Source organism: Cricetulus griseus, assembly GCF_003668045.3.
Source record: "Cricetulus griseus strain 17A/GY chromosome 1 unlocalized genomic scaffold, alternate assembly CriGri-PICRH-1.0 chr1_0, whole genome shotgun sequence".
NCBI lineage: Eukaryota > Metazoa > Chordata > Mammalia > Rodentia > Cricetidae > Cricetulus > Cricetulus griseus.
Genome location: NW_023276806.1, coordinates 230,808,936 through 230,930,831, shown reverse-complemented (window position 1 = coordinate 230,930,831; position 121,896 = coordinate 230,808,936). Strand labels below are relative to the sequence as shown.

At 45.1% G+C, this 121,896-nt stretch overlaps 1 long non-coding RNA gene and 1 pseudogene across 1 annotated transcript; both read left to right on the top strand.

Annotated features, from left to right (window-relative positions):
- Window positions 1-20,820: 20,820 nt before the first annotated feature.
- On the top strand, window positions 20,821-69,923 carry LOC100774413 (annotated as a pseudogene).
- Window positions 69,924-90,802: 20,879 nt separating this feature from the next.
- LOC118239498 lies at window positions 90,803-91,384 on the top strand. The gene is made up of 2 exons (XR_004771826.1): window positions 90,803-91,022; window positions 91,199-91,384. It is a non-coding gene; the product is annotated as an uncharacterized LOC118239498 (long non-coding RNA).
- Window positions 91,385-121,896: the final 30,512 nt, after the last annotated feature.

Sequence of the window (121,896 nt, the reverse complement as noted above, 5' to 3'; positions counted from 1 at the left end):
TAGGAACCTAGGTTCCTTTTGCTCTGCAAAATAGCCTCCTTGTGCAGGATCTGACTCACGAGCCCAGACTCTGACAATTCTTTTTCCTCTTTTCTTCAGGATTCACCTGTTCTAGGTCTGAGCAGCCTCAGAAGTCAAGGGCAGATGTGTTGACACAGGAAGCCCTGGGAGCTTCACTTTTCTTGTCAGCATTCGCTTCTCAGCTACAGCCGTGCAGAGACTCCACAGGGATGGAAAGCAGATCCAATTTGGGGACAACCACATTCAGTTTTTATTTCCTTCCTAAATCACTCACATCTCCCGCCCTGCATCCAGCAGGCTCCTGGCAGGTGTGTTGTCAGAATGTCACCCACCATAGTCTCTAGGCTCCTCTTCTAGACCTGAGCTCATAGGCACACTTCACTCATTCTACAAACCATCAATGATGGTGACCCTTTGTCTGCAGGTGGGACTCACTGTGTGCCACAGAAGCCTTCTCCCGTGTTACCGAGGAGGAGGCCATGTGAGTCTCCCATGAGTGCAAATGGAACTTCAATTAGAGGAACATTCCTACTGTTCACTGGTCTGTGTCTGTTCCCAACACTGTCCCTTTGCACCTGGATCTGCAGGATTAGGGGTTTTGTAGTTCTGTCTCACAGGGGTACCCAGTGTATCAAGGGCAGAGGAGGGAGGGAAGGAAGGGGCAGTGTTTGCAGGAGGAAGTAGAGGTTCCAGGACTGTGATGTAACCATTCTACGAAGCGAGGCAAAGGGAATGAAGATAAAAGTGCAGAAAGGTACTTACTGATGCGTCCTGAGTTGGCAGCTAAAATAAAAACACAACACCATAAGTTTGGAAGGAGCATACCTTATGGTCATTTCCTTTGGGGGGAGTTAGGGTGCAGCATTCATCAAAGTCAGATTCATACAGGACACCAGGAAGTCAGTCTACTTTTCCTTTGGTTGTTTAGGAGACAGGAGCCACCGTCTATGGTCACTTGCCCTTGTCTGGATTCCTCCTGGGGCCTTTCACCAATTCTTTCTACAAATCTGTTTCTGATAAGTGCTTCATCTGGCCCTGGAATTTTCCTTGCAGTTTTAAATGAGTGAGCTTGGGCATTGTGAGCAGAGTTCTCACTGTGCTGTGTGAAGCAGTGGGACCATCACTTCTGGGTCTTGAAGGGAGAGACAGACAGGAGGCCAAACAGCACTGCTCCCTGCACCTGTGTGAGCGCAGTGTCTCCTTACCACCCTTTGTAAGCTCCCCCGGAGCAGGCATTGCACAGAAAGGACAGGAGGGGGATATAGAACAGAGACACTTACACATAAATTCTCGGAGGGACTTGGTGCTTGTGTTTCTATCTGCAATGGAGATCAGGTCATTATTGCAAGCCGAAAGTGCTCAGAGTGTAGAGATCAACTGTATTCAATACAGTCACAGCACAGTCCCTATACTTAGGGAACCTTTCTGACAAGGGGAAAGAAAGGCTGTCAGGGCAGGATGACTAAGACAGCTGCTGAGAGACAGTCTCTTCAAAAGAGGGGGCGTGGTCAGGGAGGGGTGGATCTGGGAAGAAGCAGGTGGTGTTGCATGTGATCAAGGCATGCTGGGTGAAATTCTCTACAAGTTCAGAGAGGACAGAACTGCGGTCCTGCAATTTAGACCTTAGAGGGCAGGTGATCAGTTCCCTCCACATTTGTGGGGTGGAGTCTTGAAGTTGCTAGGCCAAGGGTCAGCTTTGTCATTGTCCATTGCTTTGACTCTGGGGGCATCAATCTATTGAATTAACTTCCTTGTGTTTAGAATGGAAATTTTGCCTCGTTCCCTGTCTTTGTACTACTTTGAGATCCCAATTTAAAAAAAAAAATCCAGAATAAAAACAAATGGGAAAGGAGGAAATTCTGCTGGGAACACCATGGGAGAAATACCCAGTGACTGCAGAGAGACGAAGGGACAGAAAGGACTGAGTCTGTGGACCCTCAGAGTGGAAGCCGAGAGTCACAAGGCTTGGGGACCCTGCCAAACCATAAGAAAGCGTACTTGGGATCCAGGGCGGTTTCTGGGGACATTCTTCCAAACGGGAAGAGAAGCTGCTCTGTGGTGTGTGCTAAGTGTTCATCTAAGTAAACAGGCTGCTCACTACTGTGCTGCTTGATGGTCAGCGCCCTTAGGTGTCTTCAGGGGACTCTCACACAGGCACACACATGTACACATACATGCAAGGCTCACACACAGGCATGCACAGGCACACATGCCCCCCCCCATGCAAACACACACACACACACACACACACACACACACACACCCCACAGACACACATGCCCACACACACATGCATGCACACACATGTACACATACATGCAAGGCTCACACACAGGCATGCACATGCATGCACACTCACATGCACAATGCTCCTCACATGCAAACACACAGACACACATGCCCACACACACATTCTTGCACTCTCAAATGCAAAGGCACACATGTCCCCCACATGCAAACACAGAGACATACATACACAGACACACATGCCCACACACACATGCATGCACATCATAGGTGTGTTGTCTATGTGAAAAGTCCACCCCCATCTAAGAAGTATTTGAGTTTAGTAGTTAAAATTGATATCTTGACCAAACAAAGAACCCCTGCAGATGGACTGGCTTAGCTTGGCTCATTTGGGAGTTCCTTTGAGGCTGGATGGAGGGCAGCAGTGTGAGAGGCTGGGCTAGCTCCAGGGGGCTGTGGCCTGAGGTGGGAGGGCCAGTGAGACCTTTTCACTGTTTTAAGAAGAGGTACAGATTGGTCGGATAGGATTTGACACCTGTCATAAACTTATCTGGTTACAGGGCACTGAGGCTGTGGTACACTGGCAGGGGTTGGGGAAAGGGTGGGGTTATAAACTACTTATTCAAATAACCTGATATACATTTGGACAAGATGTAATGATTTTACTACTAGGAAAATGGATTTATTATGAATTCAGATGAGTAAGATTCAGAGTGGAAAATTACCTCATGCATACAGGTCTGGGTAATAAACCAAACTGTCTAATTGGGATTATATATTTTTTAAATTTATCCCTGACTTACACACACACACACACACACACAAAAACAAAAACAAAAACAAAAAAACCAAAACATCCCTTCTCTTCTCTTTATCTTTCCTTTATTTAGAAAACACTTTTATGTTTGCTGTGACAGTCAACTGAAGTCTGACCTGGGAGACTCACATAGATTTCATCACCTCCATATTCCTCACTTTTGAGAACCTTAAAACTATTCTTGTGATTACTTATGTAACTACTTATACTGTCTGGAGAAACTGAGTCACCTGTCTGTGCTCACACAACTATTAGTGAGGGGGATGCAGTGCCCAGTAGCTTGGTGACAGTCCATATGTCAAGAAGACTTCAGTCCACATGCAGACATGATTTAAACGTGTTTGTGAGCAGGCCCTGTCTCATGACTCTCAGCCTATTGAGAAATTGCCTGGTTTTTGTCAGATATGGGCAGTAGCTTTTTGCTAAACCAACAGCCCACAGGCAGCACAAAGAGTGTGGGCTCCCCTGGGGGTGGGCACTGTGGTTACCCAAGGTGGTGGTCAGAGGAAGACTCAACTGTGTGACAGCTTAAGGCGAAGGTCTAAAGGGAGGAGAGTGTGAACATACAGAAGAGAAATGAGTGCTGGAGTTGAGAAATGTGTGGCCAAAGACAAGAATTTGCTTAGGCAGGGAAGGGCGTGTCACTGCCTTGGAGAGAAATGTGGTGAGGGTGGGTCCGGTCTGCTAAGATGGCAGGTGAAGGGAAATTACAGATTCATGAGCCCCGAGTCTGGTCACCCTGCCTTAGCAGAAAACAGATAATAAAGGGAGTGTGTGGCCCTGTCTAGAGTGGGATTCTGATGACATCAGATATTAAAAATGGAAGAAAAACTTACTTGCTGGTGCTTGGGTGAAAGCTGAAGAATGGTAAAAACAAAAACAAAAACAAAATAACCCACAAGTTAGTATAGAGAAAATAATGGTTTGTAAGGGGCCTCCTACACAGTGGCACTGGCCACTGAGTGTTGGCACATAGCCCTGATCTGCCTTTTGTCTTCAGCATCTCCTGTTGGACATACATGAATCATGTTTGAGAGTTTTCCATAGGTGCAAACCTACACACAAATTAGTTTAAGGAAAACCCAGAAATCTGTGTTATCCTTATCTGAGAATTTGCATTCTCATTGTCCCTCTGGAGGGCTTAGATCAAAGACTTTTGTACAGGAATTGACTTGCTAAAGGTGTGGATTGTTAACAATAGATGGGCCCTTTGCTCAGGGACAGAAATCCACACTGCAGCTGAAAAAGGGCTAAATTCATCCCTGAGGTGGCTCTGTACTTCTTTCCTGTGAACACCCACACTGGAAATACAGCAATGGTTACCTACATTATGTCTGACACCATTTTCAAGAACCACACCCCGGATGCATTAGGTCTTCCACTGCTCAGTAGGCTCAACACCATCTCTCTCTGCTTGGTCACTGTGGTGATTTGAGATTTTCAAATCTGGACTAAGTTCTCAAAACACACAGGGTTGTTTTTGATGGTCTGTGCAGGTGCCTCTAGGGAAGACTTCCCACCTCCTCAGACCCCACAGCTCTGGAGCCTCAGAGATGCACTCCCTTTAGTTGAAGACTTGAGCTAATTACACACTTTCATTTTTGGCTAACCAGTGACAGGGGCAATATCCTCCTGAATTTACCAGCTGCCTGAGGGTAATCTACGTCTTAAGGCTGTCGGCCACTGTGGGTCTAACCCTAATCTCATATCCCTGCATCCCCCAGGCCCTGCTTTCTGAAACTTGTACTTTATCAAGCAGGAGGTGTCTGAATTCATGCTGAGGACTTCCCCCACCTTGCTACAGTGTTGCATCATCACCTTCTTTTGACAGCTAGACAATCAGTCCTGAGTCATTTGTTGATCAGAGATCAGGAGGGATGAGTTCAGGGACTTAACAGCAGAGGGTTGTGTGTTTGGTGGTGAGCCTAGCCTTTAATGACTGAGCCATTTCTCCAGCCCCAGCAGTGCATGGTGAATGAATTTAGTAACATATGAAATTGCAGATAGTAACATACATATTCAAAAGTTGCTGCAATCCTATGTTAACCCTACAGCATGTGACTATATATTAATGTGATGTACACCTTGTATAATAAATTCATGTACAAAAACACCATGCTGTATGCTATAAATAAGTACATATGGAAGTTATCAATTAAGAAAAAAAGACCCCCCAAACCCACCATGCCTTTTGTAGCCCACCGAGTGTTGGCCACTTAAAGTCTCTACTTCCTCAGCTGTAGGAAAATGTCTTACTTGATTCATAATGCTCTTTCTAAACAAACCCCATCTTTCGATGCCCCTGTGGTCTTTGGAGCTCATGCCTTCCCTACCTGCAGCAAGCAGCCATCTCAGCTGTTTCACACTACAGAGAAAGATTCCTTTCAAAGCGTGGACTCCTCTATTATCCTTCCCTGGGTGGACCTTCCCAGGTGCAGACCAGGATACTCAGCATTGCTGTTCTCTGCTTTGGCCTCAGAGGTCTTCTCTGGTCCAGCCTCTCCTGCTCCCACCCTCCATCAGCAGCTGCTGGTCTTGCAGTCTGCCCCCTTGCCATTCTCCTTCTAGTCTCAGGAATTTGATACTCTTTCTGCTGGGGGTCAGCAGTGGTCTACTTTTGCCATGCAGGTTGTCAGTTCAGGTCTCCTTTCAAACCCCATTATCTTATCCTGCTCTGAACCGCCACCTTTGGCTCCACCTCTACTGTACCACTCTAATCTACTGTCTCGGAAGTTCTGGTCTCCAATCTGAGAAGTTTAAGTGTATTTGTGTGCAGGTGTATTTTTTGTCTTACTCAGCGAGGACCTGTGCTCTGTAACACAGGGGCCATGGCTGGCTTGCTCATGCGGAACAGCCTGTGGTGCATGGTAAACACTCGAATTCACCAGTCATATTAGTAAATCATGTGACTTTGTAAAGTTTTCCAATGTCCAATTGTTCTCTAGTTTTCTCCTACCGTTTCTTTTCCTATCATCTTGGAATATTCACCTCCTTTTCAAGTAACCAAGATATTTATGGTTACTGTGGCCAGAGCTGGAAAATGACAGGTTCATAGGGGAGGAGAATGAGCTCATTAATCATTTACACATGCAGACCCCAGGAGGCCTGTGAGTGTAGACACAGGCTGGCACCTGGTGTCAGGTCCCTGTCCTGTTTGCATTTCCAACTATCTAATTTTCAGCTAATCCATCATTATGATAGAATTTGCATAATCTAGAATTCAGCACTGGACTCACTCAGCACAGTCAGCACAGTCCAGTAGAGGAAGTGCATCCACTAGGTAGGAGTTCCTACAGAGAAAGGGGTGGGTCCAGCATCCGGACCGTGGTCCAGCCTGTGCCACTTCAGCCACAGCAGTTACAGCTTGCTGTGCTGTTAACACTTTCCTGTGCTTGTCCCCTGAGAGGAGGCAGGACACATGGAAGGTCTGAGTTTATTATTTCTGAATATTTAAAACAGAAAGCATCTAGTTTGTTTCTATAGAAATTATCCTTTATATGACCGAATTACATAAAAATGAAGCAGAGCTAAATAAAATCTATCTTAATTTTTGTGGTAGTTTGAATGTAAGTGGCCCCCATAACTTCATAGGGAGTGGCACTCTTAGGAGTTGTAGGTTTGTTGGAGTGAGTGTGGCCTTGTTGGGGGAAGTGTGTCAGTGTGAGGGCGGGCTTTGAGGTTTCCTATGCTCAGGATACCACTCAGTGTCTCAGTCGACTTTCTGTTGCCTGCAAGATGTAGGACTCTCAGCTACTGTCTGCTTGCACACTGCCATGCTCCCTGCCATGAGGAAAATGGACCAAACCTCTGAAACTGTAAAGGTGCAGCCCGAACTAAATGTTTTCCTTATAAGAGTTGCTATGGTCATGGTGTCTCATCCCAGATAAGATCCCTAACTTAGACACTTATAAAAGTCAGCAGTGTCTAAGGGCAGCTCTGAAGATTCTGTTGTAAAATAGCCTTACTCATGAAATGATGGGTGGCACACCACAGGCCATCACAATCATTTCCAGATTTCGATGCTCACAACTTACAATTTTCAACCCACATTTTAAACTTGGGAGTGGTATTTTAAAATATAAGCACGATTTTGAGAATTCCTTGAGGTCAACTTTTCATTTCCAAAGCTCACTGTGGACTGAAAGAAGAAGTCACAGAATCCCAGGGTTGCTGTGCTAGCCCTGACTTGGACTGAAAACACAGGGTTCAGAATTTGAGGTCAGCCCTTTTTTAGCTGTCTACCCTCAGCTGGTCCCTGTCAGCTTCTGCTTCCTCATCTGTAGGCTCTGTGAGCCTTTCTCTTCTCACAGCCTCGTCTGGTCACCCTGCTCCCATCGCCTGTCCTCTGCTGTCCACTCCCTGTCTGTTCCTAAGTTTAAGAAAGCTGTTACAGCTTTGCTCAAACACAAAAAACCTTTCCCCCCCGCTATCACCACTGTAATTCTCTCCACCAGTTCATCAATCACTTTCTTAACTCATTAGTTGTTTAAAGCACTCAGAGGTAGACGAGAAATAGACGGCAGAAACCTAGCAGGGTTAGGAAACAGCCCGAGCTGTGAGGCCCAGCAAGACTGAGGGTGTGAAAGAGGCGGGGCCTATTGGTTTGTTCTGCTGAATAAATGCAAAGGTCTTACAGCAAGAAGCTTAAAAAAATCTCTCTCTCTCTCTCTCTCTCTCTCTCTCTCTCTCTCTCTCTCTGTGTGTGTGTGTGTTTTGTCAAAACAAGGAGCAGATTGAGGATCAATTCCCAACCAATGCAGTTGCAGTGCCAGGAGCTGGGGCAGTCCTCATCTGTTCCATTGCTGCCAGCCTGACTCAGGGAAGTGGGTGCTTTCAGTCACACGAAGCTCTGCAGTCCCTCACAGACATGTGACACCATGTCTGTCTTGCTGCATCCCCTGTTTTCATCCCCTCATCCCTGTCCTCCTCATTTTTTCAGTCCTTGTTCTACAGATTCGGGAATTGGTGTGAATCCTGGGGACGTGCCATCTTAATGAGCCACAGCAACTTCTGTTTACTTTCCGTACTCGGGGTGAGTATTAATATGTCTGATTATAGTGAACCAAGAAATGTGGAGAGACTCTGGAAAGCTTCCGGGTCACGGGGCCGACTGTTGGCAGAGCTGAAGAAAAGTGCAGCAACTTACCAGGAGTGGATGGGCATATTCCTGAAAGCAGAAAACAAAACCATTGTGAGTGCTTCACGGCTCTGAGGAGGGCAGGAAAGAGTCACACCCCCACTCCTTTCTGTCATTGGGTGGAGGCAGTGTGGTGAGTGGGGGTCTCTGCACCCCCCCCAGCCCGAGACTCTGGTGTGCTTCCTGAGGAACACTGGCAGTAGAGAGGACTAGAATCCACAAGAGCAAAGATCAGTCTCCTTGAGAAAGAGCAGAATAAAAGTAACAAATATGGAAAATATGACCATTTTATCCAAAAATCAGTGACATAGATACATAGAATGAACTGTGTCAAATAAAGAGAGAGTGAGGCCTAGGGGAATTATCTAGGGACTGTCCATTGGTCACTGTGCTGGCTGGTCTGATGTCAACTTGACACAAGCTAGAGTCATCTGAAGGAAGGGAATCTCATTTGAGAAAACAGCTCCATAAGATCCAGCTGTAAGACATTTAATTAGTAATCAATGCGAAGGGCCCAGCCCATTGTGGGTGGCACCATCCCTGGGCTGGTGGTCCTGGGTTCTTTAAGAAAGCAGGCTGAGCAAGCCACGAGGAAGAAGCCAGTAAGCAGCACCCTCCATGGCCCCTGCATCAGCTGCTGCCTCCAGGATCCTTCCCTGTGTGAGTTGCTCTCCTGACCTCCTTGAATGATGAACAGTGATGTGGAGGTGTTAGCTACATAAACCCTTTCCACCCAGGTTGCTTTTGGTCATGGCATGGCGTTTCATCAGCCACCCTGACTTAGACATTCAAACAAATCCCTTTCTCCTCTCTTGCTCATACACGTGTATGGTAAGCAGAATGATAACTGCCTGGAAGCTTCCCGTGTCCCAGACCCTGGGATCTGTGATGCTGTTCTGAGGAAAATGAAGTCAGTGCCTCAGACAGAGGTCAGGTTGTTCCAGGGATTGTCCTGGATTGTGTTGATGGGAACCAACATTAAAGGGGGTTATTTAGTTTCCATGATGATCTGTGTGTCCTAAGACTTCTCAACTGTTAGTCTGCCCTCTGTGTTAGCACAGACTTCTAATCATTCCTGTGCAAGGCCGTATGAATCCCATTGCACATAACTGGATGGAAACAAAGAACTCTGGGTGCAGACTCTGTAACAGCCCTTCCCATCACCGTGTAAGAGGCAGGAACACAAGAAGGCTCATTGTTTTCATGATGGGATGAGCATGTATGATCTAGTTGTGTTTCTAGCTCTATCCGTGTGTCCAAAACAAGAAGAGGGCAATAGACCAGACAGAGAAAGGAATGTAAGAATGCAGACGACTAGACAATATGGAGCTTGATAGAATTTTGTGACCACTGGGGAAGGAAGGAGGCTGTGAGCCAAGGGAACCAGGCAAGTTGCTAGCTGAGAAACAAGGTGGAGTTCACATCTACTGATACCCCAATAGATGTGTGTGGCACCCTTCTACCTACTGATCTGTAAGGTAACATTGTCTTAAGGCAAATGCTGAGGTAATTTGTCACAGCCTTGGAAATACACACAACCAATCTTGCCCTTTAAGTTAGGTAAGCTGCTCTGACTGAGGTCTGGCCCACCTACTTCCAGAACTGACAAGTAAGACAACACCCAGTCTGTAGAGGAATTCCCATAAGGACATCCAAAGATCCATTTTTGATTACCTAATCGCAGACAGCAGGAGGAGTTAAGAGTCATTAACTGAAGAGGTGGAGACACTGGATGAGATGAGCTGCTCAGGCGTGGCTGACTGAAGGGCACTAGCTTCCAGGCAGGACTGGCTTACACACTGGATAGGTGGTATATTCCTCAGCCAGTGCTAGGAGACCCTGAATCAAAGGCTAGCCTCGGATACATAATAAGACCCCAGTCTTAAACCACTTATCTCCCGATGTTAGTCTTTATTACAAGAATCTGGTTTAATTGCATGGAGATGATAAATGCTTGAGAAGTACCGACACCTGAGGCATGCAGAGGATCCTTAGCGTGTATTTCCATATGTGCTAGTTCTAGAGAGAGAAACTATGCGTGTGGTAGTTAGACTTAGGTGGAGGTGGGAGGCAGGGGCATATTCACGGCAATTAAGGTAGGCAATTTTTTTTATAATTAAACAAAGATTTGAGTCAACAGTTTGGAAAATCTTGAATCCTTAGCAGGGTGAGGGAAGCTAGTCCCACATGCAGGAACAGCGTGGCTAATACACAGAATGCAAGGATAAAGAGAAGTCTTAAAATATTTTTACTCAGTAACAATCATCAAAATAGAAGATTTTTATCAATAATAACAGAACCAATATTAATCTAGAAAAATAACGTGCCAAAGGAAATGAATTTCCATTCTATATTTAGTGAATCATGAGATGAGTTTTAGGTTGGGGAACTTTCAGTCACAGGAAAGTTGGGAAAGCAACTTCTGACACTCAGGGCTGAGAGGTCAATTGTGTGTGAGATGTAGATCAAAGAAGAAAGCTTAAGGCAGTAGCTTATGGTACCCATGTGAGAGAAAACAAGGAAAGTACAGACTGAAAGATTGACATGCTATGTTACAGGGGTTGTGCCCTGGGGGAGGGGAATGGAGGGGGCCAAGAGACAGCATGAGAGAATTAGAGGAGCTACTGGGACTGCCTCAGGAGGGAAAATGCTAGAAAATACTGTATATTCACAAGTTGTGATTTTATTCTATAACTGAGGTGCATAAATTACATTACTGTGTTTTTCAGTATTAAAGTTTTGAGGAAAATGCAAATTTTGATGATGCCTCAAAAAAGATGGCATTTCAGTAAAAATTATACAAAAACAAATAATGCTACATTATTTGGCAGTAGACATTAAAGACTATAATTCACTCGTGATTCTTAGGGTAGTGTAAAGGGAGGGTCTCTAATGGGGACAAAGGAATTTCAGCTTTATTTACTACTTGAGAAATAGGAGAAAATACTAGCAATAGCCACAATGAAGGTGTCTAGGCACAGTGAGGGTGTGTTCACACAATGATGGTGTGAAACACACCATGTTGTGTTTACACATTGAGGGTGTGTACATACACAGGATGGGTTTGCACATTGTACCAGGGTGAGCACACACATTGAGGGTGCTTACACAATGGGAATGCTGATTCACGGTCAGGGAGTTACATACACAGTGTTTATTATTTTTGTTTCCTATTTTAAAAGCACTTAAAAGGAAGAAAAAGCAAGTAGACAAACAATAGGTCTTACACACAGGAAGTTGTAGAATTGAAAGCAAGCCACGGAACACTCACCCAGGGAGCCGGCTGATTGTCCTACAGAAGTAGATGCTCCTGAAACACATAAACAGAAGGGGGTCAGCAGGCAGAATTTGGGTTCCTAAACTTTGCCTGTTGGCCCTGCAAACACTGTTTCTGTAGGACTGCTCTGGTGGTGATAACTGAACTTAGAGCTTGTGCTGGACAGTTTTATGTAGACTTGACACAAGCTAGAGTCACTGGGCTAGGAGGGAGCCTCAGCTGAGAAAATGCCTCCATAAGATCTGGTTGTGAGCTGACCTGTAGAACATTTTCTTAATTAGTGATTGATAGGGGAGGGCCCAGCCATTGTGGATGGTGCCATCCCTGGCCGGTGGTCCTCGGTTCTATAAGAAGGCAGACTGAGCAAGCCCTGGAGAGCAAGTCAGTAATCAGCACCCTCCATAGCCTCTGCAGCAGCTCCTGACTCCAGGACCATCTAACCAGGGATGGTGCCATTACATCAACCATCAAGCAATAAAATGCACCACAGGCTTCCTACTGGCCAAACTGGTAGAGGCATTTTCTTAGCTGGACTCTTTATCAGTTGACATAAATTGACCAACAGACACTTTTAGATGGTGAGCCTTCTAAACCAGAACACAGTATTTCTTTCCATTTTCTTGTGTGTTGCTTGATTTCCTCAACAAACACACTGTTGTTTTTTGTAAGCAGACCTTTCCCCTCCTTGGACACACTGTTGCTTTCTATAAACAGATATTTCCCCTGTTGATTTTCAGACAGTCTATTGCCATTTTAGAGAAATGCTGCTGGTTTTTGGATAGTGTTTTTTTTGTTTGTTTGTTTGTTTTGTTTTTAAAGCCCTGAACTGCAATAAAACTTTGGTCTTGATGACTGTTTGATGGAATGTGGGGTTTTCTAATTGCAAGGCCATATCTGCAAACATGTGTTGTTTCCTGATTTCTATGTCTTTTGCCAAATTTCTCTGGGTAGGATTTTCAATACTCCGTTAAACAGAAGTGGTGAGAGTGGACATCCTGAACAAAGATGAAAAAGATTCAATTTTCTGCCCCGGAAGATGATGTTAGCTTTAGAGCTGTCGCTTGGGGATTTCATTTGTTGAGGTACCTTCACTATGCACCAACTTGTTAATCACAGAAGAATGGTGAATTTTGTAAATGCCTTTTCTACAAATCTAGATATGGCCATATGACTTTATTCCTTCAATTTTTATGTCACTTTATTGATCTGCATGCACGAATAATACCCTACTGATCATGGCAAATATTTCTTTTTTAAAAATATATACTTTGGTCTGCTGGTATTTTGTCCATTGTCTTTGTGTATGGCTCTTCGGTGATGGCAGCTGGTATTTTCTGTTGGTGTTTTTGCCGGGCTTTGGTATCAAGGCAGGGTAGTCCTGGGAGAGTGTGCCTTGAAGCAGTCCTTCCTCTTCAGATACTTGGGCTTGAGGGATGGGATTGGTTATAGAATTTCAGATCAAATCACTTGTGTGTGGGCCTAGACTTTTGATGAGAATTTTGCAATTTTTTTTTAATTCACCTGACAGGGTCTGATGGGAGCTGTTTCCAGATGCTGCCCTGGGGAGACACATAGGAAGTGAGCCATTGAGAGGGGCAGTGTCAGGAGTCCCAGGGAAGTTAGTCCCAGGAAGTGACTCATGGGAACTTGTTGATGGAGTCTGTGGAACACAGTCTGGAAGCTTATCTTTGCTGATCTTACATATGGCATGGTGGAAAGTCAAAGTTAGAATTTCTAAGACTCCCAGGGCTGCTTGCAGGATTATTTCCTCAGGTGTTTTTTTCTCAGTCAACTACCCTGGCACTCAGAGGCTATCTAAGGGTGTCCCTCCTGCTGTTCCCACAACATCTGTCTGATGCTGTTTTGCAAGCATGCAGAATATCAGAGCTATATAGTAATGGAGGCTTCTTCCAAGACTTGTGAGGTTCTGAGACGCTCTGGTGCCTGTCGGTTGTAGCTGGACACCTGCATGTAGCCCATGAGAAGGGGACTCCTGAGTAAGTGAAAATGAAGCTAAAGATGCCATGCTGAGGGAAGGCACAGGTGGTGACTGGAGTTAGTCCTGGAGAGAGCCTCGCTGCACTGCAGATGATGGAGGTAGTATGCGGATTCACAAGCCCAGGAGCTGACATGGTGCCCCCTGCCCTGCTGATGCTGTGAGCTCAGGGACCCAGTGCTCTGCTGGGCTTCAGTCTGGGCTTCCTTCTGTTGCTTCACTTCTCCCTTTCAGAGTGAGGACCTTTGCCTCATGTTGCTTGCTGCATCCGTGTGCTGCTGCTGCATCTGGGAGCTCTGCGAGTTGTTTGTTCTGAATTTTGAAGATGTCTGGAGTGGAGAGTTTGCCTCAAGTCTCAGGGGAAACATGGGACTTGGGTGTTTGACCTGTCCTGGAAGCAGTGAGACTTTGGGGCCCCTTGGGGAGGCTGTAGATGTGTTTTGTACTCTGGGATGCACAGGAGTCTGCGGTTTGGATCCCAACTGTGCTCCAGAAGGTCACAGGTCTAAGGCTTGGTCCGGGGCCTTTGGGAGGTGACTGGTTCATGAGCACTCTCACCTCATGACTGGATTCATTTAATTAGGAACCATGGACTAGTGGGCTTTGAACCAGGGGCTGTCGTGGGAGAGAACCCTCTCTACTTTCCCTGAGCAGTTTCCATCCCCACATGCTCCTGCCATGGTGTTCCTCTCACAGGCTTCAAAGCAACTGAATCCAGGCTCCATAGGCAGGAACATTCGACCCCGCAGCTGAGCTCAAGCCTTTCCTTTTAATGGTGTTTACTTCAGGTATTTTTTCACATGGTGAGTAACACATGGACCTTACAGGTCCTCACATTAGGGGAGAGATTGCTGTTCCCTCAAATGTCACCATAAATATACTTACCTCAGTCATTACATGAAATGTCTAGAGGATTGAAGAAAAGTATAAGATTCTTACAGACTTATTATTAATCTCTTAACAAGTAAGTATTTAGTTTATTTACCACTTCCTGTTGAAAACGTACATCTGGATCCTGAAGGAAAGGAAACACAATGAGGCTCTGGATTGAGTATACGAACATCTGGGCTGCATAGGAAATGAAATTCGTTTACCTCCTTTTACTCTACTTTGTCCACAGTTGACACCTTGTGTGAAAGAAAGAGAAAACAGACTAAGTTATCAGCTTCCCACCAAGAAACAAATTTACCAGTAGCCCACATCTCTGCTAAGGGATTTAGCACTTTCCCAGACCTCCCCATCCATTCCAGTTTAATTTTGGAGAATAAAGAGGGTTCAGAAGCTCTTTGCTCTCCACTCTAACGTGTCATGATCATAAAGACAGAGAGGAAGGGGTAGTGAACATAAATGGAGGGGGTTTGCAGCCACCTGAGTGACAAGACTTTCCTCAGTGACTGGGGACTGATGTGGTGTGTGTGTGTGTGTGTGTGTGTGTGTGTGTGTGTGTGTGTGTGAGAGAGAGAGAGAGAGAGAGAGAGAGAGAGAGAGAGAGAGAGAGAGAGAAAGAGACAGAGAGAGAGAGAGAGTGTAGTTGCTTCTACTACTCCAAGCTTCAAGATCCTTTGGTTATAGATTGGTTGGTGTGCCCAGTTTAGTGGCTTCAAACGGGAATGAGAAGCAAGTCTAGCAACTCCTAATGGGATCTGGATGTGACTACTGGGGAGTGAATGGAGGGCATGGCCATGGCAGCCATTGAGAGGAAGTTTTGAGGGAGAACAGTTTGAGGTGTCAGGGTGAAGCACGTCCATGGCACTCTGTAAGCAGAGGTCCCAGTGAGTCCCTGCAGAAAACCTCGGTGCCTTAGAGAACACTCATAGTTATCAAGTTTCTGGAGATATCTTATTTTAAATTACCTTTGTAAAAGCTCTTGGTTTGCACAGGCCTACATATCTCAATTTTGTGGATAACCTAACTATAAATAATGCTAGATGAAGAAATCCAGCTTTCAATAATCCTCTTTTCTCTAAGTCCAGTGGGTGCACTTATGTTAGATCTGAGCACTGGAGTTGCTAGCCTCAACTCAGAAGCCGGCCCTTCCTTTAGTACATGAGCATGGGTGATTATTAGCTGTTTAGATAACTCACTTTATATTCTAAAACAGCGTTCATAAATTTTGTGTGTCATAGTTTATTGTATACCTTCCTAAGTAACTTTTCAATGAGCTGTTTGACCTCCATAACAATCTATAAACTATTTATTTTATCCATTTAAAATTTATGTATGAATGTGCTCTTAACCACTAAGCCATCTCTCCAGATCATTTTTTTCCTGTATTAAACATCCGTGGAAGTGCTTCATAAAGATTCTTATAGATCTTGGGAGTTGGAATAAACAAGAGGTAGAAATTAATTATTTTAATCGTCCTAAGAGGGGGAAATATTTTCCCTTTTTGAGAAAAGTGCACAGTGCGTGTGTGAGCTCAGAGTAAGGCAGTTGGAAGCATAACATCAGAATCTGCTGCTTGTACACATGACACTGAAAGGGAGAAGAAACTGCTGTTTCCTAAGGAACACATTCTTCAGGAATTATCTGTAGTTCCTAATCTCTTTGTCCCTACCATCCTCATAGTCCAGAAGCACAGCACCTAGGAAGAAAGGAGAGAGAGCTCCATGATCGTGTTTCTTCATCATCCTCAGGGGCTTCTCTTACACATCTAAGAGTTAACATAACCACAAATTTCCAGGATGGAGAAGCACGTGGGTTAACTATGAAGGGACCATTTAGAATGTTGGCATGGTCAGGTGACCTGGAGTGGGGGTTTCAAGCAGGGCCCAGCTCCCTCTTTCCATGCAGTGTCCTGGGCTAGTTCTCAGAGACATTGCTGTCTTTCCCTCCTCATCACAGTAACCTTAGCTGGATCCACTGTCACCATTCCTGATTGTTAGAGCCCCTGTCCAGCTACCATATGGAGGCCTCTTCATAGTGAGACTTAGACCTCCCACTGAGCCATCAGACTAAAGTGTAGCAGGTCTGTTGATCACAGGGCTTAGTGTTTCTGCTGCCACTGAGGGGAGCCTAGGGACCATGCACACTCATGAACTACTGATCCATTCCAAGAGATCTCTGACAGGATTCCCTTAGAAACTCAAAGGTGTAGTTCATGGGATGGTATACTCTATCAAGTTCTGGAAGCTCATGGGTGCTCACGGGTGAGACACACACACACACACACACACACACACACACACACACACACACACACACAGGATCCACAGGTGCTCAGCGCTTTTCACGCTAGGCTTGGGTACTCACTCTGTTCTGCATTGCATCTGGAGACTTCTGTGGAAGGTTTAAGCAAATGTTTCTGTTAGCTATTGACAGAGGTGTCTTCCTGACCCAACCTTCTGTACTCTAAACTTAGCCCCCAGGGTGGTCCTCCAATGGGATACTGAGTCCTCCCTTTCTGGCACCCCCATCCAGCCCTGAAGTGCTAGCCTGTTTTGTCTGTGAGGGCTCATGGGTGCTGAGGGGAGAATTCTGGGGAATGCAGTGAGGAGAAGGAAGCAGGGCAGGTACTGAGTGTTATCCTGTGGAGAGGGACCTTAATTTTGTGGCCCTGTCTCATTCCTGTTATAGGAACCATCGAGTGTTTGTGTGCTGTCTCCAAAGCTGTTGCTCACAGCCCCGGGTCCTTTCTGAACTGTCAGAGGGGGCTTCTGCCAGCATCTTGTTTTCCCACATTTTCAGACTTGAGTACTTCCCTTTGGAACTGAGACAGACTTTGCTTTATAAAGGATTCTCATTCCTCTTGCTAATTGTGTGTTTGTTGACAGTGCTGATAGTGTAGGCTTTGGAATTTCACTCTGTGAGCAGAGACACAAGCAGGGTACGATCTTTGACATCAGTGTGGGACACTCTCTGAGCACACCAACAAAGTCTGTTCCTGCACCTCAGCTTCCCTCCCTCTGAGAATTTCATGGGGCACGGCTATGGTTACTCACCATTTCGACAACTACTCTGCCTTGAACGTCTTGTTATCAGGGCAGCCAGGATAGCAAAGCCCAGTGCAGTCAGGATGACAGCTAGAATTATATCTGAAACAAAGGGATGGACACCCATAGGCCCTGGGCCACCCAGAGACCACTGCTGTGATCACACTGTTTTGTCCCTCCCCTTTTTTCCTTAACTCTTTAAGTGATTTGTTGTTCTTTTTAGATGCGATCTCACACAGCCCAAACTGGCCTTGCACTCACTATGTAACTGAGGCTGGCTCTGATTCCCCACTCTTCCACAAACTTTGCCTTCCATGCACTGGGATTACAAGCCACACAGCCAAGCCCGCATCTGCCACTCCTGTCCCAGCTCAGTTTTAGCTCTTATGCTTGTTCACTTGGCTCTGTAAGAGCCCTGGCTGCTGTAACCCTGGCTTTAAATCGGGCAATCTGAGGGATCTGCTCCTCCATGGAGTCCCTCAGTGGAGCAGGAGAAGGCCTGGTTGGCAAAGCAGTCCTCTGAAGTGTGAGAAAAAAAATTAGAACATCTATATTAGTGTGTATAATTTAACCTTTTATGTAAACATTTCCCATATTGTTTAAAACATAAATATTAGTATATTTGTACACTTATAAATACTTGCTGCTATACATATATAGCAACATATATTTGCACTGATGAGCATCTTGTTGTGAAGGCCCTGGGAAGATGCTGTCTGAAGGTAATAATATTAACGTGATTGTGTGTGAGCACAGACATTTCTTATCAATGAGGAAGGCCTTGGAGTCATTGCCCACTGAGCCGAAAGATAGAATAAGTTTGTGAACTTTGTCACAGGGACTGGTAGACTGTCTGTATAGCTATATGGTTGATTTGCATTTGATATTTAAGACAGAGCAGAAAAGATGATGAATGGGGGACACATCCATAACAACTACAAGTCTGTCAGTACAGTGGAAACACTAAAGTATATCAAACTCCAAATGGCTAAGAAAATAGATTATTCTCCAATCAAGGCTCCTTCCAAAAAGCACGAATGGAAATCCACCTCGAGATATAACCCCACCCCCGCAACTGTCATCTGTTTACTGAGTCTTTTTCGATGTTTGGCAATGTGAGAAAATTCTGCTGCCAAACCCTTTACCTTTAGAGATTTGCTCTGAATTTACCTCTAAAGTTAGCAGCCGGTCTCCACCACGAGAGTGTTAAACTCTTGTGGAAGTGAGATAAACTTAGATGGTGGGCTCAGAGGAAGTCCCAGAGAGCAGCTGTCCCTTTGCTGGGTGTCTGAAATGCTCTTAGTGTGGGTGTTTGGAGGATGGCCCTCCCCTATGGGGAAAAGGAACCAAGCCCCTGTTTCTCAGTGCTGAGGCAGATTGTGCAGGAAGGATGCAGGAGCTATGGCATGCTCTGTCTCAGAGTTCAAACTTCAGAAAGCCAGAGAAGATTGCTCCAGAGAGGAGGTGACCATGGGCAACTTTCCTTCAGCTTCCCAGAGGACTCCGTCAGAATGAAAGGATGGATATTAGGGTTGAAAGACACCAGGTAAGAAAGAAAGCCAGTTCCATTAGTGTCCCCAAGACTGGACTTGAGAGAGTAGGTATCAAGGAAATGCCAGAGAGGAAGCTGGCTCTCACCCAAGGATCCCATCTTCTAGTTAGTGTCTTCAGTGAGTTCCACGTCATCTGGATCCTTTTGTCAGAGAGATCAAGATAAAACAAATGCCTCAAGCTCACAGCCTCTGAGCTGTGAGATCCTGAGTGTCAGGGAGACCCTTGTAGACAAGGGTGCAGAGGGTCTCCCAGGAATTGTGTGGCTTATGGTCATTGGACCTAAGCAGGATATGGTCTGTGAAGGTTCTGGAATCAGTGTCATAACAAAGTCTCAGAACTCACAAGGGGCAAGGGAAGTTCCTAGAGGTAAGGGCTTCCAAGAGGCCAGATTTAAGAACATTCTGGTGCATGTTGAAACTCATGTTGTCAGCCTTTACAATAATTTCTAATAGTCTGGACACTTTGGCTCTAGAGATTATATCTATTCATGTTGGGAAACTTGAGTTGAGCAGCTTTATAGTGTTTCCAATGTTAAAACTTCCTATATTTAAAAGTAAAAGACTTCAAATGAAGATAACAAGGGAAGCAAAGGTGATGAGGCAGATGACAGAGTTGGGATGTCTGTGGTACTGAAGATTAAGCCACCAAATGGGGTTCCACACTCCTGGGTTGGTAACAAAGTACTAAGCACCTCTTGCCAAGACTGTTAGTCCCAAGGCTGGGCAGTAGCAGCTTAAAGCATATAAGCCACCCCCAGTAACCTTCATACCCCCAGTAACCTTCATACCCCAAGTAATCTTCATAGCCCAGGTAATCTTCATACCTTCATACCCCCAGTCATCTTTATACCCTTAGTAACCTTCATACCCCCAAGTAATCTTCTTTACCCACAGTAACTTTTCAAGATGGCAGACACTGGAAGTTACCCAACCAACAAATGGCTGGGTTTTTGACCACAAAGCCTATGTGATTTGCACAAAGCCATGCTTTCCTTCAGTGTTGAAGGACTGCTGTCTGAAGAGGTGTTTCCTAGCTAGGGTAAGCAGAGAAGGGCTGCCCTCTAGTGTCAGATGCACAGCCTTTATTTTGAGTGTCTCCCTTGTGGATAACCACAGGGACCTCCGACTGAGCTTCTGGAGTCAGCAATACTCCAGGGGCAGGGCTGGAACACCCCCTTCCCCCGACCCAGGCCAGGACTGCACCATGAATTGTCAGACTTTTCCCTAACTGAAGAAGTGCAGATTCCAATGTCCAATCAGGAGCCAGCATTCTGCCACATCATCAGTTACTAGGGGAAGCTGCTCCTGGAGATGTCCACAGCACCACAGCCTTGTCCAGCTCTAGGGAACGTGAGAGATGGTGGTGACTTCACCTGAAGTGGATGAACTGGCATCACCTTTGTCATCTCCATCATTAACCTGAGGGCAGAAAGTGCCAGGCTAAAGGTTCCTGGCTTGCTGTCATCTTCAGTCACCTCCTTTGCTCCCACAAACTTCAAACACACAGCCGTGCCAACAGCCCTGTGTAGGAGGTGAACGCTGCCCCAGTGCTCACAGTGATGAATGAATTACTGACCACAGCAGAGCTGACTCAGCACTGTGGGCTGATTAATGTTTCAACTGCAACTGGATCAAGCATTAAAAACACTAACTAGAAAAGAAATTTCTGTTTCCAAAGAGGACCCTCATACTGAATTTCTAGCTAGCAACTGATAATGCTGCTCACATCTGATACTGATTGGCTCCCAAGCACTGACTTTACTCAACACAGCACCAAAGCAGTGAATCCCCTGGTTCTGCTGACCTGGGTGTAGACAGAGACGGGAGATAGTTTCCAGGGTGGGAGACCACCATCCAATCCTCCACCATGATGGGTCCCTGGCTCCCCAGAGGCTCCTGTGTGGCAGCTGTGGTCCTGACCCTGATGGCCCTGAGCCCTCGGGTGGCTTTGGTCAGGGACCCCAGATGTAAATGCAAACCTCAGCGGCTGAACTGCTGGGGGTGGGGGAAGGAAGGGGCCAACATCCTCACTGTCCAGGTCAAGTCCCTTGAATCTACTGATATTTTCTGTGACTAACCACATCCTCCCTTGAAATCCAAACTATTTCCCCAAATAGGAGTCTGGATGTGTGTTTCCTTTCAGGTCTGTGTGAGAGGCCCCGGATATCAGCCATTTTCTTCCAGTAACATCTCCAGCCTTGTGTCACATTCCCTCAGGGCCGGGAGAAGACTGATGAATCATGATGTTAAATTAGCCGCTTGCACAGGGCTTGTGGTCTTCATTGTGTTGAGCTATATCAGATAAAGAGGTTTCTCTTTAAAAACGTAACTGCATATGTGTGTTTGGATTCCATTTTGTATGTTTGTTTCTGTTGTTTTAAGTAGAAAGCAGAGTTTCCCATGTGGAAGTTCTGGTGGGAGGTGGGTCAGTTCCCTTTCTCCCTGGGAGTACAGGGCAGCTAAGGCAGCCTTAGAGACCATGTGCTCAGTGAGCTGTGAGCTGTTCTTCTGAGAACCAGGGGAGCGTTAGAGCCCATTTTGTTTTCATTTTCACATACCAGTATTTTAGTTTTTCTCCTGCATTCCCTGACCTGGGACCATGAAAGAGGTTTGAATCTCATCACCCCTCCCCACAGGTCAGATTTGACAAATGAACTTGGCATTTCATTTTAAAAAGACCTGGTGAGTGAATTCTCTGGATTTGTAATTCAGATGAGAGACTGTGGATCAGTGTTGGGATCATGGTTCATTTTCAGAAGCTTCTACAGTTTCCTATTATTTAGGAAAAGTCCAAAGCTCTACACCAACCACAAGGCTCTTAGTGCTTGGCTGCACACAATCCCTACAGCTCATCCCTGGACTTCGCCCTGACATTCTGAGGTCCACTGTTCTGTTCTCTTGAGTAAGTGCATGAACTCTCTCAAGTTTTTACACATGGTGTCACCTCCCTAAATATTTGCAGTCACCACCCTTCCCGTCTGAGGTCACGTTAACCTTCCTAGACACTTAACTGTCACTCCCCAGAGAGCTTCTCTGGTTCCTCCATCCCTCCAGTCTCCCTGCTGGTTTCTGTCAACAGGGTCCCATCCTTCTCTCCTGACTTTTCTCATTCTGGGATAGTTTCTTGACCATGTCCCTTTGGTTTGTCGCCTTTCAGAATTTCAAGCTGAAGAAGTGAGGGGAGGTCATTTTCCCCTCTTTGGAGTAGGCTGGGCATGGCCAGTCCTAAAGAGCATTTGACAGAATATTCTAGAAAGGGTGAAGAGGTTTGAGTGTGAGGTGGGGGTGAGGGTCAGGCTGAGGCACAGCGGGGGGCAGGATTTTGTGTGGTCTCCATTGTAGCCCTCAGGTTGAGCTGAGGACACTATTGGCGCTGGTTCAGAAGGTGTCCCTGCTCCACGGGTCTCTCTGGCTCTGAAATAGCAGTGATGCACCCATTTGGGTTCTGGCCATTGAGAAGGTGACCTGACTGCAAGTGTCACTACCAGTCCCTTCTAGTTGACCATGGCAGGATTGTTCTGTCTTGTTTTACCCCCCCCCCCCCATAGTTTTTCTCTTCTGGACTGTGGGCGAGCAGCAACACTTCCTGTCTCCTTGAGCAGTGGAAGGCAGAGGGAGACATCCCTGCCATTCTTCAGAAGGTTTAATTTTGGGGACATGCCCTTTGATAGGTTTGGAGCTCACCAAGCAGTGTAGGCTAGGCTAGCAGCCTGTGAGACTCGTGGATCTTCCTCTGTGTCCCCATCACAGGGTTATAGGTGTGGGCTTTGGGGATCAAACTCAGATTCTCAGGCTTGAAAGGTGAATGCTTTACCCTTGAGCCATCTCGACAGCTTCAGCAGAAATGTTTTCTTGGCTAAGAATGGGAGATGAAATGGCTGATCAACTTCTCCACCCATTTGGGATCTGGGAGTCATAGACAAGGACTTCAGAAATAGGGGAGGGGTTAATGAAAGGTTGGAGTATTTGTGCTTTTTCTGGAAGTGAAGTTAGGTTTTCCCAGATTTGGGGTCCTTTTATTTTCCTTTATGTTCTCTCTCTCTCTCTCTCTCTCTCTCTCTCTCTCTCTCTCTCTGTCTCTCTGTGTGAGAGAGAAAGCAAAATTTGTGTCCTTTTGTTTTATGGCTTGTGTGTGTGTGTGTGTGTGTGTGTGTGTGAGAGAGAGAGAGACAGAGAGAGAGAGAGAAGAGAGAGAGAGAGAGAGAGCAGTGTAGGCAGAGGTGGTCCAGGGCGTTCATGCCCTGCTGGTTTGGGTACCCATACAGGGACTGATGGATTTGGGATGTCTGGTCCCTGAGAGAGAGCCTCTTGGGCAGGTGACACTCCTGTCTCCACTGCAGGTTTCTAGCAACAAGTCAAAGTGAATGCCATTTATCTAATGGGATGGAGAGGGCGTGGTACTTGCAGAGACACATCTACAACCAGGAGGAACACTTGCGATTTGACAGCAGCATGAGCAAGAACCAAGCAATGACTAAGCTGGGAAGATCCAAGCCGAGTACTGGAGCAGCCAGGAGGGCTTCCTGGAGCAGAAGCCGGCCAAGGTGGACACATTCTGCAGATTCAACTATGCCATTGTGGGGCTATTAACTGTGCTGCAGAGAGGTGAGGACGGGGGAGGGAGGAAGGGAAAAGAGAGAGAGGGGAGGGAGGAGGGAGAGGATAGAGGAAGAAGGAGAGGGAGGAGGAGAGAGAGAGGGGGGTCACACAAATATTTAGACAGATATAGATATAAATACATAGGACAGTGTAGGGGAAGCTGTGGACACACCTGCTTAGAGGTGTGCTTGACCATGCCTTCAAGGGCGTGGTCAGGGTGATGTAGAGTGAGAGGTGTTCAGGTGGCTGGGTTTTCACTTTCCGTTTCACTTTCGGTTTGCTGTACAGACCGCTGCCCACCTGCTGGCTAGGTCCCTCTGTAAGTAAGGCTTTTCCCTATTAAATACCCTTCTATTTATACCTGGCTCCATATTGGTAATTCCCCACTTTACCTGGTGTCAGGAGCAGGAATCTTGTCCCCATTTGGGACAGCCTGTGGGTCCCACCAGGACTGCAGGCCTAGGCTGGGAAAGCTCCCTCTCTCCACAGGTGCTCACAGCTGGCAGCCGACCTGCTGCCCTACACAAGCACATTCCCACTGTCACTGAGCTGCTCAGAACCGTCTGCCTAGCTTGGAGACTCACACAGAACACCTATGATTTACCACCGTGTGCTTGGGACCAACTCAGACTGTGGCCTACCCGGCCCCGGAGGCCTCCAGCCCTTGAACTGAATAGGCCTCGGGAGTAGGTCTTGGCTTTTAGCAGGGTCCATGCAGTGGCCTTAAAGCAGGGCCTCATTTAGTGGTTGTGGCCTCAAGGCCATTTACTCTCTAAGAAAAGTGCAGCCGCTTTTGTGACCTCTCTCCACTGCTGCCACTGACTGCTGCCAAACGCCTCAGACTAACTGAACACCTGTGCCACCTGCTGGTCAAATATAGTTACTGCATCTGGAGTAGAAATCAGGTAAAATTATGGCGGAATATTTATCATTTGGTAAAATTGGTAATATTTTTGCTTATTATATTTGCTTATTCAATGTTTGAGGAGGATGCTAATCTGCCAATTACTGGTCTATATGCTGTAATGGCAGTTAGCTTGCTGGTACAAATAATATTACTAGCCAGAGGGCTCAGGAACAGGGATAAGGATAACCTCAATACCTACTTACAGGAAATAACAGCTTTATGCAATGAGGTTTTGGAGAACAGATTAGGTCAGACCACAATTGGGCAGCAAGTGCAACAGATATTGGATGATAAGCTTGGCTCTGTGTCCAATACGCTAAAGACAGAGCTGTGTGTTACCCAATATGAGATGCAGCATATTTATGATAAGATAAACACAGAGAGATCCTCCATGTCTGAGGCCTTAGAGGCTAGGCTGTCAGAAGACCGTGACGAGCTAAAGAATATCTGTAGCCAGCTAGAAACTCAGATAGGTACTGTTACCCAGAAACTAGATGCCTACCTGGTCTACAGAGTAAATTCCAGGATGGCCAGGGCTACACAGAGAAACTCTGTCTTTAAAAACAAACAAAAAACAAAAACACAAAAAATTTAAGTGTAAATCTTTTAGTATCAAAATAAATCTTTAAATCATAAATAGAAAAACTGGGAGCTTTACAAGACCATACATACAGCTCACAAAGAGACTGCAAACCTCACTTTTCCAAAAAGAAGAGGCAGAACCACAGCTGGGAAATGAGCCTTTCTCTCACTGCCAGGATGTTCACCTCCTGCTGGTGATTCCTCCAGTGAGTGGAGCTGACAGCTGAAGTGTGAAATCAGGCTGGGTGTTGGTGGCACACACCTTTAATCCCAGCACTCGGGAGGCAGAGGCAGGTGGATCTCTGTGGGTTCGAGGCCAGCCTGGTCTCCAGATTGAGTGACAAGATAGGCTCCAAAACTACACAGAGAAACCCTGTCTTGAAAAACCAAAAAAAAAAAAAAAGTGTGAAAACAGACCCTAAGTCCTGGGACAGCTATGTTAGAATCTTAGTGCCCCCTGGACTTCACCCTGGGTGGACAGAGGCAGACAGACAGCTGTCTTGGGAGGACAGCTCTGCCCTCATGACTTAATATCACCTCACTTTCTCTTTTAGCTGAACCCAGGGTGACGGTGTACCCATCAAAGATACAGCCCCTGGAGCACCACAACCTCCTGGTCTGCTCTGTGAGAGGCTTCTACCCTGGCCACATTGAAGTCAGATGGTTCCGGAATGACCAGGAGGAGAAGGCTGGGGTCGTGTCCACAGGCCTGATCCAGAATTGAGACTGGACCTTCCAGATCCTGGTGATTCTGGAGAAGGTTCCTCAGAGTGGAGAGGTTTACACCTGCCAGGTGGAGCATCCCAGTCTGACCAGCCCTGTCACAGTGGAGTAGAGTGAGTGGGAAGCCCTGTCCTTGTGAGTCCCCGCCCACCAGAGAGGGGCGTGGCTTACCCTGCCTGTCAGTTTTCTCTGACCCTGCGAGTCCCTGCCCACGGCCAGCTCTCAATGCCCACACAGTTTCCACTGGTCTGTGCTGTGCTATCTTCAGCATGGCTCACAAGGGTAGGTGTGTGATCTTCTTCAAGGACCTTGGTCCCCTGGGAAGCAGTTAGGCCACCACACACTCTTCTGAGCCTTCCAGGGACCTGCTTGTCCCTGGCTGCAGCCTCTGCCTCTGGCTGGGTTGTGTTTCTGCTGCTGCTCATGCAGATGTTGGACAAGAAGAAGCACAGGGTCACGGCTGACCTCAGGGGCTCCAGTCTCAGCTCTGACTTTGCTGAGCTCTGTCACCCTCAGGACAGTGCAGCCTCAGAGCTCAGAGGCTCAGCTCAGGGCAGCCATATGAAGTCTCTTCATGCTGTGACCCTCTTGCTGTTTGATTGCTTTCCAACATCAGCAGGGTGTTCAATTCCTGCTCTTCTAGAACAGCCTTCTTCCCAGTCTCTACACTCTGAATCTCAAGGTCCCAAGGGAAACAGAATTTGGGCTGAAAACCTCTAGACCTGGCTTCCTTTCTCAGGGGCACAGTCCACATCTGCACAGAACAAGATGCTGAGTGGAATCGGGGGCTTTGTGCTGGGTCTGCTCTTCCTCGGGCTGGGGCTGTTCATCTACTTCAGGAACCAGAAAGGTAAGGAGCCTGGTGGTGGCCAAGACCCCATAGCATTTCAGGGAAGAGCCACGCTTTGTTCTCGGGATGTCACTGGCCTTGTGATCTCAGGTTTCAATCAACTCTGAACCCAACAGTCTAAAGTTACTGGATTAGATCCTAAGGAGTGATAACATATGGCCATGGGAAAGCTAAGGTGACTCTGACTTGAGAACTGGGAACAGAGGAAGAGAGAAGGAAGAGCCACTGGGCTGTGTGTGCCTGAGGCTTCCTGAGCCCCTTTCTCTGTCCACAGTCTGCTCTGGCCTCACTGCTGTGCGCTGTGGTGTCAGAGGAATCTCAGGTGGCAGCTCAGAGTCTGGGGACATGAATCTTGGGACAGATCTCCTCCATGTACTTAAGTCTCTATTTTATTCTCTTTCTAGGACAGTCTGGGCTTCACAGACAGGTAACACCCATCAGTCTTCCCTCAGAGACAGATCTGCTTTCCCTACCATGTGGGCTGGGGTTGATGGGCACCAGACAGAAACACCGGGGAAGGTGCAGAACCCAGGGCCTGGGCAGGAGGTTTGCACTGAGCCTTGTTCCCTGAACTTACTAAGGAGTCTGTGCTCTGAAGCAGAGTTGACTTAGGGTGTGAGGAGTTCTCTCTGCTCACTGCCTTGTGTCAGGAGAGGTCTGAGGGGGTGAGAGAATCACTGTTGAGTTAGGTCTGCAAACACCTCTGTCCTCTGTGCTCTGCAGGACTCCTGAGTTTGGGTGAGGTGAGAAGGCTGAAGGAAGGAGCTTCCCCTGTCTCCATGGCTCCAGTTTCTCCATTGATAGAGTATCCCAGGGCCTGGCTCCTCCTGGCTCTGGATCCTGCAGACCTGTGCTCCCTGGTGGCTGACTCAGCCCTGCCTGGCCCTGGCAGCACTGGACAGAAGTCCCCTCCTCTCCCATGTCACTCTCCTTTTTGTCACCTGCATTTTATCTGAGCTTCTGTGCCAGGCTGTGATTATAATGCTTTCTTACATTTTTCTCAAATAAACAAAGAATTAAAATCACCTGCTTCATTGAGATTCAAGGATAAGAAATAGCAAAGAGAAAGGAACGGCCCACATAAAAACACTGTGCAGGTCAAGCGTGGCAGACAGCATATAAGAAATAAATTCAGCGTTATATATTACTTGTTGATTTGATAATCTTAAAATGGGATTGAATTTTAACAGACAACATATAATCAGATCAACACAGTTATTTAGGCACACAAGAACGGAATCCATGGGAGGCTGTGTGAGAGGAGGATATAGTGGGAAATTACCAATACAGAGTCAGGTAGAAATATAAGGGGATTTAATAGGGAAAAGCCTTACTTACAGAGCAACCTAGCCAGCCAGCGTGGTAGCGGTCTGTACAGCAAGAAGCAAAGTGAAACCGAAAGGGCAAGCGCAGTCACACTACGTCACTCTGACCACGCCCTCACAAGCGTGGTCAGGCACACCTGTAGCCAGCCCCTAAGTAGGCATGGCTACAGCTTCCCCTACAATTCCCCTTTTAGTCTAAAAGAGGATTAAAACTTAACAGTTTAAAGTATCCAAAATTAACAACCATAAGAAGATACAACAATTTAAGAAGATACAACAATCTGTTTATATCACATCCTAACTATCTATTTTAGCTAAACCCTAAAGTCATCTGAAAGAGGTATCCAAGCCTGAACACCTCCTTCCAATCCCAACCATAAACAATAGGAAGCTATCTCTAACTAGGTATATACACTATCCTAAGTGACAACAATGGGGAAAAGGGGCATAGCATTCTCCAAGTTACTTCCTGCTGAAATGGGACGATGATAGTCATGTGGGGTCCTGTAGGAAGAAAATGTTAGTGTGGTGAAAGTCTTGAAAGGATTGTATCCAGTCCATGTTAGATGGGATTCACTTGATTGAAGATCTCCCTTGAAATCCTCAACTTGATTGAAGTCAGTACCCGAACCTCTGACTGGAGTGTCAGGCGAAATGGAGCAAGTTGGATCCAGTGCATTTGAGGAGGTGTGGCCCATTTTCTATTCGGGATGTCCAGGAATTGCTGTCAGGCAGGTCTTCATTGGCTGTGTGGGACTAAAACATAAACAGTTAGCAGAGAAATGTTTGCTTGTGTATGTACACATGCTGGGGAATGCAACCATGAGAGCATAACAATTATGAGAGGGTGTACACCTTGAGAGAAAGATCCAAGAAAAGACAAAGACAGTCCCTAATTTCTTCTTTTATTCTGTATTACATCAATTGGCTTCTTGATACAATACAGAAACACTAAAGTTTAGTTAAATAATGTGCTTGGATTTTAGAGGAGGAAAGCCAAATCCACCTCTAAATCCAGCATTGGTTCAATTGAATAGGGACTAGGAAATGAAGAGAGATAGAGTTCTCTGAGAGACAGCTGTAAAGTTTACCGTATGGCACATTCCTTCTATTTGATGGTTATAGCTACCTTTTCTTCTTAAGCATCTACCCATGCAGTGTCCTTTGCCTTCTGAAGATGAGTTTTCCTGTGAAGATAAAAGCAAAACACTTCCCTTTCCTTTGGGGGGTTTCTATTTAGTTTATGAGATATACCTTAGTAGAATACCTGTCATTTGTCCTTGTTGAGAGGTTTTTCCTTTTCCACTCAAATCTTGATCAACTTTGATGGTATCCAAAGTTTTTCTTCTTCTGTAGAAACCAATGCAAAACCCCTACCCCAAAGTAACACATGTCCTGGTTTCCATGCAGAGGTTAGTACATCTTTGAAGTATAGCGGCTGATTGAGTTAATCAGTTTTTTCTGTAGTCCAGTGTCTTTCTGCAGCTGTTTGTCCTTTTTCATTGGCATTAAGAAAGTTTAGTGTTAATAAAGCATTATGCAACCTATGTTTGGGGGGTTTAGTCTTCCAAGCTTGTTTGTTGAGCATCTCCTTAAGTGTTCTATTAGATCTCTCAACCACTGCTTGTCCTGTAGGATTGTGTGGTATACCAGTAACATGCTTTATGTTATAATATTTGAAAAATTGTTCCAATTTTGTAGAGACATATGCTGGAGCATTGTCAGTTTTTATTTGTGCAGGTATACCCATAACTGCCATCACCTCTAGCAGGTGTGTAATAACAGAATCAGCTTTTTCAGAGTTAAGAGCAGTAGCCCATTGGAACCCTGAGAATGTGTCTATAGTATGATGCACATATTTCAAATTTCCAAACTCTGCAAAGTGAAAGACATCCATCTGCCAAACCTCATTTCTCCAAATGCCCTTAGGATTACAACCTGCTGGCAATGGAGTTTGATTATAAAAGGAACAAGTAGGACAGTTTTTCACTATCTCCTTGGCTTGTTGCCAAGTGATGGAGAAGTCCTTTTTCAAACCTTTGCTATTTACATGATATTTCTTATGAAATTCTGAGGCTTCTAGCACACTTCCAATTAATAAACGATCAATCTCATCATTGCCTTGTGCTAGTGGGCCAGGCAGACCCGTATGGGATCTGATATGTGTAATATATATAGGATTACTTCTGTTTCTGATAGTTTCCTGTAATTGTAAAAATAGAGAAGTTAATTCTGTATTATCAGGAACAAATTCTGCAGTCTCAATGTGTAGCACGAGTCTCTCTGCATATTGGGAATCAGTAACTATATTAACAGGTTTTGTACAGATGTATATGGACTTTGAACTACTTTACTTACCTCACCTGCTTTATAACCTGTCTTACCTGATTTGTTGGCATCAGTGTAGAAGGTAAGAACTCCAGAAATGGGAGTTTGTAATTCTGTCAGTTTTGGGATAGTTGTTGCTAATTGTCCCCAAAAAGTCAGTAAGAGCTATTTGCCAATATTCATTATCCTTCCACAAGGAGGAAATTTCTTCATTAGTTAAAGTTACTATAATTTCTGCTGGATATTTTCCAGTCAGCTGATGAAGTCTTAATTTACCCTTTAAAATCAAATCACAAATCTTTTCTATATATGTCTTTAACTTTTTATTCTGTTTATGTGGCAGAAATATCCATTCCAATATAGTGTCTTGCCTTTGCATCAGAATTCCAGAAGGGTATTCTCTGGATGGCAAGATAACCAGAATACAGTCTAAATTAAGGTTTATCCGATCTACGTGTGCATCCAATATTCTGTTTTCTACCCATTGTAACTCTTTTTCTGCCTCAGCAGATAATATTCTAGGACTGTTTAGGTCCTTATCACCTTTAAGGGCCATTTTTAAATGCTTTAAGTCATATCCTTCTACACCAATAATCGTCTGTAATTGAGAAATTTCCCCTAATAATTTCTGAAGAGAATTAAGAGTTTGATAAGGATCTCTCCTAATTTGTACCTTTTGAGGTCTGATTCTCTCTAAGTCTATCTTGTAACCTAAATAGTTAATAGAATCTCCTCTTTGTATCTTTTCTGGGGCAATCTCTAACCCCCAAACAGGCAGAACTTCCTTTACCATTTCAAAAATAAGTTCCAAAGTTTCCTTATTAGTATCTGATAAAAGAATGTCATTCATGTAATGATAAACAAGAAATTGTGAAAATTTCTTACAAATTATTTCCAAAGGTTGCTGTACAAAGTGCTGACACAAAGTAGGGCTATTTAGCATTCCTTGTGGCAAAACCCTCCACTGATATCTCCTAACTGGCTGTGAATTATTAAGAGTTGGTACAGTAAATGCAAATTTTTCTCTATCATTTTCCTGTAACGGTATTGTGAAAAAACAGTCTTTTAGATCAATGACTATGATAGGCCATCCTTTAGGTATTAAGGAAGGTAATGGCATTCCAGGTTGCAGAGAGCCCATTGGTTGAATTACCTTATTTATGGCTCTCAGGTCTGTCAGCATTCTCCACTTACCTGACTTCTTTTTGATAACAAATACAGGAGAATTCCAAGGACTGGTAGATTCCTCTATATGTCCAGCATCTAGCTGTTCCTGTACTAACTTTTCTAAAGCCTCTAGCTTCTCAGAGGTCATAGGCCATTGTCCTACCCAAAGTGGTTCATCTGTAAGCCACTTCAATGGCAGGGCCTTTGGCTCCTCTGAAGGCCCATCATTTGTACCTAGTTTCTGTACAGCATGGATGTTGGTAACCGTTTTCCATAGCGTCTTACCAGATCTTTTCTACTATCTAAAGATTGTACATAATTTGTATCTGACACTGGAGGAATATTAATCTGAGTATTCCATTGCTGTAAGAGATCACGACCCCAGAGATTTATAGCTATATCTGCCACATATGGTTTCAGTATCCCTTTCTGTCCTTCCGGTCCAATGCAGACCACTGAGTTAACACTCTGTCGAACTCTAGATAGAGTTCCAATTCCTAAAAATTGTACATTTGCCTCTCTAAGAGGCCATTTCTGAGGCCAAGACTTTTGAGTAATAATAGTTACATCCGCCCCAGTGTCTACTAAGCCAGAAATAACTTTATTATTAATTTTCACTTTCAACTGAGGCCTTTTATCATTAATAGAAGCTTGCCAAAATATGAGTTTCTCATTTTGTCCATTCACACTTGATTCTTCATCACCATTCAAACTACCATCTAGAGTAGTATAATTTTTCACAATAGGCAAAGAACTATCTATTGTTCCTGTGAGAGATTGTCTTCCACTGCTATTGGGAATGACCTGACCTTTCTCAATGTGGGGGCCTTCTTGAGGTCCCCCTCGGGGTTTCCCAATCTTAAGGGGTTTCCTTGCATGTCTCTGGTCGATCTACATTCATTGGTCCAGTGTCTGCCCTTACCACATCTTCTACACAATCCAGAAGGCAGTGGCCTTCCATATGAGGCATTGTTAGAATTCATTTGTCTACAATTTCTCTTAGTATGTCCCATTTTACCACAGTTGAAACATCTAGGTTCCTGGAGCCTTCGTGGTCTCCAGGGGAAGGCTCTTCCTACCCAAGGTTCTGGTTCATAGTAGTAGTAACCTCTAGCCTCTTGGTATCTATGTTGACCTCTGTAAGGTGCTTCTCCTTGCCAAGCCCTTACATCCTCACCTCTAGACCTTTTAATTTCCTGTTGCCGTTTTAAACCTTTGGAGATGGCTTCTCCTACCCAAGCTCCAGTATCTTGCACATTATAGTCAATGTTGGCTGCATACAAAACCCATTCTTCTAGCGGAGCTGATCTGATCTTTAAAGGCAAAAGTATTCTTTTGCATATAGGGTTTGCATTTTCATAAACTATTGTATATATAATTGATTGTCTCGTTTCTGGATCTGTTACCTGTAATTCTACTGCCCTAGTTAACCTTCATAAGAAGTCCTGGAACTGTTCTGCAGGTCCCTGTTCTATTCTGGTATAAGTTTCTAGGCATTATCCTGGCTCACGAACCTTATCCCAGGCATTTAATGCTGCTTTCCTGCATAGAGACAGTATATCATCATCATATTCAGCCTGAACCTGTGGGTCAGCATAAATACCCTGACCAAGAAGCTTATCTAGAGGGGCTTCAAAACCTTCCTTTATGCCCTGATGCTCAAGGAGCTTTGCCTCTTCCCTTACTAATGCCTTCCACTGGATTTGGCATGAATTCTCAAGTACAGCTGCTACCAATCGTTCCCAATCTGTGGGTGTCACCCTGTTAAAGGTTGCCCATGAATGTAATAGCTGTTTTACGTATGGGCTATGGAGATCATATGAGACAGCTGATTCTTTAATATTCTTAAGATCCTTCAGCTGTATAGGTTGCCATTCATAAGCCATCCATCCATGAGGATGTTTCTTAGAAGCTGGCTTTTCTACCATGGTAGCTGGGTACTAATGGTGTACGAGTAACAACCTTAGAAGAATAGTCATGATACCTGGGTGGAGTATGTGCCTGGGATTGGAGTGATTCTGCTTCTGAGGCATCCCAATGATCTTTAAGCCTAGCAATGATATCCTTTTGAAATGTTTCGATCTCCTTAATCATAAAAGATTCCAAGCATGTTAGTGAATCTGTAAATTGCTCTAACTGCTCATCTACATGTTTTTCTAGGTCTTTAATACGATCATCTTTAGGCAGCATCCTTAGGAAGGAAACTGCCTTCTAGGTATTGGAGTCTAGATTCGAGGTCATGATTTGCTGATTTTGAGTCCTCAGCAATCAACTGTATGGACCTATGTAATCTGTCAGCCCTGTACTGTAAATTATCTTCCAAACATTCAAATCTAGACTCAAATTTCTGATCTGCTACCTTGGATGCTTCAATGACTGATTGAATGGCATTGTCCAATTCTTCAACCCTATGCTGGGTATTTTGCACCGTTGCATCTAGTTGATGAGTAACATTGCCTATCTGAGTTTCTAGCTGGCTACAGATATTCTTTAGCTGGTCATGGTCTTCTGACAGCCTAGCCTCTAAGGCCTCAGACATGGAGGATCTCTCTGTGTTTATCTTATCATAAATACGCTGCATCTCATCAGACAGCTCTGTCTTTAGTGTATTGGACACAGAGCCAAGCTTATCATCCAATTTCTGTTCCACTTGCTGCACAATTGTGGTCTGACCTAATCGTAAAGCTGTTATTTCCTGTAAGTAGGTGGTGAGGTTATCCTTATCCCTATTCCTGAGTCCTCTGGCTAGTAATACTATTTGTACCAGGAAGCTAACTGCCATTAAGGCATATAGGCCAGTAATTGCCACATTAGCATCCTCCTCAAACAGTGAATTCACGTAATAAGCAAAAATATTACCAATTTTAGTAAATGATAAATATTCCGCCATAATTTTACCTGATTTCTACTCCAGATGCAGTAAATATATTTGACCAGCAGGTAGCACAGGCGTTTAGTTAGTCCGAGGCGTTTGGCAGCAGTCGGTCAGTGGTGGAGAGACGTCACAAAAGCGGCTGCGCTTATCTTAGAGAGTATACGGCCTTGTGGCCGCAACCACTGAAACAGATGCAGTTTTACCGCAGCAGCGGCCAGGGGAAGCCTCTGCTGAAAGCCGAGGCCTACCTCGACTCTAGGCAGCTAGAAACTGTCTCCGAGCTGGGTGGATGGCTCTGAGCAGCTCAGCGGCAGCAGGTCTGCTGCTAGGCTGGAATGCCTGTCGAGAGAGGGCGCTTTCCAGGCCTAGGCCTCAGGCCCGATGGAACCCACAGCCTGCCCCAAATGGGGTGTAGGTTTCCAAAATCCCAATTCTGACAACCAGATATAGTGGGAAATTACCAATACGGAGTCAGGTAGAAATATAAGGGGATTTAATAGGGAAAAGCCTTACTTACAGAGCAACCTAGCCAGCCAGCGTGGTAGCGGTCTGTACAGCAAGCAGCAAAGTGAAACCAAAAGGGCAAGCGCAGTCACACTACATCACTCTGACCACGCCCTCACAAGCGTGGTCAGGCACACCTGTAGCCAGCCCCTAAGTAGGCGTGGCTACAGCTTCCCCTACAGGAGGGAACCCGTAAACCAATCTTTAACGGAAGGCCAGGTCCAGCCCTGTGTGCCTGCTGCAATCTTCCCACAGCACCAGGGTTCTTTTGGGATCACACTGAGCCTAAAGGGAAATGCCAACCAAGACAGTGTGGCCATATTCTCTGTGAGTCCAGGGAAGGGACACAGAGTCATGTGCTTTGCTCTTCCAAAAGTAGCAAGAGAGACAGTCAGGACCTTGTCCAAGCAGCAACTTGTGGTGGCACCAAGATTACAACCAGACAAAACAGCGAACCTCCACAGTGCTGGTCCAGCAGACCGGGACAGCCATGCACAGGCACCTTCTCATCCTCTGTTCTGCCTGTGCTCACCAGGTGTATCGCTCCTCCCCTCCCTGTGTGTCATCCTGACCCTGGCATGGTCTCCTGCAGCCACACACCCAGCCTGACACAGTCTCTCCTGACCCCTATTCCAGCATCCCATCCCAGGACTGATCTGGTCTCTCTGTCCTATGCTTCCCACAGTCACCCACCCTCAGTAGCTGATCCGTAATGACCGACTCCAAGGCAGCCAGAGAATGCTGCTTGCTTTAAACCCACCTTGGAGAGCAACAAGGAAATTGTGTCTTAGTTCATGTGAACACAATAATGTGGGTTCATGTGTCAAGTTTAGGGTCTATAGCAAAGGTCTGTGCAGACTGATCCAGGTGTCCAGAAACCAACACAGCTGCAGTCCCTCAGGAAATCAGCTTCTGTTCTGCCTCCTCACACTCAGCAGAAGTGGAGAGACTGTCTCTGCTTTGCCTTCAATGGGGGAATTCAGCCCAGATGACCCACAGTTTGGGGACATATGTCACACTGTTTTACCTGAATGATCAAGAAATATTCAATTTAAACCAGCCTGCTTTTGACATTCATAATTTATGGAAGCAACGTACTGGTTTAAGTGTAGGCATACATCTTGGTCCACTTATCTTAGAAAAGAAGGCTCGGGGGTGGAGGCCTGGCTCAGTTGTTGGGAGCACTGGCTGCTCTTTCTGAGTATCCTGGTTCAAGTTCCAGCCCTCCCTTGATGGTTCACAACTGTCTTCAATTCCAATTCCAAGGCTTCTGTGTGCCCTCTGGCTTCTGTGGCCACTGCAGACAGAACTACTCATAAACATAAAATAGTAACTTTAATCCTAAAAATAATTGTATGTCATTCATAAATTATCGAATGATACCAATGAGTTTTGACAGCATTCTTTTTAGATGTAATCTACTGTGTTCTTGCCATGGTGATTATGTGATTCTCAGGAGAGCTTGTTCACCTTATCTCCCCTTGATCAACGTCTAGATTGTGTTTTCTCTGTTGGCCACATTAGTGTCACATTCTTCTTGGTGCAATTTAGAACTCCCCTATAAGGCAGGACTGTGGGGGTCTCTGCACACACATGTCCAGAAGAGTCATGATCCATCTGAGACTCCAGTCAACACGACTCAGGAGCTGGTGCTGGTTCAAACTTGAGAGTCTGATCCTTGCGCTTTATTTTAGGCATATTTAAGTGCAGTAAAATTTGGAGAGAAGTCTGGTATAACTCAATTCCAAGAGACAATTATTCATTTTTAACATTCCTCGTTTCTCTAGTGGTTATCTGTGAGTGCAAAGGCCTCATGCCCTGTACACCACCCACTCTATAGTTTTTTAAAGGAAAATAGTGACTGTAATAGAGGCCAGGGATGGATGGTTCCCTCTATGGCCAGTCTAAGTAACGCAGGCAAGCATAAGAGAATTATAGAAATAGAAAGGAGGAAAGCATATTAACCACGATAGCCATTCAAAGGTCACTTGAGAAATTTTGTCTGTATCCTTATGCAAATCATTAATCTGACCACCATTAATATGAGAAAATAAGACACATTAAAGCAACACATTCCAGAAAATGTTTACAAACAAGATTATATTTGAAGAACAAATACCCTGTATTGCTCTGTTTTGTAAAACCATGGTCTTCAATTCATCCATCTTGATTAATTTCTGCTAATGTTTTCGTGGTGATATTAATAGTTTTACTAATCATGCAGAGCATTTCTGAGATCTCCCTTTGTAGTCCAGGAACTATTACGGTAATCAAAAAAGCTGTTGTAGCTGCAACCATCACAGGATCCAATTGATGCCAAGAAAAATTACACTTTTCAGGAGATAGCTGTTAATTCTGTTGATTGACTGCAAATATTTTCTGGTCAGATTGGGTGTAATATGACCTATTCTTTATAAACCTTATCAACCCACAGGAAAGGTGGTATAAGCAGCATTTTCATAGAAACAAAAAAAGGTCCATCCTCATGCACTTGTTTACCAGGGGGGAAAGGTTTGAAGAGGTGGGATTCCAGTAAGGAGGGATATAAGTTCATTCAGGGCAGAAACAATGTGATAAAGAGAAATGAAAACACTATTGACAGGAATATCAGGGGAGTCACTATGAATACAGGTACAGTTGGATTCTGTACTGTCCCTGGTACTTGTGCTCAGTGCCTATGGTGACTTCTGTGCCATAGAAACTTATTGTTTAGGAGCCCAGGGATAGAAGGATCTACTCTAGTCCAGAAAGATTGTTCCTGTTGACTCTCATGCTCCAAACGAAGCCAGTGGTTATTTTCTAAACCACTGGCAAAAGATGGCACTAATCTAGATACCATAATATCAAATTGTGCAGCAATGTATTGTGGGGTCTTTCTTTCCCTGGTATCCATTGGCCACTAGACGACAAGGACAAAGGAAACAGAAGAGATGAGCATTGTGAATAAGATGGAAACAGCCTCCCAGGAGACAGCTTCAGGGAGGCTGCTCCACTTTATTCCAGAGTGAGTGGGATGTATAGGGTGGAGCAGCCACCAGAAAGCCTCACCTAATTTTCATTTGGCTGCATGGCCCTACCACACAGCTAGAGCACAATATCTCATTGTCATGTGGGTGGCCAGGGAGCATCTGCAGGGAACTGTGTCAAGGTTCACAACTGAGATAATTCAGGCATCCAAGCTCTGGGACAGCTTCCAAACAAGGTCAGGCATCCTGGACTAGGGAATCCATCCAAATAGGATAGAGAGGGTGACCTGCTATAGAGGGCGTCCCCCATATTCCAATGAGCTCAGAGAGCTGTCTGGACTTGGTGAGCTGCAACCTTAAGCAGCATGGTCTTGTTGCTAGAGTTTTTCTTTCCAGTCTGGTCCTGCAGCCACCTTAGCCCCAAATAAAGTCACAAAGACTTATATTAATTATAAATCTGTTGGCTAATGGCTAGGGTGTCTAGCTCTGTCTTCATTATTAACCCATTTCTATTAATCTAAGTATTTCCACATTGTCTTATCTTACTGGAGAATGGTCTGGACCTTTTACTCCTTCCTCCACTTCATGGCACCTCTCTGCCTACATTTCCCAGAATCCTCCTCATCTCCCAGCCCCGCCTGTGTTCCTGCCTCTATTGGCCAAACAGTGTTTTATTCAGCAACCAATAAGAGAAACATACATACAGAAGGACATCTCCCATCTTGGTGTTCCAGCAGATCATCAGATATCCCTTTTTCATCTTCGTACAACTATAATTTCTAATACCACATCTTATTAAAGAGTACTAAATTATGATATAATCTATAAATTTGCATTGTATTGATCAGTTAGATTAGTCCAACCAAAATATCCCCCATTCAGGTGGCTAAATATTTGTATACCATCTTTTGTCCACAAAACTTGTCCTAAAAGATCAGAATAATCCTTAGTTAGCATGACAAAACCACGTCATACTGTCTCCTATTACAGATGCGCCATTTGTTCCTGCTGGCAAAGGCATTGGTGGTCTCTGGGAAGCTGTCCTTCTTGGATGCATCAAAGTGGGACTGTGTTGGTTTTCTTGAAAGACTCAGGCATAACCACACCTTGATGTTTAAAGAATTCAAGCCCTTTGTGTTGATTGGTTTCTAGAGCCCTTCATTTTATATATCATGTTTCAACAGGAATGGATTTATTTTATTTACGTTTTATTTTCAAGGCAAGAAAGCTCAGGTGAAGGAAAGCACCGTGCATTTCTCTCATTTCTGTCTCCAAGCTGCTCCTGTCCCATCTGTCGTAACTTTCCATTTACTAGACTCCATTGTGGTCATTTATTATTTGTGAGTCATTAAAGCTTGACTGAGGGATGGTTTAGAAGGCAAAGCTAGTCACAAGCCACAGAGGTCAGGCAGTGGTTATACACACCTTTAATCCCAGCAGCCATACTAGCAAGCCATGGAACCAGGCAATGGTGGCACACACCTTTAACCCCAGGTCTCAGGAGACAGGCAGGCAGATCAATGTTAGTAAAGGTTGCACTGAGTTACATGACATTGATGCAGTGTAAAAGAGAAACAGCTCTCACAAAGGTGATGTCAGCACTTGAGATCATATACCTTTAATCCCAGCACTAGGGACGTGTAGACAGGAGTGATATGGCTGGGCAGAAAGGGGTATAAAAAGGAAGAAACAAGGAGACTCATGTGGAGATTTAGTTCCCAGACAGGGAAAGCATTTTTGTCTCTGAGGATTTGAGGAGCTAAGATCACCCATTTCAGCCTGGGCTAGAGTAAGAAGACCTAGTAGCTGGTGGCTTTGCTTTTCTGGTATTTATCTTGGATCCCAATATCTGTCTGTGAGTTTTTATTTTTTTATTTTTGTGTTTCACTCCATTCTCTATGACTTCATCAACCCTTTCTTTTTTTTGTTGACATTACTTTTATTTCTTAGGTATTGTTTTTTTTAGATAAGACCTTACATATTTAATACAGTGTGTTACCCCTGTACAAATGGAAAAAAAAATAAGTTCAACATTTCTAGACCAATATGGCTGCTAATTTCTGTACAATGCCAACTCAACATGGTAAACTGGGATACTTTTTCCAAAGTTGACAGCACAGCTAAAGTTTCCAAAAATTCAATATATATCTTTATATAGAAAGACCAATAATGGCAATATGTTATGCATCAATAGTAGCAGCAGCTTTTCCAGGTTCTGCAGTCATTTGAACAGAATTGTAGAGACATCCAGCACACTCCATTAAAAACAACAACAACAACAACAAAAAGTAAAAACAAAATCCCGAAAACAGCACAGTTCTGTTACTCTTGTGGTACCTGACACCATTTTTTTAAAAATTACCTTCTCAATCATCATCTGGAAAGAAACCATTCTGAGCAACATCATTAAAAACAGCTCTGATAAAGCACGGTCACTACTATGTATCATAAAGCAGGTCCACATATGAGTGAGTACATATCATGTTTGTCTTTTTGTGATTGGGTTACCTCGCTCAGAATGGTTTCTTCGAGTTCCATCCATTTGTCTGCGAATTTCAAGATTCCATTGCTTTTTTCTGCTGAGTAGTACTCCATTGTGTAACTGTACCACATTTTCTTCATCCATTCTTTGGTTGAGGGGCATCTAGGTTGCTTCCAGTCTCTGGCTATTACAAATAATACTGCTATGAACATGGTTGAACAGATGCCCTTGTTGTATGAATGTGTTTCTTTGGAGTATATGCCTAGGAGTGGAACTGCTGGATCTTGTGGTAGACTCATTCCCATTTTCTTGAGGAGTCACCATACTGATTTCCACAGTGGCTGTACAAGTTGGCACTTCCACCAGCAGTGGAGGAGTGTTCCTCTTTCTCGGCATCCCCTCCAGCATAAACTGTCATTGGTGTTTTTGATTTTAGCCATTCTGACAGGAGTAAGATGGCATCTCAGAGTTGTTTTGATTTGCATTTCCCTGATGGCTAAGGATGTTGAACACTTTCTTATGTGTCTTTCAGCCATTTTAGATTCCTCTATTGAGAATTGTCTATTTAGTTCTGTACCCCATTTTTTAATTGGATTGTTTGGTATTTTGGAGAATAGCTTCTTGAGTTCTTTGTATATTTTGGAGATCAGCCCTCTGTCAGATGTGGGGTTGGTGAATATCTTTTCCCAGTCTATGGGCTGTCATTTTGTCTTGCTGACTGTGTCCTTTGCCTTACAGAAGCTTCTCAGTTTCAGGAGGTCCCATTTATTAATTGTTGATCTCAGTGTCTGTGCTACTGGTGTTATGTTCAGGAATCGGTCTCCTGTACCAATTAATTCAAGGGTATTTCCCAGTTTGTCTTCTAATAGGTTCAGTGTAGTTGGGTTTATGTTGAGGTCTTTGATCCATTTTGACTTAAGTTTTGTGCAGGGTGAAAGGCTTGGGTCTATCTGTAGTCTTCTACATGTTTGGATCCAGTTATGCCAGCACCATTTGTTGAAGATGTTCTCTTTGTTCCAGTGTATATATTCAGATTGTTTGTCAAAAATCAGGTGTTCATGGGCGTGTGGGTTAATTTCAGGGTTTTCAACTGTATTCCAATGGTCTACCTGTCTATTTTTGTGACAATACCAAGCTGTTTTCAGGACTATAGCTCTGTAATAGAGCTTGAAGTCAGGGATGGTGATGCCTCCAGAAGTTCCTCTATTGTACAGGGTTGTTTTGGCTATCCTGGGTCTTTTGTTTCTCCATATAAAGTTGAGAATTGTTCTTTCAAGGTCAGTGAAGAAATGTGTTGGGATTTTGATGGGGATTGCATTGAATCTGTAGATTGCTTTTGGCAAGATTGCCATTTTTACTATGTTGATCCTGCCTATCCAAGAGCATGGGAGACCTTTCCATTTTTGGGTATCTTCTTTAATTTCTTTTTTTAGAGACTCAAAATTCTTTCACTTTTTTGGTTAGTGTTACTCCAAGGTATTTTATGCTGTTTGTGGCAATTGTAAAGGGTGATGCTTCTCTGATTTCTTTCTCCACCAATGTGTCATCTGTATATAGTAGGGCTATAGATTTTTTTTTGAGTTAATCTTATATCCTGCCACTTTGCTGAAGGTATTTATCAGCTGTAGGAGTTCCCTGGTAGAGTTTTTCGGGTCACTTATGTAGACTATCATATCATCTGCAAATAGTGAGAGTTTGACTTCTTCCTTTCTGATTTGTATTCCCTTGATCTCATTTTGGTGTCTTATTGCTCTAGCTAGAACTTCAAGGACAATATTGAAGAGATATGGAGAGAGTGGACAGCCTTGTCTTGTACCTGATTTTAGAGGAATTGCATGAGTTTTTCTCCATTTAATTTGATGTTGGCTGTCGGCTTGCTGTATACTGTTTTTATTATGTTGAGGTATGTTCCTGTTATCCCTGATTTCTCCAGACCTTTATCATGAAGGGATGTTGATTTTGTCAAAGGCTTTTTCGGCATCTAGTGAGATGATCATGTGATTTTTTTCCTTAGTCTGTTTATATGATGAATTACATTGATGGATTTTCATATGTTGAACCATCCTTGCATCCGTGGGATGAAGCCTACTTGATTGGGATGGATGATTTCTCTGATGTGTTCTTGGATTCGATTTGTCAATATTTTATTATCAAAGTATGACCTGATGATTCTCTGGATTTCCTGTGTCTGTTGTCATGACCCCCTTTTCATTCCTGATTTTATTAATTTGCATGTTCACTCTTTGTTGTTTGGTAAGTTTGGATAACGGTTTGTCTATCTTGTTGATTTTCTGGAAGATCCAACTTTTTGTTATATTGATTCTTTGTATTGTTTTCCTAGTTTCCATTTTATTGATTTCAGCCCTCAATTTGATTATTTCCTGGCATCTGCTCCTCTTGGGTGTATTGGCTTCTTTGTTTTCTAAAGCTTTCAGTTGTGCTGTTAATTCTCTAATGTGATTATTCTCCTGTTTCTTCATGTGGGCATTTAGCGCTATGAACTTTCCTCTTAGCACTGCTTTCAAAGTATCCTATAGGTTTGGATATGTTGTATCCACATTCTCATTGAATTCTAGGAAATCTTTAATTTCTTTTTTTATTTCTTCCTAGACCCATGAATTGTGCATTTGGGTGTTACTTAATTTCCATGAGTTTGTAGGTTTTCTGTAGTTCGTGTTGTTGTTGAATTCTAATTTTAAAGCATGGTGGTCTGATAAGACACAGGGGGTTATTTCAATTTTTTGTATTTGTTGAGGTTTGCTATGTTGCCAAGTATGTGGTCGATTTTAGAGAAGGTTCCATGTGGCGCTGAGAAGAAGGTAAATTGTTTTGTATTTGGGTGGAATGTTCTATAGATATCTGTTAAGTCCAATTGCGCCATAACTTCTATTAGTTCTTTTGTTTCTTTGTTAAGTTTCTGTCTGGTGTTCCTGTCCAGTGGTGAGAGTGGGGTGTTGAAATCTCCCACTATAAATGTGTGCAGTTTTATGTCTGATTTGAGTTTTAGTAAAGTTTCTTTTACAAACATGGATGCCTTTGTATTTGGGGCATAAATGTTCAGAATTGAGACTTCATCCTGAAGGATTTCTCCTGTGATGAATAGGAAATGACCTTTTTCATCTCTTTTGACTGATTTTAGTTTAAAGTCCAATTTGTTGGATATTAGGTTTGCTACCCCTCTTGTTTCTTGGGTCCATTTGATTGGAAGATATTTTCCCAATCTTTAATTCTTAGGTACCGTTTGTCTTTGAGGTTGAGGTGTGTTTCTTGTAAGCAGCACAAGGAAGGATTCTGTCTCCTTATCCATCTGCTAGTACCTGTGTCTTTTTATAGGGGAGTTAAGACCATTAATGTTGATGGATATTAATGTTGATTATTGTTCATTCTTGTTTGTTTTTGATTTGGTGATGGTGGCAAGATTATGTGTGGGATTCTGTTCCTTTTTTCTTTTGACTGTTGGTAAGTTGGGATTATCTATTGCCAATGTTTTTCTGGTTGTAGTTAACTTCCCTGGGTTGCAGTTTTCCTTCCAGTACTTTCTGTAGGGCTGGATTGGTTGATATGTATTGTTTGAATCTGCTTTTGTCATGGAATATCTTGTTTTCTCTGTCTATAATGATTGAAAGCTTTGCTGGGTATAGTAGTCTGGGCTGGCATCCATGGTCTCTCAGTGTAGGTAGACTATCGATCCAGGACCTTCTGGCTTTCAGCATTTCCAAGGAAAAGTCAGGTGTGATTCTGATAGGTTTGCCTTTCTAGGTTACTTGACCTTTTTCCTTTGCTGCTCTTAATATTTTCTCTTTGCTGTGTATGCTTGGTGTTTGATTATTATGTGGTGAGGTGACCTTTTTTTTTTGGTCCAGTCTATTTGGTGTTCTGTAGGCTTCTTGTATTTTCATTGGCATGTCTTTCTTTAGGTTGGGAAAGTTTTCTTCTATGATTTTGTTGAATATGTTTTCTGTGCCTTTGAGTTGGATTTCTTCACCTTCTTCTATACCTATTATTCTTAGGTTTGGTCTTTTCACAGTATCCCGTATTTCCTGGATATTTTGTGTTAGGGATTTGTTGGACTTAAGATTTTCTTTGGTTGATGAATCCATTTCCACTAGTGTGTCTTGAACTCCTGAGATTCTCTCTTCCATCTCTTGTATTCTGTTGGTTATGCTTACATCTGTAGTTCCTGATCGTTTACCCAGCTTTTCTATTTCCAGCATTGCCTCAGGTTGTGCTTTCTTTATTGTCTCTATTTCAGTGTTTAGGTCTTGAACTGTTTCTTGCATTTTTTGGTTTGTTTTGTCTTCCATTTCTTTAAGGGATTTTCTTATGTCCTCTATCATTTTCATGAAGATGATTTTAAGGTTATTCTCTTCTGGTTCATCTGCATCATGATGTTGAGGTCTTACTGGTGTATGGTTCCTAGTCTCCGGTGGTGTCATATTGGGATTTCTGTTGTTGGATGTGCTTTTACCTTGTCCTCTTCTCATCCTTTCTTCTGGTGGGTGTAGCAAGTGTTTCTTGTTCTCCTGGGGGGTGTGGGACCACGGTTCCCTTTTGGTAGATGCAAACAGATCCAATACTCTGATGTCGGTCCTCTTCTTGTGGATGGAGGTGTCACTGTTACCCGGGTGTCCTCAATGTCCGGGTGTGCCGGTCCCACCAGGCGGGCAGTTGGAGGCAGAACTGTCACTGGGCCTCGGGGTGTCTGATATGGCTGCCGAACTCCATATAGTCACTTGTGTCAGATGACTTTGAGCAGCGACGACAAGCAGGAGCCGGAAACAGCCCCTGGCCTACCTGGGCTGGTGGATGGAGGCCGGGCTGCCTCTGGGTGTTCGGTGTTCGGAACCCACCGCTGCTGCCGAACTGGATCTGGCAGGCAGGTTGCTTGCCTCAGATGTTTCTGAGCAGCGATGATGAACCAGAACCGGAAACAGTTCCTGGCCTACCTGGGCCTGCGGATGGAGGCTGGGCTGCCTCTGGTTGTTTGGTGTTTGGAACCCACCACCGCCACTGAACCCAGTTCTTTATGTTTGCAAAGTCACCGTTTCCTTAACCTTCCCCAGTTATCCTGTCAAGTTTAGCAATGACTTCTATTTTGCAAACTATGTTGCCAACTCTTCACCCCAAAGTATTTTCTCTCCAGCTTGGAAAGATGGTTCTGTAGGACCCTTGGCCATTTCTTGCAGTTGTCTCTGCACTCACTCTTTCAGCACCAGTGCTTAGGACCAGGCCTGGACAGAGTAGGCCAACACAGATTAAATATAGATCCTGCAGCGTGTACCATCTATGTCTGCTAAGCATGCTAACCCTGGCACACTTGAGAGTAAATAATTTCTTGTCTCAGTCCTCCTCAGATTGATCTTGCTTCTTAGACTTGGATTTCTTCATAGATTTACGGGCTTTTCTTCTTCTTACTCCACCTCCTCTAAACCAGTCTATGCCTCACATTTGTGCTTCAGGTCTGTCCCTAGATCTTTCTTCTGTGTCCAAAACTGACAGTCTTCAGCACAACCCTTAGCTCTCCATCTTTGAGTGAACCTTTGATGATCAGTGTATTTCAGTCGTCTTCTCTCCATGTCTGCCGCTCCTCCCTGTCCTCCTGTTCTTTATATCATCACCATCATCACCATCATCATCATCATCATCATCATCATCATCATCACCATCACCACCATCATCATCATCATCACCATCACCATCATCATCATCATCACCATCATCATCACCATCATCATCATCATCACCATCACCATCATCATCATCATCACCATCACCATCATCATCACCATCATCATCATCATCATCAATCACCATCATCATCAATCATAGGTATCTCTTGCTTCAGCCTTCTGAGTGGTGAGATTATAGCCATGAGCCACTACACTTTACTGGCTCAGTGGTTTAAGTATTATCTGTTTGCTATTCAGATGTATCCCTCACTGGGTTTCTCTGGAAGACTTCTGATTCAGACATGGAGTTTTCTTTTCACGCACACCGTATGTTTACAAAGAAGATTCTTAGGCCTGGGGAGTGTGTTAGATCCCCTGGACTAGAGTTATAAAAGGTTGTGAGCCACTGAGTGGGTGCTGGGAACTGAACTCAGGTCTTCTGCAAGAGTAGCCAGTGCTCTTAACTGCTGAGACAATTCTGCAGCCTCCCTTACATTTTAAAATCTCAAAATAGGATCTTGAGTGAGGAGACACTACTCACTGGATCAGCACCAGTGCTTAGGACCAGGCCTGGACAGAGTAGGCCAACACAGATTACATATAGATCCTGCAGCGTGTACCATCTATGTCTGCTAAGCATGCTAACCCTGGCACACTTGAGAGTAAATAATTTCTTGTCTCAGTCCTCCTCAGATTGATCTTGCTTCTCAGACTTGGATTTCTTCATAGATTTATGGGCTTTTCTTCTTCTTCCTCCACCTCCTCTAAACCAGTCTATGCCTCACATTTGTGCTGAAAGCCAGACAAGACTAAGCTAGTAAAAAGGAAATGGCAGTGTCCAGGTTGCTTTGGCATGCCTTTATGCCTTCAGAAACCCCGTGTCATGGCTTTACTTGCCTTTTCTACCTAGCTTCTCTGGTACCTCCACTAAAAAGAGCATTATTTATTCAGTTTGGATTCCGGCTTCTCATTTCCAGGGGCAGGACCTCCTGTTTACTTCAAGTGGCCTGTGTTCCTGTTCCCAGATGTAGGTCTGTGTTCCTGTTCCTAGCTGTAGGTCTGTGGGCTTGTGTTCCTGTTCCTAGCTACAGGGTCTGTGATGGTTCCCTTCATTATCAACTTGATTTAGAATCAGGCAGGAGACACACTTCTGGGTGTATCGACCAAAGTGTTCCCAGTAGCATTTTTAAAATTATATGTCAGTGTGTGCCTATGTGTACATGAGTTCAGGCCTTTTTTTGGAGGCCAGTGGCATTGGATCCCATGGAGATGGAGTTGTGGTGGTTATGAACCACCAGATGTAGGTGCTGGGACTCAGACTCTAGTCTGCTGCAAGAGTAGTACACACTGCCTTTTAAGTTAAGAGAGGTAGCTCCCCAGCTCCACAGGACGTCCAGAGGAGGCAAGACCCACACTGAATGTGGATGTCACCTCCCATGGGCTGCAGTCTTGGACTGAATGAAAAGAGGAGAAAGTGTGCTGTCATCAGCACTCCTCTCTGCTTCCTGACTGCAGAAGCCATGTGACCAGCTAGCTGCCCCACACAGCTGTCACCCTGCCTTCCTTCCTGGCATTCTGGACTACCCTTAAATCCTCAGCCAAAATAAAGCCTTCTTCCTGAAGACATTTTCTGTCACAACAACAGGAAAAAGTGGCCGACACAAGGTCCCGTGCCTAATCTGGGACATCTGGAGTTTCCAGTTCATCCTTGGGCCTGAGTTATGATGATGTGTTCATTGTGCAGTGAGAATTGTCTGATCTGCCTGTCTTCTGAGGAGATGGGAGGCATAGGTGGATGGGGACTTCAGAGAGGCACTAAGGCGTCCTATGTCAATAGCATCAACCCCAATCCATCAAACCAGCCCCTTTGTCCTAACACTGAAATCACTAAAATTCTACTAGTAGAAACTACTGACGTGAGCTTGGTTGGTGTTATTCTTTTGTTTAAGCTGCAGCTGCTGATATAAAGAAAGGAACAACGGATGAACAACCCACGTGGAGTTTATTTACCAGAAAGGGGGGGAGAAGGGGATCGGTAGTCAGCCAACCCAAGAGGAGCCAAAAGAAGAGAGAGGGATGGGCGGCAGGGCCTTTTAAAGGGGATGTTGTGTATGCGCACTGGGGTTTTGTACCTCACAGGTTGCAATGCATGGCGGGTGAGTGAGTGCCCCGTTGTTAGGGGGCGGGGTCAGGGTCATCCAGGTGTATTGTTCTTACAATCCTGGCTGTTGTTTATTATAAAAGTTGGAGAATTGGGCGTGGCAGGTTAGGGAAGTAGGGGCGAAGATGTCTCAAGGCTGCTTCCTGCTGGCCTGGGGCGTTGACCGTCTTTGGGGGGTTGGGGTGCTGCCACGTCCTGGGGTTGATTGTTGTTTCATCTTTCTGGGCCATATGGTACTCTCTGGTGCCTTTTAGACCTGGCAAGATGTTCGTAGAGCAGAGGACAAGGTTAAGTTTAGAAAAAAAATTTTCTTAGGTCCTGTCACTTGCGGGGAAGATTGTAAGAAGAGGGAGGGGTTCCCGAGGTGTCCCAAGATGAGGGAAGGGAAATTGGGACTGGGGAAAGGTTGGATATTACCTGGAGTGAATCTGACCTGTTTTGATCTGATTCGGCTCCCTGGAACTTATGAGAGTCCTTAAAGTTTGTGAAAACATAAAGATTAGACACATTAGATCATATCTAGGTGGTATGGAATCTTTCTGGTTACCTTTAACCAGAAGGCACAAACACTTGGTGGTCCTTGTATCTTTAGATCCATGGCTTTTAGGCTGGCATTCCTGTAACAACAGCTAAGTAAGTTATTGTGGGATACTTAGGAAATTGATGAGCAGGGTGTAATTAGAAGCAGGAAAGTTTAAATCAGCCTTGTAGAAGTAGAGCCTTATTCTTCTGAAATGGGAGGCAAAGTAGATGATTTGATGTCCCCCAAAGCTTAAGGGAACAGGGTCCTGTTGCAGAAACTGTGTATGAAGGGTGAGTCTCAGGTGGAGAGTAAAGGGCTTGAGGTGGGATAAGTGAATCCAGTGGGGAAGACCCTCAAGCTTAGCTGCTGTTGGAGTGACAAGAATTACTTTGAAAGGGCCCTTCCATTTAGGAGACAGGGGGAGGGGCTCTGGTCTGGAGGAGAAAGAAGTACTTGATCCCCTATGTTAACTGGAGAGGTACAGGGGGTGGCACATGGTCGAGGTAGAGAGTGGTCAGCAAATTCCCAAAGGAGGGAACGGAGATGATGAAGTAAAGGTGTGAGCAAGCGGTCAGGGAGCGGTGAGAGTTTAGGTGAGAGGCCAGGTGTTAGAGCCGGCCGCCCATACTTGAGTTCAAAGGGTGAAATGAAAAGCGGTTGTTTAGGGAGAGCCCTAAGCCTGAAAAGGGCCAGAGGCAGAAGCTTTACCCAGTCAAGGTGAAGTTCCTGTGACATTTTAACCAGAACAGTCTTTAAAGAACGGTTAGTTCTCTCCACCTTCCCTGAGGACTGGGGGTGGTATGGAATATGAAAATGCCAAGGAATATTGAGAGCTTTAGACAGGGTTTGAGAGATCTGAGAGGTAAACTCAGGACCATTGTCTGACTGAAGAGAGGCTGGAATCCCAAACCGGGGGATAATTTCCCTGAGAAGGATGTCAGAGACGGTCTGAGCTTTCTTGTTAGTAGTAGGAAATGCTTCTACCCACCATGATAAAGTATCCACTAGTACCAGGAGGTATTTAACTCGCCTGACTGTGGGCATGTGGGTGAAGTCAAGTTGCCAGTGGGTCCCTGGGAGAGAGCCCCTAGCCTGGTGTGTGGGAAAAGGGGAGCTACGATACCTGGAGTTAGGGTTTGACATCTGACAGGTTTTACAGGAGGCAGTGATAGTTTTTAAGAAATTTAAGTCCTCAGAAGTAGGTTTGAGGTGAGCCTTGACAAACAGAGAAAGAGCCTTTCTGTTAGGGTGGAAAAGCTGGTGTAAGTAGGACAGAATTTGTCTCATGTCAGGAGGTGGCTGTGAGGATGTGGGTTGCAGTGTATGAACTCCCTGTGGTGGGTGAGGTAGATCTGGGCCTCGGAGGGCTGCAGCCCTAGCTGCTTTATCAGCCCGGTTGTTGCCCCTAGAGATAACGGAGCTGTCAGTCTGGTGTGACCGACAGTGAATAATTCCTATAGCTTTGGGGAGGTGAGAGGCCTTTAGCATGGCCATAATATAACCTGAGTTAGTTATGGATCCTCCTCTTGTAGTAAGTAGCCCACGTTCCTTCCAAATAGCTGCGTGGGACAGGAGGATATGAAAAGCATATTTAGAGTCTGTGTAGACATTTAGAGAATGTCCCTGTGCCAATTGGAAGGCACAGGTGAGGGCTATTAATTCAGCCTGTTGGTTAGTAGTGTGGGCAGGAAGTGCCCGTGCTTCCACCACCCTGGTTTCTGACACTATGCCATAGCCCGCTTTATGGGTCCCCTCATGTAAAAAGGAGCTGCCATCTGTGTACCAGGTATAGGTGGCCTGAGGTAGTGTGCCCTCCTGAATGTGTGAAGGATGGGGCAATAGTTCCTCCAAGGTTTCAATGCAGGAATGAGCTGGAGAATAGTTAGCATTAGGTTGAGGTAGAAGATTTGAGATATTAAGGGGTGGGCAAGATTGGAAAGTAAGCGTGGCATCTTCTACCAATGCCGCCTGGAGGGAAAGAACTCGGGAAGGAGGTAGAGTTTGTAAGCCTCTGTAGGTTAGGAGATGGGACAGGTTGTGATGAGAGAAGACAGTGATGGGTGACCCAAAGGTTAGTTTCTTTGACTCACAGATAAGAAGCTCACCAGCTGCTAAAGCACGTATGCAGGATGCCCATCCTTGAATAAGTTAGGTCTAGCTTCTTTGACAGATAAGCTACAGGTGCAAAGGAAGGTCCTAGCTGGTGACCTAGAACTCCAAGGGCAAATCCTTCTTTTTCTGTTACATAGAGGGAGAAAGGACGAGTTAAATCTGGTAGATGAAGAGCAGGGGCTTTCAGGAGAGCCTGTTTAAGTCTCTGAAAGGGCTTAGTAACAGGGTTAAGGAGGGGTTCAAGTGGAGGTCCGAGAGCCGCCTCATACAGGGGGCGGGCAAGGAGGGAATAAGAGGGGATCCAGGTGCGTAAGAAGCCAGCTATTCCCAGAAATGATAAAATCTCCTCTTTAGTAGAAGGAACTGCAAGAGACCCGATTAAGTTTTTCCTGTCTACAGTAATAGCTTTGTGGGTTGGGGTAATGGTTAGTCCCAAATAGGTGACCTGAGGAGTAGACAATTGAACCTTAGAAGGTGAGACTCTGTAACCCCTGCTAGACAGGAAATTTAGGAGGGTGGAAGTGTCAGTCCGGCTAACTTCCAAGGAGGGGCTACAAAAGAAGCCCTGAGGTAGGACAGTCCAGGTGAGCTGAGTGGAGACATGAGGACATGAGTATCTGGATCAGTCCAGGTGAAAGCAAAGATATTTTGAGACTGGGTGTGGAGGGGTATAGAGAAAAAGGCATCCTTAAGGTCTAAAACTGAGAAGTGAGATGTCCCCGGGGGGATAGTAGAGAGGAGTGTATAAGGGTTAGGAACCACAGGATGGAGGGGCACCACCACAGAGTTAATGATCCAGAGGTCCTGAACCAGACAATAAGTCCCATTAGGTTTTCTTACTGCCAGTATAGGGGTGTTAAAGGGGGAGGAGGTAGGACGAAGTAGCTTTTTCCTTAGGAGGTCAGAGATAATAGGTTTAAGTCCCTTAAGGCTCTGGAGTGGGAGTGGGTACTGAACTTGAGCAACGTACCTCCAGGGGTCCTGTAATTGAATGGCAATGGGAGGATGGTGTCTAGCCACAGAAGGGTTCTGGGTGTCCCAGACCTTGGGGTCTACCTGAGAGGCTGGTAAAGGAAATGACGTACTGGAACCTGCAGGGTGAGTAGCTAGGAGGAGGAGGAGGGGAGCTGCTGGCGAGTCTGGAGTCAGGCTAGTGTGGGGAGCAAAAGAAATAGAAGCTCCTACCTTAGCTAGAAGGTCCCTCCCTAGTAAAGGCACCGGACAAGTCAGTATAACCAAAAATGAATGAGTAAGGGGAATCCCCCTAAAAATACAGCTAAGCGGTAGAGTCTGCTGAGGTAAGTAAGGCTGTCCTCCTACCCTGACAATAGGAAGATGAGAAGGAGAGGTGGGTCCCCAAAACTCCTTTAGGACTGAGTATGTGGCACCGGTGTCCAAAAGGAAAGAGATAGACCGCCCTGATACTTTAATGTCCACCCGGGGCTCCCTTTCAGAGATGATGGTGGTCGGGTGAAGAGAGCCTGGGACCCATCATTCATAGTCCTCATCCATAGCCAGGGCTAAGAGATCAACTGGAAGGCCGTCTGTGTTTGATGTCTTCTTGTCACATGGGACACGAGGACAGTCCACTGACCAATGGCCTACTTCCTGGCATCTAGGACAGGTGGTGCTCGGGGGTTCGGGCAACCCTGGGCCCAGTGCCCTTTCTGACCACACTTGAAGCATGGACGCTGCGGTACTCTGGCCCCGGAGGGCAAGGGATCCCGGGCAGATGCTGAGGCCGGTTGGACGGCTTCAATTAGCATCTGGTATCTGTGCTTAAGGGTCTGGCCATCTCTCCCATGGTACACCTTAAATGCCACTCATAGGGCCTCATCCTGTGGAGTCAGGGGTCCTTTCTCCAAATTTTTAAGTTTAGCCCTAATGTCGGGGCAGCTCTGAGTGGAAAAAGTATGTCATGAGAAGTTGTCTTCCCTCTAGTGTCTCAGGGTCTAAGTTAGTATACTGTAAAAAGGCCTGTTTAAGACGCTGTAGGAATTGGGAGGGATTCTCTGATTTGTCCTGAACTATATTTAGGAGCTTATCATAATTTATAGGCTTTAGGGCAGCCTTACGGAGACCAGACATGAGGCAAGTTACAAACTGATCTCTAGCCAAAATACCACCCGGGGTGTTATAATCCCAGTGTGGTTCTTTCTCCAGGACAGCGTCATTCCCAGTAGGGGTGAGTTGGCTGAGTTTGATGTATCTCATCTGCACATGACCTCGCATAATTCCAAACTCGCTCGCGCTCCTCATGTAGTAGGTTGTTACTTAAAATCATGAAGGCATCATGGAAAGTAAGACTATAAAACTGTGCAATGCACTGAAATTCCTTTATGAAGGCAGTGGGGTTAAAGGTATAGGATCCTAATCTGTGCTGAATCTGAGAGAGCTCTGATAGTGGGAAGGGAACGTGAATTCTAACCACGCCGTCCACACCGGCTACCTCACGCAAGGGGAGGACTGTGGCCGGATTGGCTTTGGTAGATGGAGATCCCGTTTGAGAACGAGTAGTAGGGGGGGTGAAGGTGGGAGCCAGGGGTGGGTGTTTGGAAGGGGCTGAGTCAGAGGAAGCTGGAGCAGGGACGGTTGAGACAGAAGAGAGAGAAGGTTCAAGGATCTTAGTAGAAGCTTTAGAAGGCGCAGCTGAAGGGTGAAGGTGAACCGGTGGAGGTTCATCAGCTGGATTCAAGTCTATAAGATTTAATTCAGGCTTAGATTCCATAGCTAGAAGAATTGGGGATGAGGAGGGAGAGAGAGAGTGTTTAGCAGATAGATAGAAAAAAGCCCGTACATAAGGTAACTCCTTCCATTTTCCGGTTTGCTGACAGAAGTTAGATAAATCCCACAAAACCTCAGGGTCTAATGTCCCATTTGGGGGTCAGTGAGACTGGTTCTCTAAGGAATACCTAGGCCATTTTTTAGTACTGAGATATGTGAGTCTGGATGCCTTAACGAACGGCATGAGGTGCAAGGGTTTTAAGTTCTCTAAAAGACATCCCAGCGGTGGGAATGGGCCTATTTCCTTAGTTGGCCTATTTCCCATGGGTGAACAAGTTAAAAACCGGTAAAGCCCCTCTCCAAATGCTCGTCAGCCCCGGGGGGGGGGGGGAGGAGTACCAAGGGGCCTTAGCCCGATAGACCCTGGGTCTGAATAGGGACTCAGCTGTCCCGAAGAACAAAAAGAAAACAGAAGAACCCAACAGTCCCACAGCGACCAACAACCAAGGGAGCAAGTAGCTACTGATGGGACCACCCGTAGGAAATAAGCCAAGAGTGATTGTCGCCAAAGGGGGTCGACCGTAACCGTGAAGGTCGTGGTCGGGTGCTCCCCCACCTCCAAGAACACCAGGGGGGTGCCCGAAGATCGTCAGTCAGTCCCTCGGGTTCAGGGAGACGTTTATGCTGACTGAAAGAGGTAGCCTTACCGAATTGTATGCAGAGTCCCAGCAAACCAGTGAGATGGAACGTGGATTGTCTATCCGTGTGTTAAGGGTACCCTTGACCTAACACGCGCCCGCCACCGGGTCTCGGGAGAAGGTATAAGGGCAGATTCCACGTCCGGGCGCCAAAATGTTATTCTTTTGTTTAAGCTGCAGCTGCTGATATAAAGAAAGGAACAACGGATGAACAACCCACATGGAGTTTATTTACCAGAAAGGGGGGGGGGAGAAAGGGATGGGTAGTCAGCCAACCCAAGAGGAGCCAAATGAAGAGAGAGAGGGATGGGCGGCAGGACCTTTTAAAGGGGATGTTGCGTATGCGCACTGGGGTTTTGTACCTCACAGGTTGCAATGCATGGCGGGTGAGTGAGTGCCCCGTTGTTAGGGGGCGGGGTCAGGGTCATCCAGGTGTATTGTTCTTACAGTTGGAACCCTAGTTTTTGCTGTCTACCTGATGGATCCAGATTTTTATGATAGTTAAATTTGGGACATTTCACCCCAGTTGTGGGTCAACTCTGCATCTGCATTTTGTTCTCATGAATCAATAGGGTGAGAGTAACAGCCTCTTTAGACCCCGTAGCCTTCTGACCCCATTCTCCACAGCTCCGGGCTTCTCCTCAGCACACTCATTTATGATGCCTGCTGAGCATCTTGAGTTTTTAGTCTTGGTAAGAACTCTGTATTTTAAGTTCAGGGTGAGGGACAGGTGGGGACATTGCAATAGACTGGTGAGATGGCCCTTGAATTCTGCATTCATCGTCAACATTTGATGTCTGTACAGTACAGTCTCAGGTAGCAACTGGCACCTGAAGATGTGAGCTACTAACAGAAAGGGTGGGAAGTCTATCTGGGACCGTGATGGCTGCTGTGCAGTCCGACCCAGGTCCTAATGAATCACGAAAGCCAATGGACATGGGAAATAGCCTCTCATTTTTCAGCATTTAGAAGCAGAACCAGCTAAGCCACAAAAACCCCAAATATCCCAGCAGAAAAGTAAAGAACTTACTGTAGTTTTTTATGAGATTACTTGGCCCTGAAGTTCTCTGTGCTCAGCATCGAGAGATTACTTTATATATAAATGGCAGGGCCTTTTCCGGCCTCTTGGTCACTGGTGCTGACAGGGCAGTTATAACAGCCAGTCAGTGGCCTTCCATGTGGCCTAAAACAACAACTATTAGGCATTTACAAGGAATTGGTCAGACGCGGAATCCTGAACAGAGTAGCGATGAACTTTATTGGAGAGATGATGAAGGTCATAAAGGACTTTTCATTGTTCCTCATTTGCATGTGACCTTGTGGGCGGAGATGTAATGGCCCGGATGGGAGTGTCCTTGTATAGCCCAAGTGCAATTGTTGTTAATCAGTTATCTCAGCAAGGTTAGGGCATTTTTATCAGAGGTCAGTGGGAAGCCTGCACTCCTTGCAGATCCCATCATATGGAAAAGTGATGAGTCAGTATGGGGAGATCAGTGGCCTCTAACAGAAGAGAAAATACAGGCTGCTCAGCAGTTGGTGCAGGAACAGCTGGACAGTGGTCATGTTGAGGCTTCTAATTCCCCATGGAATTCTCCTATTTTTGTGGTTACAAAGAAATCAGGGAAATGGAGGCTGATACAAGATTTGAGAAAAGTTAATGAAACCATGCAGTCGATGGGAGCACTACAGCCAGGATTACCCATTCCTGCAGCTGTACCAAAGGGTACTTATAAGATGGTTGTGGACTTAAAGATTGTTTTTATACTATTCCCCTGGCTCCTCAGGACTGTCATAGGATTGCATTTAGCATTCCTTCAGTTAATTTTAAGGAGCCCATGAGGAGGTACCACTGGAAGGTTTTGCCCCAGTGCATGGCCAATAAATAGTGCAAATTTATGCCAGAAGTTTGTGTCTCAGGCCATACAAGTGGTTAGGGACAAATTTCCCCAGGTCTATATTGTTCATTATATAGATCATATTTTGCCTGCCCATAAATGTGAAGACGTTCTGCTTGAGACATATGGACAGCTACAGCAGAGTCTCAAGAGAGCAGGCTTAGTGATTGCTCCTGAAAAGGCACAGAGACAGCCACTTTTTCAGTATTTGGGTCATATGTTATAACCTAAAGAGATCAGACCTCAACAATTAGAAATTAGGAAAGAGAGCTTTCGGTCCTTGAATGACTTTCAAAGACTGATAGGGAATATTCAATGGTTATATCTTTTCTAAGAGAGCCTTCTGGTGATTTGAGCCCTTGGAGTGATATTTTAAAGAGAGATAGTGATTCCAATTCACCTAGACAGCTAACAGAAGAAAGTAGATGAGTCCTTCTGCAATTGGAGGATGCAATTCAGCATCAATAGATATGTTATATTGACTCTGCAAAGCCATGGGAAGCTTATGTGCTCCCCACAAGGTATAGTGGGACTTCTGGTCTGTGGCAGGTAGGACCATTATTCAGGCTACACATACCAGCCAAAGTATTAGACCCTTATTTTGAAGCAGTAGCCTGCATGGTACAAAAATGCCATGTAGAATCTAGGAAGTATTTCGGGAAAGGACCAAATATAATACATGTCCCTTATACCAAGCAACAGGTTAATTGGTTTTTTTTCAGAACAGTGATTCTTGGGCGATTGCCTTTGCTCAGTTTTCAGGGAGAATTGGTAATCAGTTTCTAGCTCATGGACTGTTGCCATTTACCCTAATGCATCCTTTTATATTCCCAAAAATTGTAAAAAGCAGTCCTGTAAAAAATGCTGTGTTAGTGTTTACTGATGGCTCATTTAATGGGAGAACTGCCTATGTTATTGATGGAAAGCAATATGTGGAGCAGACAGCTCCAGCTTCAGCTCAAGTAGTCGAATTGTGAGCTGTTGCAATGGTCTTTCAACTCCTAGTAAACAATTAATTTAATTTGTACACTGAGACTCACTGTGTCTTTAAGGCTCTTCAGGTAATGGAGACAGTTCCCTGCATAAGATCCAGTAATAGTCAGGTCAGAATATTATTTGAGCAAATTCAAAATGCAATTCACCTGAGAAAGTTGCCATGTAAGAGCCCAAGCAAACCTTCTCGGGCCACTAGCCGAAGGGAACAGATCTGCAGATAAATTAACAAAACTAGTTGGAAAATTGGTCACAAAACAGGTGTTCCTTATAATCCCCAAGGACTAGTAGAAGGGGCCCATAGTGCTCTAAAAACACAGCTGCAAAAGATATAAAGTGGGGGGGAGTTGTGCCCCCCAGTCTCCACATGATGCCTTAAACCATGCATTATTTATCTTAAACTTTTTAAATGTGGATGCCAATGAGCAATCTGCTACAGACAGACTCTGGCATGACAGAACTCGAGCGAATTTTGCCCAGGTCAAATGGAGAGATCAATGCACCAGACAGTGGAGGGGACCAGACCCTGTAATTATTTAGCGTAGAGGGCATGTCTATGTTTTCTGGAAGGAGGAGAACGAGGCGTGCTGGCTACCGGAATGGTTGGTGAGATGCGTGGAACAGAGAAATACCAGACCTGGGTTCACAGGGGACCATCTGAACCAGCTGGAGTGAAACACTGGACCTGTGTTCCTGAAATGTGAGGACATCCCACCTACGGCAAGAGGAGGAATGGAGACAGGCACCCAGTTCCAGTTTCACGATGCTTTCCAGAGCTCCAGCCTCCCTACAGACAGACTAAATCCACCTCTCTGAATCTGTGAGTGCTCATCCCGCAGCTAAGAACTCGACAACAAACAGCTTGACTTCTTGCCACATCTAGACACACAAACCTTTTTGCAAGTTTTCCCATTATGAAAGTTGACCCATTTAGAACAGTTGGATACTGGTATAAACTGGAGTGAGTGGCAGAAACCCCTTCACAATGCTTAAACTAGTCATGGACAAAATATTTTTCAGCTAACATTCAAAGACTATGTATGATATTACTGAAGGGACCAGCTCCCCTTTCGGCAGCCATAACAGCCGAACACGTGCTTGACATAAACTTGGCTTGGTCACTTAGAGGTCAGGTGCCTGCCTTGTGACAAGGAACCAATCAGAAGTTAGTTAGTCACTAGAAAGTCAGATGCCTGTCTCGTGACAAGGAACCCATCAGAAGTTAGCTGATGGCGCTATGCTTTATGACCCTGGGTGTGCTTTACGGACAAGCACACAGCAATGACGCACAAAGCATAGCGACCACCCTGGGAGGGCCTATGGGTCATAACAACCAGTTGGCCAATCAACACAGGGCAAGCCCTCTGAGCCTGGAGGCATACCAATCGTGAGCCTGTGCGTACCCCTAGACACTCCCCTTACGCTGTCCTATAAGAGCTCTCAGGAGTCCCTAGGAGCTTTCTTTTGGGAGCCATCCACCATGGCGGGTGGGTGAAAGACCCGAGGTAACATAGGGTTAGCTAGTTAAATTAAAATAAAGTCTCGTGCAGTTTGCAGCAAACTCTCAAATCCGCCTGGTGATTGGGGTGACCGCAGTCGTGGCCTGGGACTCCGGATACTTGAGTTTTCCAGGGGTCTAACAATTACAAACCTGATTACAGAACTTTACAGATTTCAGAACTTTGAACTTAAAGCAAGAAATAAAGAGTATTGGGATCCAGGCAAGGAATAAAGAAAAAGAGTTTACAATTGTGAAATTGTTCACACCCCAAAGATTGTGAAAACATAGTCCTTTGATTGTATTGCAATTTACCCTAATAAACATTCATGGTGAAATTGTTAATGTCTGTAACATTGCTATATGTGTTATGCAAATGTTATTAGAAACTAGGAGTCAGAGTTCATTCTAACAGGAATGCAACGTGTAATTTGCAAGTCTTAGTATAGAAGTATGTTTAAGAAAGCAAACTTAAGACCAGAGGCACTGGAGGCATTCCCACGAAGATTTTAAAAGGCCATTTTAACCTTTATACTTCTCCATCCCACAGGAGAACGTTTGCAGCTGTGAGAGCTCAGGAGTTACCTCCTGGATTTTTTCTGATTCAGGAACATTTGGAGCTGGACCAAGGCCCATTCCCCATTAACCTTGTTTTACAGAAACTTTTCCAGCCAGAGACAGGTATGGTTTTCCTTGCCTTCAAGGAATTCTAAGACAGAACAGGCATGACAGAATGCATGGTTCCATGAATGGTCCCCCTGGTAAGTTGAAAGGTGCCACATAAGATAGGCACAGTCGTCTGTCAAGTTGCCGAAGCACAAGTTTCTTTTTATTAATTTAAGAGAGCAGCCAAGAAGGATTCTATTAGAAAGAGTCTTAGGGTCCAAACCTCTGGTTCCAGTAAGCAGGTGCTCCAGCCTACAATTGTATTGGCGGTGCTAGCTAATCTGCAATTGAATGGCATAGCCTCAGTTGAGAATGCCTCCTAGTTTGCATCTCTATGGGCCTAAGCATTGAGTAGGCCTGCACCTGGGCTGAGAACTCTGTCTACCTGCCTAGGAACTGTTTAGGTGACACTTGAATTAATAGAATCACTTGATATCAGCTATATACATCATAATAGATGCTTCCTGATGCTGCCCCTGCCCTTGGAAGACTATTTAAATGGACTCCTCAATAAACTGTGGCTTCTCAGTATCAGCTGAGAGTCCTCCTGAGATGATATGGTGTTTCCTGCCTCATCATTAGTGCCTTGGGTAATTAGATTCCCCTATCCAAACACCCCCACTCAGAATCGGACCCGGCACTGTTTAGCTCGATCCTTCTTCCTCCGTTCACATTCCTGAGGATAGCATTCCTGAACAATTTCTAAGAGAGAGAGAAAAAGAGAAATAGATTTTTGTAAACTAGCACCAACATAGAGTTCTCTAAGAGTTTTCCTGGTATCTGCTAGGGGATTACTCAGCTAGGTAGCAAGGATGCATTCACAATAACTCCATAGATGAGTTACAGCTCAAATTTAGATGCCAGATTAAGTAGTGATGTAGAGGTCAGAGGCAGACCACCTAAAGGCGCCTTCATCATTGGACATCATGGGCAGCTTTGTATAAGAGACTTGCCTGAGCCCGCTAGACTTTGTATTCCTGCATGTGCCCTTATTCTCTTGCTAGAAAACTCTGTCTATGTCTGCTACTTTGTAAAGCTTTTAGATTTTTGTTGACAAAAGCTAGCTCACCACTTCTTTGTATCCTATTCTGTAGTTACCTTTGGTGCAGGAAGCTGGGTGGGAAGTAACGAGACAGGAGAGAGAAGTGAACCAAAGTCAAGCACAATAAATACTACTACTCACTTGAGGGCTTCAAAGAGGAGCCTGTAAAGTAAGAAGAGTTATGAGTGGTTTCTGTGAGGGGGTGTTTATGACTCGGGCAGCTTAGGAGGGTACAGCTCTAGACTTCAATTGGAACCTACGCCTGTGTGCTTGGGTAAATATTTGGCCTCAGGTTCCTACCCACTTCACAGGTATTAATTAATGGTTCTAATATAGGAATTAAAGACTGTGCAACTAAAAATGCATTTGTTCCTCCAGGCAGGGAAGTGGACATACCATCTGGTGCCAGGTGGGGCTGGGTGACAAAGTCAACGGAAAGAGAGGAGGGTCACACATCGGAGGTGTCTGCACTCAGGGTAGAATTGGGCAGGGCACACACAACAATACTAACAGAAAACAGTAGAAAACCAGGAGGAACTCACAGATAGGTTCAATCACTGGCTGCGGACAACCTGGAAGACAGAGAAGGGGTTTAGCATTTCCTTGTGGCACTGTTTTGTCTTCTGTTTTGGGCTCCATCTTGATGGGACAAACCATCTGGTGCCCGGTGGGGCTGGGTGACAAAGGCAATGGGAAGGGGGTGGGTCACACATCTGAGGTGTCTGCACACAGGGTAGAAATGGGCAGGGCACACACAACAATACTAACAGGAAAACAGTAGAAAACCAGGAGGAACTCACAGATAGGTTCAATCACTGGCTTCGGGCAACCTGGAAGACAGAGAAGGGGCTTAGCAATTCCTTGTGGCACTGTTTTGTCTTCTGTTTAGGGCTCTATCTTGATGGGACAAACCATCTGGTGCCCGGTGGGGCTGGGTGACAAAGGCAACAGGAAGAGGGTTGGGTCACATATCTGAGGTGTCTGCACACAGGGGAGAAATGGGCAGGGCACACACAACAATACTAACAGGAAAACAGTAGAAAACCAGGAGGAACTCACAGATAGGTTCAATCACTCGCTTCGGACAACCTGGAAGACAGAGAAGGGGCTTAGTATTTCCTTGTGGCACTGTTTTGTCTTCTGTTTAGGGCTCTATCTTGATGGGACAAACCATCTGGTGTCCGGTGGGGCTGGGTGACAAAGGCAATGGGAAGGGGGAGGGTCACACACCTGAGGTGTCTGCACACAGGGTAGAAATGGGCAGGGCACACACAACAATACTAACAGGAAAACAGTAGAAAACCAGGAGGAACTCACAGACAGGTTCAATCACTGGTTGTGGACAACCTGGAAGACAGAGAAGTGGCTTAGCAATTCCTGTGGCACACTGTTTTGTCTTCTGTTTAGGGCTCTATCTAGTTGGGACAAACCATCTGGTGCCCGGTGGGGCTGTTTGACAAAGGCAACAGGAAGAGGGGAGGGTCACACATCTGAGGTGTCTGCACACAGGGTAGAAATGGGCAGGGCACACATAACAATACTAACAGGAAAACAGTAGAAAACCAGGAGGAACTCACAGATAGGTTCAATCACTGGCTTCGGACAACCTGGAAGACAGAGAAGGGGCTTAGCATTTCCTTGTGGCACTGTTTTGTCTTCTGGTTAGTGCTCCATCTTGATGGGACAAACCATCTGGTGCCCATTGGGGCTGGGTGACAAGGGCAATGGGAAGGGTGAGGGTCACACATCTGAGGTGTCTGCACACAGGTTAGAAATGTGCAGGGCACACACAACAATACTAACAGGAAAACAGTAGAAAACCAGGAGGAACTCACAGATAGGTTCAATCACTGGCTTCGGACAACCTGGAAGACAGAGAAGGGGCTTAGCATTTCCTTGTGGCACTGTTTTGTCTTCTGTTTAGGGCTCTATCTTGATGGGACAAACCATCTGGTGCCCGGTGGGGCTGGGTGACAAAGGCAATGGGAAGAGGGAGGGTCACACATCGGAGGTGTCTGCACACAGGGTAGAATGGGCAGGGCACACACAACAATACCAACAGGAAAACAGTAGAAAACCAGGAGGAACTCACAGATAGGTTCAATCACTGGCTTCGCACAACCTGGAAGACAGAGAAGGGGTTTAGCATTTCCTTGTGGCACTGTTTTGTCTTCTGGTTAGGGCTCTATCTTGATGGGACAAACCATCTGGTGCCCGGTGGGGCTGGGTGACAAAGGCAACGGGAAGAGGGGAGTGTCACACATCTGAGGTGTCTGCACACAGGTTAGTAATGGGCAGGGCACACACAACAATACTAACAGGAAAACAGTAGAAAACCAGGAGGAACTCACAGATAGGTTCAGTCACTCGCTTCTGACAACCTGGAAGACAGAGAAGGGGCTTAGCATTTCCTTGTGGCACTGTTTTGTCTTTTGTTTAGGGCTCTATCTTGATGGGACAAACCATCTGGTGCCCGGTGGGGCTGGGTGACAAAGGCAATGGGAAGGGGGAGGGTCACACATCTGAGGTGTCTGCACACATGTTAGTAATGGGCAGGGCACACACAACAATACTAACAGGAAAACAGTAGAAAACCAGGAGGAACTCACAGATAGGTTTAATTATTGGCTTCCGACAACCTGGAAGACAGAGAAGGGGCTTAGCATTTCCTTGTGGCTCTGTTTTGTCTTCTGTTTAGGACTCTATCTTGATGGGACAAACCATCTGGTGCCCGGTGGGGCTGGGTGACAAAGGCAATGGGAAGGGGGAGGGTCACACATCTGAGGTGTCTGCATATAGGTTAGAAATGGGCAGGGCACACACAACAATACTAACAGGAAAACAGTAGAAAACCAGGAGGAACTCACAGACAGGTTCAATCACTGGTTGTGGACAACCTGGAAGACAGAGAAGGGGCTTAGCATTTCCTTGTGGCACTGTTTTGTCTTCTGTTTAGGGCTCCATCTCAATGGGAGGTAAACACCCTTCTGTCCTTCCTGGCTCTATTGTAAGTTAACAGACCTGCACTTTCAGAAGGGGCCCAGGGGACTTTGTGGATTTTGATGCAGGAAGGTAGGTAGTTAAAGTTCCCTAAACTCAGAGACCTTAGGACTATCAAGGAGAGCAGATTGTGGGTCTCCTGAACTAGACTTACAGATGGCAGTTGGAGGTGGTGGACCTGGTAAGAAATATAAAAACAAAACAAAACAGAAAATTACATTTTTTTATACTTTTCCTTATTAATTTTTCACTTTGTTTCATTTTTGTATTATAAAATTTATTCATTTGGTGTGTGTGTGTGTGCATTTGTACATATGTGTTGTGTACCTGGGAGTGTAGGGCGTGTGTACACACATGTGGAGATAAGGTGTCAGGCTTGTAGGACAAATGCTTTGCCCTGAACCATCATATTTGAGAAACTTTCCCCTTTTTTATTTATTTTATACAAGTCAGTTCTTTGATTTTTCTCATAAAGAACTTAAAAAGTAAAAACCAGTATGAGAAACATAGAAGCTGGTACGGAGGGAACAGCAGCTTCTAAGCTCAGGGTTCCTACAGGGTCAGGGAAATCGTCAGATGTGTGGTATCAAATGTGGACACAGAGCCAGGAGGCCAGGAAGCCCTCGTCACAGAGGTTCTGTTTGTGCCCTGTTCCTCTCTCCTTCTGTCTGTCTGTCTTTCTCTAAGCAGTCTTATGTGGATTCTTATGTAAAATCGTAGGACCCTGCATGTTTTCCTCCTCATATGTGTGTACATCAGTCAAGTTCAGACTCTATAGTATATTGTTAATAACCCAGGCAGATTTGATAGGGGTGGATTTTGATAGTGAATTCTAAGGTGTCCAGATAAAGACTGTTGGATCCCAGCATGGGGGTCCTGACGGGGAGGGAATAGATGCAAACTTACATATCGCCTGGCATTCCATTCCAACTGAAAAGCAAATGGAAAAGTTGATTGCTTTGCTTTCATTCTTCAGTAAGAGTGGCTTGGAGACAGGGTCACTCTATGAGTCCTGGCTACAACTGAGACTCCTGTTTACACTGCCCAAACACTGGGGTTACAGACGCCATGGCCATACCAGCCTCACTACTGTTTGCTTCTTTCTGGTTCTTTCTTTCTCTCCCACCCCTCCCCACAGTAGGGACTGCCCAGCCTCACAAATGCAAGGAGAGCACTTTACTGATAAGCTGCATCCCTTTTCTCCACACTCCTGGCTCCTTCCATTTACATTTTTGCTTTTTTGAGACAAGGTCATGTTCATTTGCCCAGGCATGCCTTTCTCTTAGCTTGTAGCCCAGAAAGTCTACAAAGTGGCACTACCCTAGCCCTGCCTGCTAAGTAGTTGGGCTCACAGATCTTAGCCCCCAGCTTTATTTTGGTTTTCTTCCTTGCTGGGGACTACAAAAAGGCATGTAAAACTTTCAAAGAACTGGCGGCCACTTGGTGGATTTCCAGACAGTGGAAAAGCAGGAGGTTCCACCATAACAAAATAGAAATTTTCAGTCCCTTTGTTAGAATGTCAGGTCTGATAGGTACTGTAGGACTCTGAGAAGGCACAGCAGAGCCAAACAACACAGATCTCTCTTGTAGAGATGGCCCAGCTGGAAGATAGGAATACGTAATATTTTTCATTTGTTCATTTCTTCCTTCCCAGTTCAGAGTCTTTAGTAAAACAGGAACACTTTTCCCTTTGACCCTTAATTCTCAAGTATGTCAAGGAAGCATGTTGGTGTCCTAGTGGAGTCATAAGGGGGTGATGGGGTTGGAACATTAAGCTACTAGGTCCTAACATGGATGGAGAAATTTTGGCTCAAAGGGTTTCAACATCCCTGGAGACATGGGGTTCTTCATGAAAGGAGGCCGCCAGACTTACCATTGGATCCCACCCCTGGAAAGAGAAAGGCAGAGATTAGTGTGGGATGTCTGGTGGCAGGGTCCCCAGTGGAGGGTCCCAGTGCTGCTGGGGACAGACTAGCACCTCTTGTCTGCCAGGGTGGGGAGATCATTCCCTTTACAATGGTTGTCACCTGCTCACACCTTCAGGTTGGAACCTTTTCTAACCCAGGCCGCCTTCCTCTTTCTTCTCCTGTTCTCTGCAAGCCTAGACTCACCCACACAGTCTCTCTCCCACTCACTCTTCTGGAAAAGTTGCTATAAACTGTGGGAATTTTCCTCTAATTTTTTCTTTTCTTTGATTAGATTTCATGCATCCCAGACTGGCATTGGGCTTGTTAAGGGTGGCCTTGAACCCCAATTCTCATCCCTCCAACTCTCCAGTACAAGGGTTACAATGTGGCACCATGCTCATTCTTTCCTGGGGACAGACACCAACGAGAGTGTGGGCAAAGTAAAGGAGCCAGAGGAGGAGAAGAAGAAGACAGGAGGACAGGTTGTTACATTCACAGGCAGAAGGAAGCTGAGCGACAGACCCCAGCCTCTCTGACAGTCTTCACTTAGGAACAGCGTGTGACTTACTGCAGCAGGTGTCTGATGGGTCATCTGGGGGAAGAGCAAACACAGGACAGTCATCAGTGAGGCTTCATTCATCCTCTTTCCATCCAGCATGGAAAGTTCTTGAAACAGCTCTTGAGATAACACTGTGATTCATTAATTTGTGATCTGAAGCCACCTGAGCCATCTGAAAACCTTTCCTTGCCCACCCCCTTTTGTTAGGCTTCTAAAGACATTCATTTTTGTATTTTTTTTAACTTGCTTGCTCTAAACTTTCTTTTTTATCCAAAACACACAGGAAATGCTGGGAACGAACCCTGGGTCCTCTGCAATTGCTCTTAACTGCTGAGCTGTCTCTGCAGCCCCTCTCTTAATATGTAGCTCTAGGGAATTCTTGACAGGTGCAAAGTAGGAAGCATGAAAAGGTGTTTAAAACCCTTATTCTATGGCAATGAAAACCATCACAGTGAGGAATAGGCCTTCTGAACATTATACAATGGCATCAAATTCCGGAGAGAACAAAAATATGTAAGAGACTTACTGAATGCCGAATATTGCCCTAGAAATAAAAAAAAGTGAGATATAAAGCAGGCAATCTTGATGAGAGCAGCCTTCCCAGGCAGGGTGGATCCCAGCATTCAGCATCAGTGGTTCCCATGACACCCTTGCTGCCTGCAGCCTCAGATCAGCCTACCCTGGCAGTGTAGAGCCTGGCATCAGCAGCCGGCTGGCCTCCCTCTAGATTTAGTGAGGAGGAAGGACTGCCTCCTCATGCTTGCTTTTTGTGACAGGCGCTGCCCATGAGCTCCTCAGTGACTTCCTTCTTCCACCCCTGTCCCTCCAGGGACACATGCCTCATTTTGTAGCCATTTACCTTTCAATTTGTGCTTATTTTTTAACCCTCCCACCTACTCTCTTTAACGATTGTGATTGCTTTGGAAGTCATCCCAATGTTTACTGACATTCCCTTACAATCATAAATAATAGCATGCTGCCTAATACTGATTTTAGGGCAGTGGGGTCCCATTTTCTACACATCACCAGTCTTTAAGAAGGAACAGGGAAGGCATGACACGGGAAGGCAAGGCTGAGGAACAGGATTTGTGAAGAGTTGGAGCCAAAGTCCTTTGTCATAGGAAGTCAGTCATGACAAGCCAGTGTATCTACAGGTGACTTACCAATATAGCCAGGAGTTTGCACTGGAAAGAAATTAGAATTGGCATGTTAGTATGAGCATTTTTGCTGGAGTACCTAAATATTTACTAGGGAGAAGCAGGAGCAATGCTGAGATCATAGGATTTTTACCAAGTCTGCTATGACGGAAAGGTTTGCGCAGCACTCACTATGGGTTCTTGTGGCTGTAGGGGGCATTAGAGCAAAAAGGAACTGTGGTCTTCCTGACAGTACCAGAAGAGACCACCTGCCTATAGGAGGGACTCTGCTCTAATACACATTGTATTTCTCACCAGCTAATACCCCAGGGCAGGGCCAGATTGTAACAAGTAGGTCAGGAGGGGACACCCCAGGCTTTTGGGTTCCACTTCTGAAGTTCATATCTTTCTACCGTTGAACCTGGTTTAATGCCATCTCTAGGCATTCTGGCAAGGATTGTCAAGCAGTTGTAGTACTCTGTGTTTGAATCTATGGTTATAGATAATCAACAGGAAGCAAACTATTAGCTCAGGAATTCCAAGGGTCCAAGTGTACAATGGACACTGAGGTGACTTACCAAGGGTTTTTTGAGACAGTTCTGGAAAAAACAGAAAAGAATTGGACAAGAAGGGGGAGTTAGTAGGTGATTCTGGGTTCTGAACACCACCCCTCTTATCCACATGCCTGCTCTGTTAGGGCCTGGACTGCAAACCTGAGGTGGGCTGCAGCAGGCTGACTCTCCTGCTGTGAGCAGACAGAGAAAAGCCCTTTGCCCTATGGCCCCCCTGAGAAACGGGTGGCAGAGATTTCATTTAAACCCTTGTAGAGGACTAGAAAAACCCTGATTGCTGGGACCGTTTTCTTCCACTCCCAATGTCCTCCCTCACGCTGTTGTTAAAAGCCCCTTGTGTGATGTTGTCACACACTTTCCCCAAGGGTCCACACTCCACTTTAACTGTGACATGTGTGTTCACAATTCACAGATAACTCATTGAGATGTCAGGTCGGGGAAACCAAAACAGGCAAAGAAAATGACACTTTCAGATCTCTGAAACTCCCCCATGGAAAACAGGAAGACATCCTGTAGCTACTGCAGAAAAAAGAGTGAGAGCCACAGTAGAGAATCAGAAAAGGAACTTACTGATAGGCCCTGTAGCTCCAGCTGGAGAGGATGAGAGAGAGAGAACGAGTTATGATACTTGGCATGAAGGAAATACCTGTACACTTGCCTCTCAGCTTTCATTCTAGCAGAACTATCATGGATGGAAACTCTGGGAAGACCCAGGGTGGCTTGCATGGTAAGGCACAGGAAGCCTTCCTGTTGTGCAATGCACAGGACCTGTAAGAGTGGAGGCTTCGGCCGGGCATTGGTGGCTCACACCTTTAATTCCAGCACTCGGGAGGCAGAGACAGGTGGATCTCTGTGAGTTTGAGGCCAGTCTGGTCTACAGAGGGAGTTCCAGGACAGCATTCAAAGCCACAGAGAAACCCTGTCTGACCCACTACCCCACCTCCCAAAAAGAGAGAGTAGAGGTGTCTTTCTGTTTTGTTGTGGGTCAGCCTCAGGCAATTGAGAAACACTCACTCCAAGTTATTTTGTAACACTTATGTTTCTCTTCTTCCATTTCCTTAGAGACTTAAGGTCTGAGTCACATACCTTCCTTTTCTCAAGAGTGTTTACACTGCCCCTAGTGGTACTTATTTTGTATTTTATTACGTTAGCACATGGGATTTGAGGTCATTGCACTGCAAGCATGGCCTCTTTGGAAACTGTAATGAGAGGCCCGGGAAGCACAGCATCACAAACGTTGCAGGTCCACCCTCAACCCTGTAGGTTGGCCATGGAAAGTGTTAGAGCAAAGGACAGATACTCACGGATGGGCGCAGAGAATTGCACTGAAATAGGAACAAGGGAACATTAGCACCCATCTTAACTAAGAAATAAGTAATTAAAGTAATCCAACAAAATAAAAATGTAAGAAGTAATTAACTTTCCCTTTTCTTAAACTCTGACATTTTAGGGCATTTTTGTCTTAGGTCTTGGACATCAGGAGGTGTCATGGACTTTGAATGCAATCATGACACATGCATGGGAAATTCTTCCAGAAAGGGGAAGAATCCCAAACCCCATGGAAGGACAAAGAGATAAAAAAGAACTCACTGATAGGTCCAATAGTTCTGGCTAAAATATTGGAAAAACAAAACAGAGTCAGTTAGATCTTTAGCAGAGGAAAGCAGTTTAAATCAAAATTCTTTCGGGGAAAAGTCGGGAATAGATAATAACAGAGAAATTTCACCGCAAGGGGCAGCACTAGCTGTGGTCAGGACCCTCCTGTGACTGGTCTGCATCGACATAGCCACTGCCTTATTTTAGCTGGCCAGCTTGGACTGGTTAGCCAGATCCTAAGGCCTCATCTTCTGAAGGAGACCACAGGATTCCTATCTTTGTGACTAGTTAGGTCCTTGGTCACCAGAGTGACCAGGCTTGTCACAGAGCCTTGAGACAGATTGAAGACATTCTAGGCAGGGATGGTGGTAAAGGGATTAGGAACCTAAGTTCCTTTTGCTCTGCAAAATAGCCTCCTTGTGCAGGATCTGACTCACGAGCCCAGACTCTGACAATTCTTTTTCCTCTTTCCTTCAGGATTCACCTGTTCTAGGTCTGAGCAGCCTCAGAAGTCAAGGGCAGATGTGTTAACACAGGAAGCCCCGGGAGCTTCACTTTTCCTGTCAGCATTTGCTTCACAGCTACAGCCGTGCAGAGACTCCACAGGGATGGAAAGTGGATCCAATTTGGGGCCAACCACATTCAGTTTTTATTTCCTTCCTAAATCACTCACATCTCCCGCCCTGCATCCAGCAGGCTCCTGGCAGGTGTGTTGGCAGAATGTCACCCACCATAGTCTCTAGGCTCCTCTTCTAGACCTGAGCTCATAGGCACACTTCACTCATTCTACAAACCATCAATGATGGTGACCCTTTGTCTGCAGGTGGGACTCACTGTGTGCCACAGAAGCCTTCTCCCGTGTTACCGAGGAGGAGGCCATGTGAGTCAGCCATGAGTGCCACTGGAACTTCAATTAGAGGAACATTCCTACTGTTCACTGGTCTGTGTCTGTTCCCAACACTGTCCCTTTGCACATGGATCTGCAGGATTAGGGGTTTTGTAGTTCTGTCTCACAGGGGTACCCAGTGTATCAAGGGCAGAGGAGGGAGGGAAGGAAGGGGCAGTGTTTGCAGGAGGAAGTAGAGGTTCCAGGAATGTGATGTAGCCATTCTACGAAGCGAGGCAAAGGGAATGAAGAAAAAAGTGCAGAAAGGTACTTACTGATGCGTCCTGAGTTGGTAGCTAAAATAAAGATGCAACACCATAAGTTAGGAAGGAGCATAGCTTAGGGACATTTCTTTTGTGGAGAGTTAGGGTTCAGCATTCATCAAAGTCAGATTCATACAGGACACCAGGAAGTCAGTCTACTTTTCCTTTTGTTGTTCTGGGGACAGGGGCCACCATCTAGTGTCACTTGCCCTTGTCTGGGTTCCTCCTGGGGCCTTTCACCAAATCTTTCTACAAATCTGTTTCTGATAAGTGCTTCCTCTGGCCCTGGAATTTTCCCTGCACTTTTAAATGAGTGAGCTTGGGCATTGTGAGCAGAGTTCTCACTGTGCTGTATGAAGCAGTGGGACCATCACTTCTGGGCCTTGAAGGGAGAGACAGACAGGAGGCCAAACAGCAGCTCTCCCTGCTCCTGTGTGAGCTCCGCGTCTCCTTACCACCCTTTGCTAGCTCCCCTGGAGCAGGCATTGCACAGAAAGGATGGGAGGGGGGTATAGAGCAGAGACACTTACTCAGGAGTCCTGTGTAGGACTCTTTGCTGCTGGTTTCACCTGTAATGGAGATCAGGTCGTTACTGCAAACCGAAAGTGCTCAGAGTGTAGAGATCAACTGTATTCAATACATTCACAGCACAGCCCCTATACCTAGGGAACCTTTCTGACAAGGGGAAAGAAAGGCTGTCAGGGAAGGATGACTAAGACAGCTGCTGAGAGACAGTCTCTTCAAGAGAGGGGGCGTGGTCAGGGAGGGGTGGGTCTGGGAAGAAGCAGGTGGTGGTGCATGTGATCAAGGCATGCTGGGTGAAATTCTCTAAAAGTTTGGAAAAACATTACAGAGTTGACAGAACTGTGGTCCTGCAATTTTGATCTTAGAGGGCAGGTGATCAGTTCCCTCCACATGTGTGGTGTGGAGTCTTGAGGTTGCATGGCCAAGGGTCAGCTTTGTCACTGTCCAGTGCTCTGGCTCTGGGGGAATCAATCTGTTGAGTTGACTTCCTTGTGTTTAGAGTGGAAATTGTGTCCCCCCCCCCTGTCTTTGTACTACTTTGAGATCCCAATTAAAAAAAAATCCAGAGTAAAAACAAATGGGAAAGGAGGAAATTCTGCTGGGAACATCATGGGAGAAATACCCAGTGACTGCAGAGAGACGAAGGGACAGAAAGGACTGAGTCTGTGGACCCTCAGAGTGGAAGCCGAGAGTCACAAGGCTTGGGGACCCTGCCAAACCATAAGAAAGTGTACTTGGGATCCAGGGAGGTTTCTGGGGAGATTTTTCCAAATGGGAAGAGAAACTGCTCTGTGGTGTGTGCTAAGTGTTCATCTAAGTAAACAGGCTGCTCACTACTGTGCTGCTTGATGGTCAGCGCCCTTAGGTGTCTTCAGGGGACTCTCACAGAGGCACACACATGGATATGCACACACATGTACACACATGTACACATACTTGAAAGGCTACACACAGGCATGCACAGGCACACATGCACCCTCCATGCAAACACACACACACACACACACACACACACACACACAGGCCCACATACACATGCATGCAAACACATGTACACAAACATGCAAGGCACACACAGGCATGCACAGGCACACATGACCCCCCCCATGCAAACACACACACACACATGCCTACATACACATGCATGCACACACGTAAACATACATGCATAAATCAAACACAGGTATGCACATGCATGCACACAGACATGCACACATGCCCCTGACATGCAAACACACAGACACACATGCCCACAACAACATGCATGCACACCATAGACGTGTTGTCTATGTGAAAAGTCCACCCCCATCTAAGAAGTATTTGAGTTTAATAGTTAAAATTGATATCTTGACCAAACAAAGAAGCCCTGCAGATGGACTGGCTTAGCTTGGCTCATTTGGGAATTCCTTTGAGGCTGGATGGAGGGCAGCAGTGTGAGGGGCTAGGGCTAACTCCAGTGGGCTGTGGCCTGAGGTGTGAGGGCCATTGAGACCTTTTCACTGTTTTAAGAAGAATTACAGATTGGTCGGATACGATTTGGTATCTGTGATAAACTTATCTGGTTACAGGGCACCGAGGCTGTGGTACACTGGCAGGGGTTGGGGAAAGGGTAGGGATTATAAACTACTTGTTCAAATAACCTGATATACATTTGGACAACATGGAATGATTTTACTACTAGGAAAATGGATTTAATATGAATCCAGATGAGAAAGATTCAGAGTGGAAAATTACCTCAAGCTTATAGATCTGGGGGATAAACCAAACTGTCTAATTGGGATTATATATTTTTTAAATTTATCCCTGATTTCCTCACAAAAAACCTCCCTTCTCTTCTCTTCATCTTTCCTTTATTTAGAAAACACTTTTATGTTGCTGTGACAGTCAACTGAAGTCTGACCTTGGCGCCTCATTTAAACTTCGTCACCTCCGTCTTCCACACTTTTTAGAACCTTAAAGCTGATTCTTGTAATTACTTATGTAAGTACTTAAACTGTCTGGAGAAACCTGCGTGTGCTCACACAACTATTAGTGAGGGGGAGTGGGTGGCCCTGTCTAGTGTGGGGGTCTGATGACATCAGATATTAAAAATGGAAAAAAACTTACTTGGTCCTTGGATGATTACTGAAGAATGGTAAAAACAAAAACAAAAACAAAAAACACAAGTTAGTATAGAGATAATAATGGTTTGTAAGGGAGCCTCCTATTCAGTGACAGCTGGTCCATGAGTGTTAGAACATAGCCCTGATCTATCTTTTGTTTTCAGCATCTCCTGTTGGACAACATGAATCATGTACGAGAGTTTCCCAAAGGTGCAAAGCCTACACACAAATTAGTTTAAGGAAAACCCAGAAATCTGTGGTATCCTTATCTGAGAATTTGCATTCGAATTGTCCCTTTGGAGGGCTTAGGTCAAAGACTTTGGTATAGGAATTGACTAATTGGCTAAAGGTGTGGATTGTTAACAATAGATGGGCCCTTTGCTCAGGGACAGAAATCCACACTGCAGCTGAAAAAGGGCTAAATTCATCCCTGAGTTGCCTCTGTACTTCTTTACGGGACCCAACTGAACACCCACACTGGAAATACAACAATGGTTACCTACATTATGTCATTATGTCTGACACCATTTTCAAGAACCACACCCCGGATGCATTAGGTCTTCCACTCTCCAGTAGGCTCAACACCATCTCTCTCTGCTTGGTCACTGTGGTGATTCAAGATTTTCAAATCTGGACTAAGTTCTCAAACACACAGGGTTGTTTTTGATGGTCTGTGCAGGTGCCTCTAGGGGAGACTTCTCACCTCCTCAGACCCCACAGCTCTGGAGCCTCAGAGATGCACTCCCTTTAGTTGAAGACTTGAGCTAATTACACACTTTCATTTTTGGCTAACCAGTGACAGGGGCCATATCCTCCTGAATTTACCAGCTGCCTGAGGGTAATTTATGTCTTAAGGCTGCCAGCCAGCGTGGGTCTAACCCTAATCTCATATCCCTGCATCCCCCAGGCCCTACTTTCTGAAACTTGTACTCTATCAAGCAGGAGGTGTCTGAATTCATGCTGAGGACTTCCCCTGCCTTGACACAGTATTGCATCATCACATTCTTTTGATAGATAGTCAGTCAGTCCTGAGTCATTTGGTGATCAGAGAACAGGAGGGGTGAGTTCAGTGACTTTACAGCAGAGGGTTGGGTGTTTGGTGGTGAGCCTAGCCTTTAATGACTGAGCCATTTCTCCAGCCCCAGCAGTGCATGGTGAATGAATTTAGTAACATATGAAATTGCAGATAGTAACATACATATTCAAAAGTTGCTGCAATCCTATGTTAACACTACAGCATGTGACTATATATTAATGTGATGTACACCTTGTATAATAAATTCATGTACAAAAACACCATGTTGTATGCTATAAATAAGTACATATGGAAGTTATCAATTAAGAAAAAAAGACCCCCAAACCCACCATGCCTTTTGTAGCCCACCGAGTGTTGGCCACTTAAAGTCTCCATATCCACAGCAGTAGGAAAATGTCTTACTTGATTCAGAATGCTTTCTAAACAAACTCCCTGTGGTCTTTGGAGCTCATGCCTTCCCTACCTGCAGCAAGCAGCCATCTCAGCTGTTTCACACTACAGAGAAAGATTCCTTTCAAAGCGTGGACTCCTCTATTATCCTTCCCTGGGTGGACCTTCCCAGGTGCAGACCAGGATACTCAGCATTGCTGTTCTCTGCTTGGCCACAGATGTCTTCTCTGGTCCAGCCTCTCCTGCTCCCACCCTCCATCAGCAGCTGCTGGTCTTGCAGTCTGCCACCTTGCCATTCTCCTTCTAGTCTCAGGAATTTGATACTCTTTCTGCTGGGGGACGGCAGTGGCCTACTTTTGCCATGCAGGTTGTCAGTTCAGGTCTCCTTTCAAACCCCATTATCTTATCCTGCTCTGAACCGCCACCTTTGGCTCCGCCTCTACTGTACCACTCTAATCTACTGTCTCCGAATTTCTGGTCTCCAATCTGAGCAAGTTTAAGTGTATTTGTGTGCAGGTGTATTGTTTGTCTTACTCAGCGAGGACCTGTGTTCTGTAAGACAGGGGCCATGGCTGCCTTGCTCATGCGGAACAGTCTGTGGTGCATGGTAAACACTCGAACACAGCAGGCACACGAGTAAATCATGTGACTTTCTAAAGTGTTCCAATGTCCAATTGTTCTCTAGTTTTCTCCTACCGTTTCTTTTCCTACCATCTTGGAATATTCACCTCCTTTTCAAGTAACCAAGATATTTATGGTTACTATGGCCAGAGCCGGAAAATCACAGGTCATAGGGGAGGGGAATGAGCTCATTAATCATTTACACATGCAAACCCCAGGAGGCCTGTGAGTGTAGACACAGGCTGGCACCTGGTGTCAGGTCCCTGTTGTTTGCATTTCCAACTATCTAATTTTCAGCTAATCCATCATTATGATAGAATTTGCATAATCTAGAATTCAGCACTGGACTCACTCAGCACAGTCAGCACAGTCCAGTAGAGGAAGTGCATCCACTAGGTAGGAGTTCCTACAGAGAAAGGGGTGGGTCCAGCATCCGGACCGTGGCCCAGCCTGTGCCACTTCAGCCAGGGCAGTTACAGCTTGCTGTGCTGTTAACACTTTCCTGTGCTTGTCCCCTGAGAGGAGGCAGAACACACGGAAGGTCTGAGTTTATTATTTCTGAATATTTAAAACAGAAAGCATCTAGTTTGTTTCTATAGAAATTATCCTCTATATGACCGAATTACATAAAAATGAAGCAGAGCTAAATAAAATCTATCTTAATTATTGTGGTAGTTTGAATGTAAGTGGCCCCCATAACTTCATAGGGAGTGGCACTCTTAGGAGTTGTAGCTTTGTTGGAGTGAGTGTGGCCTTGTTGGAGGAAGTGTGTCATTGTGAGGGGGGGCTTTGAGGTTTCCTATGCTCAGGATACCACTCAGTGTCTCAGTCGACTTTCTGTTGCCTGCAAGATGTAGGACTCTCAGCTACTGTCTGCTTGCACACTGCCATGCTCCCTGCCATGAGGAAAATGGACCAAACCTCTGAAACTGTAAAGGAGCGGCCCCAACTAAATGTTTTCCTTATAAGAGTTGCTATGGTCATTGTGTCTCATCCCAGATAAGATTCCTAACTTAGACACTTATAAAAGTCAGCAGTGTCTAAGGGCAGCTCTGAAGAGTCTGTTGTAAAATAGCCTTACTCATGAAATGATGGGTGGCACACCACAGGCCACCACAATCTTTTCCAGATTTCGATGCTCACAACTTACAATTTTCAACCCACATTTTAAACTTGGGAGTGGTATTTTAAAATATAAGCATGATTTTGAAAATTCCTTGAGGTCAACTTTTCATTTCCAAAGCTCACTGTGGACTGAAAGAAGAAGTCACAGAATCCCAGGGTTGCTGTGCTAGCCCTGACTTGGACTGAAAACACAGGGTTCAGAATTTGAGTTCAGCCCTTTTTTAGCTGTCTACCCTCAGCTGGTCCCTGTCAGCTTCTGCTTCCTCATCTGTAGGCTCTGTGAGCCTTTCTCTTCTCACAGCCTTGTCTGGTCACCCTGCTCCCATCGCCTGTCCTCTGCTGTCCACTCCCTGTCTGTTCCTAAGTTTAAGAAAGCTGTTACAGCTTTGCTCAAACACAAAAAACCTTTCACCGGGCATCACCACTGTAATTCTCTCCACCAGTTCATCAATCACTTTCTTAACTCATTAGTTGTTTAAAGCTCTCAGAGGTGGAGGAGCAACACATGGCAGAAACCTAGCAGTGTTAGGAAACAGCCAGAGCTGTGAGGCCCAGCAAGACCAAGGGTGTGAAAGAGGAGGGGCCTATTGGTTTGTTGTCCTGAAAATAAATGCAAAGGGCTTATGTCATTAGGCTCAAAACTCTCTCTCTCTCTCTCTCTCTCTCTCTCTCTCTCTCTCTGTGTGTGTGTGTGTGTGTGTGTGTGTTTGTCAAAACAAGGAGCAGATTGAGGATCAATTCCCAACCAATGCAGTTGCAGTGCCGGGAGCTGGGGCAGTCCTCATCTGTTCCATTGCTGCCAGCCTGACTTGGGGATGTGTTTGGGGAAGTGGGTGCTCTCAGTCACACAAAGCTCTGCAGTCCCTCACAGACATGTGACGCCATGTCTGTCTTGCTTCATTCTCTGTTCTCATCCCCTCATCACTGTCCTCCTTATATTTTCAGTGCTTGTTCTACAGATTTAGGAATTGGTGTGAATCCTGGGGACATACCATCTTAATGAGCCCCAAGGAACTTCTGTTTACTTTCTGTACTCGGGCTGAGTATTGGGGTGTCTGGTTTTAGTGAACCAAGAAATGTGGAGAGTCTCTGGAAAGCTTCCGGGGCACAGGGAAGATTGTTAGCAGAGCTGAAGAAAGTGAAGCAACTTACCAGGATTGGGTGGGCATAGCGCTGAAAGCAGAAAACAAAACCAGCGTGAGTGCTTCACAGCTCTGAGGAGGACAGGAAAGAGTTACACACCCACCCCCTTTCTGCCATTGTTTGGAGGCAGTTTGGTGAGTGGGGGTCTCTGCACCACCCTCCCCCCCCAGCCCGAGACTCTGGTGTGCTTCCTGAGGAACACTGGCAGTAGAGAGGACTAGAATCCACAAGAACAAAGATCAGTCTCCTTTAGAAAGAGCAGAATAAAAGTAACAAATGTGGAAAATATGACCATTTTATCCAAAAATCAGTCACATAGATACATAGAATGAACTGTGTCAAATAAAGAGAGAGTGAGGCCTAGGGGAATTATCTAGGGACTGCCCATTGGTCACTGTGCTGGCTGGTCTGATGTCAACTTGACACAAGCTAGAGTCATCTGAAGGAAGGGAATCTCATTTGAGAAAACAGCTCCTTAAGATCCAGCTGTAAGACATTTAATTAGTAATCAATGCGAAGGGCCCAGCCCATTGTGGGTGGCACCATCCCTGGGCTGGTGGTCCTGGGTTCTTTAAGAAAGCAGGCTGAGCAAGCCACGAGGAACTAGCCAGTAAGCAGCACCCTCCATGGCCTCTGCATCAGCTGCTGCCTCCAGGATCCTTCCCTGTGTGAGTTGCTCTCCTGACCTCCTTGAATGATGAACAGTGATGTGGAGGTGTTAGCTACATAAACCCTTTCCACCCAGGTTGCTTTTGGTCATGGCATGGCGTTTCATCAGCCACCCTGACTTAGACATTCAAACAAATCCCTTTCTCCTCTCTTGCTCATACATGTGTATGGTAAGCAGAATGAAAACTGCCTGGAAGCTTCCCGTGTCCCAGACCCTGGGATCTGTGATGCTGTTCTGAGGAAAATGGAGTCAGTGCCTCAGACAGAGGTCAGGTTGTTCCAGGGATTGTCCTGGATTGTGTTGATGGGAACAAACATTTAAGGGAAATATTTTTCATGATGATCTGTCTGTCCTAAGAATTCTGTTAGTCTGCCCTCCGTGTCAGCACAGACTTCTACTCACGCCTGTGCAAGCCCGTGTTGAATCCCATTGCACTTAACTGGATGGAAACAAAGAACTCTGGGTGCAGACTCTGTAACAGCCCTTCCCATCCCTGTGCAAGAGGCAGGAACACAAACAAGAAGGTTCTTTGTTTTCAAGTATGGTCTAGTTGTGTTTCTAGCTCTACCCATGTGTCCAAAACAAGAAGAGGGCAATAGACCAGACAGAGAAAGGAATGTAAGAATGCAGGCCACTAGACAATATGGAGCTTGATAGAATTTTGTGACTACTGGGGAAGGAAGGATGCTGTGAGCCAAGGGAACCAGGCATGTTGCTAGCTTAGAAACAAGAAAACACCCATAGGTGGATTTCAGATCTACTGACACCCCGATTTGATGTGTTTGGTGCCTTTCTACATACTGAACTGTAAGATAACATTGTCTTAAGAAAGAAGCTGATGTAATTTGTTACAGTTATGGAAGTAAACACAACCAATCTTGCCCTTGATGTTAGGTGAGGTGCTCTTACTGAGGTCTATTCCATCCACTGCCAGAACTGACAAGTAAGACAACACCCAGGATGGAGAGGATTTCCTACTAAAGACATCCAAAGATCCATTTTTGATCACTTAATGCCAGAAAGCAGGAGTAGTTAGAGTCATTAACTGAAGAGGTGGAGACAATGGATGAGATGAGCTGCTCAGGCCATGGCTGACAGAAGGGCACTAGCTTCCAGGCAGGACTTGCTTACACACTGGGTAGGTTGTACTTTCCTGCAGCCAGTGCTAGGAGACCCTGAATCAAAGGCTAGCCTGGGCTACATAGTAAGACCCCCCCATCATAATCCACTTATCTCCAGATGTTAGTCTTTATTACAAGACTCAGGTTTAATTGCATGGAGATGATAAATGCTTGAGAAGTACTGACATCTGAGGCAAGCAGAGGATCCTTAGCGTGTATTTCCATATGTGCTAGATCTAGAGAGAGAAACTATGCGTGTGGTAGATAGACGTAGGTGGACGTGCAAGGCAGGGGCATATTCACGGCAATTAAGGTAGGCAATTTTTTTATAATTAAACAAAGATTTGAGTCAACAGTTTGGAAAATCTTGAATCCTTAGCAGGGTGAGGGAAGCTAGTCCCACATGCAGGAACAGCGTGGCTAATGCAAAAGAATGCAAAGATAAAGAGAAGTCTTAAAATATTTTTACTCAGTAACAAACATCAATATAGAAGATTTTTATTAACAATAAAAAAACCAAGAATGATCAAGAAAAATAAAGTGCCAAAGGAAATGAATTTCCATTCTTTATTTTGTGAATCATGAGATGAGTTTATATTCCAGGAACTTTCAGTCATAGGAAAGTTGGGAAAGCAACTCCTGACACTCAGTGCTGAGAGGTCAATTGTGTGTGAGATGTAGATCAAAGAGGAAAGATTGGTAACATCAAAAAAAACCCAGAAGTTCTGTGGGCTCATTATTAATGGAGTGATTATCCTTTGCTTACAAACACTCATTGGCGGGGAAGAAGGCCTGATGGGAAATGACCAATTAAACGTTACTGTCTAGTAGGAAATGATGATTGTCTCCATTAAAAAGCAATTAATGAGAATGTCTATTACAAATTTAGGGTGAACAAAAGAAATCCATACAAACAGCAAAGCCAAACAGGACAGAAAAAAAGGTCACAGGGAAGAGACAAAATTAACAGATTCACCAGAATAGTTGAGTTCTAAACAAAAAAACTAGATCCCCACGTTATCTCCAAAGTAACATGCCAGGAGAAGATTTAAAAATCATTTGGAGTAAGGCTTCGTACATAGAAACATAATCTTTATAATGATAAGACACAGCTTAAGACAGTAGCTTATGGTGCCCATGTGAGAGAAAATAAGAAAAGTATAGACTTTAAAAGATTGACATGCTGTGTCACAGGGGTTGTGCGCTGGGAGAGGGGTTGGAGGAGGCCAAGAGACAGCATGAGAGAATTAGAGGAGCTACTGGGACTGCCTCAGGAGGGAAAATGCTAGAAAATACTGTATATTCACAAGTTGTGATTTTATACTATAACTGAGGTGCACAAATCACATTTCTGTGTTTTCCAGTATTAAAGTTTTGAGGAATATGCAAGTTGTGATGATGTTTCAAAAAAGATGGCATTCCAGTAAAAATTATTCAACACCAAATAATGCTACATGGCAGTATGCATTAAAGACTATAATTCACTCATGAGTCTTAGGGTAGTGTAAAGGGAGGATTTCTAGAGGGGACAAAGGAATTTCAGCTTTATTTACTACTTGAAAATAGGACAAAATTCTAGCAATAGCCACAATGAAGGTGTCTAGGCACAGTGAGGGTGTGTTCACACAATGATGGTGTGAAACACACCATGTTGTGTTTACACATTGAGGGTGTGTACATACACAGGATGGGTTTGCACCTTGTACCAGGGTGAGTACACACATTGAGGGTGCTTACACAATGGGAATGCTGATTCACGGTCAGGGAGTTACATACACAGTGTTAATTATTTTTGTTTCTTATTTAAAAGTACTTAAAAGGAAGAAAAATCAAGTAGACAAACAATAGGGCTTACACACAAAAAGTGGTAGAATTGAAAGCAAGCCATGGAACACTCACCCAGGGAGCCGGCTGATGATCCTTTCAGAGAAGCAGCAGATACGGCTAAAACACATAAACAGAAGGAGGTCAGTAGGCAGAATTTGGGTTCCTAACCTTTGCCTCTTGGCCCTGCAAACACTGTTGCTGGAGGACTGCTCTGGTGGTTTTAACTGAACTTAGAGCTTGTGCTGGACAGTTTTATGTAGACTTGACACAAGCTAGGAAGGAGCCTCAGCTGAGAAAATGCCTCCATAAGATCCGGTTGTCAGCTGATCTGTAGAACATTTTCTTAATTCGTGATTGATGGGGAGGGCCCAGCCATTGTGGATGGTGCCGAGCAAGCCATGGAGAGCAAGTCAGTAATCAGCACCCTCCATAGCCTCTGCATCAGCTCCTGCCTCCAGGTTCCTGCCTTGTGTGAGTTCCTGTCTTAACCTCCTTGGATGAGAAATGGTAATGTGGGGGTGTAATTCAAACAAACCTTTTCCTCCACAAAATGATTTGGTCATGGGGTTTCATTGCAGCAATAGTCACCCTAACTAAGCCTGGGCCTTGCACACGCTAAGCAAGCACTCTGTCACTGAGCTGTGTCTCCTGCACATGTCAGTGTGAAACTCTGAGACGCAGGTCTCCCACTGTCCTCCCCCTTCCTCTCTCTTTTCCTGCTCTCCTCTTCCCTCCTCCTCTCCTTTCTATGTTTCATTGTTTCTCCTTTTCTTCTAGGTGATCTGTGGCTAAGTTAGCACTGGGGGAGCCGAGTCTCTCGTGTGCAGGGACTTTGTCTTTCCTAAAGTCAACCCTAGGAAGGTGCTATAGTCAATCAAGTTTCAAGTAGTGAGACAATACTTACTAAATCCTCCTCTGGACACTTAGGAAAGCACTCACACACAAAAAAAGCTCAGTTTTATCATGGTAGTGTTAGTACCAGTGTAGATGGTATCCCAGACATCACCAGAGGGCAGGCTGGCAATGAGCCGGAGGCAATGTCTCTGACTTAGGAGTTAAATGAACCAGTGGATGGAGGCTAGCCAAGGCAAATACCATGCAGAAGGAATTTAATGGTTGGAGACATTAAATGGGAATATATCAGTTATAACAGGAGTTGGAGGAGACTAGGCGAGGGTTGGTAGAATAGTCACTCAGATGCTTGATAATTTAGTTTAAAGGGTACCATATAACTTAAAATGTCTGTGCATGTAGATTTCATCATTGGATGAACTTCTGGAGAGCTACCACTTGGATTTTAGTGAAGTCATAGCAATAGAATTCCTAAGGGATCTAGAGACAGGCAAAGCATACACAAACACTACCCTCCTCCCTCTCATGAACTCAGGAACTTGGCTGTTGATATCTGTTGATGTTGGGTAGCAGGGGTGTTTGCTATTCTACTGGAGTCTAGTTGACTTGTCCAGAGCTGTAGGAACACCTTTTTAGTTCCATCCCTTAAAATGAGTGGCTGTTTTCCCTCTGTCCTGGGTGCTGCCTCAGTAAGGTTCTTTTGCTGTGATATAGACCCTGGCAAAAAGCCACCTGAGGAGGAAAGTGTTTATTTCATCCTAGGGCTTTCCATTCTTCATGAAGGGAACTCAGGGAAGGAACTCAAGGGGGAACCTGGAGGCAGAACTGAAGCTGAGCCCATGGAGGAGTGCTGCTGTTACTGCTCCCTATGGCTTGCTCAGCCACCCAGGACCACATGCTGGGGAGAGGGCAGACCAGGAGAGGGGGGGACACTGCCCACAGTGGGCTGGACCTTCTGTCAATCATCAACCATCAACGAGAGAATGCTCCGCAGATTTGCTCAGTCTCATGGAGGTGCTTTCTTAACTGTGGTTCCTCTTCCCAGGTGACTTGTGTGTCAAGTTGTCAAGACAATACACATCAATACACACATACACATGCACGCACATAAACATTCATACACACATACACATATACACACGCATGCACACACATAAACACTTATACAACACACACACATACACATATACATATACATACACACACACAAACACACACATACACACATGCATGCACACAAGTAGGACAGATGCCCTTATAGCGGGATTAAGTTAAAGCACCATTACTACTTCTTCATCTGTCTGATGCTGTTTTGCAAGCATGCATAATATCAGAGCTATATAGTAATGGATGCTTCTTCCAAGACTTATGAGGTTCTGAGACGCTCTGGTGCCTGTTGGTTGTAGCTGGACACCTGCATGTAGCCCATGAGAAGGGGACTCCTGAGTAAGTGAAAATGAAGCTAAAGATGCCACGCTGAGGGAAGGCACAGGTGGTGACTGGAGTTAGTCCTGGAGAGAGCCTCGCTGCACTGCAGATGATGGAGGTAGTATGCGGATTCACAAGCCCAGGAGCTCACATGTTGCCCCCTGCCCTGCTGATGCTGTGAGCTCAGGGACCCAGTGCTCTGCTGGGCTTCAGTCTGGGCTTCCTTCTGTTGCTTCACTTCTCCCTTTCAGAGTGAGGACCTTTGCCTCATGTTGCTTGCTGCATCCGTGTGCTGCTGCTGCATCTGGGAGCTCTGCGAGTTGTTTGTTCTGAATTTTGAAGATGTCTGGAGTGGAGAGTTTGCCTCAAGTCTCAGGGGAAACATGGGATTTGATTGTCTGACCTGTCCTGGAAGCAGTGAGACTTTGGGGCCCCTTGGGGAGGCTGTAGATGTGTTTTGTACTCTGGGATGCACAGGAGCCTGCGGTTTGGATCTCAACCATGCTCCAGAAGGTCACAGGTCTAAGGCTTGGTCCGGGGCCTTTGGGAGGTGACTGGATCATGAGCACTCTCACCTCATGACTGGATTCATTTAATTAGGAACCATGGAGTAGTGGGCTTTGAACCAGGGGCTGTCGTGGGAGAGAACCCTCTCTACTTTCCCTGAGCAGCTTCCATCCCCACATGCTCCTGCCATGGTGTTCCTCTCACAGGCTTCAAAGCAACTGGATCCAGGCTCTGTGGGCAGGAACATTTCGACCCCACAGCTGAGCTCAAGCCCTTCCTTTTAAAGGTGTTTCCTTCAGGCATTTTATCAGATGGTGAGTAACACATGGGCTTTACAGGTCCTCACATTAGGGGAGTGATTGATGTTCTCTCAAATGTCACCATAAATATACTTACCTCAGTCATTACATGAAATGTCTAGAGGGTTGAAGAAAAGTATAAGATTCTTACAGACTTATTATTCATCTCTTAATAAGCCAGTGTCTAATTTATTTACCACTTTCTGTTGAAAAAAAAAAAACCTGAAGAAAAGGAAACAAAGAGGCTCTGACTGAGTATACGTACATCTGGGCTGCATAGGAAATGAAATTCTGTTTACCTCCTCTTACTTTCTTTTGTCTCACAGATTTGACACCTTGTGTGAAAGAAAGAGAAAACAGACTAAGTTATAAGCTTCCTACCAAAAAATAAATTCGCCACTAGCCCACATCGATGCTAAGGGATTTAGCACTTTCCCAGACTTCCTCATTCATTTGTGTTTAATTTTGGGGAATAAAGAGGGTTCAGAAGCTCTTTGCTCTCCACTCTAACGTGTCATGAATCATGAAGACAGAGAGGAAGGGGTAGTGAACATTAATGGAGGGGGTTTGCAGCGACCTGAGTGACAAGACTTTGCTCAGTGACTGGGGACTGATGTGTGGTGTGTGTGTGTGTGTGTGTGTGTGTGTGTGTGTGTGTGTGTGTGTGTGTGGTTGCTTCCACTAATCAAAGCTTCAAGATCCTTTGGTTATAGATTGGTTGGTGGGCCCAGTTTAGTGGCTTCAAACGGGAATGAGAAGCAAGTCTAGCAACTCCTAATGGGATCTGGATGTGACTACTGGGAGAGTGAACGGAGGGCATGGCCATGGCAGCCATTGAGAGGAGGTTGTGAGGGAGAACAGTTTGAGGTGTCAGGGTGAAGCATGTCCATGGCACTCTGAAGTCCGAGTGAGTCCCTGCAGAAAACCTTGGTGCCTCAGAGAACCCTCATAGTCATCAAGTTTCTGGAGACACCTTATGTTAAATTACGTTGGTAATGGCTCTGGGTTTGCACAGGCCTACATATCTCAATTTTGTGGATAACCTAACTATAAATAATGCTAGATGTTGAAATCCAGCATTCAATAATCCTCTTTTCTCTAAGTCAGTGGGTGCACTTATCTTAGATCTGAGCACTGGAGTTGCTAGCCTCAACTCAGAACCAGGCTCCTCCTTTAGTAGCGAAGCATGGGTGATTATTAGTTGTTTAGATAACTAACTTCACATTCTAAATCAGCAATCATAAATTTTGTGTCTTACTTTATTGTATAGCTTCCAAAGTGTCTCTTCAATAAGCTGTTTAACCTCCACAACAATCTATAAACTATGTATTTTATCCATTTAAAATTTATTTTATGTGCCCAGGAGGACTTCCCTACATGTATGAATGTGCTCTTAACTACTGAGCCATCTCTCCAGATCCTTTTTGTCCTGTCTTAAACATCTGTGGAAGAGTTTCATAAACGCTATAATTCCTATAGATCTTGGGGTTTGGAGTAAGCAAGAGGTGGAAATTAATTATTTTAACGGTCTTAAGAAGGAGAAATATTTTCCCTTTTTTGAAAAATGCACAGCCGTTAAGCATCTGTGCGTGTGTGAGCTCAGAGAAAGTCAGTTGGAAGCATAACAGCAGAATCTGCTGCTTGTACACATGATGCTGAAAGGGAGAAGAAACTGCTGTTTCCTAAGGAACACATTCTTCAGGAATTATCTGTAGTTCCTAATCCCTTTGTCCCTACCATCCTCATAGTCCAGAAGCACAGCACCTAGGAAGAAAGGAGAGAGAGCTCCATGATCGTGTTTCTTCATCATCCTCAGGGGCTTCTCTTACACATCTAAGAGTTAACAGAACCACAAATTTCCAGGATGGAGAAGCACGTGGGTTAACTATGAAGGGACCATTTAGAATGTTGGCATGGTCAGGTGACCTGGAGTGGGGCTGTCACGGCAGCGCTCAGCTCCCTCTTTCCATGCAGTGTCCTGGGCTAGTTCTCAGAGACATTGCTGCCTTTCCCTCCTCATCACAGTAACCTTAGCTGGATCTACTGTCACCATTCCTGACTGTTAGAGCCTTATTTCCAGCTACCTTATGGAGGCCTCTTCATAGTGAGACTTAGACCTCCCACTGAGCCATCATGTGAAGCCCAGGAGGTCTGTTGAAACCAGGGCTTAGTGTTTCTGCTGCCACTGAGGGGAGCCTAGGGAACATGCACACTCATGAACTACTGATCCATTCTAGGAGATCTCTGACAGGATTCCCTTAGAAACTCAAAGGTGTAGTTCATGGGATGGTATACTCTATCAAGTTCTGGAAGCTCCTAGGTGCACACGGGTGAGCCAGACACACACACAGGATCCACAGGTGCTCAGCACTTCGTCATGCTAGACATTGGATACTCACTCTGTTCTGAAGCATATCTAGAGACACATGACTCTGTGGAAGGGTTAGGCAAAAGTTTCTGTTAGCTATTGACAGAGGTGTTCTTCCTGACCCAACCTTCTGTACTCTAAAATTAGCCCCCAGGGTGGTCCTCCAATGGGATACTGAGTCCTCCCTTTCTGGCACCTTTATCCAGCCCTGTTGTGCTAGCCTGTTTTCTCTGTGAGGGCTCACAGGTGCTGAGGGGAGTAAATCTGGGGAATGCAGTGAGGAGAATGAAGCAGGGCAGGTACTGAGTGTTATCCTGTGGAGAGGGACCTTAATTTTGTGGCCCTGTCTCATTCCTCTTACAGGAACCATCGAGTGTTTGTGTGCTGTCTCCAAAGCTGTTGCTCACAGCCCCGGGTTCTTTCTGAACTGTCAGAGGGGGCTTCTGCCAGCATCTTGTTTTCCCACATTTTCAGACTTGAGTACTTCCCTTTGGAACTGAGACAGACTTTGCTTTATAAAGAATTCTCATTCCTCTCGCTAATTCTTGTGTGTTTGTTGACAGTGCTGATAGTGTAAGCTTTGGAATTTCACTCTGTGAGCAGAGACACTAGCAGGGCAAGATCTTTGACATCTGTGTGGGACACTCTCTGAGCACACCAACAAAGTCTTTTGCTTCACCTCAGCTTCCCTCCCTCTGAGACTTTCATGGGGCATGGCTAAGGTTACTCACCACTTCGAGGAGGACTCGACTGTGTACATTTTGTTGTCAGGATATACAGGATAGCAACGCCCAGCAGAGTCAGGATAACAGCTAGAATTATATCTGAAACAAAGAAACACCTATAAGCTTTGGGCCACCCAGAGGCCACTGCTGCCATCCAACTGTCTGTCCCTCCCCTTTCTTCCTCAACTCGTTAACTGATTTATTGTTGATTTAGATGGGATCTCACACAACCCAAACTGGCCTTGCACTCACTATGTAACTGAGGCTGGCTCTGATTACCAACTCTTCCGCAAACTTTGCCTTCCACGCACTGGGATCACAAGCCGCACAGCCAAACCCAGTGTCTGCCACTCCTGTCCCAGCCGAATTTAAGCTCTTATGCTTTTTCTCTTGGCTCTGTAAGAGCCCTGGCTGCTGTAACCCTGGCTTTAATCAGGCAATCTGAGGGATCTGCTCCTCCATGGAGCACCTGAGCAACCACAGGTTGTGATGGCCCTGGGAAGATGCTCTCTGAAGGTAATGATATTAACGTGAGTGTGTGTGAGCGCAGACATTTCTTATCAATGAGGAAGGCCTTGGAGTCATTGCACACTGAGCTGAATGATAGAATAAGTTTGTGAACTTTGTCACGGGGACTGGTAGACTGTCTGTATAGCTATATGGTTGATTTGCATTTGGTATTTAAAGCAGAGCAGAAAAGATGATGAATGGGGGACACATCCATAGCAACTACAAGTCTGTCACTACAGTGGAAACACTAAAGAATACCAAACTCCAAATGACTAAGAAAATAGATTATTCTCCAATCAAGGCTACTTCCAAAAAGCAAGAGTGGAAATCCTCCTCCAGATATAACTCCACCCCTGCAACTGGCATCTGTCTACTGAGTCTTTTTAGATGTTTGGCAATGTGAGAAAATTCTGCTGCCAAACCCTTTATGTTTAGAGATTTGCTCTGAATGTACCTCTAAATTCAGCATCCGGTCTCCACCACGAGAGTGTTAAACTCTTGTGGAAGTGAGATAAACTTAGATGGGGGGCTCAGAGGAAGTCCCAGAGAGCAGCTGTCCCTTTGTGGGTGTCTGAAATGCTCTTAGTGTGGGTGTTTGGAAGATGTTCCTCCCCTATGGGGAAAAGGAACCAAGCCTGTTTCTCAGTGCTGAGGCAGATTGTGCAGGAAGGATGCAGGAGGCTATGACATGCCCCTGCCCTGTGGACAGTGGTTACTCTGACCCAGAGTTCAAACTTCAGAAAGCCAGAGAAGATTGCTCCATATGAGGTGACCATGGGCAACTTTCCTTCAGCTTCCCAGAGGACTCCGTCAGAATGAAAGGATGGATATTAGGGTTGAAAGACACCAGGTAAGAAAGAAAGCCAGTTCCATTAGTGTCCCCAAGACAGGACTTGAGAGAGTAGGTATCAAGGAAATGCCAGAGAGGAACCTGGCTCTCACCCAAGGCTTCCATCTTCCAGTTAGTGTCTTCAGTGAGTTCCACGTCATCTGGATTCTTTTGTCCGAGAGAGATCAAGATTAAACAAATGCCTCAAGTTCACGGCTTCTGAGCTGTGAGATCCTGAGTGTCAGGGAGACCCTTGTAAATAAGGGTGCTGAGGGTCTCCCAGGAATTGTGTGGCTTAGGGTCATTGGACCTAAGCCTGATATGGTCTGTGAAGGTTCTGGAATCGGTGTCATAACAAAGTCTCAGAACTCACGAGGGGCAAGGGAAGTTCCTAGAGGTAAGGGCTTCCCAGAGGCCAGATTTAAGAACACTTTGGTGCATCTTGAACTCACAAATGAAACTCATGTTGTCAGCCTTTACAATAGTTTCTAATAGTCTGGACACTTTGGCTCTAGAGATTGTGCCTATTCATGTTGGGAACCTTCAGCAGAGCCGCTTTAAAATGTTTCAAATGTTGTTAAAAAGGCAAAAACTTCCTATATTTTAAAATAAGAGCCTTCAAATGAAGAAGAACAAGGGAAGAGAAGGTGTTGAGGCAGATGTCAGAGTTGGGAGGTCTGTGGTACTCAAGACTAAGCCACCAAATGGGGTTCCACACATCTGGGTTGGTAACAAAGTACTAAGCACCTCTTGCAAAGTCTGTTAGTCCCAAGGCTGTGCAGTAGCAGCATAAAGCTTACAAGCAGCCCACAGTAACCTTCATGCCCCTAGTAACCTTCATACCCCCCAGTAATCTTCATTACCCACAGTAAACTTTCAAGATGGCAGACACCAGAAGTTACCCTACCAACAAATGGCTGGGTTTCTGACCACAAAGCCCAAGTGATTTGCACAAAGCCATGCTTTCCTTCAGTGTTGAAGGCCTGCTGTCTGAAGAGGTGCTTCCTAGCTAGGGTAAGCAGAGAAGGGCTGCCCTCTAGGTCAGATGCCCAGCCTTCAGGACTGGGCAGTACTGGTTTACTTTGTTTTACATCAACCCTGAGGGTTACAATCCTTTACTAATTTTTATGAAGAAGCTATTTAGAGATTTTCATATCTAGAAATTTAAATCACTAGAATATCAATAGTAAGTTAAAAGTTTTGTTAAAACTTGTCTTGGCACAGGCACATTATAAAGTGATTAGGACATGATATGCATGGTGTATGTGTGTGAGTTATGAGCTCAGTGTGTGTATGTATGTGTGCTGGTATGTGGAGGCCACATGAAGGTGTCCTCATCGTTCTCCACCCTTTTCCTTTGAGTCATGGTCTTTCCTGAGTTCCGGTTTTTAGGCTAGATCTGCAGCCAGAAAGCCCCAGCGATCCTCCAGTCCCTGCTGGGGTTAGAGGTGCACAGGCCACACCGGGCTTGGTCTGTGGGTGCTGGGATGGAAACCCATGCTTGCACAGCAGGTGCTCCTATTAGCTACACCATCTCTCCAGCCCCTCAACTATATAACCTTGACTGTGGTAATAGCAAAACATGATAGAATTAGGATTTGGTGGCATAATCTCTTTTATAAAATAGATTGCTACCTCAGCTTGGTGTCCAAGCTTCAGTTCAGGTTTCTCTTGTCTGGTTTTTAAATCTTTTATCAGTGTGATCTAGAGCTTAAAAAGGGACCCTGTTCTGTGATGTGGTGACAGGGAGACTTGCACTGTGAGTGTACCTGCAGCTATTGTTGGCAAAGAACAAGGCTGCAGGTACTCAGTATCATCCAGGTGAGGGATCTTGTGGGGCCAGTGACCTCCCAGGAGTCCCTCAAGAGCTGTTCTGCAGTGGCCTTGTTCTGTGGCTGTGGATAACCATAGGGACCCCCAACTGAGCTTCTAGAGATAGCAACACTCCAGGGGCAGGGCTGGAACACCACACCTCCCACGTAAGCACAGCACCATGACTTGTCAGACATTTCCATAACTGAAGAGGTGCAGATTCCAATGTCCAATCAGGAGCAGGCATTCTGCCACATCATCAGTTACTAGGGAAGCTGCTCCTGGAGATGTCCACAGCACCACAGCTTTGTCCAGCTCTAGGGAACATGAGAGATGGTGGTGACTTCACCTGAAGTGGATGAACTGGCATCACCTTTGTCATCTCCATCATTAACCTGAGGGGCAGTAAGTGCCAGGCTAAAGGTTCCTGGCTTGCTGTCATCTTCAGTCACCTCCTTTGCTACCACAAATTTCAAACACACAGTCGTGCCAACAGCCCTGTGTAGGAGGTGAGCGCTCCCCCAGTGCTCACAGTGATGAATGAATTACGGACCACAGCAGAGCTGACTCAGCACTGTGGGCTGATTAATGTTTCAGCTGCAACTGGATCAAGTATTAAAAACACTAACTAGAAAAGAAATTTCTGTTTCCAAAGAGGACCCTCATACTGAATTTCTAGCTAGCAACTGATGATGCTGCTCACATCTGATACTGATTGGCTCCCAAGCACTGACTTTACTCAACACAGCACCAAAGCAGTGAATCCCCTGGTCCCGCTGACCTGGGTGTAGACAGAGACGGGACATAGATTCCAGGGTGGGAGACCACCATCCAATCCTCCACCATGATGGGTCCCTGGCTCCCCAGAGGCTCCTGTGTGGCAGCTGTGGTCCTGACCCTGATGGCCCTGAGCCCTCGGGTGGCTTTGGTCAGGGACCCCAGATGTAAGTGCAAACCTCAGGGGCTGAACTGCTGGGGGTGGGGGAAGGAAGGGGCCAACATCCTCACTGTCCAGGTCAAGTCCCTTGAATCTACTGATATTTTCTGTGACTAACCACATCCTCCCTTGAAATCCAAACTATTTCCCCAAATAGGAGTCTGGATATGTGTTTCCTTTCAGGTCTGTGCCAGAGACCCCGGATATCAGCCATTTTCTTCCAGTAACATCTCCAGCCTTGTGTCACATTCCCTCAGGGCCTAGAGAAGACTGATGAATCATGATGTTAAATTAGCCGCTTGCACAGGGCTTGTGGTCTTCATTGTGTTGAGCTATATCAGATAAAGAGGTTTCTCTTTAAAAACATAATTGCATATGTGTGTTTGGATTCCATTTTGTGTGTATGTTTCTGTTGTTTTAAGTAGAAAGCAGAGCTTCCCATGTGGAAGTTCTGGTGGGAGGTGGGTCAGTTCCCTTTCTCCCTGGGAGTACAGGGCAGCTAAGGCAGCCTTAGAGACCATGGGCTTAGTGAGCCCTGAGCTGTTCTTCTGAAAACCGGGGGAGGGTTGGAGCCCATTTTGTTTTCATTTTCACATACCCATATTTTAATTTTTCTCCTGCATTCCCTGGCCTGGGACCATGAAAGAGGTTTGAATCTCATCACCCCTCCCCTCAGGTCAGATTTGACAAATTAACTTGGCATCAGAATTTAAATAGACCTGGTGTGTGAATTCTCTGCATCTGTAATTGAGATAAGAGACTGTGGGTCAGTGTTGGGATCATGGTTTTCATTTTCAGAAGCTTCTCCAGTTTTCTATTATTTAGGAAATGGCCAAAGAGCTGCTTGGCTCCACAGGATCCCTACAGCTCATCCCTGGACTTGGCCCTGACATTCTGAGGTCCACTGTTCTCTTGAGTAAGTGCATGAACTCTCTCAAGTTTTTACACATGGTGTCACCTCCCTAAATATTTGCAGTCACCACCCTTCCCGTCTGAGGTCACGTTAACCTTCCTAGACACTTAACTGTCACTCCCCAGAGAGCTTCTCTGGTTCCTCCATCCCTCCAGTCTCCCTGCTGGTTTCTGTCAACAGGGTCCCATCCTTCTCTCCTGACTTTTCTCATTCTGGGATTAGTTTCTTGACCATGTCCCTTTGGTTTGTCGCCTTTCAAAATTTCAAGCTGAAGAAGTGAGGAGAGGTCATTTTCTCCTCTTGGAGGAGCCTGGATCATGTCCAGCCCTAAGGAGCATTTGACAGAATATTCTAGAAAGGGTGAAGAGGTTTGAGTGTGAGGTGGGGGGTGGGGGTCAGGCTGAGGCACAGTGGGGGGCAGGATTTTGTGTGGTCTCCATTGTAGCCCTCAGGTTGAGCTCAGGACATTATTGGTGCTGGTTCAGAAGGTGTCCCTGCTCCATGGGTCTCTCTGGCTCTGAAATAGCAGTGATGCACCCATTTGGGTTCTGGCCATTGAGAAGGTGACCTGACTGCAAGTGTCACTACCAGTCTCTTCTGGTTGGCCATGGCAGGATTGTTCTGTCTTGTTTTACCACCCCCCCCCCATAGTTTTTCTCTTCTGGACTGTGGGCGAGCAGCAACACTTCCTGTCTCCTTGAGCAGTGGAAGGCAGAGGGAGACATCCCTGCCATTCTTCAGAAGGTTTAATTTTGGGGACATGCCCTTTAATAGGTCTGGAGCTCACCAAGCAGAGTAGGCTAGGCTAGCAGCCTGTGAGACTCGTGGATCTTCCTCTGTGTCCCCATCACAGGGTTATAGGTGTGGGCTTTGGGGATCAAACTCAGATTCTCAGGCTTGAAAGGTGAATGCTTTACCCTTGAGCCATCTCGACAGCTTCAGCAGAGATGTTTTCTTGGCTAAGAGTGGGAGATGAAATGGCCAATCAACTTCTCCACCCATTTGGGATTTGGGGGTCATAGACAAGGACTTCAGAAATGGGGAATGTGGTGGGTTAATGAAAGGGTGGATGAAAGAGCTGGTCCATGTATATGGATTTCATTGTACCTAGCATGACCGTGAGAGTGTTTCTAAGCACAGATCCTGTACCAGGACAGTGAAGTTTAGGCATCGAAGGACACCATCAAAAACAGAAAGCTGATGAGGATGTAATTGAGTGAGGGGCCATGTTCCAGCCCTAGCAGGCGGCAGAACTTGGAGCTTCAGCCTTGAGGTTCTGGCTTTAGAATTATGATAGAAAAAAATAGGTTTTGGAATATTCCTCCTTTACTAAGGAAAGCAACTGAGGCCAGCTATGTGTCAGACAGGGAGTGGAACCAGCCCAAGAAAAAGAAGTGTGTTTCAGTCAACAAAATTGAAAGGAATCAGAGATCTGAGGGGCCTTTGACATCAGACATGGAGATGCAGAGTTTGGAGTTTGTCCAGCTGGTTTTCAATCTTGCTTTGGTCTTGTTTTTCCTCACTGTGCTCCTTTCCCTATGTTTTGGAGTCACAATGTGTAACCTGTGCCATTATATGTTAGAAGTATGGGATCTGCGTTTTCATTTTGATTTTATAGGGGATTACAGTTAAGAGATTGCATGAGTCTCAGAAGAGACTTTGAACTTTAAAACATGGTTGAGATAGTGATAGACTTTGGGGACTTTTGAAGTTGTACTAATTGCATTTTGATATTGTTACAGGCTTATGGGACCCAGGGGGTAGAATGTGGTAATTGACCTCCATAATCTCATAGGGAGTTGTACTTTAAGGAGGTGTGGCCTTGTTGGAGTAGGTATGGCCTTGTTAGAGAAACTGTGTCATTGTGGGATTGTGCTTTGAGGTGTCCTTTGCTCAAGCCACACCCTGTGTGGCACACAGTTCACTTCCTGTTGCCTACAGATCAATGAAATGTTTTCCTTTATAAGAGTTGCCGTGATTATCGTGTCTCCTCACAGCTATAGAAACCCTAACTAAGACAAACCGTAATAATGACAAGTAAGTGAAATGAACCCTTTATTCTTCATGTTGCCTTTGGTCGTGGTGTTTCATCAGAGTAATAGTAACTCTAAGATATTTGTTTACATTTTCCTCACATAAACTAGGAACAAAAATCACCTGCTTCAAGGAGCTTCAGGGAGAAGAAATAGCAAAGAGAAAGGAGTGGCTCACAGTAAGACCCTGCTTATGCCTAAGGCAGTTTAATGTGTAGGGGATAAGTTCATTTATATTTTACATTCTTTGTCAATTAGAATTATCCTAAACAGCTTTGAGTCTGTTTTAGGACCTGGCTCAGTTAATGAAGCTTTGTCTCATAACCGTGAGGACACAAGTTTGGTCCCCAGGACCTTGTTATGATGTTGGTCGTCTCTCCATTTGTCCCAAATCAAAAAGACTGTGAAACTGAGTGTCTCCCTAATCCTTCCTGTGTGTCTCTCCATCCATGATCCTGGCACCTCCATCCTCTAGGGTTAATTCCTGTCAATTAGTCACTGGCTCTGCCCCCCTGACCCCGACCTAAGGTTAATTTTATTAACACAGTCTCGGAGTTTCACATTGAGGGGGGTGGCACTGTAAAGTGCAAAATTACCAATATGTAGCCAGGTAGAAATACAAGGGTATTTAATAGGGTAAAGCCGTACTTACAGAGCAACCTAGCCAGCCGGTGCAGCAGCAGTCTGTAAGCAAGCCGAAAAGTGCAACGGAAACTGAAAACCCAGCCACCTGAACCTCTCTCTCTACGTCACCCAGACCACGCCCTTCCAGGCGTGGTCAAGCACACCTTTTGCCAGCCCCTAAGTAGGCATGGCTACAGCTTCCCCTACAATTCCCCTTTTAGTCTAAAAGAGAATTATAACTTAACAGTGTAAAGTATCCAAAATTAACAATCATAAAGGTGAAATATGAGTAGATACAACAATCTGCTTATGTCACATCCTAACTATCTATTTTAACTAAACCCTAAAGTCATCTGAAAGAGGTGTCCAAGCCTGAACACCTCCTTCCAATCCCAACCATAAACAATAGGAAGCTATCCCTAACTAGGTATAGACACTATCCTAAGTGACAACAATGGGGAAAGGGGGCGTAGCATTCTCCAAGTTACTTCCTGCTGAAATGGGATGATGATAGCCTTGTGGGGTCCTGTAGGAAGAAAATGTTAGTGTGGTGAAAGTATTGAAAGGATTGTATCCAGTCCATGTTTGATGGGATTCGCTTGATTGAAGATCTCGTGTGAAATCCTCAACTTGATGGAAGTCAGTATCCGAAGCTTTGGCCGGAGTGTCAGGCGAAATGAAGCAAGTGGGATCCAGTGCAATCGAGGAGGTGTGGCCCATTTTCTTTCCAGGGTGTCCAGGGATTGCTGTCAGGCAGGTCTTCATTGGCTGTGTGGGACTCAAACATAAACAGCAGAGAAATGTTTGCTTGTACACATACTGGGAAAGGCAACCATGAGAGCATAGCAATTATGAGAGGGTGTACACCTTGAGAGAAAGATCCAAGAAAAGACAAAGACAATTCCCAAATTCTTTTATTCTGTATTACATCAATTGGCTTCTTGATACAATATAGAAATTCTAAAGTTTAGTTAAATAACATGCTTGGATTTTAGTGGAGGAAAACCAAATCCACCTCTAAATCCAGCATTGGTTTAATTGAATAGGGACTAGGAAATAAAGAGAGATAGAGTTCTCTGAGAGACAGCTGTAAAGTTTACCGTATGGCACGTTCCTTTTGTTTGGTGGTTATAGCTACCTTTTCTTCTTAAGTATCTACCCATGCAGTGTCCTTTGCCTTCTGGAGATGAGTTTTCCTGTGAAGATAAAAGCAAAACACTTCCCTTTCCTTTGGGGGGTTTCTATTTAGTTTATGAGATACACCTTAGTAGAATACCTGTCATTTCTCCTCGTTGAGAGGTTTTACATTTTCAAGTCATATCTTGATCAACTTTCATGGTATCCAAAGTTTTTCTTCTCCTGTGGAAATTAATGTAAAACCCCTACCCCAACGTAACACATGTCCCGGTTGCCATACAGAGGTTAGTACATCTTTGAAGTATACTGGCTGATTCAGTTCAGCAGGTTTTTCCATATTCCAGTGTCTTTCTGCAGCTGTTTGTCCTTTTTCATTGGCATTAAGAAAGTTTAGTGTTAATAAAGCATTATGGAACCTATGCTTGGGGCGTTTAGTCTTTCAAGCTTGTTTATTGAGCATCTCCTTAAGTGTTCTATTAGATCTCTCAACCACTGCTTGTCCTGTAGGATTATGTGGTATACTGGTGACGTGCTTTATGCAATAATATTTGAAAAATTGTTCCAATTGTGTGGAGACATATGCTGGAGCATTGTCAGTTTTTATTTGTGCAGGTATACCCATAACTGCCATCACCTCTAGCAGGTGTGTAATAACAGAATCAGCTTTTTCAGAGTTAAGAGCAGTAGACCATTGGAACTCTGAGAATGTGGCTATAGTATGATGCACATATTTCAAATTTCCAAACTCTGCAAAGTGAAAGACATCCATCTGCCAAACCTCATTTCTCCGAATGCCCTTAGGATTGCAACCTGCTGACAATGGAGTTTGACTATAAAAGGAACAAGTAGGACAGTTTTTCACTATTTCCTTGGCGTGTTGCCAAGTGATGGAGAAGTCCTTTTTCAAACCTTTGCTATTTACATGATGTTTCTTATGAAATTCTGAGGCTTCTAGCACACTTCCAATTAATAAACGATCAATCTTATCATTGCCTTGTGCTAGTGGGCCTGGCAGACCCGTATGGGATCTGATATGTGTAATGTATATAGGATTACTTCTGTTTCTGATAGTTTCCTGTAATTGTATAAACAGTGAAGCTAATTCTGTATTATCAGGAACAAATTCTGCAGTCTCAATGTGTAATACGACTCTCTCTGCATATTGGGAATTAGTAACTATATTAAGAGTTTCTGTAAAATCCTTAAGTACCATGAGAATTGCATATAATTCTGCCTTCTGTACAGATGTATATGGACTTTGAACTACTTTACTTACCTCACCTGCTTTATAACCTGCCTTACCTGATTTGTTGGCATCAGTGTAGAAGGTAAGAACTCTAGAAATGTGAGTCTGTCTTACAATATGTGGAAGACTGTCTTTTTTTTATGAATTTAATTCTGTCAGTTTTGGGATAGTTGTTGCTAATTGTTCCCAAAAAGTCAGTAAGAACTATTTGCCAATATTCATTATCCTTCCACAAGGAGGAAATTTCCTCATTAGTTAAACGTAGTATAATTTCTGCTGGATCTTTTTCAGTCAGTTGACGAATTCTTAATTTTTCCCTTTAGAATCAAATCAGAAATCTTTTCTATATATGTCTTTAACTTTTTATTCTGTTTATGTGGCAGAAATATCCATTCTAATATAGTGTCTTCCCTCTGCATCAGAATCCCAGAAGGGTTTTCTCTGGATGGCAAGATAACCAGAAGACAGTCTAAATTAAGTTTAATCTGATCTACATGTGCATTCAATATTCTGTTTTCTACCCATTGTAACTATTTTTCTGCCTCAGCAGATAATATTCTAGGACTGTTTAGGTCCTTATCACCTTTAAGGGCCATTTTTAAATACTTTAAGTCATGTCCTTCTACCACAATAATCGTCTGTAATTGAGAAATTTCCCCTAATAATTTCTGAAGAGAATTAAGAGTTTGATAAGGATCTCTCCTAATTTGTACCTTTTGAGGTCTGATTCTCTCTAAGTCTATCTTGTAACCTAAATAGTTAGTAGAATCCCCTCTTTGTATCTTTTCTGGGGCAATCTGTAACCCCCCAACGAGGCATAACTTTCTTCATTTCAAAAATAAGTTCCAAAGTTTCCTTATTAGAATATGATAAAAGAATGTCATCCATGTAATGATAAACCAGAGAATGTGAAAATTTCTTATGAATTATTTCTGAAGGTTGCTGTACAAAGTGCTGACACAAAGTATGACTATTTAGCATCCTTGGGGCAAAATTCTCCACTGATATCTCCTAACTGGCTGTGAATTATTACGAGTTGGTACAGTCAATGCAAATTTTTCTCTATCATTTTCCTGTAATGGTATTATGAAAAAACAGTCTTTTAGATCAATGACTATGATAGGCCATCCTTTAAGTATTAAGGAAGGTAATGGCATTCCAGGTTGCAGAGAGCCCATTGGTTGAATTACCGTATTTATGGCTCTCAGGTCTGTCAGCATTCTCCACTTTCCTGACTTCTTTTTGATAAAAAATACAGGAGAATTCCAAGGACTGGTAGATTCCTCTATATGTCCAGCATCTAGCTGTCCCTGTACTAACTTTTCTAAAGCCTCTGGCTTCTCAGAGGTCATAGGCCATTGTCCTACCCAAAGTGGTTCATCTGTAAGCCACTTCAATGGCAGAGCCTTTGGCTCCTCTGAAGGTCCATCATTTGTACCTAGTTTCTGTACAGCATGGATGGTTGGTAACCGTTTTCCATAGCGTCTTACCAGATCTTTTCTACTATCAAAGATTGTACATAATTTGTATCTGACAATGGAGGAATATTAATCTGAGTATTCCATTGCTGTAAGAGATCACGACCCCAGAGATTTATAGCTATATCTGCCATGTATGGTTTCTGTCTCCCTTTCTGTCCTTCCGGTCAAATGCAGACCACTGAGTTAACACTCTGTCGAACTCTAGATAGAGTTCCTATTGGATTAAGGTCTCTTTATTTCAGAGGACATCAGGGTGAAACACAGGCCAGAGCTAGGTTAAGAACCCAGCCAGCGCGGCCAGAACAAAAGGGGGCCGCGTCCCCACGTGCAGCCCCTTAAGAAGCTCCCTTACGTCATCCCGGCTTTCCTTCACCACGCCCTTATGGGCGAGTCCCCGGGTCCACCTGGTACCTGCCCCAGGACTATTGGGCGGGGCTAGGGTGACTCCCTACAATTCCCCTTTTAGTCTAATAGAGGATTAAAACTTAATAGTGTAAAATATCCAAAACTAACAATCATAAGGGTGGAATACAAGAAGATACAATAATCTGCTATGATACATCCTATGTCTATTCTAGCTAAGTCTTAAAGTCATGTGGAAAAAGTGTCTAACTTGAACACCTTCTTCCAATCCCAACTCTAAGCAATAAGAAGGTCATTCTTAACTAGGCTTACACTACCCTAATACACAATAATGGGGAACGGGGGCGTAGCATCTTCTAGGTTACTTTCTGCTGAAAAGGGACGAAGATGGTCATGTGGGGGCCCTGTGGGGAAAAAAAAATGCCAGTACAGGGAAAGTCTCTAATGAGTTATGTCTAGTCCATGTTAGATGATTTGTTTGATTGAAGATCTACGTTGAAATCCTCAACTTGATTGAAGTCGTTACTCGAGGTTCTGGTTGGAGTGTCAGTCGAAACGGAGGGAGTTGAATCCAGTGCAGTCGAGGAGGTGTAGTCCAATTCCTTTTCCGGAGCATGCAGGGATTGCTGTCAGGCTGGGTCTTGATGGCTGTATGGGACTCAAACATAAGTGTCATCAGAGAAATGTTCACTTGTTTATGTATGTGTACCGGGAAAGGTACCTTGACGAACCTTGACTAACAACGATTATGAGAGGGTGTAAAAGAAAAGCCAAGAAAAAACAAAGATAGTCCTCTTATTCTTTATTTATTCTGTATTATAGCAATTGGCTTCTTGATATAACACAGAAACTTTTAAATGTTGTTAAATAACATGCTTGGATTTTAGAGTAGGAAAGCCAAATCCAACTCTAAATCCAGTCTCGATTTAGTTGAATAGGGACCAGGAAATGAATAGACATAGAGTTATTCGAGAGACAGCTGTAAATTTTACCGTATAGCACGTTCCTTTTGTTCGATGGTTATAGCTATGTCCTTTCCTTGAGTATCCATACATGTAATGTCCTTTGACTTATAGAGGGGGGTTCCTCAGAAAATACCTGTCAGTCATCCTTGTCGAGGGGGTTGTCTCCCTCAACTCGAATCTTGATCAATTTTGATGGTATCCAAAGATTTTCTTCTCCTGTGGAGACAAATGCAAAACCCCTACCCCAACGTAATACATGTCCAGGTTTCCATACCGAGGTCAGCACATCTTTGTAATACACTGGTTGGTTCAGTTCAGCTGTTTTTTCCGTAGTCCAGTGTCTTTCCGCAGCTGTCTGCCCACTGTCATTGGCATTAAGAAAGTTTAGCGTTAATAAGGCATTATGCAATCTATGTTTGGGGGGTTTCGACTTACCAGCTTGCCTATGGAACATCTCCTTAAGTGTCCTGTTAGACCTTTCGACGACTGCTTGTCCTGTAGGGTTGTGTGGTATACCTGTAACATGCTTAATGTTATAATATTTGAAAAACTGTTCCATTTTTGTGGAGACATATGCTGGAGCATTGTCAGTTTTTATCTGCGCTGGTATGCCCATAACTGCCATCACCTCCAGTAGGTGTGTAATAACGGAATCAGCCTTTTCAGAGTTGAGAGCAGTAGCCCATTGGAAACCTGAGAATGTGTCAATGGTATGATGCACATATTTCAAATTTCCAAATTCTGTAAAGTGAAAAACATCCATTTGCCAGATCTCATTCCTCCGAAGGCCTTTAGGATTACATCCTGCTGGCAGTGGAGTTTGGTTATAAAAGGAACAAGTAGGACAGTTTCTCACTATCTCCTTGGCTTGTTGCCAAGTGATGGAGAAGCCCTTCTTTAAACCCTTGCTATTTACATGATGCTTTTTATGAAATTCCGAGGCTTCTAGCACAGTGCCAATCAATAAACGATCGATCTCATCATTGCCTTGTGCCAGTGGGCCTGGCAGACCCGTATGGGATCTGATATGTGTAATGTACAGTGGGTTACTTCTGTTTCTGATTGTTTCCTGTAACTGCAAGAACAACGAGGTTAGTTCAGTGTTATCAGGGACAAATTCTGCAGTCTATGTGCAAGACAACTCTTTCTGCATATTGGGAATCAGTAACTATATTAAGAGGTTCTGTAAAATCCATAAGCACCATAAGAATTGCATATAATTCTGCTTTCTGTACAGATGTATATGGACTTTGAACTACTTTACTTACCTCACCTGCTTTATAACCAGCCTTACCTGTTTTGTTAGCATCAGTGTAGAAGGTAAGAACTCCAGAAATGGGAGTTTGTCTTACAATGCGTGGAAGAATCCAAACTGTCTTTTTTATGAATTTAATTCTGTCGGTTTTGGGATAGTTGTTACTAATTGTTCCCAAAAAGTCGGTGAGAGCTATTTGCCAATATTCATTATCCTTCCATAAGGAGGAAATCTCATCATTAGTTAAGGGTACTATAATCTCTGCTGGGTCTTTCCCAGTCAACTGACGAAGTCTTAATTTGCCCTTTAAAATCAAATCAGAAATCTTTTCTATATACGTCTTTAACTTTTTGTTCTGCTTATGTGGCAAGAATATCCATTCCAATATAGTGTCTTCCCTCTGCATCAGAATCCCAGAAGGGTATTCTCTGGATGGCAAGATAACCAGAATGCAGTCTAGATCAAGGTTTATCCGATCTACATGCGCATCCAATATTCTGTTTTCTACCCATTGTAGCTCTTTTTCTGCCTCAGTCGATAATATTCGTGGACTGTTTAAGTCCTTATCACCTTTTAGTGCCATTTTTAAATGCTTTAAGTCATGTCCTTCCACACCAATAATCGTCTGTAATTGAGATATTTCTCCCAGTAGCTTCTGAAGACTGTTAAGAGTTTGATAACGGTCCCTTCTAATTTGTACCTTTTGAGGTCTGATTCTTTGTAAGTCTATCTTATATCCTAAATAGTTAATAGAATCTCCTCTTTGTATCTTTTCTGGGGCAATTTGTAAACCCCATCTAGGCAGAACCTCCTTCACCATAGTAAACATACGTTCTAAAGTTTCCTCACTAGAATCTGCTAAAAGAATATCATCCATATAATGATAAACAAGAGATTGTGGAAATTGTTTACGAATTATTTCCAAAGGTTGTTGTACAAATTGTTGACACAAGGTAGGGCTATTTAGCATCCCCTGAGGTAAAACCTTCCATTGGTATCTCGAACTGGCTGTGAGTTATTAAGAGTTGGCACCGTAAATGCAAACTTCTCTCTATCGCTTTCTTGTAATGGTATAGTGAAAAAGCAGTCTTTAAGGTCAATTACTATGATCGGCCATCCTTTAGGTATTAAGGAAGGCAATGGCATTCCAGGCTGTAGAGCGCCCATAGGCTGATGGCTCTCAGGTCTGTCAGCATTCTCCAGTTACCTGATGATGCATTCCAGGCTGTAGAGCGCCCATAGGCTGAATTACCTTATTTATGGCTCTCAGGTCTGTCAGCATTCTCCAGTTACCTGACTTCTTCTTGATGACAAATACAGGAGAATTCCAAGGGCTGGTAGATTGCTCTATGTGACCAGCCTCTAGCTGTTCCTGTACTAACTTTTCTAGAGCCTCTAGCTTTTCAGAAGTCAAAGGCCATTGCCCTATCCAGACCGGTTCGTCTGTAAGCCATTTTAATGGCAGGGCCTTTGGTTCCTCTGAAGGCCTGTCATTTGTATTTAATGTCTGTACAGCCTGGATAGTTGGTAACCATTTTCCATGGCATCTTACCCGATCTTTTCTACTATCCCGCGGTTGTCTAGAATTCGTATCTGACACTGGAGGGATGTTAATTTGAGTATTCCACTGCTGTAATAAATCACGACCCCATAAATTTATAGCAATATCTGCTACGTAAGGTTTCAATATTCCTTTTTGTCCTTCCAGTCCAATACAAACCATCGAGTTAACACTCCGTCGAACTCTAGATAGAGTTCCAATTCCTAAAAATTGTACATTGGCCTCTTTAAGTGGCCAATTCTTAGGCCAACATTTCTGAGTGATAATAGTCACATCAGCTCCAGTGTCCACCAAACCAGACATAACTTTATTGTGAATTTTAATTTGTAACTGAGGCCTTTTATCATTAATAGAAGCTTGCCAAAATACGCGTTTGTCATTTTCACCAGTCACATGTGATTCTTCATCACTATTTAAACTACCCTCTAGAGCAGTATCATTTTCCACCATAGGCAAGGAATTATCTATTTGTCCTGTGAGAGATTGTCTTCCACTGTTACTGGGAATGATCGAACTGTTCTCGGGGCAGGGGCCTGCTCGAGGCCCCTTTCCGAGTTTCCCGGCGCCAATAATTTCCCCTGAAAATCCCTAGTTGATCTGCATTCATTAGTCCAGTGTTTGCCCTTACCACATCTCCTACATAATCCAGAGGGCAACGACCTGTCGCGTGAATTTCTCTGTCTACAATTTTTCCTTGTATGTCCTATTTTACCACAGCTGAAACATCTATTCTCCTGACGCCTCCATGGACTTCCGGAGTGTGCTCTTCCTATGCGAGGCTCTGGGTCAAGGTGGCAATGAGCACTGGCCTCACGGTACCTGTGTGAGCCCCTGTAAGGTGCTCTTCCTTCCCAAGTCCTTCTGTTACTGTCTCTTCTAATCTCCTTTTGTTTGTTGAAACCTCTTGGGACAGCTTCTTCTGCCCAGATTCCAGTATCTTGTATGTTACAGTCAATATGGGCAGTATGCAAAACCCATTCTTCTAGTGGAGCTGATCTGATCTTTAGAGGCAAAAATATTCTTTTGCACATTGGGTTTGCACTGTGATAAGCTAAACTATACACAATTGGATGTCTTATTGTTGGATCTGTTACCTGTTTGTCTACTGCTCTGGTCAATCTGTCTAAGAAGTCTTTAAATGGTTCTGTTTGTCCCTGTTCTATTTTTGTAAAAGCTTCTAGCTGTTCTCCTGATTCATGAACCTTGTCCCATGCATTTAGTGCTGCTGTTCTGCATAGGGACAGCGTATGGTCGTCATATTCAGCCTGAATCTGTGGGTCAGAATAAATGCCTTCTCCTAGGATTTTTTGGAGAGGTGCATCAACTCCGTCCCTGGCGGCTTGCCGTTCTAAGATTCCCCCTTCTTCCCTGAACAATGCTCTCCATTCAATTAAGCAGGAATTATCGAGGACAGCTGATGCCAAACCCACCCAATCTGCGGGTGTCACCCTGTTAAAAGTGGCCCAAGAATGCAACAGCTGTTTTACATATGGGCTATGAAGACCATATGAGACAACCGATTCCTTAATATGCCTAAGATCCTTTAATTGGGTTGGTTGCCACGTATATGCTGTCTGCCCCTGGGAGTGTTTTTTAGATGGTTGCTTGTCCACCACCATGGCCGGGTATACTAAAGGTGTGTGTGTAACCGCTTTAGGGTGATTGAAATACCTTCTCGAATTGTGCATCTCGGATCGGAGTGAGTCAGTGTCTTCTTGTTCAAGATATGTCAGCCGGGTCAGAATTTCCTCACGCGAGGCTTTAATCTCATCCACCATGAAGGATTCAAGGCGTGATGCGGAATCCTCGATTTGCTTCGACAATTCTCCTGTAAGATTTTCTAGACGAGTAATACGTTCATCCCTAGCTAGCATTTGGGTGGCCTGGAAATAGCCATCCAGAGATTGAAATTTAGAATCAAGGTTGCGATTAATCTCTGCCATGAACTCGGTAGACATTTCCAGTTTGACAACCCTGGTCTGTAACTCCTCCTGTAATCTTTGAAGCTCAGTTCTAAGTTCATTATAGTCCCTCTCACATTTCCCAGCTATTGACTTAGTGGCATTATCTGATTGTTGAAGCCTATTCTGGGTCTCTTGTACCTTAGTGACAAAGGAATAGGAGAGAAAGCCTAGCTGAGTTTCTAAGCGGCTGCATACCATCTCTAATGATTCACAGTCTGCTGCCTGCTTAGCCATTAAGGCATCATGGTCTGTAGCCTGTTTTGTTTGTAGTATACCTAAACTAGATTTCAGTTCCTCATGGTCTGTAACCTGTTTAGTTTGAATTATTCCCAAACTAGATGTCAGTTCCTCATGGTCTTTAGTCTGTTTAGCTTGCATTATTCCCAAACTAGATGTCAGTTCCTCATGGTCTTTAGTCTGTTTAGCTTGCATTATTCCCAAACTAGATGTCAGTTCCTCATGGTCTTTAGTCTGTTTAGCTTGCAGCATTCCCAAACTAGATGTCAGTCCCTCATGGTCTTTAACCTGTTTAATTTGTAAGGTCTGAATAAGTTCCTGAGTCTCATCACGATCCTTTGCCCGATCGGCTTGTAAAGACTCGATGGAGCATCTGTCTATTTTTATGTTGTTATAAATGTGCTGCATTTCAGCTTGAGTAGTAGATAGATCTGTCTGTATCTTATAGAACATTGAACGGAGCCCATCGTCCAGTTTTTGTTCTAACAGCTCAAGAATCGATGAATAGGTAAGTTTTGATTCATTTAGAGCTTGGCTACGTAAGGCTTGTATGTCCTGCAAGTGGGTAGAGAGATCAACCTTCCTTCTGTTCTTGAGGAACAACGACACGTGAATCAAGAAAGTCACAGCTAACAAAACATGTAAGCCCATATTTTGTAAGTCAGCCTGCTCCTCCAGCAGTGAATGCATGTAAGCATAAGAGATGTTATACGTGTCTAACTGCAAAGGAAATGTAGCCATATTTATTGGTAATTTCATTTCTGGTTGTAGTAACCACGTGCTGGCCAGCAGGTGGCGCAACGCATCTATCTAGAGTAGGACCTGACTCACAGAATTCTGCTTTAGCTGCTAAGGAACTTTTTAGAACTTACCTGTGGGTATTTGCGTCAGGCAGGTGGCTGTGCCCACGGCTAGAGTTGAAAGACTTACCCTGCCAGGGTCTGGCCGCAGACGGAGGCAGCAGGTATAGGCAGGCAAGCGGGAACAGAGGGGTGCTTTCCCTGTGAATGAAAGCTGAAAACCCTCCCTGTGCCCGCAGGGGCTGCGCGTTCAAGCCCTAAGCGCACACAGGTAGCTATCTAAAGTGAGTGCCCGGGAGAATTCTCCCAGGTAGCCGGAGGGCAGCTCTCACGCGGCGGGTCAGAAGTCCCAGTGGCGCGATTAGGCAAGAGCCTTATTGTTCCGCCGCTGAGCCGCGGCGTGCACCGGCGCTCCGCGGGAAGCGGAGGAATCTGGCAGGTGGATGGGGCGCTGGAAATACCGCCGCGGGAGTCAGAAGTCCCGACGGCGGCGGTTATGCGCGGGCGCTGCTGTTCGCATCTGAGCCTCGGCCTGCAACGGCACCCGCGGGAAGAGGAGGAATCCGCGGACCCCCGCGGCGGGAGTCAGGAGTGTGAGCCGCGAGCGGTGCAGCGGGCCAGGGGAAGGGCGGGGGAGGATAGTAACTCACTGATTCTCCTGGATGCCCATGGCTCTTCAGGTTCGTTTACCGTTGGGTGCCAGATATTGGATTAAGGTCTCTTTATTTCAGAGGACATCAGGGTGAAACACAGGCCAGAGCTAGGTTAAGAACCCAGCCAGCGTGGCCAGAACAAAAGGGGGCCGCGTCCCCACGTGCAGCCCCTTAAGAAGCTCCCTTACGTCATCCCGGCTTTCCTTCACCACGCCCTTATGGGCGAGTCCCCGGGTCCACCTGGTACCTGCCCCGACTATTGGGCAGGGCTAGGGTGACTCCCTACAAGTTCCAATTCCTAAAAATTGTACATTTGCTTCTTTAAGAGGTCATTTCTCAGGTCAAGATTTTTGGGTAATAATAGTCACATCTGCCCCAGTGCCTACTAAGCCATTAATAACTTTATTATTAATTTTCATTTTCAACTGAGTTCTTTTATCATTAATAGAAGCTTGCCAAAATATGAGTTTCTCATTTTGTCCATTCACACTTGATTCTTTATCACCATTCAAACTGCAATCTAGAGCAGTATTATTTTTCACAATAGGCAAAAAACTATCTATTCGTCCTGTGAGAGATTGTCTTCTACTACTACTGGGAATGACCCAACCTTTCTCGATGTGGGGGCCTTCTTGAGGACCCCTCGGGATTTCCTGACCTTAACGGGCTTCCTTGTATGTCCCTGGTCGATCTACATTCATTGGTCCAGTGTCTGCCCTTACCACATCTTCTACACAATCCAGAAGGCAGTGGCCTTCCATATGAGGCATTGTTAGAATTCATTTGTCTACAATTTCTCTTAGTATGTCCCATTTTCCACAGTTGAAACATCTATGTTCCTGGAGCCTTCGTGGTCTCCAGGGGAAGGCTCTTCCTACCCAAGTTTCTGGTTCATCGTTGTAGTAACCTCTAGCCTCTTGGTGTCTATGTTGACCTCTGTAAGGTGCTTCTCCTTGCCAAGCCCTTACATCCTCACCTCTAGAACTTTTAATTTCCTGTTGCTGTTTTAAACCTTTGGAGATGGCTTCTCCTACCCAAGCTCCAGTATCTTGCATATTATAATCAATGTTGGCTGCACGCAAAACCCATTCTTCTATCAGAGATGATCTGATCTTTAAAGGCAAATGTATTCTTTTGCATATTGCATTTGCATTTTCATAAGCTATTGTATATATAATTGATTGTCTTGTTTCCTGATCTGTTACCTGTAATTCTACTGCCCTAGTTAACCTTTGTAAGAAGTCCTGAAACTGTCCCTTTTATATTCTGGTATAAGTTTCTAGGCATTCTCCTGGCTCACGAACCTTATCCCAGGCATTTAATGCTGCTTTCCTGCATAGAGACTGTATATGGTTGTCATATTCATGCCTACTTAGGGGCTGGCTAAAGGTGTGGTCAGGGTGACCAAGAGAGAGAGGTTCAGGTGGCTGGGTTTTCAGTTTCGGTTTTATTTTTTGGCTTCCTGTACAGACTGCTGCCATGCCGGCTGGCTAGGTCGCTCTGTAGTAAGGCTTTTCCCTACTAAATACCCTTGGATTTCTATCTGGTTACATATTGGTAATTTCCCATATTATCTGGTGTCAGTGAGTGGGATGTCCCCATGTCCCAAGGTTCCCAGAGGAAGAGGGAAACCTGCCACCACAGCCTGCCTTGTCAGGCCAATGAGAGGCATCAGAACAGCTTCCATATGCTTGTGCCGTCGGGTGCTCTTGGGGTTTGGACTCGACACTCCATAGATGATAAAGACAGATCCACATAGAGAAAAACCTCTAAAGGTTTACACTGCATTAAAAAATATATGTAGGCTTGTGAGAGAAAAAAATAACAGGAGGAAATAGAGTAGCCGGTTGTGGTGGCGCACGCTGGTAGAACTTTCTGAAGGAAACAGAGGCAGGTGGATTTCCCTGTCTCAGGAAAAAAGAAACAAAAGAAAGTAAAAATAAAGTAATAAAAAGCCACATAAATATGGAAAATACACAGAGAATCTGGATACTATATACCATATTGTTGTCTTTAAATTGCTTGATTGCCAAGGAAAGACTCACTGCTGCTAAAATCCATTTGATTCTAAGTGCTGCTAAATTAATACAGCTTGCACATTTTAAAAATGCCTTGACATCAAAATTTAAGTCTAAGGACAGGCTACTTGAAAAAAAAGTTTTTACTTGTGTTTCCACAGAAAATCAGTCTGGATTCCTTCCAGACTAATATTGTTTGATCAAACAAGACCCCCTAAAGCTGAGATGATACAGCCTTACAGACTACAAAAAACAAGGACTTGGTCAGAGTTCTATGTTTTGTCATGATCCTAATGGTATATGAACATCTCCCCCAATCAGCAGGAAGCAGTTTAGAAAGAACGATGCCCATATTCCTAAATATTGTTTATAAATGTTTATTTTCATTTAAATGGGGTTGATTATAAATAGTAATGTGCATAGTCAATATCTTTTTAAAGAAAAAAAGGGGAATAGGATATAGGCATGGATTTTTCATTTATTGATACAAGTTTAAGGACAATTTTGTGATATGTATGTCTCTTGTTTAGGTATTGTGTTTATACAGATCTTTTACCTATAATAGCCAGAACTCATAATTAGGTTAGTTAGGTTTTCTAGATATATAGAGATATATTTGAGATTGATAGGTATTCTTCAAACCTTTCAAAGACCTACAGAAATATGGCATTTAAATGGTTTAGGGTTTTTCTTGGCAGTGAGACACAACTGCTCCTGGCACACCAATTACGTCAAAAAGAAGGATGGGCATCGAAGAAACTCGTTATGGAGTTTGCTTTCAACATGGCAAGATTAGCCATTTGGACAAGAAACTGCTCTTGCCTGGACTGTTTATTGCTGTATAAACTGGACATGCAGGACACACAAGAAATTGCCTACTGAACTTACAAAACAAGACAGTACTAAAGGGTTCCTGTTGAAATGGAGAAGTGTGCCAGACACACTGTGGCCTATAGGCTGAAGATGGATGCTCCAACGTTACAGAGGAACTTTGGGTGACTGCCCAGGTAGCAAGATGTCCTGTCAATTCTAGTGTTTATATATTATCCTTCTGTGGTCTTTGATAGATTTGAAGACAGATAGTTATAGTTTTCTTCAGTTATTATAAAAGATTAGTTATCCTTTTTATTTAGACAGAAAAGAGGAGATGATGGGGAATGTACTGTGTATGTTCATCTTATTGATTATTGAATAAAATACTGTTTGGCCAATGAGACAGCAAGCTAGACAGGACTAGGAGTCAGGAGGATTCTGGGAAATGTAGTAGAGAAGTGGTCCAGGCAGGAAGTGACATAGCAAGGAGACTCATTTAAGCAAGGAGAAACAGGAAGTGCTCCCTTTGCCCCTCCACACTTCCTCCAGCCAAGCCATGTGATCCACCGGCAGGATGGACACCAATGGAATGTGTCTGATAACATAAGTCTTATAAAATATATAGATTTATGATATTTAATACTGAGCTAACAGATAAGAAATCCTAGTCATTGGCCAAGCAGCATTTAAACCTAATACAAGTTTCAGTGTATTAATTTGGGCCCTAACTCGGGCGGGTGACTGGCATAAAGCACACATGTGGCAGTAGGGCTTGGTGGCTTTTGGCGGAAAGATTTATTTATTTATTTATCTATTTATTTATTTATTTATTAGTTCTAGTTAGGGAACAAGCTTGTTTTGGTGGAAAGATTTATCATAACAGCACTGAGCGGTGCTGGGTGAGGAGCTGGACAGACAAAGGCCCTTGGTCACTGGCTGGCAGCCTGATAAAGGTCTCAGAGACCCATCGAAGGGGCCTGAGTAAATATGAATATGAGTTTTATCTGTCATGTTGAGTGAGACCTGACCATCCTCATGCTCCAAGAAGACACTGACTGGCAGGGGCTCAGGAGAGGTGACTGCCCAGTACACAGCCTCACAGAGAGTGGTGGCCCAGAAGCCATCCTGCAGGTTTATGTTAGACTTTCCACTCCTGGTCACATGCACCCCCTACCCCCATCCCTGGGTTCACAGTACCTGACCTTCATCTCCCAGTATCATTACCCAGAGATAAAAACCTGCTGGCCCAGCACACAGGGCATGGAATAAATCTCAGTGGCTCCATGGGGCAGACCTGAGGTTCCCTGTGGTCACATGTCTCCCTTTAGATGAGTTCAGGCTGTGTCTGGGTCCAGAGTCACAGCCACTGCAAAGAAAACCATCAGACACTCCTGAAAGGGGCTTTTAAAGACAAAGACCACAGGATAGGGTGATGGATACAGATTTAAAGCTGATTGGCTGGGGTGTCTCTAGGAACTTTGGTGAGATTGGGAATTTTCTATAGATTTATCTCTGGTTCCATGTGTACTCACAAAGATTGTTTTTGTAACTCTGATAATTGGCTAACCTGGAGCCAGGGTCATTTGTCTCCCGTTCCTGCCTGTCGGGGCCTGTGGAGTTATTGCACCTTCCTGCTTGTTAGCTTCTCCAGGGGACGGTGTAAGCCATCTGCAGAAGTCATGGGGTCAGGTTCTCACACAGTGCTCTTTTTGGCCTTTTCTCTAGGATGGCTCTGGTTTGGTCGTTCATTGCAAGAGTCCTCTGCAGACTGAGATGTCTGGAGCTGGAGGAGGAGGGGACACTCAGATATGAGTTCTGTCCTCTCTCTCCTTTACCCGAGGCTGAGCCCAAACATGGGGAGCAGACTCATTCTGAGACTGACAGAGTGACTCGACAGCGTGGTCAAGCTCCTTCCTCCAGTTCTCAAAAGAATACACATGTACATTCACAGAACTAACATTTGGATTTTCCTCCAGAGGAAACCAGTTTTTTCCACTTTCACTTTGTACATTGTTTGACCTAAGTTTTCCACTCCTTTCCTCATTAAATATTGATGTTCGGGTTAATTACTCTAAATATACTTTCCCTTGTGTGGACTGGAGGAGTTTAGAGTACAGCTTTTGTCTTCTGGAACAGATAGGAACTTCCATTCTCTGCCCTCCCACAGGCACTTCTGAAGACACATGGGTGGGACACGTCAGCTGTGAGGAATGAGTAGCACGGAGTTCATGGGAAATTTCCCACTTTCATTCTCATTATAACACATCCCCAGGATGGCTGCACCCAGGTCCCCAGGCTGCCCCCAGGATGGACTGCCTGCTGGTCACCAGGCTGGACCCTAGTACAGTCCACACCCTGGTCCCCAGGATGGTGCTGTTTATCAGGTTGTGGAAGTATTAGAAAGTCCAGCTTGAAAAATCCCGACTTGAAGTTTATGTTCTGGCACTACACTCTGTGTTCTCAAGGTTTCTTGTTCTGAACAGACTTGAGATGGGAGCCCCATCTGGCATGGCCCCCACCACCATGGAGATTCCTGCTGCCTTGCAATCCTGGTCCTGATGGAATGTATCCCTTCAGAACCTGAGCCAGATAAATGATTCTGGCCTGTGTTTTTCTCATCCCTTTGGATGAGGTTTTAGGGCTGTGCACAATGCCACCTGCACAGAAACTGTTTATTTCCAGTTCTTTATGAAACATGCCCAGATATAGTGTTATAAACTCATGGAATAAGATCACAGTGTCATTTTACTTTTGTTCAATCTAGTATTTTAGTTGCTATAATTTTACAATGTCAAGGTTTGCCTTTCTTGGGTCATTTCATAGTAATTCAGTTAAGAAAACTGGTTGTGGGCTGGATGATGGTAGCACATGTCTTAATCCCAGCACTTAGGCAGGTGGATCTCTGTGAATTAGAGACCAGCTTGGTCTACAGGGTGAGTTCCAGGACAGCCAGGCTACACAGAGAAACCCTGTCTTAAAAGAAAGATAAAAACCAAACCCAAAATTCTGGTTGTCCCAGTTTTATTCTGTGTTGCTGCGTTAAATACTATGGTGGTTAGAACAAGAACGACCCCCGTAGGCACATGTATTTGAATGCTTAGTCACCAGGAAGTGGCACCTTGTTGGGGGAAGTGTGTCACTGGGGATGGTCTGTGAGGTCTCCGTCTTAAGGCTTGCAGATCAGGTTGTATCTCTCAGCTGCTTCTCCAGCACCAAGGTGGCTGCCATGCTCTCTGCCATGACTAAACCTCTGAAACTGTAAGGCAGCCCCCAGTTAAATGCTTTCTTTCATAAAGAGTTGCCTGGCCACGGCATCTCTTCACAGCAATGACAATGACCAAGAGCAACTTGGAGAGGAGAGATTCACAGATCACACTCCATCACTGAGGGAAGTCAGGGACGGAACTCAGGACAGGATCTGGGAGGCAGGAGCTGATGCAGAGGCTACAAGGAACTGTTGTGGAACTTTACATACCAGCTTGCTCCTCAAGGCTTGCTCGGTTTGCTTTCTTATATGCCCCAGGACCACCGGACCAGGGGTGGAACACAGGGCTCTGCATCTCATGCTATCTTATCTATGCTATGGTAGAGTCTTGGGAGAGCATGGGGTGAGCCAGCACTTGGTAAATCAGAGCCTTGCTCCTCTATTATGGAAGGGCTGGTCACAAGCTGACTCACAAAGTGAAGCAGTGTTCTCGCCACTAGGAGCTGTGTTTCCTCAGTCAGGTATCTCCTCAGTAAGGAGCCGTGGTTCTGTCTTCCAAGCCCAGTGGATGCCACAGACAAGAATGCTGGGCCAGTGTGTGGAGAAGGGAACAGAACCAGTGTGGCTGAGCCTGGCCATGGTTTGCAGCAGGATCGCACAGCAGGGTCCCTTCCTCCCCTCCCAACCCTCAGCCTGAACAACAGAGTCCTCTGTTAGGAAGGTCACACAAGACACCAGAGGCCAAACCAGAGGGAGGCTGCAGTTGACCTGGCATGTGCAAGGCTTCACACTCATCTCCAATGAGAAACAAAACAAGAGGAGCAACCTCAGAGGAGCAAACCCAGAGGGTCGAGGCAAACAGGAGCAAACCGACTCACCCAGCTGGAACAGTTCCTTCCTCCAGGCTGGAAGAGATCAGAGCAAAGGATGGTGGAGCTGCACCCAAGGAGCAGAAAGGAGCTGCCTGCCCCCAGTGCTTTCTCCTCCCACTCTCTCTGTCTCTAAGTCTCTGGGACTTTCTCGTGTCCACAAACTCCTGCAGGCAGGTGGCTCTCTGTGCTGACTCAGGGACTACTCCCTAGAGCCTCAGTGCTAAGTGGTGGGGGTGAGGGGTGATGGGGTGAGGGTGGGGTGGGGTAGAGATGGGTGGGGGTGGGATGAGGATGGGGTGGGTGGGGGTGGGGATGAGGATTAGGTAGGGGTGAGGGTGGGGATGAGGATGGGGTAGGGGTGAGGGTAGGCGAGGGTGCTGAGCCCCTCTTGCTCAGATGCAGCAGCTGTTGGGCCTCAGGTTTTATTGAGAAGCTAGATATGTCCATGCCCATAGCCCCAGGAGGAGGAGAGGTGAGGACTTTCATTTCCTAACAGACACAGCACTGTGACCTCTCATTGATGCTCCCTCCACAAAGAAATTTAACATCTGATATACACAGCCATGAGGACAGGTGTCAGGGGAGCAGTTGGAAATGCTGGTCCTCTGCACCCTGCAGGGAAGGAAAATAGCCAATCCTGCCCCCATCTCCCCTGCAGTGAAGGAGAATGGCTGACCCTATCCTCAGTGCTTAGCTCCCTTCTTCAGAACCACAGGATGGTTTTTTTTTTTTTTTTTTTTGGTTTTTCGAGACAGGGTTTCTCTGTGTAGCTTTGGAGCCTGTCCTGGCACTCGATCTGGAGACCAGGACGGGCTTGAACTCATAGAGATCCACCTGCTTCTGCCTCCCGAGTGCTGGGATTAAAGGCGTGTGCAACCAATACCCGGCTCACAGGACATTTTTAACAATATTTGTTTTTAAATTTTATTTTATGTGTTGAGTTTTTGTCTGCATGTATATATGTGCACTACATGAGTGCAGTGCCAGCAGAGGCCAGAAGAGGGCGCTGGATCCCCCAGGACTGGAGTGACAGATGGCTGTGAGCCACAGTATATAGGCCATGGGAGCTGAACTTGGTTCTTTGCAAGAGTAGATGTTGCTACTGAGGAGTCTCCCAGCCCCTGAGGAGTCTCCCAGCCCCTGAGGAATCTCCCAGCTCCAAGAAGTTTCCCAGCCCCTGAGGAGTCTCCCCAGCCCCTGAGGAGTCTCCTAGGCCCTGAGGAGTCTCCCCAGGCCGGGAGGAGTCTCCTAGGCCCTGAGAGTCTCCCCAGCCCCTGAGGAGTCTCCCAGCCCCAGTTGGAATATCTCAGAACAAATTGTTGGAGTCTCAGCAGAAGCTGCTTACAGAACTGTCCATCACCCTGGAGGCCCACCTGTCTGTCACCCTGGAGGCCCACCTGTCTGTCAGCTTCTCCCAGCACTCAGGCTGCCTGGAACAGCCTGGTTCCTTGCTGATGTTCTTTGGGGACTTTCAACTTTTGCAGGGTCAGAGATGACAGCTGTGCCACCTATGTGTGGCACAGTATCTGATGTATGGAATTGCACAGACGGGATCAAGGAATGACCTAGTGTGTTTGTGAACTCCACATCATACACACACAGACACAGACACACATCACAGTACACTCACACTTCACACACCACTCAGTCACACACATCACACACTCATGCACACACCACACACACACACATGTATACACACTCACACACATCACATGCACACACTCACACATATGCACACACGTTATACACACTCTGTCTATCACACATTTACACGCATCACACACATGCTTATACACACACTCATACACACATCACATAAACACATGCACACAATAAGTAAATAGTTCTCTCTCCTTTTTTCTTAGCTACAGAAAATAACGGATTGTCTGAACCCCCAGCACAAATGATGCACACCTGAAATCCTAGCATTTGGGAGGTGAGGCAGGAGGCCTCGGAACTCACACCCAGCCTTAGCTACACAGCACGTGATGATCCAGCCTCGGTAGTGGGAGGTCCTGACTCAAAAAAAGTTTTCGTTTTTGTTTTTTTCCTTGTAAGTTGACAGCCATTAAAGTGTGCATGTGTGAGCACACATGGGTTTAAGTTTCCAGGTAATATGCCATTGTTTCAGAGTTGCTGGCAAGATTTAATGCCCATGTGTCACTTACCAGGGTACAGCAGGGCTTTCTTCCAATCTGCAACAGAACATACCAGGGACAGTTGAGGACTGACCTGTGCCCTCACTTCCCCCTTTCCCTCTCAGGTCTCCACACCAGTCATCATTAAACATTTTAGTCCCCTCATTCCCCACCCCATGAGGGTATTGAGGGGGAGTTGGCATCAGGGCATCGGGGGTGCAGGACACCTGGTCTTTTACCTTCTCTGTACAGAGCCTTCCGTTGATCTGAAAGAAATAACACCCATGAGTGGCCTAGTGGCTGGAAAGATGCAGGGAGAAGAAGCTGCACTCACCCAGCGCGGCCTGGAGGTCATCTGAAAGAAAGGGAAGGTACACCATCCATCACACTGGGTCTCAGCCACCCTGGGCCTGGAGAGTAACTAAATGAATTGGGGTTGGCTTTCATGTAGGGGATAAGCATGTGCATATGGCCATGGGAAACTGATAAGGTGCCCTGGGGTGAGGGCTTCCTCTCAAGCAGGCTCTTGACAGATTCATAGGGTAAGAAACAGCAGCAGCACCCTCTGGAAGAAGGGTGGGGTGCGGGCACATGGGACTGAAGAGCAGGGTGTGAAGGCCTGGGCTGTGGTTTGAGGCTGCACTTCACTGGCCTGAGGTCCATTTCCCATGGCCCTATAATTTCTGCTGGATCTTTTCCAGTCAGCTGATGAAGTCTTAATTTACCCTTTAAAATCAAATCAGAAATCTTTTCTATATATGTATTCAACTTTTTATTCTGTTTATGTGGCAGAAATATCCATTCTAATATAGTGTCTTCTCTCTGCATCAGAATTCCAGAAGGGTATTCTCTGGATGGCAAGATAACCAGAATACAGTCTAAATTAAGTTTTATCCGATCTACATGCACATCCAATATTCTGTTTACTACCCATTGTAGTTCTTTTTCTGCCTCAGCAGATAATATTTTTGGACTCTTTAGGTCCTTATTACCTTTAAGAGACATTTTTAAATGTTTTAAGTCATGACCTTCTACCCCAATAATCGTCTGTAATTGAGAAATTTCTCCTAGCAGCTTCTGAAGACTGTTAAGAGTTTGATACGGGAGGGAGAGGGAGAAGGGATTGACATGTGAAGCAAGCTTGTTTCTAATTTGAACTAATAAAATAAAAAAAAGTTTGATAACGATCCCTTCTAATTTGCACCCTCTGTGGCCTGATTCTTTCTAAGTCTATCTTATAACTTAAATAGTTAATAGAATCTCATCTTTGTATCTTTTCTGGGGCAATCTGTAACCCCCATCTAGGCAGAACTTCCTTCACCATGTCAAACATACATCCCAAAGTTCCTTTATTGGAATCCGATACAAGAGTATCATCCATACAATGATAAACAAGAGATTGTGGAAATTTTTTATGAATTATTTCCAACTGTTGTTGTACAAAGTGTTGACATAAAGTAGGACTATTTAGCATCCCCTGAGGTAAAACCTTTCTTGTAATGGTATAGTAAAAAAGCAGTCTTACAGGTCAATTACTATGATCGGCCATCCTTTGGGTATTAAGGAAGGCAGTGGCATTCCAGACTGTAGAGATCCCATAGGTTGAATTACCTTATATGGCTCTCAGGTCTGTCAGCATTCTCCAGTTACCTGACTTCTTTTTTTCATAACAAATACAGGAGAATTCCAAGGACTGGTAGATTCCTCTGTATGTCCAGCATCTAGATGTTCCTGTACTAACTTTTCTAGAGCCTCTAGCTTCTCAGAGGTCAAAGGCCATTGCCCTATCCAGACAGGTTCATCTGTAAGCCATTTTAGTGGCAGGGTCTTTGGTTCCTCTGAAGGTCTATCATTTGTATTTAGTGTCTATACAGCCTGGATAGTTGGTAACCATTTTCCATGGCGTCTTACCCAATCCTTCCTAGTATCCAGCGATTTTCTAGAATTCATATCTGACATTGAGGGATGTTAATTTGAGTATTCCATTGCTGTAAGAGATCACAACACCAGAGGTTTATAGCTATATTTGCCACGTAAGGTTTCAGTCTCCCTTTCTGTCCTTCCGGTCCAATGCAGACCACCGAGTGAACACTCTTTTGAACTCTAGATAGTGTTCCAATACCCAAAAATTGTACATTCGCTTCCCTGAATGGCCTTCTTTGGCCAGGACTTGTGGGTAATAATAGTGACGTCCGTGCCTGTGTCCACTATCCCATTAATAATTTTATCATTAATTTGTACCAGTAAGTGAGGGTGCTTGTCTTTGATTGAGGTCTGCCAAAATATGCACTTTTCATCTTGTCCAGTCTTATCTGATTCTTTATCACTAGCCAAACTATCATCTATGGCATTGTCATCTTTCACAATTGACAAAGGACTATCTATTCGTCCTGTGAGATATTATCTTCCACTGCTATTGGAAACAACTGAACCTTCTTCAATGTGGGGGCCTTCTGGAGTCCCCCTTTGGAGTTTCCCGGCCTTAATGGATTCCCTTGCATGTCCCTGGTCAATCTACACTCGTTAGTCCAGTGTCTGCCCTTACCACATCTCCTAAACAATCCAGAGGGCAGTGGCCTTTTGCGTGAGGGATCCTTAGAATTTCTTTGCCTACAATTTCTCCTTATATGTCCCATTCTACCACAGCTGAAACATCTATTCTCCTGACGCTTCCATAGACTCCTGGAGTGTGCTCTTCCTGCCTGAGGCTCTGGTTCATAGTAGTGATGAACCCTGGCCTCTTGGTACCCTCTAAGGTGTTTCTCCTTCCCAAGCCCTTCTGTCATCGTCTCTGGGACTCTTAATCTCCCACTGCCTTTTGAAACCTCTTGGGACAGATTCTCCTGCCCAGATTCCAGCATCCTGCATACTATAGTCCATGTGGGCAGTATGCAAAACCCATTCTTCTAGTGGAGCTGATCTGATCTTCAAAGGCAAAAGAATTATTGGGTTTGCATTGTCATAAGCTAAGGTATGCACAATCCAATGTCTTATTGCTGAATCCGTATCTTGTAAGTCTACTGCTCTGGTCAACTGTTCTAAGAAGTCCTTAAATAGTTCTATTTGTCCCTGTTCTATTCTGGTATAAGCTTCCAGTCGTTCCCCTGGCTCACAAACCTTATCCCATGTGTTTAGTGCTGCTTTCCTGCATAGGGACAGCATATGGTCGTCATATTCACCCTGAACCTGTGGGTCAGCATAAATACCTTCTCCTAGGATTTTTTCATATGGCCTACAAAGACCATACGAGACAACTGATTCTTTAATATGCTTAAGATCTTTCAACTGGATAGGCTATCATACATAAGCCACCTGTCCCTGGGAGTGTTTTTTAGTTGATGGCTTTTCGACCAATGTTGCTGGGTAGAACAATGGTGTACACGTAACAACTTTAGAATGATTGAAATACCTGTTTGGAGTAGGTGCCTCAGAGTGGAGCGATTCTTTCTCCTCGTCCTCAAAGCGATCCTTGAGCCTAGCGACGACATCCTCATGGGAAGTTTTAATCTCATTCATCATGAAAGATTCAAGGCCTGATAGCGAATCCATGAATTGCTGTGACTGTTGTTCTACAAGGTTTTCTAGATGTGTAATACGTTTGTCCCTAGCTAGCATCTGGGTGGCACGGAGACTGCCATCCAGGAATTAAAATTTAGAATCAAGGTTGTGATTTGCCTCAGCAATTGACTTGATAGACATTTCTAGTTTGTCATCTTTGTTCTGTAATTCATCTTGCAAACTTTGAAACTTAGATTCAACTCTATCATCTATCCTCTCATATTTTTCAGCCATTGATTTAATGGCATTATCCAATTGTTTAAACCTATCTTGGGTATCTTGCATCTTAGTATCCAGAGTATAGGACAGAGAGGCCATCTGAGTTTCCAGTTGGTTACATATATTCTTTAGGTCATCACGGTCCTCTGACTGCCTAGCCTCTAACACCTCTGAAATGGAGCATCTCTCTGCATTTATCTTATTATAAATGCACTGCATTTCAGCTTGGTTAGTAGACAGCTCTGCCCGTATTGTATAAAACATAGAGCAAAGCTTACCATCTAGCTTCTGTTTTGCATGATGCATAAACCTATCATGGGTCAATCTGTCTCCAAAACCTCATTACATAAAGCTTGCATGTCCTGTAGGCAGGTGGTGAAATTAGCCTTCTCCCTGTTCCTGAGGAATGACAATATGTATATTAATAATTCACAGTTAATAAGGCATATAGGCCAATATTCAGCAGGTTAACCTCTTCCTTAAACATTGAATATATATAAGAATTGAAAAGGTTATCAATTGGGAAAGATGATAGAAATTCGGCCATATTTACCAGGGGTGTCATCTCCAGATGTAGTACCCACTTTTGACCAGCAGGTGGCACAGTTGCATTTGAGTAGGACCTGAAATTTTCTGAAAAATACTAGGTACTTGAAAACCTTCAGACTGTACCTGGTGGAGACCAAGCTTGGTGGGTATAGCTGGGCTGAAGCATTGGTGAGTGTTTTCTGTGCATAAAAGCTGCAAGCTGTTGGTTGTGCCAGCCAGGCGGCTCTGGATTTCAGGCTGCAGGCGTGCACACACAGCTGGATTTGAGGCAGCCTGTTGTGTGGCTGAAAGCGGGGCGGACGCTCGGTTTTTCCGCCAGCGGCTACAGGTCACACAAACTATAAGGGCATGCACAGAAAAGGCATGTTTTGGTCGCAGCTGAGGGCCACTGGCATACGCTGTCTGGCTTGCAGTAAATGATAACACAGCTGCAGCTCAAATTGCTGCCTGGAGCAGTAAAACCCGCAAAGAGGCCGGCAGAAGATTTAAACTCTCCAGTGCAGGGCAGGAAGGAGGTACAGTAGGGGCGGCGGAGCAGGCGACTGCACTCGGGCCTGCGGGTGGGCGGTAGGGGTAACTCACTGTTTAGCGTTTAGCAGAGCAGGTGGGTGCACAAGGCCATGCGATTTCGTGCAATGGTGGGTGGAGATACCAGGGTCTGCTGTGTGGGCTGGGCAGCCAGGAAAGCAGAGGCCCAAGCGAGCTTGCAAAGAGCCAGAATGGGCCATGGATTTCAATTGTGCGCCAGGTGAAGAGGACGGAGAGGGCTTGTAGATTCAAAATACCTTTATTCAGATAATACCAGCCAAGTGCAAGCCAGAGCGTGCCCAGAGCCAGCAAGGCAGGGAAGCCAGAGAGAAGGGGATCCCACGTGTCTGCTGCACCCTAAGAACCTCACACGAGTCATTCTGAGCACCCCTTGACCACCCCCTGACAGGTGTGGTCAAGCACACCTGTAGCCAGCCCTTAGGAGGCGTGGTTACGGTGTCTCCCTACACCTGGGTGTGGTGGCACCAGCTCAGGGACCAGAGACAGGAGGGGTGCTGGGCTCACTGGTCACCCAGCCTGACTCTCACTGCACACTGCAGTGATGTCCCACAGTCTGACTCTCACTGGAAACTGCAGTGATGTCCCACAGTCTGACTCTCACTGCACACTGCAGTCATGCCTCACAGTCTGACTCTCACTGCACACTGCAGTGATGTCCCACAATCTGACTCTCACTGCACACTGCAGTGATGTCTCACAGTCTGACTCTCACTGCACACTGCAGTCATATGTCACACAGTCTGACTCTCACTGCACACTGCAGTCATATGTCACACAGTCTGACTCTCACTGCACACTGCAGTGATGTCCCACAGTCTGACTCTCACTGCACACTGCAGTCATGCCTCACAGTCTGACTCTCACTGCACACTGCAGTCATGTCTCACAGTCTGACTCTCACTGCACACTGCAGTCATATGTCACACAGTCTGACTCTCACTGCACACTACAGTCATATGTCCCACAGTCTGACTCTCACTGCACACTGCAGTCATATGTCACACAGTCTGACTCTCACTGCACACTGCAGTCATGTCCCACAGTCTGACTCTCACTGCACACTACAGTCATATGTCACACAGTCTGACTCTCACTGCACACTGCAGTCATGTCCCACAGTCTGACTCTCACTGCACTCTGCAGTGATGTCACACAGTCTGACTCTCACTGCACACTGCAGTCATGTCCCACAGTCTGACTCTCACTGCACACTGCAGTGATGTCTCACAGTCTGATTCTCACTGCACACTGCAGTCATATGTCACACAGTCTGACTCTCACTGCACACTGCAGTCATATGTCACACAGTCTGATTCTCACTGCACACTGCAGTCATATGTCACACAGTCTGACTCTCACTGCACACTGCAGTCATATGTCACACAGTCTGACTCTCACTGCACACTGCAGTCATGTCCCACAGTCTGACTCTCACTGCACACTACAGTCATATGTCACACAGTCTGACTCTCACTGCACACTGCAGTGATGTCCCACAGTCTGACTCTCACTGCACACTGCAGTCATATGTCACACAGTCTGACTCTCACTGCACACTGCAGTCATGTCCCACAGTCTGACTCTCACTGCACACTACAGTCATATGTCACACAGTCTGACTCTCACTGCACACTGCAGTCATGTCCCACAGTCTGACTCTCACTGCACACTGCAGTCATGTCCCACAGTCTGACTCTCACTGCACTCTGCAGTGATGTCACACAG